Source organism: Drosophila willistoni, chromosome 3R, assembly GCF_018902025.1.
Source record: "Drosophila willistoni isolate 14030-0811.24 chromosome 3R, UCI_dwil_1.1, whole genome shotgun sequence".
NCBI lineage: Eukaryota > Metazoa > Arthropoda > Insecta > Diptera > Drosophilidae > Drosophila > Drosophila willistoni.
In genome coordinates, this window is record NC_061086.1 from 7,584,919 (window position 1) to 7,729,097 (window position 144,179).

Here is a 144,179-nt window from a genome sequence, read left to right on the forward strand (position 1 = left end):
AAAAATATCAATAGCCTTTGAATTAAAAGTCACATTAGTAAAGACTTTACGCTTTGGGTGAACAGGTCTACCTAAATTACTTTGCAACATATCCACGTGCTGGAAGTGCCTTCACGGCTCATAAATGTTTGGCATCGGCAGTGTGTGTCACGTTTTACATTTGCAAAATGGTTCGAGTAAAACTTTGCTTTTGAATTACAATATAAATCAGCAGCAATGTGACTTTTTAATGTTGCGTTCTTTGTACTGACACCCGCATAAACACACACACCCATACACACACAACACTTATGCAAATGTAAAAAAACACAGTTTATAGAAAACAAAGCGCTGTAAAAGGAAAAAACGAAAAGAAAACCTTTTTCCATACAACAAAAAAAAAAGTTGCTACTGCTTATTTTTTGAACAAATTGATGTTGTGTTTGACAGTTAAAACTTGCAGCAAAAACCACGGCAAATAAATAAATAGAAAAAAAAACAACACACATGAAGAGAAGAGCAAGAGAGAGAGAAAGAAAAGAGGTTGTGGAGAAAAACAGGATGACGGCGACGATGAAAAACGTTTGGAAAATTTACACAGTTAAATGCAAAAGTTTTATTTTTGTTTGCGAATGAATTTCTGTAGTGTTTTGCAAGTTATTTGCGCCCGTTGTGCAAATGTTAGACTGTCGAGAGCTATTCAGGTGTTTCTCCCATTCCCCTCTTACTTCTGCACTATCATCACTCTTCCTTCCTACTTAAAAAATAAAAAATAAATACCAAATTCAAGACTTGAAAACAAAAAGCAAAAGTGCTGGTAGTCAAATCGACTAAATTGTTCGACATCTTTCTCTTCTTTTTTCTCGCTACTTTTCTCTTTTAGAATGGGGTTTCTTCATGCTTCACACAAAAAAGAAAGAAAGAAGTGTAAGTCCTTGGGAATTCTCAAAGTTAGATAGAATTTTAAGTTTGACCAGTGCTTAAATGCGTGTTGTACTGTTCGGGCGTTTCTTTGGTCAAAGTTTGAGAAAATCAAAAGTGTTGACATTTGTAGATTCATTTCAGGCAGGAGAAACATATACATTTTAAAGACGTTAAGCGAACTAATTTCTGGTAAAAACAAAACAAATTTACTTTTTCATTGTTTTGTATTAAGCTTTACAAAAAATATAATTTAAATCATTGAACTTTAGAAAGAATATAATAATCATTCCACAGCCATTGATATACATCCTGGTATGCATATCTCTGATATTGGTTTAGCTTGCTCATTAACTGATTGAAATATTAAATTCAAACAACTATATTTTTCCAACAGATTGTTAGGGAATATGAGAGTGCCGTCAATGTTACGCCAATGTTCCATACTCTTCATAAGTTGTCCGCAAAACTTTTTATTCAGCCTTATTGCCTTTTGGTTAGGCATTTTATCTATCCATCAAAATGCTAATATACATATGTATCCAATTTATAATTTTTGTGGTTAATACTTACGAGCTTCCCAGCCCCTAGTAAATTTCTTTTGTCGACGCTGCTTGTAAGTATCTCTGGCAGATGTAAATTTAGCAATAGTCCTTAGGATTTTATTGTCAATTTTGCTGGACCTTGGTTTAACAGCTTGAGGCTCATAGATTTTCTGACAGAGATCATAATAATTATGCCCCGGATACGGAACACGGGTATACATAAAAGCATCTTGGAACGAGCGACGACAATCATTTAGGTGTGTATGAATTGAGTTCCATTCGGTTTGAATAAGTTCATTGTGAAAACGAAAATCGTGTGAGGAGAGAAATTTTTCACACTTTAAAAGGCATCTAAAAAAGGAAGGCCAATTACAAACTTTGCTAGTATTTAATAAAATTAAATAAAGAAAACGTACGGAGAATTACGCAAGGAATAGACGCCTGGTAAAAGACCCTTATATTTCATAGCTTTCATTTCACAAGCAATGCAAAAGAGCAATTCACTCAAAGTATGAATATTAATTCTCTTTAATTGGAAGAAATCGTAAAGATATTTGCGAGACCACCAGCCTCGAAATAAGGCCTGTATCTTAGTGGCACTCTTATGATAATAATCAAGTATACACTTTTGCATTATCTCCTCCGTTCTATGGTAATAGTAATTCATTTGGAAGAAACGTCGCCACCATTTCTGTATGACAATGGCGGCTTTCTTCATCTTTCTATATTTATGATATTCATGCCAACTGCGAAATACTCGTTGTATAGTGCGAGCAGCTCGAAATTGCTTATACTCGAGCAATACAGTTTGAATGTCGAGTACAGATTGATAATTGGAAGTCCTAATGGTATTGAGAAATTGACGAGCAACAGAAGCAAGAAATATTTATAAGAACTTACCCAAAGTTGTCAATTCTTTTTGTCTGAAATATAATTGGCTTGCCATGGTAGAAAATCTCTTCTGAATCAGTTTCATTACTGGCAGATTCAGTTTTTGAGGAAAATGAAAAAGTCGCGCGACGATTTAAAAGATTTATTGGTGTCAGTTGCGGCATTATGCAATAAAATATTTCGAGCCTTGCTCGAACTTGTTTTATTTATACTCTATATATGTACATATATTGAATGAATGAAGTAATAAGGCTTACTTGATTCCAAAATTAAGTTCAAAAGGAATTAATTACACTTTGTCTAGATTTTAAGAGATTTTTCACCTATACCTAAATAACAAATCTAAATTTATGTGCCAAATGTGTTAATACAATAAAATAACAAGAGTGCATTGCTTTTCAGTTTCCCTGTCTCTTTCTCTCGCTATCGTACTTGCCTACATATATTCGTTTGGAGTTATGTGTAAATAAAATTGTTGCTCCTTCTGGTTTGGCCAAGTTTAAGCCTTGAGCTAAACTTCTAGCGTAATGTTTTGTGAATTGTACAGATATGTTTCTTGTTCTATCATGGTCTCTCTAAGTTGGAAAACTTTGCCTGTCTAATAAAACATTCCGAGTGTGGCATATGACTAATATTTTATGTTTTATGATTCACGTTTGGGTTTCAAAGATGGAGAAGGAGAAAAAACCAACAACAAAGATAAAGCAAACTAACACGAAAAACTAAAGTAAAGAGAAATCCGCAATTATGCCAAAATATGAGCAAAACTTTTGTTTCTCACTTCAGGCATAAGGAGACAAATGAATGTAAAATTTTGTAGACAGCGTAGAAATTAAAAAAAAAAGTGAACGTGAAAACTAGAAAGCGAATAAATTAAATACGTAAGCAAGTTACAGCCATAATATCAAGATTATAAATTGCTGATCACTAAAAGAGTTAAAACCAAAAATATTTGGAAATGGAATGTGACATTTATTTGTCTTCCACTAAAATAAAATTAATAACAATAGCCTGTTTGTTGCATTTGCATAGTTGGTTGCTTGGTGGGTAAAATTAAGATGGCGCAGCAAACAATTTGCCAGCCTATTTGAGGCGCATTTGGGCCAAGTTTTAAAATGGCCAACATTAGTTTGGTCGCAGTCTACCCTTCAATGTGCAACTAAATTAACTAATTTTTTTTCCTGTGTGTCAAATGAGTTCCATGAGGAGTTGAGCAACAAAGTTTCCCAAAGCGTGAAATTGCAACATCAAAATGGGGGATACAGCCAAGAATCAGGAACAAAAGTTGAAAACTGGGAAATGGCAAGGCACTAAAACTATAATACAATTTACTAAAAATGGCATAAACACACACACACAAACATGTATGGGTAAACAGGATGAGTGTGTGTGTGTGTGTGTGTATCATATGTAAATTCTCCCCTGACACCATTGACAAAGACACTTGAAAAAAAGTGGAAGTCCCAAAAGAGTCACACTATAAACTCTATATATACATTTAGGCTTGCTATAAATTGTAGCATACTTTTTTGGGCATCCTGAAACTCTAAAACACACACACACACATACGTAGCCACAACAGAACAGAACAGGCGACAAAGGGCAGTAAAGGCAAAAAGCCAAAAAATAAAAGAAGCAAGCAAGAGAAAGAGGGGAAAAAAAACTTATCTCAGTCATGTGTGTGAGTGTTAGCAATGACCCTAATAACTGTCTACGGGCATGTTAAGTGTCAGCAGCGACATGGCCCTGTCATGTACGCCTCTGGCCCACTATGTGTCTGTGTGTGTGTGTGTATGTGTGTGAAGCGAAATATTGTCTATATTTCTTGTCAGCAAATAAAGCGACAAATAAATAAAGTTGCTGCTAAAAAAGAAAAACAAGAAACTAGTCTAAAATCAACGACTCGAGTGAGTTGCCATGCTAAAAATGTCAAATTGCGCCTAAAAGCAGACCGCAATATTTTCTACTAGCGCCAAAAAAAGAAGAAAAACAGGACGAACTATTTCCCCAATATCCCTAACTCCCCAGTCTTCCCCTTTTCTAACCCTAACCCAACCCCTTCAGCTTGCCATTTTCCTTGTTTTCTGTTGCTTTGTGTGTTTTCGTTTTTGCTCGACGGAACTTTTTCCATTTACTTTGGCTCATGCATTTTTCAAAGCACAAAACGGCAAATTGTTTCTCTTGCTCTCATTTTCCGTTCCGTCTCCCTATCTTTCTCTTTTTAGGTCTCTACCATTCTCCAACTGTTTCTCATCTCCGTCGTCTCTTTCTACGAAAATGCTGCCTTAAGTGTTATTTATCTTTTACTCCCACGACATTACTCTAGTTCTTCGCTCTCTTTCCCGCTATTTCTCTCTATTTCTGAGCCGAACTAAACTCAACTGAGTTGAGTTTGTCTCTAGAGAAGGCCAGGCTCGCGTAATGCACGACTGGGACCATCAAACCATTCAAACCATTCAAACCACCCACCCATTGATGCGGCACGATAGCAGCCAGTGTGTTGAGTGGGTTGCCATCTTTTCAATTGTCCAACTTGACCAAATATTAACTTTGACCATTTTTGCATTTCGGCTCTCCCCCACTAACTTGGCCCTCCGAAATTGTTTCAAGCTATTGTTCCAGTTGGTTAATTGTATTTGCCTTGCCTGAGCAATATAAAGTTAATTAGAAAACGTTAAGAACAAATAGCATTTCAAGAATTTTTTTCACTTTTTCCCCCTCCTTTGTATACTTATTGATTCATACTTGATTCAATGCCATGTGTCTCTGTTTCGATTTCCGCTCAATGCATTTGCTTGGCCCCAAACTCGTTTCGATTATGTACGTATGTATATATACCCTATAACTTTAGCATTTTGATAAATGCGTAAATTCTGCGAAATATGGCATAAACTACTTCTAAAATATATGCTTTGCTTAATCTTGCAGCAAATATAATACAGAAATAATATATAGCTAGAGAAAACCTTTAATAGTTTTTTAAACTCTAAAATAGACTATTTCATAATTTTTATATTAAACACTTATATTTCTTTTATAGGGCATCCTAAAATCGTTATTTTGACTTTTCAAGTGCACACAGAATGAATCCTTTTTTCTATTTCGTTTGATTTTGGTCCATAGCTTTATTTGGCTTAGCGTCGAGCTTGGCTGAAGTGGGCTTTATTTTCAGCGCAAAATTGCTAAAACGCAATGGCAATGGAATTTCCCACTAAAGTTGCGATTTTCACTTGTCGTCATTGTTCGTTGTTTTTGTTGTTATTTTCCCATTTTTGCCTAAAAAGAAAAGTTCAGTCGCCTGAAAATTAATAGCAATCAAATTTGCACTCATTCAATTTGCATAATAGTTGACGAATTTTTGAATAGAAATCGACTACTATTCGTGAACGAAATGAATCTAAAAGTGGCGAGAGTTTTCAAATAAATACAACAGATCGGTCAGATTTATGCCGTAGACAATGCCGTGATAATCTCACAAATTAATATAAATTTTCATGTATTTTTAAAGAATTTAAGTTAATTTTAGAGATGAGTTTTTTTTATAAATAGAAAAAAATGGTCTTACAATTAGACCTAAGCCAAACAATATTTGTATAAGGAGTGTTTTTTTTTAACCCGAAATGCTCAAAAAGGAAGGCAACAAAATCGGTATTTATGTATCTTCAATTTTATAATTTTTTCTAAGAAAAACTTTAATTTAAACAATATACTAAATGCGTCAAATCACATCAAGAAATCTTGGTGTCTTCTACAATAGCTTAGATTAATTTATAAATAATGAATTAAAAAGTTATTTTATGTTAAATAGTGTGCTTGTCGTCTTTCAACATCAGTTTCAGTATAAATTTAATTAAAAATCTTTTTCAATTTTGACTTTTAGCGTGGGTCGGGGGTTTGAAAAACTATTGTAGAAATTAACAAAACTACTCAATGTGGTAATCATCATTTTTTTCAGTTTTTTTTATTGTTTATTCATTCACCAAGTGGCAAGGCAGTGGAAAGTTTCAAAGTTGCGGCTTCTGTTGATGCTGGCTGGAAAACTGAGCACAATTTTCTAATTAAATTCATTTGAGACCCTCACGCACTCGGGCCAAAAGCAGCGTGCTGTGCATTTGCAATGCAAGAGGCGAAAAACCCGAAGCACACTTTTCTTTTTCCTATTTTGTCGGTGTTGAATTGACCGATGGGTGCGGAGGAGGAAGACATGGAGCTGGCAGGGTATTTTTGAATGGGTGGTTGTGTAAGTGGGTTGAATGAGTTGCACAAGTTGCACAAGAAATGTCTAAATGGTTGGCTTGCTCTCTCTCTCACTCTCTCATACTCTCCAATTGTGGGCCGCTGCTGCTGCTTATGCGGCATCAATGACATTGTGTGTAGCATAAAGTAATTTCCGTCTTGCACAAGCAGCGCTTCCGGTGCGGCAAACGTGCGCCAAGCTCTGACGCTTGCTGCAGACATCATGTGTGAGTGTGTGTGTGTAATGTTTGTATGTGTATGTGTGGGTTTTTCTTCTTTTTTTCCCCGTCTTCTTTCTAACATGGAAATAATCAAAATGTCGCATTGAGATTGAAAATCACTGCATTTGCCAACACTTCCGCTCAAGTGATGAGCAAGTTGTTGCCCCGCTGTCACCCTATTCAGTTCTGCTTACCCTTCCCCCCACCCAACCTTCCTGCTGCCTGTTGCCACTACTTGTCTATGTATGTACAGATGTGTGTGTGTGTGTGTGTGTGTGTGTGTGTGTACGGATTTAACAGTCTGTTATCAAGAAAATTGACAATAAGTTGCTGTTAAAGACAGCCGTAAGAGAAATGTGCCATGTAAGCAATTTTGATGGCTGCTTTTTGGTGTTGACATTGGATTTTTGGTTTAGTTTGGATTTTCTCGTGTATGCGTAAATTTTTTTTATCCCAATCTTAGCCTCTCCCTCTACCAATTTCTTGTTTTCTTTTCGGTTGGTTTGTTGGTTGTTGCTTGTTGCCTTTAAGGCGTGTTCAACACAGGCATCGAGGAAAATGTGATGAGCGAGCTAAATGTGAAGCAGATAAATATGTAGGAGGAAAATACTCCAAAGGGTATATAGACATCTATACACACATATGTACATATATAGATGAACCCACAAACACATATGTATGAATGATGATTGTACATGAGCGTGTGTTTTGTATAAATAGATACATACTTGTAAATGAAAATGTGAAAGCGTTGATGAAGATATTTCGTTTCCTTTTTATGTAAAAATAAAAAACCATGTGGTTTAAAAGACAAAAATTGGGATTTCAAAATAATAAGCTTAGTTTCTATAAAAGATTTCATTGCTGATTAAACATTAATGCACTAAAAAATGTTATATAGACATAATAACAAAATTGGTAAATGGTTGGTAAATCAAATTCAGTAATAAATCCAAGCAGAAGAATAAGACTAAACACGTTTGAGTATAGAAACTGACGTACAAGAAGCAACCTTTTTTAGATTAATAATAAACAAAAATAAAAAATAAGCATTTAAGTTTATATTTTAGATAAAGAAGCAGATATAATAGTTAAAACTATGCAAATCAGGGAAAACACAAAATATTGATTTAAAATTGGCTAAAAACTGGGATAAAATTTGAAAGAATAACGATTACCTTTTAGCAATCAGATTGACTATGACCAAGATGACCTATAATAAGATACAATTTGAACTATACTTTGAGTTACATCCCGAAGCGAAGCTAAATGTTAAAATACAAGGCAATATTCGTTCTACAGACAACAAAATAAAAAATTAATGGTTTGAATTCATCTCAATCAAATTCGATCCACTTTTCTATGCCTTGAGGGACTACTGAAAATATTAAGTAGATGGGTATGCAAAGAACCCAAAGCTGGCAAGATAGTTACTTAACATATCAAGTATACGCCTAGTTACGGTCAAGGCATTAAGTGGGCAAATCAGCATCTACTACCACCAACAACAACTAAGTATAATGCGCAAAACTAAAAGCCTAACACCCCCCGAAAGCAAAAACAACATCAGCATCAACGGCGGTGGCGTTAGCGGTAGTAGAATCAGCTACTTACTTAAAAAGCATTGAGCCTAAGTAAACTTTTACGTCAATCTGTGTTCACGCCCAAACCTTGGATCTGGACGTCGTCATCGTTGTCCTTCTTCTTCTTCTTCTTATTCATCATCATCATTATCATCATCATCAGCTTCATCATCATCTCTAGCAACTTTCTCGTCCTCGGACTGCACTTAAAGATGTGGGCCAAACCACGAAGCCGTTCAAGATGACAAGGACCAAACCGGTCTGTTCGAGAGCTTAATGCAAGCCAAATGAAGTATAAACAGTTGATGGGCATTAAAGTTATGACAACAAATCCTACAACAACAATAATGACATCAACAAGGACAACTGCAATAAGTGTAGAAAGGAGACAGAACGATACAGAGTGCGAAAAGGGATATACATATACATATACATACATAAATATCAGAAAAAACGGCTTGAAGGTAAAGTGAAAAAATATTGACATGGTCCAACTCCATGGCTGGCAAGCGGCTTATGAATTAATACAAAACAGATTGCGAAGTGCTAAAGGCGGCACTTTGCACCTTTTATTCACTTTTAAATGTTTACCCAATGAAATACAAAAATGGAAATAAGGCAAAATAAAATAAAGAGTAAAGCAGCAAAAAATAAAGAAAAACAAAAACTACCTGACTGAATGCCATTTAAATGGCATGGACCAGAGTCAGGGCAAATTTATACTACCTAAATAACAGTTCAAAGATAGAAATCAGGGCTGGAATATAACAATTTGAAGTTAAATTGTAACCAGAACAAACTAATGCATACTAAAAGTAAGAATCGCTTAGGATTTTATTAATTTAACCCATGACTCCATGAGTTATTGAGAATCGCCCTTGTTTAGAAGGCTTCTGTCTAACAAAGGCATTCGACCTGGCATTTGTAGCCTGATGTAGGTCTCTCGTTCTGTCTCGTTCTGTCTCCTTCTCGCTCACATCAGTTTGTCTGCAGGCGTATCTGGCTAGTCTCATCGTTCGAATCTAACATTTTCATTTTCAATTTGAATTTTTATGTTAGGGGCACCCATCGCTAGATAGCCAGCCAGTTGTAAAAAGCAAATATCCTGCTCCATGTTGACTCCCAGTGTCCTTGCAATGTTTGTCGCTTTATTAGTTTATCACAACTAAAGCATCTCTGAAGCAGGAAACATCTGGAGCATTTGTGTTCCTGTGTGCACCTTTGTCAGGCTGAACAGATTCCGTTTCCTTCGCCATGGCATACCTTTTCTTTTCTTTTTTTTTACTTTTGGCATTCCTTTTCTTTTCTTTGCTCTTTCACTTATTGTTTTGTTTTGTTGTGCTTCCATTTTTTCGTTTCGCGACATTCTATAAATTAATCAGACGAAGTGCTGCCGAGCCTGTTACCTACCTTTGCCTTCTGCAGCAGCCCAGCACAATCGCGATAAAACCCCAGGTGAATTATAGTTATTTGATTTTCTTTGGTGATTTGTTTGCCGCGCCATTCTCTTAAAGCCTTACCCGACATCTAATTGAATTGCACTCGACTAACTGAGTGTAAAGTGTAAGTTTCTTTACAGCCTAACGAAAAGCAAAAATCCCCCAAGAAAAAAAGGATCTGCCATCGCTGTATAAGTACGTAATAGTGGCCAAATTATGTACCATGCATAAATTTGCTTGGCCAGGAAGCCGACGACTCGTGCTGCTTATCGTCACGAAAAGCGAAAAGCTTGAGAAGCCTTGTGTGTCTGTAAGTGTGTTTGTCTATGCGAGTGTGTGTATTCGTGTGAGTTTTAGGGAGCAGGAAACTCCATTAGATACAGAAACAAGAAGCAAAATATTACCATTTAAGGTAGACGGTTGCAAAGTACTCTAACTCTAAAATTTAACAATTGATTATTAATTTTAATTTTCGTCTTCTAAGAATAATTAACTAAAATAACAGAACATTAAATTTTAAAATTTTTATTTCAATGGGAATATATATATCTACAACTATATATCTACAACAGAATGAAGCAACTTTTTAAATACTCTATTTGAAAAACAAAAATCGTAGGCAAGGAAAGAAAGCCAAGACGAGACCAGGCCAAGACAGTTAAATCTGTGCATACAAGTTGCTGGGGATTGAAAGTGCATAAAGTTCAGTTTATTGTCGGCTAATGTATATGCAATATTCGCTCCACAAAACCACCCACCCGCACACCACACACACACACACACACACTCAGACACGCCACATATGCACACACAGATACGTAAGTACATTTGAACAAATCTTTATCAGACAGGCAAAAGAAATTATGACGGAAATCTAAAAAGTTGTGCATTAAAACTTGTTTGTGGTCGGAGTTTTTCCTAGGCTAAGCTCAAGTTCTCTCGATTTGAGTCATAAATAAAGGAAATGTTACAAAAAGCGAGCATAAATGTTTGCCAATTAAACATTTAAATATTTTTAGAGAATGCAAAGCTGAAGACAAAATGCACCAGTTATAGCAGGAAATGTTTTTGTCTAGAAGTTTTCTATTCACATTTAAAAAAAAATATTGCAAATAAATTGAACATTTTTATATGCATTCTCATACATAATTTGAAATGTCATTGCCAACCTTGGGGGATGGGTCAGCTACAATAATGCCAAACTGAAGCCAGTTGGAAAATCCAATGACCATACAATAGAAATGCTCGGCGACAGCTAAAGCTGCACGACTTTGGCTCAGCCTCGACCGCAGCCATAGAACTCTGTCTTCTCTCCGCTCTGCCGTACTGTTTTTCTATCTCTTTTGCACTCTTTCTCTTTCTCTCACTCTCCCTCTCTCTCTCTGTGACTGTCTCTTTTGAAACTCAACACAAAAATATTTTCAATTATGATGCCAGGCAGTGTGAGGAGAACTCTAGAATTTTTCAATTAAGCTGCTTACTGGCAAGGCGATGGTTAAAGATGCAATGGGTGGATTGGGGGGCTGAACCGGAGACTCGGGGTTTTCGGCTTTCCTCAACTCAAAATGGATTTTTCTTTCTCATTTCTCTGCATTTTTCTTTTTGTTGCAAGAAATGAGAAAGAAAAACGAATTGTCTGCTGATAGTTGTATAGTTGCTGATGGGCGGGTTGCTTGCTGGGTAGTAAAAGTGCTAGACATAAAGGTAAAAGCATTAAAGTTATATGCGCTTTAAACTAACAATTGTTGGTTCTAGGGGTAGGCGAACGGGGATAGAAGAGTTGCTCGGTGGTCAGGTGAACGGAGCCAGGGGCTGCGGGTTGAGGTTGTTGTACTACTTTTATGCGCCAAGGCAAAAGTTGTCGTAGTTTTTAGTGTTTGGTCTGTGGGTCCCGCCCACAACGTGTCCGCGCGCCATAAAAATTTGCAACAGCTGCACAGCTGCTGATTCTGTTGCTGCTGGGCATGAAACTAGAGCGTATTTGCGGTATAGCCACGGGGACCAAGTTTACCTTGACAGTAGTCAGGCAAAAGGATTTCTTTATATACATATATAAATGTACAATACTCTATATATTGCTTGAAATGTGATGGAATGTTATCTTTTATAAAGTTCCCAGGGAATTTCATTTTATATCAAATAAACATTTGACAAATAAAAGGAAGGTAAGAAAGGTCTACTACACGACTCAAATGAAGTATTTAGTTTTCTGATTAACAAAATTTAGTGTTCTTTAAGAATGAAAGCAGAAATTTGTAATATTTTAATCTCAATTGAATCATATTTGTGAAAACACAACATCAAAATATTGCATTGTCTGCTGAACGCATTTAAAATTAAAGAATTTTTTAGCTGCTTAAGTAATTTTTATTAAGTTGTTTTTGAATTCATTCCGAAATGAATGAAATACTTGAGAAATAAATTGTGATTTAATTCATATAATACATAGTACCAAAAGATATTATTTGATGGCATTGTTAGCGTATATTTTAAGTCGGTGTTAATGTTTCGTTTAGCTATTTTCGGTTGGCCTTTTGTTTTTGCGGTTGCTTTTGTCCAATAATTTGGTCTATCTAATGGCACAGCAAAATGCATTTTGCAACGTATCTCTCAGTTGGCAAATAGCCTTAGTCGTCTTAGTCGCCTTAGTTTTACACCCAACCCCTTTGCTACCCCTTTTACAGCATCTTCTCCTCCTGCTCCTCTTCTATTTTCGCCTTCTTAAGTATGTATGGGTACAAATATAAGTCTGTGCATAAAATAACAATATAATGCTATGACCAGAGTGCCAGAGCAAGGTAAGGAAAAGAGACAGATATACCGCGTGCATGAAAGCAAGCGAGAGAGAGGGAGACAGAGTCAAAAGAAGGTATGAGAATTGTAGTTTTCTAGTTGCCTCTGCTGCTTATGCGACTTACTTTTGCATTAGAATATGTCAGGTTTTTGTTTCCATTTGCTATTTTTCGTGGAAAACTTTTTAGTTTTCTTCTGCATTTGCTCTAAGCTTTCAGTGAGAGTGACTGAGAAGTAGATGGGGGGAAAATGGTGAACAAGTTTTCTGGTCAGCTTTTGATGTTAATTTTCACCAGATGACAGACAGTTGATAAGTCTGTCTATTTTCTTGTAACACAGAATCATAAATTATAAACAACTTTTACGCTAGGGCATTTAGTTAATTAGTTTTCTTTGTGATTTTTTTTGTTTCTACTTTAGCAAAAGTTGGCTACTCAATTACGATAATTATGACCATTCATTTTTCATTTCAAAAGTCAACTGGTAATTTGGGCCTTTGACATTTGCCATCCAATCTCTGTGAAATGTGAAAGGCATGTGTAATAAAGCAATCAGAATTGCACTGTGTATAAAGCCACTTGGAAAAATCGGTGACGAAGTGAAAGTAGTATTCATTATGCTTACTGACTCTACTTACATTAAGTTTTCTCGCTTCTCTCTCTCTGTGTGCGTGTGTGTGTGTGTGTGTGTGTGAGTGTGAGGAATAAGGCTGTCTGGAAGTTTTTCTGGCCAGGCTTACAGAAGCCATTATGATAAATATTTAATGATAAGCATATATTTTTGGCCCGAACTTTAAGTTCCTGAGAAATTGGCACATCCCATTGCTGAAGCTGATGCTGCTGCTGTGTTGTCCAGGTGCCCGAGTACAGTTGACCCAGTTGCCCAGTAGATGGAGATGTTGTAAAAGTTGTGGCAAGAGAAGGTAAAGAGATGTAGCCCATTTTTGTATAAGGAAAAGCAAATTGAATGGCCTGACCAAGCTTGGTCCCGGTCTCATGAACTCCGGTTCAGGAGTTCAATGCACCTTCGATGCCTATATGAAGAGTATGTGCATTTAAAGTGGTAGAGAGGTTTGCCTCAAAAGTTCATATTTATCTACTGGAATAAAAAATCAAAAACAAATCAATTTATTAAAAAGTAGTTGAAGCAGTTAGGTATATTAAAAAAATGTAAAATTAAAACTCATTTGTTCATATTAAATTCATTTTCAGAAATGTTACGAATAACTTTCTTAAAGAGATAAAAGCTACACCAAAATAAAAGTTTTACATAAACAATTAAACAATTTGATCGGTAGAATTTGTTTTCAAAAATTGCTTATATTTAATTAATTGCAATTAAATAATTTATGAATAAATCAATTTAAATAGGTAACCATAGATTAATTATCGAGAATTGGCAAAGGTTTTTAGTCAACCCATTTTATAGATATGTATATTCATCTATACATATCTCTTGGGTAGCTTAGGGAAAACACACACACACATCGATACACAAATGTAGCTCTTGTCAATGCATTTTTTAAGACAACAGTAGCAACAACAAGAACAACAACAACAACAGCTGGAACAGCAACAAGGAGAAATAGAAACATCTATGGCCCTCTTGGCTGCTGCACAAATTTGCAAAAGTGCAACGTTATCTGCATGAAGTATTTGAAACTTCTGCACCTTGGTGCACCTATCTGCTGTTTCTGTTGCTGCCGCTTCCTAGCCATTGCTGTTGTTGCTCTGCCTAATCTCAATGCAATCACTCACAGCAACAAGCAGGCAGTCAGCCAGGCAGGCAGGCTTGCTGGCTGGCTGGCAGAAAGACAACCGGCCAGGCAGGTCGCTAGGCAGGCAGGCAGACAGGCAAGTAGACAGAAAGGCAGGCATCTTGGTTGCATATTCACACTCACACACTCACACACACATACACACTCACACATTCATAGTCACACCACCTAACAAAGTGGCCGCTCGAGTTGAGTTTAAGTGCGGTAGCATGCTTTTAGGCTGGTGTTTGGTGTCAATCACTTTGCAATTTGGAAAATGCACTTTCAACCCGCCTACAAAATAAAACAAAGGGCAGAGAGCAAAGAACAAAAAATAGAAGTGGAGAGAGAAACCCAGTTGTAAAGCTCCTGTGGTCCACCACTATGATGAATGTCAGTTTGAGGCTTGGTTTTAGGTTTTTCCTGTAAGTTTATTGTCCTAGTCTTCTTCTCATACACACCAACACACACACACACACACAAACATACACTCACTTCATTTCACTATCACTTGGGCGTGTGTTGACAACAAGAAGGCAACGTGTAGCTGTCGTGTCAAACACTTGAGGTATTTTTTTAACGGTTTGTCAACGTACTTGAAATGGTGTTACATATAGGCTAGGGTCTGAGAATGGGTATGCTTCTATTTTTTCCTTTTTTTTTTGTGTTTTTTGAGGTGGCCTGGGTGTGGCTGCCAAAGTCTAGAGTCTAGACAAAAGCCCTGACACCTTTGTATCACTCAAGTGGCGGAAATGCTGTCAAAGCAAAGCGCAGATCCCAGATTAGTTTTGGTTTCTTGTCCTATCTCTCTGAATGCTTTCTTATAACCATGTGTGGGCTCTGAGTGTGTTTGTTGGGCAAAAAATTAATGTGCCAACGGATCACACAATAACAAAACTCATTGCCAGTTGAGAGCCATTCAGAGACCAACTAAACTAAAATACATTTGCAATAGAATGGCATAAGAGAAGGCGTTGGCATGTAGTTTAAAGTTTGGCGCTTCTCTTGACACTTAGACAGCAACAACTCATCAACGTCATGAGCAGCAGCAACAACAATAAAAAAGAAATATATGAAAAGCAGAAAAACTGTGAAACAATATTAGCGATTTTCTGTTGTAAACGGGGGGCTAAACTGTCGGAGTGTTTTTTTTTTTTTTTGGATTTGTGTGTGCATGTGTGAAATAAACAACGAGCACATTAAACTACATATTGTTTTATGTATGTATATGTATGTATTCTTATTTTGAACATTTAAACAATGAGCAACTAATCAACATAGTGTTAGGTACAACCCGTTTACCTTTTTGAGCTGTCAATTTACGTAAATGAAAATACCTTTTGTTTAATGTTAAAAAAACGTAGAACGTTTAGAAGAATCTGCATTTAATTGTTTATTAATAGGTATAGTTTGTTCTTTAGTTGATTAGTTACTTTTAGTTGCAAAAGCAGAGATAAGGGAAATGCGGGGAAAAATATGGAAAAGCCGCTGCCGCTATGGGAGCAAGTCAGGGGCGCTTTCATTTGACATTATTTTGTCAGCTTATTTGACTTGAGTTGTTGCTGCTTTTGGGTCTTTGCTCTCGGATACTTTTGCCTTTGTCCTTGGCTCTAAGCCTTGGCCCAGGCCCTAACCAGGCCTGCAATTTGAGCTCTGTGTGCTGCCTGCCTGCCCTGTGCCATATCTACTGGGAAAAGACTGCTTGCAGCAGGGACGTCAATTTTTTCCTTCTTCTGGTTGCTGTCTTTGCTTACTCACTGGCTGTCATTAAGTTTTATTTAATTCTGACTTTTGTTTGACTCAGCAGCAGCAGCACCGGCGACACTGGCGCGTTTTTATTGTTGCGACAGTTTTTGCCAACAAATTGCTTAGCGTCAAGTGTCGTGTAATTACGACACACACGCATACACACACATACACATAGACATACACATACACATATACACTCACGTACATTCAGCAGTCACATATGAGGCAAAATGTTGTTATTAGATTGTTGCTGCCGGCAAGTCACTGGGGAAAGTTGCTTTTAATTTTCCTTCTTTTTTTTTGTTGTTTCTCTTTCATTCGTTTTCTTTTTTTGTTTTGGTTTCGTTGCCACAAATTAATGCCATAATAATAGTTTGGCCCTTTGCTTTTTGTTGTACGTTTCTTGACTGCTGCTAATGATGCTTAAGTTAAAGGCAGCTGTGACCATGTCAGCTGCTAATTATGCCAACGATTTGCTACTATATTGAACAAGGAATCGACCAGAGAGGATGACCTGGGATCTATATAGTACATGATAGAGTTTTATTGCTTCATTTTCTCTTTAACTTTTTATTTTCAATCCATTTTCAATCCATTTTCATATGCAATTAACAACATTCTAGCACATTCTTGTCCCCTCCATCTGACACTCTTTTTCTCTGTATGCCTCTCACAAGGGACATAATTAAAACTTGGTCTATGTTGCAAGAATCAAATCAAAGGCTTGTTGCCCGCCCACACCCACCTACCCTGTACCACACCTAGTAGGGGGTAAACCTAAACATAAACTGTTTGCCCATTGCTGGCTGCATAATTACAGCGTTTCGTTTCGGATGTGGCCCTTTTTAAAATTGGCGCATAAAATGTCAATTTGATGTCATTGGATCAACTTAAATGTGACAGAGACTAGTCGCTGCCTTCTCTCTGAGGGCTCTAGTGCGAGCTCGCAATTTACAATGTCTGACTGGTATGGTGACCCGGCCCCGGTCATGTCCTGGCGGGTTAATTTTGGCATCGCGTAACTCCCTCGCAGCTATTCATATGAAACCAACCTCTCGTGCTATGCAACCCCACACCGAGCCGTCTTCACTATTCCATTCACTCTCCATGGCCGTGCAATTTTTGGGTTTGTGTCATGTTGCTGCTTCATTTTGGTAGCTGCCTGTCCTCGCGCTTCTCTCTTGTTGACATTGATGTTGTCGCTCATTCTCCCTCTACCTCTCTATCTCTCTCTCTCTCTCTCTCTCTCTCTCTCTCTCTCTCTCACTCTGTCACTCTCTTAGTGTGTGTGTGTGGGGCGTTGCCTGTTGGCATATCCTGTGCAAATACCTGTTTATGTTATGGCCAGGTCAGAGCATAGCTGGCCGGCAGATTAGTTGCCTTAAATTGATGGCAACTTAACGCTAATAACAATGTGCCAATGCTGTCGTGTTGCTGTGCCCTGGCCCAAAATGTGTTCCACTGCATACCTTGAGGCAATTGTCCTGGCTTTAGTTCATTACTGATTAAGCTGTAGCGCTGAGTGGCTCGATACACGGTCTCCGAACAGTTTTGTGTGGCTTAATTAAATGATATGACAGGTGCATTAATCAATGTTTTCTTTTTGTTGTTGGTGTTACTTTTGGCATAAAGTTTGCTTATTTCCCAAGCGGTTAGCCTCAATCTACACATTCTTCTTACACATGCATAATTTACCCATTCTTCTAGCCTTCCTTCGCTTTTCGTTTTCTCTTCGTATAACTTTTGCTTACTTTAAATAAATCAACCAAGAGGTTACTTTCAATTTAAACAACTTTTATGCTGGGCTTGATTCTCTTGGTCTTTTTTTTTTTATTTATTTTGTGATATATTGTATGTTGCATGTGAGAAAATACATACATATAGGACACAGCAGAGAATTATTTATTTTTTCGCTCCATAAAGTATGCAACACTTAACGCCAAAAATTTCAGCTATGTGCATTGTATTTTTTATGGTAAAAGTTTAAGCTAATGTTGAAGTTAAGAACAATCTTGAATATTTCTTTAAGTGCACTTTTGTTAAATTCGAAATAATTGCATAAATTAAGCATTGAATACAAATAAACTGCTGTAAGTAGTTTCAACTATTTCTGCCTTCTATTTCTGGTTTGTTAAATGTTAAATAAGGTTGGGTTTCATCTGTGACAAAATGAGCAAGCAGCACTTACTTTGTGTAAGACGAACCTCGAAAACCAGCAGCAAATTTTAATTAATTTGAGTTCGTGTTTATGTGTGGTGACAGCTAATTTAGCCCAGGCCATAGCCCTGACACTGGCCTACATTTAATTATTTTGAGGGAAAATTCATTGAAAATTATATAATGGCATAGCGAAAATATTCATTAAATGATGCTGCTGCTGCTGCTGCGGGTTCTCTTCTAATGCCGGTGCTGCTGGTTCAACAACAGCTCATCAGAAATTTAGAAGGTCCAAAAATAAACGGCTGGGGACTAGCTAAAAAACTAGAAGCTATTTATAAAATGTAATTTGCCGAGATGCCAAGATGGGGGCCGATAGATGGAAACTTTTCCTGTTGCTGACCCAAAACCAGAAAACCAAGCAGGCTGCCCTCGCCACACACACACACATAGACTTATCGCTCCCTACATGAGAGAGGGGGATATAGGGGGACCTCTAGGTAAAGGGGAAAACAGAAACAGCTTTTAAGTTTTACTCCTGATGCTTCGTCCTGCCATGTTTATTATAAGTTTGCCATGCCGTTGTTCCTTGCTTCTCTTGACACCTTTCTTCAACTAGGTGAATTTTTTAGGGGCATGGGCACCATCGGGGGCAAGGTAAGTTTTCATTTTTGTTTGACACCCGGTGTCAAATGATGTGTCAAAATGGTGCACAATTTACCGTATGCTGGACCAGGTCTTTCGACCTGATCTCAGGGTTAAATGTGTGCGGGATTAATAGCTGGCACACGCTGCTGTCAAGAGTATGGCCCATGGCCCATGCTGGCCCAATCCTGGTCCCTGCTGTCCTGACTCTGACACTCACTCGGCGACTCTTTGCACACATCATGTCATCATGTTCTCTCTACTCCTTTCTCTTTTCATCGTTGTTGTCGTTTATCGTTTGTTCATGTTGTTGTTTGTCATAAATGTTTCGGCAACCTTTTTACCTCGGCACGTGTAATTGCCCTACAATTTTTCTTACCTACTATATAGGTGTATCTGTGTGTGTCTGTATGTGATATCTTTTCCTTTTGCCTTATAAATTATGTTTAGCTATTTTGGAAAATTAAAACGCCAAACGGCACATTTTTAAATGCACGTAACATGTAGCTCAACTCAGCTCAGCTCATCTGCTCCTTCATCTTCATCTGCACCTGCACCTAACTTCTCCGCCCAAAGTCCTTTGTCAATTTTTCACATAAAGTTTGCCAAACACTTGACTTGCATATAAATGACTTGACTAGATGGTTGCCTGGGCTGGTTGGTTCGTTGGCAAAACAAAAAAAACACCAACATTCGAGTTGTCAACTCTTTCAACGTGTATTACATTTTGAAAGAAGCGAACAAGAAAAATGAATGTAAAGGTGAAAGAAAAGGAAACGCGAGCTAAATTTCCCTTAGACTTATATGTATGATGTTAGTTGCTGTAAGTTTGTTGTGGTTGTTGTTGTTCTTGTTGTTTTTGTTGTTGCTGTTGTTAGCCTCATACTATGAGTAGATCACAAACATTTTCAAACAGCAAATTGTTGTAAGCTATCAGTTAACCAGTCTTTTGAATGCCTTACGCTAAAAGTTTGAGTTATTTCTTTACAAAATTTTTGAGGATCCCATTAAGTAAACGTAAGCAATATGTGCAAAATAATGCAGGGTTTAGGCAGCGTGGCAAAAATATAATGTAATGTGTCTTTAACTGTTAGGTTTGTTTTCCTCTTATAATAACTGATCATTTTTAATTATCCCAGAAATTGTTGAATTATTTACACAAAAATTGTTGTTGGCAATAAGCATATATTTAAAACTGAAAGGTGAAAGTATGATGATATTCAAAATGCCTCAATTGAAACTTTGTAGGGCAATACCGGCGTTCAGCTAGTAAAAGCTGCGCCCAAAGTGAATAATACTCCCACGACGTGCTGCCATTTTCAACTAAAATAAATAAAAACACTCAACAACAACATACAGACGACTACACGCACATTCACACATTATTCATAAATGGTACGCATATTAAGGGTGTAATATACTCCTCCTAATGGATGAGGGGTGCAAGTAACATCTCCTGCATTCGTAAACGATCAAATTTGACGTGCACTTATAAAACAAATTGGCAAAAGGGCTCGAGGGTTGGGTTTCGGCTTTGTAGGATCTCAGCTACGTGCACAAATTTATTTATACATATGTATATGTATATGTATGCACATGGTATATACAAATCTACAAATGTGTATATGCTTCATTTTTGCATGTACATACATACATACATATACAATGAGACAGAGAGAGGACAGAGTAAAACTCAATCAAACAAAAATTTCATTAAATGCAATGAATAAACGTTTTCTTTATGCCATATTTTTTATGTTTTCTCTCTTTTTTTTGTTTGCTTAATTTCCTCCTTTTTGGCAGTGATGTCTGTGTGTGTCACTCATCATATCAAATCAGCGTGATCAAAAGGCATTTGTCATCAATCAAAGTTAAATCGCACTTTTTTTCTACTTCAAAATAAGCCTAAATAAGCGGAAAAATTGTTTGCGGTTCGTCTCTTTCTCTCTCTGTATAACAGTGTACGTACTTGTGGTTGTGTTTGTCTCTCTCTGTGTGTGTGTGTGTCGGTGTGTGTGACATAGCTGCAAATTATCAAATAAATAAATATATAAATAAAATTACTCGCAGGATTTGGGATTTACAGCTTGATGTCTGGCATTTGATGGGTTTTTTGTGCGGATTGTGATGAGCCGTTTGGATTTACGTAAAGCAAGAGTGAAGGGAAAGAGGAGCGCTAGAAAGTGCAAATGGTTGAAAAATTATTGCTTAACTTTACAATAGAAGAGGAAAAACATTGTTGGCCTCAACCACGCCCAAGTAATTACAAGTTCTTATGTCCCAAAACACATTTACTTTAATTAAGTTATAGCCCCTCCTCCCACCGAACCCCATCGTTTTCTGGCAAAATGACAAATATCTAAATAAAAACAAGTCAACGTTTTCTTTTTTTCGTGTGTTTTTCTTCGGCTGGTAGCAAAACAAATTTACGTTGTTTTTGTTGCACATTTTCAAAATGTACATAATAATTCACGCAACGCACAAATCTACGACCTACAAAAAAGTAAGGGAGAGAGAGTCAAAGAGAGGGCGGGATGAAAAAGAAACCCAAAAAAAGGAAAAACTGGAAAGAAGTAAAGTCATAAGAAAATGCATAAAACATGCCAACATTTTGCCGTCAACGTCGCCAACACTTCAACTGCCAGGCAAAAACTTTTCTCATCATCAGCCACAAACAAAGGCCAAACAATGATGCTGCCTGCCTCTTGGAAAGAGAAAGAGAGTGGTGTCAAGAGTCCGGAGGCCTACACAAAATAAAAAAAAGAAAATGGGGGCCAGAAAGCGTCCTCCAATGGCTGGACTTTGCCGCCCCGGTTTTTGGGGACATAAATTGCTGCAGGATACTCTGCTGGAAAGGCAACGTCTATGGCTAAGGGCTAAGCCACAACAACTTTTTGCAGCAATTAAGCTTGCTCACTCTCTTTCTCTCTTCATTTTCTTAGCTCTATCTCGCTTTCACTTTGCTCTCTGGTCTCTGACATTCGAAATGGGCAGTGGTGGGGTAGTGGGAGAAAGAGCAAATAATTTTTAATTGTACTGCACAATGCTGTAAAATTAATTCATCTTTTTCACACTCAAATAAATTGCTGTTGACGCGACAACAGCAACAACAGCCGCAGCCAACGACAGCAGCAACGGAAGTTCTTGTTGTTGCTGTAGTCATCGTCGTCGACGCCGTCGTCTGCTCAAGAGCGTAAATAATTACATTTTCTTTGTGCTGTTGCCAAAACATTGCATTTGGTTCGCCAGTTTCTTTAGCCAGCTTCTCCTGCACTCCTTCACTCCTCTCAACATTTTCATTCCTTTTTGCCAAGCTAACCTGTCAGTTGCCAAGAGTGAATTCTGCACAAAACTGCAATCATGGTTGCCCATTGCCTGGCATGCATGCACGCATACACTTTCGTACATAAGTTGAAAAGATTCGCCTAGTAATTTGTTTAATATATTTACGCCCATTGCTTGTCCCTGAGCAACAGCAACAGCAACAACAACAATAACAGCAATACTAGCAAAAACAAACAATGACGCATACAATTTATATTTAATTATGCGCAAATTAGTCGCAGCACACACACACACTCACAAATACCAGAGAGCAGGCTGGTAACAAAAAACCATAGCATACTTTGCTGCGCAGTCAAGTGTTGGCACATGACAAACACTCGCAAGTTTTTGCACTTTGATTGTAGTTGTTGCATTTAGCAGTTTTTGGTAGTTAAAACTCGCATGCGGGCCAGAAATGAGTTGAACAGTTTCACAGTTTGTTTTTAGTTGCACTTTTGTTACCTCTATTGTTCCAACGGATAGCTTACGCTAATTTCATTTGAATGTTTGCATGTTTTTAAGCACTTTCCCCCCATTCTTCTTAATATTTAACATATTGCTGCTTGGCCATATGAATTTCTTAAGAAATTGTAGCAAAAACTAAATGCCAATCTGTTTTTAGAAAGTTAGAAAGTTTCCTAATAAAAGCAAAAATTCTTGAATAAGCCTATAAGATTGAAAAAAACTAGCCATATAATAAGAGCTAGCTTCTAAAAATAGAATAATTTTCCAGGAGAATAAACTATTTCCTTCGCAATTGAAAATTTCAACGGGAAAAGTCAACGGACAGAATTTGGTTGACAATTGAATTTAACATTTACCTGTAATACAACTATGAAGACACCCACACACATACACACACTGTTACATACGCATACCCATACAGATACATACACGTATAGACGAGACATTTGCACACTCATTAAACGTTGCTGGAAAGTTCCACCACCTGGCCACCTCGCCCCTGGCCCCAATCTAAAGCCCGCACAATTTATGATGGCAACCTTCTCCGAGTGCAACCTGCATAATTAACTTGTTCTAGTCATCGCATGCACCACAGTTGAAAGAGGAACACGGAGGGAACGGCAGGTACATCGAGGGGTGCAGAAAGGTACACACGATGGCTTGTGCACCATTATTATTAGAAACTCCACCCTTGATGCGAACCCAAAACCCATAGCGTTTTAATTTATGAATGAAACACGCTCCCCTCTCCTCCCCGTCGGCTGTTGCCAGCAACCTTGGGGGTTTCTATTGCAGGTGGCGGGAGTGTACCTGAAGCGGACATTTTTAATTTGACTACAGTAAATGCGCGCCACACACAAATATGAGTATTATATGAATGTGAATGAAATTTGCCAACTGTCGTTGTAGTCTGTGTGCGGGAGTCTGATGAGCTCGGCCCCGGTTTGCATGTATGTGAATTTACTTCTGAATTGGGTGTGCCATTTGTAAGCACCAGTACCAACAACAACAAGTTGGAGAGGCTAAAAAAACATAACAACAACAAGAACAAACAAAATGGCGCGACGACAAAATGCTTCAAATGTCTGTGACCTTTGAAGGGGGCGTGGGCTCTTATACTGATATACAGAGGGGTGTGCGTATATACATATACATATACTTGGTGTACAAATTTTTGCGCATCAAAGGCGCAATGCCACCAGACGACTCCTTTGGGGGAATTCGTTTGGCCAATTATTTATTTATATTTTCTTAAGCAGACGCATTATTCAAATGACTAAATAAACAAAAGCTTTTTTTATTGAGATTCACATGTCACATTTGTCAGGCACCTCAACAAAATCTACAAATGAAAACATTATATGTACATACTTATACATATAGACGATAGGTCAAGAAAATTGGTAACAATTTTGCCTCAGTTCAAAATTTTGTTGAAAGAACGTTCCAGTAAGTGTGTTTATTGGTAGATCTAAATTTGATTCTTTAAGCTTTAGTCTCCGCATCTTATTTAAAATCGTTCAATTTATGGAATTTTCCAAGAAGAATTTTGTTAAAAAATCTGACTTGCATAAAAAAATGCTATGACTTGGCTAAAATGTTTGGCAACAATTAGTATTAAGTGTTTTTGGCTAAATTTTTTTAGCTTTACTTTTTCTTTTTCAAAAATGTCTAAAAGCATATAAATTTATGACTAAAAATGATGATCCAAAGTAAAAAGATAAGGCCCATACTGGCTGTTTGCCCATCGGCTGCTCGATTCTCGTCGAAAGTGTAGTGAACGACACCCACTTTGGTTTTCAAAACATCGCTAACTATATCCATCTCCATCTCATTTTGTTCGAGACAGTCCTTTAAAAGATCATCGGGCAGTTGAATGTGAAATGGAAAACAAAATATTGATGCACTGGACAAAGTGATTGTATTATTTCCGCCATTCTCATCAATGCAATTCAAAACGTTCACATCGATAAACTCAAGAGTTGGACAATCCAATAGGGGAGATGATTTTAATACGACAACTACGTGGTGCAATGAGGCGACCATATATATACCCATCGGTTCACCACTGTCAATTAATGTATCCTGGTATTTAGTAGAGGCCCACAACGGATATTTTCCTTTGCATTTAAGTTTGAGGAGCTCAGTGTCATTTTTTAGATAAATGCAACGCTCTGGCAAAAAGTTACTTTCCATTTGCACCAATATCAGAAATAATAGCGAGAGAAGAATTGGCACTATAAAGTGTAATTTGTAAAGTTCCATTATAATTAGATTACTTTTAATTTAGGTTGAATTTTAACCAAAATTTTATTTATAATAGACGTGTATGACAGATAATAAGTAACTTCTATGATTTAGATTTATAACTAAAATTGCTTTACACTTAGCATTCAAAAGAAGTTTGATTTCATTTCTATGAAAATTATTATAATTGTATAATGTTTTTAGTTATATTTATTTTTTTAACTCATCAGTTCTCTTTCAATTTGAGCTATTTGACCCACAATTACTAGATAAAACATATATCAAAACCTTTTGGGCACTGAAATCTTAGTAGACACAAAAGCTACCCGACAAAATGAAATATTAAACATTTTCACACACAATCACACACACTCACACACATACAGTGAGATGGTGGCATGGAGACAAACCGAAGTTCAACTAATACTGATTTATTTATTGTATATATATTTGTGTAATAGCATAAATGTTATCACTGGCCAAACAATACAACAAAAGCTGACAAGCACAAGGGGCTGAACGAATGAATAAAGTGAAAAAAACCAAAAGAGGGGCGAACTGAACAGAGCTCCAACAACAATCCCCAACCCCGGAAACGTTACACTTTACCTCCCCAACCCCGTTACCAACTCGTCTGTCGTCTAACAAATGGTCATTTATAACGAACGATTGCCCGAGTCGGGCATTACATAATAATAAAATAGACAAAGCATTGGCCATGTCGTTTCTTCCATCTCTGCCCCGTTGTCCTTTTGCCAATGGTTGCATCATTTAATATGCGGCGCATTTTAACGCTTTATCTCAGGAGAGACAGCGATAGAGGCAGAATGAGAGAGATGGATAGAGATAGAGAGACAGTAGAACAGAGATGGAGATAGATCATGGAGGGGTTGGTAGTACGTATTTATCATCAATCAAGGCACGGCCTGCTGCACATCCTTTTACATATGTATGTATACATATATACAAACAAACACACACACACACACACACACCCACATGGACCACTTATGACTTTTGGCCTAGCATCTTGAACCGGCCTGAAGACTCCTTCGAGTGGTCTACAATGCTTTCTGCTGATTGATGAATCGCACATGTAAATTAATTTCCAGCCGTTTTCTTCATTTCTTTTCTTTTCTTTATTTCTCTCCACTTGTCAGTCTTCTCAAAGTGTGCGTGTGTGTGAGTGTGTCTGTAAAAGAAAGATTCTTTGGCGTCGGCTTGTAAGCCGCTTAATTGCTTTATTTGGAACGCATTCGTTTTCCCTCACCCACTTATTCTAAGATATTCTCCTCAATTGGCTTTTCTCAAGAATTTTACTTCGTTTTCGGTAACTTTTCGTCGACAATTTGTGTTGGGTTATTTATATGAGTCTTTGATATTTAAAAGCATCTTTTCTAAATACAATTGTTCATGGAATGCGACGTCTCATACACACATACATATGTGTCTCCCCATCATTCGTTAGTCCTTTCTGTTTTATGCTACATTTAAGTTAATATGATTTACATTCGGATTGCGGTGGCTGTCAATCTAGAGATGGAAGGAGATGGGGCAGAGAGTGGGCGAGAGATGAGACAGCATCAAGCAACTGCCATTAAAGATCAATCAAAAACGTTTATCCTTGATTATTTGTCATTATCCTTTTGCGCCACGCCAACCGCAACAACAAAGCCATTGACAATAAGAACAACAAACGCCAGGCTTAATCCGGCCTCAAAGCTCAAAGCAATGTATGTGGGTGATGGTATGAGATGCTGGGCTGGCAGTTCAGCCAGTCTTTTATTTATTTTGTACATTTCAAATGCGCGCTAATGCCTGCTCAAAAAAAAAAAAATAAGGGAGAGCATAACGGGAGATGGGGGAAAAAATAGCAGAACAGCAAATTTTCCTTTCGTGATAAATGACATTAATCCGCCGTGTTCAACGATTCAAGAGTGCCAAAGCCGCTGCCAGCCTTTCATGCCCAAACTATATTTGTTTTGTTAATAGCCTTCAACTGGAAAGTCTGCACAGGCTGATAAGACAAGTGGCTTTGACGCTTTGATATATAGACAATCACCCACACATATATACACACACACACACACACACACACACACACACACACACACACACACACATAGCCACTTGCGTTTAGACAGTGAGCATAGACTGACAGGTGTTTGAGTCGTTGTCTTAATCCTAGTCCTAGTCAGTTGACGACTATTAATATTCATTAGAGAATGCAATGCCATGGAAATTCATTCGTCAGAGTCTATTAAGAATTCCTTAAGTGAAATTATTCTTAGAAACTCTCGACCACAACTACTAACCAATATGTTGATTAGAAGGTTAGTTGTTTAAACTAAAGTCAAAAGGACCTAAAGCATCTACCGGGTTCGAAATTTAGTCATTTTATTTTGAAACTTCTGTGCCATATTGTTTTACCTTAGACCTTCTGCTTTCTTAGCGATTCGAATTTCACTGAAACATACTGCACTCTTTTTCTTGAATCAATATTTTCTATAATAATAAAATAGATGGGCTTTTCCAGTAATAATGCCTGGCGCTGCCCATTGCTTATTGATGGTTCTGCAGAGTTTTATTGTTAACGAATAAAATCCATTTCTTGAATGAATTTAAAACATTTTTCTTCAACTTGCTTACATTTGCCTTATTTCAATTCAATTTCAAGTCCATCCCCAGACAAATGCAACTTGGCAGCTTTACATTCGCCTTCTTCCGCTTTTCCTTGCTTTTTCTTTTTGCTTCTTGTTGTTGACGATATTGGCATTCCCGTTCCCCATTTTCATTCCCGATGTCGGTCTCCTTCTCATATTGGCAATCATTAATTTATCAATGTGCCTTGCCTGCGCGCGCCTTGGGAGCTCATGAAAATTTTCAGCTCACGGCTTTTTTTATGTGCTTTTTTATTATGATTATTTCTTTCTTTTCGCTTTCACATATGCAGCCTGGGATGGGCAGAGAAGCTTGTGTGGGTGGGGCAAGACTAGGGCTTTGAGCCCAGGGCCAGAGCCTCTCCCTTAGCTTGTTGCTGGCTGACAAAATAAAGTCAAAAATCAAATGTTTTTGATATCGACTTTGACAGCTTCATGACAGCGCTCAATAAATTTTGATAACGTTTTAGATGGAGATGGGGTGAAAGCGGAATGCGGCGTAGGCGGGCAAGGTAGGCATCAAGAAATTGAAAAGGCAAGACAGGGTAGAAATCAGAAATCACAGTTCTTCAACACACAAGACACAAACCAAATCGACGAAGGCAAAAGGAAAAAAACCCACACACACAGAGAAAGTTTTCCACAGTTGCTGACAGGTGAAGAAGTTTTTACCTGTTCACTGTTAGCTTTTACTTCACCGTTTTCTTTCCATTTGGAGTATGTGATGTGGGATTTTCAATCTGTCTCTCTCTCTCTCTCTCGCTTCTTTTGATTCTGATTTTCACCCTCTCTTAATATAAGCCTTTAGATATTTATGGCGAACAACAAAACACGTAATTGCTTAGCGGCAGATACCATTGAATTATAAACACGGTGGTTTTTGGTTAATTTTACACAAGGCCAGAGAGTTTGAGCCAGTGGAAAATCTCTAAATGAGGTATGTACATATAATATCCCTTTTTTTAACCCTGTTGTCAATGCAATTTTCTAAGCGGCTTCATGTTCAATGTGGCTGTTAAAAATAATTTAAAATTTCATTGCCACACAAAGGAAGCAGAACAATGTCCAAAATCTGCCAAGTTGAAAATTTTAAAAGTATAGCGACCATCCACAATTAGCTTTGTTCCTACGACATTAAAACATTTTAAGAGGGCCTAAACGGAGGACACTACCTAAAGCGTTTGTTCCCAAAGAACCGCTTCTTTATCAATACAATAATTCGTTGAAGTGAAAAGCTCGTACAATTAGCAGAAAAGATCTTGTGAAATTTGATTTCAGTTGAAAATCCAAAGAGCCATTATTTTCATTTACTATATACATTTACCCACATTTATTATGGTCAAATTTTGTCCTGTTCGATTTTCCTCTAATTGTGCTAACCCAAAAAGTATCAACCGATAAAAATGCCATTATCGAATAAACCAAACGCATTTTGGGGTGGAATTGTGTGCAAACATGAGAGTTTGTCCACAAAATTTAAATAAGTGCTAAGCAATGCCTAATTCTGACAATTTGTTGATACTTTTTTGGGGTTTTTGGGCTAGCACACACACAGATACACACGTGCCCACATATGTACATATGAACACAAACAATCAGTACATACATGTATAAGTAGCATAGAAATGCAAATTAATTTTCTAAACTTTGTATGTTTTTGTAAATGAAAATAATTTTAATTACGCTTTGCAATCATTCGACCATAATTATGTAATGTTATTATCGTTGGCATTGTTGTTACGGGATTTAGAGTACTATAAACTGAATCGATTTGCCTTATGTGTGTGCTTGTCAAAAGGCGACAATGCAAAACCAAATTAATTAAGTTCATTTAAATTAGTCAGGAATTTTTACATGAAAAGTTAAAAATTAAATTTTTGAAAATTGTTTTTGTGTCTAAATTTATGAAAGAGCAAAAGTATTTACGTGTACAAATATATTCTTATGTTTTTTTAAATCGGCTGTCAGATAAGTAGAACTACTATCGGCTGAAATATTCTTGTACTTTGAGCTATGCTTTATTTAACCACTAAATATTTCCAATATTAAATACTAGACTAAAATGTAAAGGGAAAAGATATCAAGCAAAGAGACAAGAATAACAAGACAAAAAAAAAAAGATGAAAATGCTAAACAAAGCAAATAAAAGAGGAACGAAAAATGGGAATAAAAGAAATGGGCGCAGGGCAAAACTAAAAGAAAAATGCCGCTTTAGATGGGAAGCCCAAAGAGAGGTTTTTGTTGGCATTATTTTGCTTTACAGCAGCAGAACACACAGATTCACATACACTGACACACACACACACACACACACACACATACAAAGTTAGACATAAAGAGTGACAGAGAGGGGTATGTGGGCGCGGGATAAAACAGCGAGGGCAGCTCAGCTTGTATTGCAATTTTTCAATTTCAAAAACAATTTTGCTCTGCCAACATACGTGTGGTCAAAGATAAGCTCTGTAAATATATATGTATACAACAGCAACAACATGACCAAAAATAACAACAAAAAATTGGGCGAAAAAAAAGAAAGAAAGAGAGCGTCATAAAAAGCAAAGCTAACCGCAGCTCAAGCAGCTACCAAAGCCAAAAAGGCGGTCAACGGACACGGAGAATAAAAAACTAAAACTACAAAAATCACATACACACACACACACACACGTACATAGAAAATTGGATGACCAAAAATATAAATGTGGGAGGAAAAGTAGCACACATATACTCACACAGCGGGAAATTGCATGAAATGAATTGTGTGTACATGTGTGTGTGTGTGTTTGTGTTGTGGCAGCATTTAGTGTGCTGAAATATTGTATAAGTGAACTGCTGCTGGCCCTGGCACAGCTGGGCGCCAGCCTTTGACTGCTTTGACTATTTTGGCCAAGTGTCAGCAGTTTGAAAGAAAATCTAAAATCATTTCAATTTTTTTGTAATACATTTTTTAGCCTCCTTCTAATATCGGAATTTTTATATTCAATTTTTGAATATAAGTTGAAAGTTGGTTGATTGGCTCCTAAATGCTTATTGCTCTAATTAAAGAATTTAGTTTCACAAGTCTAATAATTTTTTAATTTTTGATTACCATCATTATTTAGATCCAGTATAATTGGTATTCAAGACTCTAAAATTGTATATATCTATTCATTCAATCTTAAACCCTCTTAATAAAAAACAGTATATAAATTCATCATATGCCACAGTTATTGCTCATGTGCATAATGTGCTGTGGTTGACGCATTGCGTCCAAACTTATTAGTGAGAACACACTACAAAAGCAACAGCGTTCAGCCATAAATGGCTTCGAGTATTCCTAGTTGCATACAAGGCGTATGTGTAGTGCTAAGGTGGTTAACCATTATGCATTGCGTATGCGTAATATTATCCCACATGCTTTTGAAGTAATGGCATCAGATACTCTTTCAGGATTACTCAATTGTTAAGTAAGCAAGTATGTATATAAGTTAAAAGACCCAAATATATTTACATTCGAATAGAATGCATCTTCAAGGGGTTAATTTCAGTATTACTTGAACTCTGTAAATAATTTCAATTGGCAACTGCAAACCGCAAGCAATCAGATTTCAATTCATGAACATCAAATTAAATCTCAGTTTATTTTGAGATCGTTGTTTTCTTTTCTTGTTGCCGGCGTAACCCTAAGAGCAACAGGGCGTATGCGTAATGTGGCTTTGGCAAATGCCAAATCAAAACCAAAAGGGCCAAGTAAATTGACAAAAGCTCTGCAGGCTGGCACTCAATGGCTTGAGGCCGCAGCAGTAACAGCAGCAACAGCAATAACAAAAAACCGCAAAATCCCTAAGCCGCTATAACATTTCTCAAAATGCTGCCGCGTAAGCCGCTAACAGAGGCAGCTGCAGCCAAGCAAAACGAACGTACGTTCGTAAGCCAATCCAAACTCAAACCCAAAACCCAAACCTAAACCCTACCAAAGGCAAGGCAAACATAGGCTTAGTTGAGTTGAGAAGCAAGAGCAATAGCAGCAGCAACTGGAAAACAAAATGCCAAAGCCAAAAGCATCAAATCAAAGCAAATGCAACACTCAATTTCTATTATCGGTATTGGGAATGGCAATGGCAACAGCAACATCTATATTGCCCTTTCAACAAATGAAATGAAAATGCCATCAAGTCTCCACCTCATCCACTTCGGTGTTCATCTTCTTTTTGGGTTCTTTATATTAAAAACCGCGTAATGGAGTGCAACTTATTGCATGTGCGGCGAAAGGAGCTGAGTAGAAGCCAACTTTGTGGGCTTTGTGTGTGCAAATGTGCGGAAATGCAATGAAAATGAGAGCGAATACGAATGCATAAAACCAATATTAAACTCAGCAGAGTAACGGCAATTCCCATTGGTTTCACTAACAGACCGAAGCGCCCCAAGCCCCCCAGGGCAAATATCTGTAGATTCATTTCGCAATCGAACAAATTGACCCTCAACGTAGCGTACTGAATAAAAAGAATTATATCTCTTTTACACAATATAGTTTTAATCAAGATGAAAACCTTCTCGTACGGCGGCTCTCGATTTGTGATTTCATATCCCATTTGAAACTTTTTCAATTTGCTATACCTACATTAAGGAAATCTCATAAACTTGTAGGTTCCATCTTCACTTGTATTTCAATTTTGGATAATCAATTTGGACTTTTATTATTTTAGTATGGATTAAACCTTAAAATGTTTAACTTAAACTTAAGTTACATTAAACATTAAACCAAAAAATGAAAGAGAACAATTTGCGTTGAAAAATTACCTTGTCGACGATCAAAATGCTTGGCCAATAACCCCTAGGAACTAAGGAGGACTTCACACTCTGCCATAAATTGAGTATGTAACACACACACACACACGAACATTCTTTCGCACACATAGACCCGTGCACTTGCCATGCATGAGAGCATATATGGAACACCTAGCCAAGCCAAGCTAGAGAAGAACCAAACCAAGTTATACAGTATGTTTTATATGTTCCTTACCGAATAAGTGAGTTAAGCAGCTCTTGCGCTTTTTATTTTTTGGCTTCCTTTCCTCATCTTTTCACTTTTTTTTTAATTTGAAAAAATTGTCAAGCATCAAAATACTTTTAGAGAACTTGCTCTGGCGATGCCTTTGCACATCTACTACGCGTTCTACCTTTTATTTTTTTTTTATTTTTACCCGCTTACTACCCACCTGCATACCAAACACACTTGTCATAATTCACGTGCTGTGCGTACAAAATAAATCAAATAAATTATGGTGGTGGATATGTATGTTGGGAACGGAAAGGGGAAAGAGAGTGAAAGTAAAGTGAAAGAAATGGCATTGGTTTGGCCTATTCATATGCTTAAGAGTAGTAACAATTTTACATGTGTGCTGCAGCAGAAGCAGCTTAACTTACCAAGTAAGGCATAAGCATAAAAATGGCAAAAAGAGATGCAAAAAGGGTAGAAAAAGGCAGAAGTAACAACAGCCAGCAACAACATTATAATCAGCAAAAAAAAGCAACAAAAAAAAAAAGAGAGAATATTAATGGAGTTTTCATGTTTATAATGTCATTAGCTCACAAATGCTGCGGATGCTGTTGCTGCTGCTGTTGCACATGTGCCGTGATTCTCTACCACATATTTTCTGTGATTTTTCTCTTCTTTTTTTGTTCTTTTTGCGTCTCTCTCTTTTTGCGCTCCATACAGAGACAGCCATAAACATCATGCAACATACACACACTCACACACATAGACACCATCTATAAATGTGTGAACACTAATGTGCACATTATGTTGAGGCCATTATGTGAGCCAAAAGGTATTGGGCAAGAGCTAAAAGTGGGAGCTGGAACTGAAGTCGGAACTAAAGTTTGCCTTAACTCCACCAGACCATGCACAATGAGTTAGTTGCCAAGCAGAAGGCGAACGAAAAAAAAATGTTGTGGGCGTAACGTATGTGGTGGTAAATTTAAGGGGTAAGCAAGTTACAAACCCCTTTTCTTTAACTCATTTGTTTTGCTTAACACACACACACAAACACACACTCACACTCCAGGATCAGGAACAACAACAACAACAAACATTTTGGGAGCTTCGTCGGCTGGTTGGCTGTGTCTTGGTCGTCGCGGCTCTAGCGTAAAACAAGAGGCGTGTGAAATAACATTTAGCTTGATGTGCCTCCTTCAAGCATGGGAAAAACACAGATGTACACCATGTTTACATTAATATGCGAATGTGTGTGTAAGTTTTTCTTTGGTTAAAAATCGACCCACTAGGACATTTACACATCCATAAGGAAAAAACTACTATTAGCACTGATTAATGTTTAAAAAAAAGGGTCTTATAATAATCATGCTAATCCAAAGAAAAGTTTCATACTAAAATTACTTCAATGTTGGATTAGCTTTTAAAAATATTTAAAAATGTTTTAGATTTAGAATTCTATAGTTTCTTATCAAGGTTTAATGTACTTATTTATCTGTTGAAAAAAAAAAATAATCATATTCAGATACTATATTAGGGGAAAGCTAAATACAGCTACATTCTTTATTTCACAGAATTTTTAAAAAAGAGAGATTTAATAAAAACTGTTGATTCAAATTTACCATTGGGGCTTTTTTTTGGAGGAGCGTTTAAACAATGTTGCAACAGTGAAATGTTAACATGTGGTTTGGCTCTCCATGTGGGCTCAGCAAATTTCTACTTTAACTGCACATACAAATATATATATACGTGTACTACGTATATACATACATATAAATATTATGAATAATATAAACTTAATGACTTGCCACTTTTGTGAGTGTATGCGTGTGTGAGTGTATGTGTAGTTGTGCGACTTTAAAGTTAATTTTCATATATGTACATTGTACATATATAAATATATATCTTAACGTCTTCATTGATGTCGTGTGAAGAATATTGTCTAAGGGGTGGGATATTTTTGCTGCTGATTCATGTCATCCACACCCATTCTATACCCTGCCGCAGACACGTATGTGTATGGGCAACCACAAGCCACATTTTCGCGCCTTTTTGTCTATTTTATAATGATAACATTTCCATGTTTTACAATGTTGTAATTTTTTTGTTGTTTTTTTCTTTTTTGTCTTTAATGCCCTAGAATATGAGTCCCACCACGCCATCAGCAGGGCAAGTAACTCTTTTAACCTCTCCAACCCCTCATCCCGTAGCCCTATTCCCATCATTAACTTATTTTTGTGCGCTTAGAAGTTTTTCAGTTCAGTTCACGCGAGACATGTGCAGGGTGAGGCATTTACGGTTTTATGACGTCATAATGTGTCATCATGGTTGATTCATTAATTTTAAGTAGTTTTTTGGGAAACTATTAAGCAACAGCAAGAACAGAAGCAGCAGCAGCAACAATATTTGCCAGATTTGTTGTCCTTGCTGTCAATGAAAAGATTACGTTTCATTATTAAAGAGCTGCAATCAGCGCATTCGTCCGGAAACGGAAGTGAATTTCCAGTTGTTCTTTATGCAGTTTTTCTTGTTCTTGTTATTCTACTTGGGACCACTCACCTCCTATAACCTGAGTCTCTGCATCAAGTCAGTTGCCAGTTGCAGAAAGTTTTTTTTTTACGCCAACTGCAACGTTGCGGCATTTACACCCGCGTTTAGTTCGCCTTTGTTTGAGGGCAAGCAAAGTTAGTGCATTTCATTTATTCATGCCTTCTTGACCAGCGTCCAACATTCAACTCCTGCTCCATCTACTTTTGCGTCTCTCTACTTTTATTTGTTGCGTTTTCTTTTCCGTTTCGCGTTGCAGCAACAACATCAGGAGCATGTCCTATGCTAAATGTAATTTTCCGTTGTTAAATCCTGTTTTTGTAAAACTTGTTTCCAAAGTGCAAAGGAAGTCAACTTGAGCGCAACAAGCAAAACACAGAAGCAGAAGACGAGAAAACAAAAAAAAAACACCAAAAACAAAAAGCAAAAAAAAAACAAATTTTCCCCTTTTCTCTTGAAGGGAAAATGTGAAGCCTCTGCTTTTTCTACATCTCAAATGAAATGCAAACAGAACAGGCAGGACATTCTAACAGCGACTTAAACGAACTAAGAATTTTTCCCTTTCGGCTCCTTCACTCTTTTACAAACTGGCATAAAATGTAATCTATAAACAAAGTGAGGCACTAAGAGGAAGAGAGGGAGAAAGGGCTACCAAGCGCCAATCTAGCAACAACAATTATGTCCATGCCAAAAGAAACGAAAATTGGAACTGGATGTGGTAATGGAAGTGAAGTGAAGTAGAGTTTTCCCGCAGGATAGCGGAAGTGTAGAGGCAATTCTTATCAAGAGACGCAATGCAGAAGTGATTAGGCAAGCAATGACAAAAACATAAACACCATCTAGAAAAATTAAATTAATTAAAAAAATTAAATTAATAAATTGATTTTTATGTTACCTCTGCTAAAGATATTTAAACCAAATCGAAACGTTTAACTTTGTAAATTCTATATCGAGTTATATCTAATTCTAGAAAAATATACTTAATTTGCCGATTATGCAAATTGCTATCTAAGGTATATGTTTCTATCAATCAGTTTATACCAAAAACATCTCAAATTTCATTTGCTTTACACATTGTTGTCATATTCCGCGCCTTTCACTTGTCCTGAAACCATTTGATGAAACTGTATCAGATTTCAAGAGCTGCCAATTCAATGCAAACAATCGACCATGGTTAGCCAGCTGAGCATTTGATTAAGTGCCAGTTGAAAATTGAATGATTGTAAACCGATATAGGACCGAGGTTGCCAATGGCCCAAAAGGACGGAGATGCTGCGATGCGTCGATGGTGCGTGCCGAGTATTTCGAGTGGGCAAGCCTTGACAGTGTTTGGCGACATGGCCAAGTATAATTACATACCGCATGCCAGCGCCTTCTGACATATCAGAATTCAGGGTAAAAAAATACAAAAAAAATTGGCAAAAGAAAACCGAAACAACTGCAGACAAACGATTGTGTGTATGTGAGAAAGTGTGGGTGATGTCTGCGTGTGTGTGTGTGTGACAGTTTAAGCGTTCGCATAGTAAGAAGACGATGTTTCCTACTTTTGCAGATGTTGGGTTGTGTGATGATGCCTAGGTGGTTGTCCTGCCATTGGGGCATGACCACCAATTAACGCAAGGCGCTGCTTTCCTTTCTGTCTATCTGCAACATAATGTGCGTACACACGTTTTGCCTCACTGTATGGATGTGCGGATGCATTGCGGTTGTGTGTGCATTGTGCGTGTGTCTAGGTGCCGAAACATTGTATGTTTTCACAAGAGAATGCAATTTAAATTGCATTAAAATTGATTGAATTCATGGAACTCAGTTGCCCCTGGTTGGGACGCTTACTTAATGCCAGGCATTTACCTCCCTGTCAATAGGCATTGCACGTAGATGCATCTTTGTTTGTTTGTGTGTGTGTTTGAATCGCTGGTTAAGTGGGTACGCGGCAGCTTTAAAAGTTTGCCGAACACAACTTGTAGTTAAAGTATAAGGGAAAAGAATTTTTAAAAAATCCAATTCCATTGCCAATTGATTAAAATGAGAGCCATATTAAAAATAATAAATGCCATAATTACACAATTATAGCAATCTGTTTAACAACATGTAAAGAATATACTCGAAACGCAGAAAAGTAGACTACACAAAAACATACGTGAATTCCACCTCTATCCATTCACACTCAATATATTTTCCATCGAATTCTTTTCATTTTGTTGGTGACTTTTAATAAATGCATGACATGTGCACAGCAGGAATCGAAGTAGCTCCAACAGCAACAATGGCAACAACAGAAACAACTACAACATTCGCAAAAGCTCGTTGACCGCAGCACTCAGCAAAGTGAGGTGGAAGTTTAACAGGTACAAAAATAACATGTTGCATGTTGCATTTCAAGCTCAGCACACACAAATTTCGGATTAAAAACGAAACTCTGACAAAATAATCATCTGATTAAAACCGATGGCTTGCTATTAATTTGCCCTTATGTATTTTGCCACAAGGACACAGACCAACACATTATTAAGTACTTAATATGAGGTTAGATTTTATCCTATCCTGTGCTTTAAAATAGTTAACTGTTTGTCTATTGCATCAATATAATGACAGAGGTACTAGAGCATTTTGTCAAGATTAAAAACTTAAAGATATAAAAATTTAGGTTATAGAGCCATATTAGTACTGAAGAATCATAAACTTTTCGTTTATATATCTAATGTAAAATATTTCTGTCATTATCTGATCATTTAAGACCAAAGTGTAGAAATGGTTTGTAAATTTCAATGAAGTTTTGACAAGTTCTTAAAAAAGTTTTTTTTTCCACTTTTTAATATTGTCATTAATATTTAAAATTAACCTCTTTTCAAGATAAACCTCGAGCCGGTTTAAGCGCAAGGATTTATTTATTTTTAAAAACTTTTTGAGAATCAATAATATCGATAGTAAATTTTCAATTTCAAATTCAAATTCAAACAACAAAAGGAAAAAATTGCAATTATTTTGTAGGACAGTGTTATCAAGCAGCCACAAGGTTTGAATGGGAAGAATATCACCATATATTACGTATCGTAAATTCGATATGATTTCGTTTGTTTTTGTTGTTTCACACAGCACAGCGGGAACAATTAATGCGTATTAATGAATTATTAATTTGTGTATGCGATGCGCCACTTCCGAAAGTATGCAATTAAATTCTATTTGTTAATTTATGGCCGCATCCAAATATGCATTGATTATGCAAATGAAAATGGAATTGGCACAGCATATCGATAGCAGTAGCAGAGGCGGCAACAACATTGGCGGCTATAATGCCAACACTCTCGGCCTTAATCAGCTCGTCTGTTGGTTATCTCACTTATTCTATCAAATACATACACACATCTACCTTTATGCACATGTATGTGTGTATGTGTAGTATAACGCTCTTTTTAATTTCAAAAAAAGAAAAAAAAAACTGTTAATATTTAATTGCATATTGTATCACTTTCGACTGTCCTTTCATTTGTTGCCATATCCAACATCTCTGTTTAATTTATTATAATTAGAGTTAATCTTACGTTTCATTATATTTAATTACCTTTATCGGTGGCGACACAAAGCCAAAAAGAGAAGGCACCATGGCGTCGTACTTTAATTTGACAAATTCATAGATAACATCCTAATTGAATGATAATTAGAGAAATTAGTAATATGTTTCTGATAGTTAATCCATTCTAAGATGACCGCAATGTGTTTAATTAGGTGCTTATTAAGTAAATGCCTATATGGATTTAACCTAAAAAATAGCAACAATAACAATTGAACAACTTTATCCCATACGACATCTAATAAAAAGCAATTCTTTCCTTTTTCATTTCTATTAAAAAAGCAATGGACGTAAGTCAGAGCAAACTTGAGCAAAAGTCAGTGAACAATTGAGTGAGTGAACAATTACTTGAGTGAATAACTAAATAAGTGAGTGAACAAGTAAATGAGTCCAAACATGTTCACACACCCACATTCACGCATCTTTAAGCGACCCGATACAAAAAGATCCATCTATAGGAAATTGCAACATTGATAAGTGTTACTAGTTGTGTCGCGCCACCTAAGTGGCCATTAAGCCAGCTGTTTGGTGCAAAAACATCTGTTCTATGGCCTTAGTAAAATGGTCATGTTCAGGCTAAGTTTCTACGTTTGCCCCCACGTGAAAGTTACATATGTATCTATGTATATATTTTATATTACTTGCTATCTCCTCTGTTCCTACTAACATTTAAAATTGTAAATTTTATGTGTGTGTATGTGTGTGTGTGTGTATGTGTGTATTTGCTGAAGAAAAGAAAAACAAAAAAAGAAAAAGGAAAAAGAGAAACGTTGTATAGCAATAGTATAAGGAAAATCAACAGACAGAAGGCAAAGTGCTGATTTGTTGTTGCTGCTGTTGTTTTCATTGTTTGCTGAACAAAACTGTTACTTGTTTTCTCAGGCTGCCATTACCTTGGTTAGATACATTTTTCGGATGCCGGCAAGGTAAGAAAAGAATAATATATACACCGACTCCATCTCCATCTCCGACTCCATTTCTAGCTTTAACTCGATGCTATGCTCTACACCATATTTATGCCAACTGTATTTGTTTATACAAATTTAATGAATACACACACACACACACACACACACATACACATAGACATACATAGCATAACGACATGCATGTATCTTATTGTTAGATAGATGCATAGATACATACACCCATACCAATACCTATCTGCACCAACTCCTATAGCCAAAAGAGTTGCCTCCTGCAAGAGAGCTCTAGAAAATTATTAATGCCAAATAATGCTGCAGGGCGTTTTGTTGAAATATTTCCACTTAGGTGATGTAAAACAAAATATTGCCCCAAGCTTGAGAAATTCAACGAAATAGTACACAATTTGCCATTTCCTATCATGAATTTGCCATAGTTTTCTTGTTTTCTTTTGCTTATATATTATTATGTTTGAAGCTCTGTTTTGATACGCAAAAGCAAAGATTTTTCTTTAATTTATGAAAATATTTTAATGAGATAGAAATCATTGAGAATTCGATTCAAAACTCTGCTAAAGTATAATTGACTAATTTTATATAGTTTATTAAATATTTGCTAGTACATGTTTTAGATGAATAATTGAAGAGAAATGTTAAAATGGACAACTTGTATAAATACTTGTACCTCTTAATCTTTCTAAATCTATTCATAAATTTCAATTTCTGGTAAATGGATAAAAACAAAAAGTAGACCTCGTGTAAGAATTTCTAGTGTTATTTAATCACATCATTTTTAATTTATCCTTATTGTTAGAAAGCGAAAAATTTAAAAGATCTTGTTGAAATTGTTAATTTTCCAAGCACGTTTTGTGGTTAGAAAAAAAAGAATAATAAAAAAAATTTGTGGAAGAGAGAAAAAAAAATAGTTTCAAGGCAAAAACAAATAAAAAGTCGTGGCCAACTGCACCTTCCCCTTTAGCCACCAACACTACAAATGCACACGATGAAGGAGCTGCTATAGGAAGAGAAGGAGAAGAGAAAACTAACTAACTAGTGTAGTTTGTTTATGTTAAATGCGCGAGGCATGTGTATGAGTGTGTGTGTGTGGTGTGGTAGGTTAGATGGCTGGGTGGTTTATGTGGGTGGCTGCGACAAAACTTTTGCTTAGCTTTACTCGTGTCCTTGCGCTGTCGTTACAGTTGTAGTTGTTGTTTCTTTTTTCCCCCCTCTTTCTTTAAAGAACCATCGCAAGCTTGGTAAGATGGGTGTAGGTTGGAAGGGGAAGGGATGGAGATTGGCACAAGGCTGACTGACAGCGAACTACGAGCTAAAACTTTGCGTTTTGCTTAAGTGACGACGTGCGACAAGCGGCGGCAGTTGGCCAAAAAAGAAAAGGGAATGAATGACATACACAAAATAAAAAAAGAAATTGGGAAGTAAGAACTGAAAAACTTACCAAGGCCTGGCTAGCTAGCAGCTCCTTCTCTTGAGCAGGACTTTTAATATTTAAGCAAGTTGAGGCCGCAGTCCAGGCGTCCGACTACCCATGCTTTAGCGCGCCTCACTGACTGCTAACAGCATCAACAAAAACAACAACAACATCAAGAAAAATAACAAGTCTAGAACACACACATACAAACACAGAAACTCACACGTGTAGTAGAAACTTTTTGTTGCAAGGACTTGAGCTACACCTCTGCGGCTGCCTGTGAATCTGGATTGCACCGAAATGCCAAGAAGGAGTTGTTTTGCTGCTGTTACCATTTTAATACTCTTTTGAAGGGTATCATAAAATTGTTCACATGATTGTAAAACATAGGACGCCATAAAGTAAATGTGTTCTTAATCATTTCCATCTCTCTATCTATCTCTTCTGCTTCGCCAATCCTCATGCATTTTAATACCATAAGCAGGTATAGTTTTTAAGTTGGCCAGATTCAGATGACTATAACATATTGTTGCAATATGAACGATCGTTCGAAAAAAAGGTCTTAGTGGATGAAGATTTTGTTACTCATAATAGATTTTAAATAAAAAATTTATAATGTAATCTAAAAATTCAGATTAAATTCACAATTGCTTTTTTTGTTTACTGCGAAAATAGAATTCAAGACAAGTATTTTTTACATTTGAGAATTCATCAAATCCATCGACTGGATCTTCCTTTTCTGATCCCCCAAAGTTCTTACAAACATCGCCAATCATTTAATTATTGTCTCGATAAAGACAGATCTTAAATACACAATTCAAACCAAGAAATTTTTTGTAACATTTCTTCGGTGGTCCCAAATACACTGCAAAAGACAGAGAGAGAGAGAGCACTAAACAGTCGGCATCTACTGCAAGAGCCAAAAAAAAAAAACTTGGGCATAGTTGATTTTTTTTTTGGTTTCGGTAAACTTGCCACTTGGCCAACGGCAGTAGTAGCAGCAGCAGAGTTGTCCTTCTACTTCGTATCCTTGGCTTGTGTTAGCGTTTCTTTACCCTGTGCCCCAACACCCTCACACACAGGCTGTGTATCTCAATGTGTGGTAAAATAAATTTACAGCTTGCCAGCAATGACCAGAAAAGAAAGGACACATGAGAGAAATGTTTTTACACATCAACGAATTTGGAATGCGCTTTTGAATGCCAATGCGAGACGAAAGGAAGGCCACCACCAATGGCTATCGAAACTGTAAATAATTTAAAAACTCCACAGATTAAGATGTGTGATCTTTAGGTCTTTGATACAAATTAGAATTGGGATTAACATTAAATTGACACATACCACTGCGTTTATAAATTGCTCGCAAAAACTATATAAAAATCATAACTTACTTTGGTTTTTTTTATGGATTAAGAACATCAGTTAGGGTAATCATTATCTCAAGTTATCGAATATAAGCAATCATTTAAATTACATTCGTCATTTGTAAAAGATTCATGTTTATTTTTAGGCTATGCAATTTCTATTTGGCAAAGTCCTATGAATATATTTTCATACAAAGCTGTTTCTTAGCTCTCCATTAGCTGGCCAAAAAAATAATAAAAAAAGGGGTAGAAAGTTGAAAAGAAAATTCCCTCGTTACTATCTAAGCCAAGAAAAAAAAAAAAAACAAAAGAGGAAAAGCTTCCGTTGGGCATAAGAACTTACTTCAGTTCGCCCCCTGACCAAAACATTTTTGAGACCACATAAAACTTTTTAAGTATACATGTATGTGTATACATATATAACTTTCTATACTTATCAATATCCAAATATATATATTTCACTATACATAACTAATTAATGAAAAACTCATATTTGCAAAAATCCTTTGAGAATGTCCATTTCGGGGTTAGTTTGATGTGTTGTGGTTGGCATTTTAGGTACGTATAGAATTTTATATCTGGGTGGTTTAATTAATGACAACCTAATGAAAAGTGTGTGTGTGTTTGTGTGTCTTTGTATTGTAGTTGTTGTTGTTAATTAATTAGAAATATGACATGTTAAGATTTTTGGATATCATATGCGGTGTATTGCGCAATGCATTAGCACTTCATCAAATTGTAGTAATCCGTTTTCGTTGGCATGGCATGGCGGCGAATGCCTTTGCGCCATGTTACGTGCCTCTCCAATGTCCTTGGTTTAATTGAGTGTTTGATTTAATTATAGACCATTTAAATGCCGTTGTGCTGCTGCATCATTAAGCATTGATTACGAAAGCTGATTAATTAGTTGCTTTGCTACACACACACACACACACACACACACCCACATCTCCCAGCACCCAATACTCTAACCACCATAATCCATCCTTCCCACATACGCACACATGGTTACACTCACTTATGACAATGCATCAAAAGTGCCCAGCTATAATTATGTAATTGTTGCCTACCGAACAACAAAATTCACATGCAAATTACATTTAGTTCCAGAAAATTGCCGAGTAGCACAATATAATGCAGAATTGAGGGCGGGGATTGGTTGAATAGAAGGTTGGTTAGTTGGTTGGTTCGGGGCCAAAAGCTTTTTCAATGGACTTAACTTTTAATGACAAAATGTTTAACAGCGCTTAGTCGTAACTTTCTCAGCTTGTCAGTCAGTTAGTCAGGGAAATAGACAGATAGAAACAGGGAGAGAGAGGGCGAAGGAAAGGGAGAGAAAGAGAGTTCGTCAGATGTTGCCGACATTGCCGCAACCGCTGCCTCATGATTTAAATTTAATGCAACTTTTGCTTTATAGCCAAAAACTGTCGCTATCCTACAAACCTCCAACACCCACACCCACTTATACACACAAACACCAACAACACACACACACACACACAAATGAAAGCTGTATAGTCATGTACAACACTAAGAGAGAGTGAGTCAAAGTTAGCCCACTTCCGCCCAGGAGCCTGAAGTTGGATCAAAAGCAGCCATTTGGTCACTGCACTTAGTGCACTTCCTCTACTCGCATTGCTGGGGTTTTTGCAACCTTGCCCAGCTGGGACTGCATACAAATAGGTGTGGATATGTGGGGTTTTGGCTTTGGCTTTTCTCTTTGAGTTTCCATTGGTTTATAATGTTGCTATGTCTCACACTCTCTGCCGTCCCTCGATTGGCAGTCATCAGGATAATAGAGTTTTCATTAATTTGTATTACAGGTCATCAATATAGTCGACTAATTTCTATTAGTTTTACACTCTGTTTGCCTTTAGTGCAACTGTTGCAAATGCCTGGCTTAGCGGTTAAGCTTTGAGATTTTTCAGGCATTGCTTCATCATCCACATCATCATCGTCAACATCTTCATCCGCATCAGAGGACGCGGCATATATGAAAAGTCCAGCGCTATACTGGCCTTTTCCTTAGCTGATTTAGTTAATGTTTTCAAAATAGTGCCTCAAAAGTGGTTTACTGAGAGTTTAGCCAAGCGTATAAATGAAATTTTGATAGGATTATTTACTCTATGCATGTATGTCTCGAGTGTTTGTCCCTTTTTGCAATTGTTTTATATACAGTGGGTCAAAAAATATTATTTCTTTTTATTCTCAAGCTCAAGCTCTTGATATACGTTTGAGTGGTATAAGAGTGAAACCGTTAGACAGTAATTTTTTTTGAATTTCTTTTAGATTCAAAACATATAATTATAATCCACACTTATGCCTAAATGCGCATGTCGAGTTCGAAAATGAGTTCGAAATGTAGAAGAGAGCTGTGAGAGAGAATCGGCAAATGGCAAGAGAGAATCGGCTTGGACCTCGGTTTGGTTTTAGCATCGTGGTTTAAATAAAAACCTACTCTCTTTGTTGTAACAATGTAATAGTACTACTAATTTTTCTTTTTTTTTTGTTTAACATTTTTAAAAGTAGTCCAAAACGGGGTCTCTGAAGAAAACCATATTAAATAATAAATTGTCAAACGATTTTGGGGTTCCTTAAATTGAGTGCTTTTGATTTTCTACACTTCAAAGTTTAGGATATTGTTTGGTGTAAGGAAGGTCGCGTTTCGCTTGATGTTTTTTTTTTGTAGTTTTAGAGAGGCGGTGGCATTGATAATAATCTCTGCTATTGCCGACTAACTGCGGCCAGCGCTAAAATGCTGCAGCTACCGAGACAATAGTCCTTCGTTTTTCATAGAAACGCGAAAAGAAATAGAGAGAATACACGAGAGAGAGAGAGAGAGAGAAGGAATCGAGTAGCTGGAGTAGAATATGTTCCACACAAGTCTGTAAAGGAATGCCAAACAAAAAAGAAAGAGAATCAAAGTTAAGAACTTGAGGTAGGCCATAGTAAAATTACTACAAACCAAAGATGGCAGATCATGTCAAATCTTAATCTCAATATATACTTTTGGTATTAAAGTTTTATAGATTTTTCTTAAAAATATCATAAAATATATTTTCTTTTCGTATTGACTCCACAATACTGAGATCTCAAAAGTGAAGAAAGGAAGCTTACATTCCACAAACTCTAACGTTTATCTTAAGAGTTTGGCCCACTTACAACCAAGTCAACATTTACACCCTATTCTCCTTGCCCCGCCACCACCCAAAACCCATACACACACATACAAAACACAATCCACCATTCCATTATGAATCGTCGTGTGTACGCTATTTCGTACGCCATTTTCGATGTACACGAAGGTGGGACACAGACGACTTCGCTTGAAGTTCGTTGGGCGATGCCAAACGTCACGAATGAATGGCAAAACGCTTTAGTACTAAAAAGGTCGTGGATTTGTGTAGTTGTCGTGCTCCGTAGTGGTCAGTGTTAAACGTCGTTACCCGTTGATTATTCGCCGTTTGTTGTTCTCGTCGTCGTTGTAGCGTCGTCGTGCTTCTACCGTATCCGCATCCGTAATATCGTTTGCCGCGTCGCATGGTTACTAACACAAATTTGTTTTAACATCATCGAAAATTGAGAAGAAATCAACAACAACTAAACCAAAGAAAATACATAGAAAAACAAGTGTTTTTTATATAAAATAGAAATTGGAAATGCAAGAAAGAATTTCTAGTTGTAGTGAACGAAGAAATAAACTCTTCTCTCTTCATCTTTTGCCGCTAACTTTGCCTCCTTCGCACCGCTATTTTGTGTTGTTATGCAAATCGAATCGCTTCGCCAGCAAGAGCAACAACAATAACTGAGTAACGTGCGAGCTGCTATCTCTCTCTGTGTGTGTGTGAGTTTGCTATTGTGTGTGAGGTGTTTGAGTTTGTGGGTTGGTTGTGGCACCCAGAATGCATAAATCAAAATACACATTATTGAGTCATAAATAAAGTTCACATCGCGCTACTTTAAATAAAGCCTCAGGCAGGCAGTCAGGCAGTCAGGCAGGAGGCACAGCACAAGGCAAGGCCAAAAACGGAGCAAAATTATTTATGCCCCCGCCCGAAATCCGCAAAACATATACTTTCCCTTACAAATACATACATAATTTTTTTTTTGCTCAATTGCTTGGCTGCTATTGATATTCGACTGGGCTCCACCATCTCTTTGCATTGATGATGTGTGCTGAGCATCGCCTCTGCCTTCACGTCTCAGTCATCAGTAAAGTTGTTGTTGTTGTTGCCGCCGTCTCGTTTGTTGCATAAAACTTGCTCAATGCTTACACGCCCACAAAAAGAAAAAACCTAAAGAATCAGCAGCAACAGCAACAGCAGCCAGCAACAATAATAAGCACGAACGAGTGAGCCCCTCGAGCGGCTTTTATTACAAAAGGCTATAAAAAAAAAGAAAAACGAAAAAAAAAACACACACACCAAAACGCCACGCCAAAAACCGGAGTAAATGCCAGGAGTAAACGGATATCAAGAGCAAGAGCAAAAGGCATAACTGGGTAAGTGCAGGCATATATAGGAAATTACATACATTTACATAAGGGTCTGCCCCATTCAGTTCAGTTGATTCGCTTATGCCCTTCTAATATCCTAGGCATATCTTTTCTAAAGATTTCACTCAAAAGAAACGGAAATTGAAGTTGACATACATATGAGTTAACTTATTTGAATAACTAATATGGACCCACCTTAGCTTTGAATGCAAATCTTCTATGCTAATAGAGGCTTAGTCCCAGCTTAAGCAAATAACTTGTCTTAAATGCTTATACTTATACATGCATTAAAGAAGAGTTACTGTTGTTATTTTGTGCCAAACGCTTTTTCAACCTTTACATATCAAAAACATTGATTATATTTTTAAAATTTAAACATTTTGTCAATGATAATGTCAAAAAGAAATAAAAAAGCCATTTGTTTTTTCGTAGTCTGCATTTAACTTGAATTTGAAATTTATTTTACTATGTTAAATAGTTGAATAGAAAGTCTCTAAGCTTTAAGGACCTAATATAACATTCCTGTTAAATTTGATTTTAGTTTTATTTTAGTTGAGGTGAATATAAATTTCCAAAAGAAATTTTTATTTCAAGAATATCCAACGTCACTTAAATTTTATGAAAACTTAAACAAATGTTTTATTTGTTTGTATGTGTATTTGTTTAATCTGCAACATTTTAAGAGATTTAAAATGGTTTTTCTCTTGTTGTTTTTAGTGTTACAATTGGGTCATGGAATTTACAAGAATTTTCATATTTTTTGTGTTGCCTTTGAAGTTGTTATTTTTATTTATTTATTTTTATTTTTTTTGTTTTGCCTTACGCATTTTGCAGTCATTTTGGTAGTCAGTCACTCAGATAGTTTGTCAGTAGTAGTGCGTTAGTGTCTCACTCTCAGTCTCTGTCTCTCACTCCCTTTCTGTCCTGCTTTATTTATCCGTTTGTCTGTCTGAATGAATGTCTGTCTATCCATCTATCTTTTTCTGGTTGTCTGGGGCCCAAAAGTAAGGCATAAAAATCATATTAAAATGCTGTCAGTGCATAACCTACTTTTTATTTATATATATATATATATATAGGTATGTATGTAGAAACTCTTTACTATGCTATGGCCTCTGCATCTCTCTGGCATTCTGTTTGCATACATATGTATGTGAGTGTGTGTATATTGTTGCCATTTCACTTTTGCTGAGCACGTCTTTGCGAAAACACACACACACACTTATACACATATGATGTCCTGCGTATCTTTGTGTGTGCCTGCATGGCTGCAGGCGGCTTGCCAAATACGCTTTGTTCCCCGCCATTGTCAACATGCTAAAGGACATTTTTGCATTTTCGGCTGCTCAGTCAGCGCAAACGTGGCTTGGCACTAAGCCAAAACTCTAGCGAAACAGTGACACGGAGAAAGAGAGAGGAAGCCAGCTTAAATTATACTTGAAAATTCTAAGCATAAATCATAATACAATATATCGTATAATTCTGAAAATTGGTCAAACTAGGCAACTTTAATGACATCTGGCAGAAACTTTTCAACTCTCAAGTGGCCAAGGATCCATAACTTTGAGAAGGATGAAAGCAAGTTTAATGCAGCATGTAAATATTGTCGTGACACACGAAAACTTTCATCATGTCATGGGCAACACAGACAGCACGTTTATAGAGCCAGGGAGAGAATGAGAAACAACTGAAACAACTGTATACGACGTATGTATCAACACACATCAGAATGCAAAAGTTTAACAATTAATTTCTACAGTAAATGGGTCGGTTTATAACCCCAACCAAGCTCCTGAATAATCTACGGTTACTTTCATCCCATTCCCACACAAATCAATGTGGTGCAAGGGCTTAAAGTCAAGTGACCGCCACATATCGAATTTCACAGTGAGAATAAAAAGACAAAGAAAATCGACAAGAGAAACTTAAATCAAAGCAATGGATATAAGCAAATAATCCATCAAGTAGCATTAACTTGAAACAATAAATTTTACCCAGCTACATACCTAACAACTGATTGACTTACTTCTGGGGGCTCAAGCGCACTTGAAGTGCTTGAAAACTAATCGGGTTTCAAATGCCTAAACATACACACACACACACAAACAAACACCCTGAATGATTTTTTCTACTGCTTTATGTGATTGCAAAAAGGTAGCAATTTGAAGGGGTGAAGCTTACTTTGCTCTTGAGTGTCGGTAATCAAAGCTGCTTACGACCTGCGCTTTGATTGTACTTACTAATCAGCAAGGATAGACACAAGGGGAGATATACGATTGTATTTGGAATTCAATAGGATTTTACTGTTGTTGTTTTAATGTTTCATGCATTTGGTTTCAGTCTAGACTCTAGACACTTTTTGTTAAGATTGTATTTCGTTGTAGATAAAAACAACAAAGTTTTCGTATACTTGAAAAACAAAATGTAAGATTCTTTCTACGGCGTTTTTGCTAATAATCGCGTAAACGAATCTTTAACTATTTCTTTTTACTTTTTCTTATCTCCACTTTTCGGATGCTTTTCAACTTTCCCATTTGCTGTTGCCTAGCATATCCGGCACTTCCGTCTTCAATAAAAACCTAATTCACATTTCGAGTGCAGCATTTCCTTTTTCTTCTCTTTTTCTCTTTCTACATTTTTATGTTGTTGTTGTGTATTTGGGGTATTTTTCTGTTATCTCCTTTTGCTCACATTCAGCTTAAAATTAGCACAAATTGTTTTTCAAAAGGCAATCGAAGCGTAAAATCGAAGCAATGCTATAATTCGAAATTCTAAACCGGATCTAAATCAAGACTTGACTGAAATTAACTAATGTAAAACGAAAATGCGAAATCAAAATAAATGGAGAAATGGAATACAAAAAGTAAGATAAAAACAAAAAAAGCCCAAAATGCGGATTTGAGAGCAAACTCAACTGAGTTGGTCAGCTAGCAGCAGGAAGGTTGTGGCCAACAGCATCAGCATGAAAATGTGAACTCATTCAGATACTCTCGACCCAAATCTGAGAGCTCGCAACAACAAATAGCAAAGAAACTGCAACAGCATACAAAAATATATATATGTATGTATGTATACAGCGGCGGTCAGGGAGAACGGTTAGTGGTTTAGGGGAGAAGAGAGAACAGTAAGCCAGTTAAAGTTTTGTATAAAAAGAGCTGACCAACTAAAGCAACAAACTGGCCATGGTCTGCCATATTTTAACCTCCAAAAGAGTGGCTAGATAGGTTTTTTCTTTTTTTTGAATTTGCAATTTCTCATAGAGAGTAAACTTGGCTTTAACCGAAAATCAGGCTCAATTCAGAATTTGAAGGAGAATTATAATATGCCTAACATTGATTTTAAGGAACAAATGTTTTACCTTTAAAATTCTTTGCTACGTGAGAGTGCAAAACTTATCCATTTGTGTTTTTTTTTGTAAAACATTTCTTTTCATTAATTATTTCCTCTTGATACTGGATTGTTGTAAAATTCTCCATACATTTTACAGAATTTCCTTTTTGTTTATATATTTCGCATCTAAAACTCAGTTTAGAAAATTCCATTAGCACTTGAAAATAATTCCCTTTTGGTATATACTGCCAGGGCATTTAGCGCTTCGTTTTGCTTTGGTAAACTTAAGTTTTTCTTTTCGTTCTCCCTGTGTGTGTCTGTGTGTGTGTGTGTGTTTTTTTTTGTGTTAGATGCTTTCTTGCTGAGAGGATTCTTTTCTCGCATTTTTTTCATACCATTTTGCCGTTTACCGTTGGCATTGTGTGCGCATAATAGCCTGAAATTAAATCAGCTAGCGCGTGGGTAACTTAAAATAATAGCCATTGCTTATGTTTAAGTAAAATATGTACTCTGTACTCAGTGGAGGAGAGATGAAAGAGAAGAGACGCTGGCAGTGAACACGGTTGCAGAGATGGGAAAGAAAGTTGGGCAACAACTTCATTGCGCCACCTTTTTGTATGCTCATTTTGTGCTTTACTTACGTATTTCCGTTTCCGCTTGGCCAGAGCAGCCTGGTCAGAGACCGAACCCGGCAACGACGAGTCCGAGTTGAAGCCCGTGCCGGAGTCCGGGGCACTGCCTTGGCTGCCTGCTGCATTTTTTATTACCATCTCATTCCAAAGCATATAATTCGGATCTCCACCTTTCTTCCCCCTGCTTGATTCCCTGTCCCTATTTTAGCCACTTTGTTGGCTGTTATCGCATTTCTGTTGCATACTTTAGTGAGATGCTTAAGGAGCTTTGCTTAATTTTAAGCTGCACTTTTAGCGAGCTTATCTTACTGGAAGTTAAGCGAACACGAATACAATTTAATCCACAATATTTGCATTGAATATTTTATACATTATGTAGCAGCAGGCAAGTCACCTGCCAAGGTATTGTAGGCACAATGATAGCAATTAATAAATCAAAACGAAATTGAAATCGAAACTACATGAAGTTAAAGTTCAGCTTATTCGTTCAATCAACTCAACCATTTGACCCTTATTGATTTATGGCTCTGGTAAAATGTGGCACTTAGTGTAATTGTTTATACATATGTATGTACATAGCTACTAGAGTTAGGGATAAAAAGACAGTGTTTGATTATACCCTCTTCTTCTCCCTCTCTAGCTCTCTCTCTCTCTCTCTTCAACCATTTCTGTTTCCTTACCCTCCCTATGGACACCTATGTATGTACACTTAATATATATATTTATCCCACAAATTTCATTATAACTTAACTTGAATTATTCATTGAATTGTCTGAGTGCTGGTGTCGGTATCGCATTGTCGTTAGAGACTGAGTGAATGAATTCCAAGTTTCAGTTTGAGTTTGAGTATTAGGTATGCCGCCCACATAGGCATTTGACACTTTGTTTTCTTGCTTATAAAACATTTTGTGTCAACCCATAAAATGTGAGCAAATAGCTGGATTTCTTTGATAAACTTTACACATGGATTCTAGTAGAAACTGCAATAAGTACGAAATAAGAATTAGCAATGTGCAAAATGTTTGCCATTATACAACCAATTCATATTATCCATAAATGTCAGAATTCTCTTGCAAAAAAAATAGCTCTCTTAAATATGCGTATAATAAATTTGTTACGTAAAAAGTTTAATGCACAGTCATAAATTTCTTCAGTTTATGTTATTGAAATTCTTTAAACCCTGTTTCATACTACATGAAATGCACTGTCAAAGTTCTTGTTTGGTTTTTATTCCAGCACATTAAAATATTTATGAATTTGTGAAACCATTAAATGACAGGGAATAGAGTACTACATAAACCAGTCAAGAAAATACAACAAAAAAAAAAAGCGGTAGAGATAAAATATAAATTATATGAGCAGGAAAAGTTTTTGGCATATGAAATGAGCAAATAAATGGAGGAGACATTCAATTATCTAAAAAGCAAAACAAATATGTATGAAAATTAATTTGACATATTTGACATTTGGGCAAACACAGAGATACATACACATACACACACACACGATGGGAGAAAATATCCTCAGTCGTGTTTTTTGTGTACAGGAAAATGGCGTGACAAGCTTTTAACTCTTTAATCTGAATTTTCTTTTGTACTTGGATTTTTTCACTGCTAATTTCCAAGGCGAATGTGAGCATTTTTCATTGTTATTTGTTATTTGGTTGCTTTTTTCTCGTATTTTTTTTTTTGGCCATAATTTTCTTCAAGCGAGTCACGCAAACTTGTGCGTCTTGTGTGTGTGTGTGTGTGGACTGGGTCTCGACTCTCGAGTGTTTGTCACGCATGAAATGCTGACAGTAAAGCAAACAGCAAACTAAAAACCAAGCCTAAAAATGTATGCAGCAAGGACATTATATATATGCATATGTGTGTGTTTGTCTATAAAAGGATTTATTTTTATTTTTTTGCTAACAGAAAAGCAAAAGCCACAGTGTTGATGGTGATGTTGATGATGATGATGAAGAGAAACCAGTGGGTGGGATAGAGGAAGAACACAGGCAGCAACGTTTCCTTCAAAAGAAAAAGAAATATTTCCTGTCTGCGCTTTAAGATTTCCTAGACACACACACACATACTCACACTTATTCACACGCATGGACGTACGCATACAGACTCAGGCCTAGGGGCATGAAATTGAAAGCATTCGCTTGCATGTCAGCGACCCTCACATCTTTTGCTCAGTCCTGGCTTGGACTATGTGACGAGCATGCAAAAGTTTAAGCAACGAATATGAAAATGATGCCAGCGCACGCATATGTGTGTGTGTCTGTGTGTGAATCTCTATGTGTGTACATATGTGTTTTAGTGTGTGACTCTTTGCTGTATGATATTACTTTTTTATATATTCTTTTGCACAATTTAGCTCGCCCTGGGTAAATTTGTTGTAATATGCCTCTAAATCGTCTCCTTTGCGTCGTTCCCTTTCTCTTTTCGTTTTTCTGTGGGTATATTTAAATTCTTTGCCGCACACTTTATAATATTTTATTTTCAAAATTAAGATTAAGCCATAGCATACTTTTTGGGGCGACTTATAAGTTTCCGCTTATTCCCCTTTTGGCTTTTAGCTTAACTTTTTCCCCCATAATGCACATAAATAAAGTAATTTTCTCATACACATACACATACCCGAACACACATACATATGTATGTATGTAACACGAAGACCATAAAAATACTTAACCAAAAAAGTCAAAAGTTTTGGCAAAAGTTTTTCACCTAGCTTGAACGTAGTTTTTTGTGGCTTGGCTACAAAATCGAAGCGTAATCAAAGCAACCAAATACAAACAAAAATGCTAATGTAAGAGCTTAGTTTTACCATAGTGTGCGTCTTAGTGTGTCAGTGTTAGTGTGGCGCGTGTGCGGTACAACCGGAAACGGCAGCCAGTTACGTGACTTTAATATTTTCAACGCATTCCTTATACCCTCACAGAAAAGGCTTTATCTATTTTCACATTGATGCAACACACTGACTATGATTAGTAAAATTTCTAAAATCTAAATTGGCTTCAAATTTCTATTTGTCATTAGCAATGTTATGTATAACAATGTGTGTCTATTATATTGACAATATCACATTTTTAGGATCATATAAAAATCCAATCAATAAGCTTAAACTTTTAAGCTTCGAAGTACCTTGGTCCATTTTGTTATAGTGTTGAATATGAATTAAATAAAATATTACAAGAAAATATTCATGAAACAGAATATAAAAGGCTCTTTTTTGAATGATTCTATCCTAGATCTGCCAAAGGAAAACGACACGAAAGTGTTAGGGTATAAAAGCTTTCATAAATTGTACTATGATTTTCCCCCTTTATTGGGCCAAATTCGTTTGAAAGGATTTGCATAGAAGTCGCAGAGAGACTGACTGAGTGAGTGAGAGCGTGATATGCTCGTTAATGTATAGTCAAAAAGTAACTTTTTTGCCATGTGAAACTAAGGTCAAGTTTGTGTGTGTCTTTCAAAGACTTGGCTTATGCAGCGACATGTCCTTTGAACGTGACATGAAGAACCAAAAAGCTAAGGAGAAATCTACAACAGTCAACATTAAAATCCGAGCAAGCGAAATCAATGAAAATGACTCTGCAGCTAATTAAAAAATTCTTCGACTTACTTTTTCGCGGCACTCGAAGATCAAGCAATAGCCAACACCTTGTGTCTCAATTAGAGTAATTTGTTAGTGTCATTAATGCCAATTGCGGTGATTGTGGCAGTGGCAAGGTGGTGGCAAACTGTGGCAAATGACAATGAATAGGCAAAAGGCAATAGAAGCAGCAGGCAGACAACAAAATTAGCGCATGACTTTCATGCGTAAAATTGAAAATCATTGCAGCAACACCTGCCAGCTCAAGTGGCGCCTTCATGGTATGCCACGCCTCCTTCTATACGTATTGGCTTTTTTGCTACCCCTTAGCCCAAAGGGGATTACGTGATTTTCGTTTATGATTTCTGCTTACTTTAAGCACTTCCTCTCTGCCATTTCCGGCACAATGAACACAGACACATATACACACACACACACACACACAATACATGCCAATACGCACTAATACACATGCACGCACACTTACAAAAGTATTTCGAATTTGTTGCCCTTGTCTTTGGCCATAAAAATGAATATTTATGCCACACACACACTTGGCAGACATAAATATGTTGATATATGTATGTTGTGTATATATAAATATATGCACGGGACACACATACATACACAATTTGGCATGCATCAAATCGCATCGATTATTGTATATATGTTATGTATATACATATATGTGCATATATGTATATATCCACGTGTTTTATATACATATATGAGAGCAAAATATCCGTACATCTCATGGGCTTAAACACATGGCTTTATACCGCTTGCTTGCTCGTTCGCTCGGCTGCCTGTTCTCTGCGTCATTTGTCATGGCTCTTCGCCGGGCCACGGTGATTTATCATATTTATGTTAGATATATATACAGGCACACGCACACACACAAATACAGAAACACTGAACATACAGTGAAGTGCGTAGATGGGAAAGGGAACGGAAAGAAGAGCAAGTTTACTGCACAACATGCCCAGGTGCATGGGTTCAGGACCCTAACGCAATTTGTTTCGCTGGCTGTCGTGCAGCATTTTATGACCAAAGCAAGCCATGAGAAGATGAGACAAGTCCCCCTTCTTTTACCTTCCTTCTTGGTTGGCCATCCAGCTTTCTCTTAGGAAGTGCATTCGTGTGTGTGTGTGTGTGTGTACTTGTATTTCATCAGGATGAAACTGTGCATCTTATTTAAGTGCTTTTGCATAATATTTAAAAGAGAAAGATAAGACAGAAAGGCATTATGGTACCAAAATGACTTGTAGATTCTTTCAGAACGAAAAAGATGTCTCGAATATAAATGATATTTTTTCATAGATACAACAAGCTGAAGCTTAAAAATTTAACCTGTACTTTAGCAATAAATGTGAAAAGCCAAAAACGTTTTTCAAAATAATTAGCTAAGTTAAATATTTTTTTTCTATGAAAGCAATGCCTAATGGAAAATTTGATTATTGAATTGGTACTATTAAAATTGATTGGGAATCAGAAGGAATGGAAAATTTGCGAAAAGTAGCAGCGATTTATTTGCACATTGAGTACTTAAAACGATTTGTAGCCTTTAATGCGATTCGTGGTCTTACATAAATGAACAGTAATCATGTGTGTGTATGTGTGCGTTTCCATGGGCGTAGTTAAAACTTATATAATTGTAAAATGGAAAAGTACAAAGTTTATCTTGATTAATACATGTAAAACCAAATTAATCCTCAAAACGCGAAACGAATCGAAATTTGTTTAAAATTTCAACAATTAATCATGTCAACTGATCCTTTCATAATCTCATGTTAAAATCCTGAAATTTTCTTCGTATTATTTTTAAAATTTAAACAAATTTCGATTTATTTTGATAAAAGGAACAAAAGAAAAAAAACGACTACTGTCTACTTTTTTGAGCGAACGCCTCTGTTTTTATTGTTTGTGTAGGCGTAGGCGACGAGGATATGTCAGCTTCTTTGTGTTGGGTAATTTGATAGCCAAGGCATATTTAAATGAGAAAGCAGCGGCAACATCAACAACAACAGCCACCGTGCCGTTGCCTCTCGTCCTTATGCCACACGCCACCTGCAGTGTTTGCGTTTGGGCTCTCGTCAATTTCAGTTGCTTAAATCGAATCGATAATTCAATTTTCGGCATACTTTTGCATTGATTTTGATTGATTTGTTCAATGTTGGAGAAGCGTATCGAATGACATTTTCTGTTGTTAATTTGCAATAATTTTTGGTTCTCCCTTTTTTCATGATGGCATGAAAGCAAAAGCAACAGCTTTAGCTAATTTTCTTTGATTAATGTGATCAATATAACAGCTTTGGCTCACAAAGTACAGTCAATGCTTTATGTTGCTGTTTTTTTTTTAACAAATTGAAAAAGGGTGGAAAGCGGATAGAGGATGAAGAGGGGAAGGCTGCCGAATGGTCCGCTGTAGACAGCATCAAAGCGCATTAGTTTGTATGGCACGCAAATTGGTTAGGCGGCAGGCACTTTACAAACACTCACACACACACATACACACAATTGTAGACTAATACACACACACACACACACAAACTTACACAAACATGGTGATATCAGCGTCGAAATCTGCCATGTGCTCCATTTTTTGGCACACAAACACAGACACCTGAAAAGAGCGAAAGCAAAACAATACAACAAGAGCCCAAAGTGGGCTAACGTTGAGTGCAAAGCTCCAAAAAAAAAAATACACGACAAAAAAAGGAACGAAAAAAAACTCTGAGAGCCGTTGGGGCCATTGCAAAAGCTGACAGCCATGTCGAGAAGATGGTAGTAGAAGGAGGTTAGGCGCAGAAAGGAATAGAAGGTAGGACCCACACATGTGATAGCGCTAGGTGGCTTTGATGGCGGCACCTTTTGTCTATGTGTGTTGTCCCTATGCCCAATCACTGTACACTCTGTACCAGAATGAAAAGGAAAAGTATCTCTCTCTTTCTACACTCTAAATCCAATAATGACGACTTTTAGATATCCTGTAACAAGTAAATTAAACAACTCGAGTGGGTGAACACAATATTGATACCCATGCTATTTATAAATACATAAATAAATTTAAAAATAATTAAAATTCATAAAAACTTAATGTTGAAAGCTGAAATATTTTTTCTTGATATCCATGCATCAAAACTCTAATAGTCTTTTTGACCTATTGTGTCAGAGGTATAAGGTCTTAAGAGTAGTGTAGGCAGTTAAGCGCAGAAAGGGGACAACGAGTAAGTCTTCAGGCCAAGCACCTTTTTGTTTCTCCTATCTGCTTTCTGTTTTTATTTTGCTATTTCGCTATCCTCGGGCTCTCTGGCTTAGCTTTGACACATGACAAGTGCAAAAGAAGGGAAGAGGATGAGTTGAGGGAGAAGACAATGGTGGGGATGGCAGCAGTTGAGATGGAAATTGAACATTTTTATTTTGCTTAATTACCATTTCGGAGAAAGGCAGTTAAACTTTAAGATGTTGTTCCGATGACGACGACGGCAAGAAGGCAAATAATTAATTTGATTTTAAACTTTTTGGCTTTTCCATAATTACAAAATCAATGGAATTAAATTAAAATTCTATGCACTAATTGCAAAAGTTGAGTTGAGGCCTATATCCAATTACTTTGTTTAACGATTTTTTATTAAACATCAGCCCCACCGTGACCCTCAATCGCCCTAAAACTGCCAGGCAACACATGCAAATAATTAATTGCCAAAGTGTTGCCAACTTTCACATGAAATAGCAAACAATGCGGACTGAGTAAATACGTGTGAATTCCTTAGCCATTTATTGGCAATTGTGTATACATATGGCAAGAAAGAAATATCGATTTTATTTCGATTTCAAATGAAATCAAAGACAATAAGACAAGGAACAACAACATCTAAAAACAAGACAACCTAACAGACGGATAATAAAAAAGGCAAACAAAAACCAAAGTCGAAGTGAAAGAGTAAAACTTGCCATTTGATTTTTTGTTGAGAACAAAGACAAAGATCCCACACTTAACTTTTTGTCAATGACTAGTCGGTCTCTAGCTCTTTCCCTATCTCTCTCTCCCTCTCTATCTTTTTGTGGGCTTGGGCAAATGTCCTGTAATTTATTTATTAACGATTGCAGATAAAATGCCAACAAGACGAAGGCCATTTCGGAAAATGTTTCAGCTAATTGCCATTGGTCAAGGCCAATTCGTAAACCGAAAATGGCATTCAAAACGTATCTGAGATTCTCGGAGGGCAATGGACTGCTGTCGCCTGCCGTTTGACTCACTGTCTTTTGATAAATGAGTTTGTTATTGTATATATTCTTCTTATTTCCTTTGCTTTTCCTTACCATGTTCATTTATTTTGTGTGTCTGTTTTTTGGTTAATAACATCGAAATCCAACTTAAGTTAGAATAGATATCCCACCGAACTTTGTTTGCTCTGACAGTTAATTTAGAATTGATGCAAATCTCAAATTGCATTTAAAATTTATTCAATAACATTAATGATTTTGTAGAAAGACCTTGATTTAAGCAATTATGTCAGCTTGAGCTTGAAAATCACTAACTGTTGATGTCTCTGATCTAAATGATATTTATTCATATACATACTTAGGCCCCTAATGGGTTTTGATATGGTTTTCCATGATTGTGTGTGTGTGTCATAAAATTATAGTATAATAAGGCCTCGGACCGCTGAGTAATTATTATTTATACATATTGGATTTTAGCTCTTTGTTCTAATTGGTAGTTGTATATTGATACGGTAATTCATATATGCGTTTCGATTGATGTGTCAAAGAACGATTTCTCTTCATAATTAATGTCGTATTTAGCTTCATGGATGAAACACAAACACACACACACACACACACACACACACAGATAGTGACTTCTTTAAAAGTCATAAACTCAATGCAATACACAGTGATAGCAAACAGACGAGTAGCCTTTGGGCTATGCATATCCTTGTAGAGTACCTAAACACAATCATCAAAGTGCAGCAGCATAGGCAGCCCAGTCAGCCAGTTTGGTGTATTGAAATTTGATGACGATGTCGAGGTTATGTGAATGGCCCTAAAAGTGTGGAACCGCAGAGTTCGCAATGTTGTTCCCAGCGGCAGAAACTGTTGTCAAAGCGTAGTGTGCCAATGTATGTAAGTGCGGGTGTGAAGGTATACGTATGTAGGCGTATGAAGGCGTATGAAGGTGGGTGGCTAAATGAAGGACCCTCATCTCACACGGCAACATTTGATCCGCTGTTTGGGGAACAGGTTTCAAAGGCTTTTGCATCACTTTATGTGGAACTGGGGTTGGGGGTCGTGGCGAAAAGTTAAACAACAGAAATACAGGAATATTTAGTTGAAGGGACAGCATCCATCCCCTCTAACATACACCTCATTTTGCCCTGACATGTTAAATATATATAAATCAAAGTCAGGAGACGGGAGGACGTCTTCCTTTTTAATTTTTGCCTACGTGAAATTAGTTGCGTAAATCCCAACACGAGAACGCACTTGACTGCTCTCGTCCTACAGCAACAACAACAACAACAACAACGACAAAAACAACAAGGAACGAACAACGAATTAGGCAAAAAGCTTATGTAACCCAGCTAGGAAGAGAAAAATGAAACGAGCGGTGAAAGGAAGTGGCGGCAGGGGGCGGAGCGGCAGTCAGGATATAAGCAAACTATGCGCCTAATAGTAGTGTGCAATAAACCAACACCAGGACTAACACATACTCGGTTGCCTAAAGGGAAGTGCCTGTCTCATTCACTCTCTCTCTCTTTCTCTTATTATCTATCTACCTCTGTCTGCCCTTGTTGTCTCATCTCTCTCTTTTTCCAACACAGACACACACACACACACATGTCGCTGTCGTAGCGTCTTTGGGGAAATTAAAGCGTGGCAAAAAGTGCCAAGCTTCATGTTAATTTTCATTAAAATTATATTAACTTGTAACGTGGCTGCTGCCTGCTGCTCTGCGATGCGTCCAGGCGACTAATTTTTAGTGTCCTTGCAAGTTTATCATGCCGGCATGTGCGAGAGTTCTGTGTCCTGCGGGACACTTAAAATATTTAAATGCGCAAAATAATAAATTAGAAATTTTCTCTGAAACTAAAACGAAACATTTGCCATGGCCTTTTTTGGCTTGGTTTTTTTTTGTTTTATTTTTTTCTTCCTGGTTCTCTCCAGCTCTCTTATTTTTGGTATCCATGTCCATGTCGAGGGTCTGACACTTAACATGACAGCTATGGGAGAGTGAGGGCACCACAAGAAAAAGAGGGAGAGAGGGTGGGACGTAGAGATGAAGAAGAGGTCAGTGGGCCAGTTAAGGATTTATATGAGTTCTGTTAAATAATAAAACGATTAGCTAAATAATGAATAGAATAATTTGAAAATGTTTACAGATAGAGATAAGGGCAATGAAAAATGGAAAGCAGAATCCGAACGCTTTCATTTAAAATAAAATTTAAATTGAAAAAGCAACTATTTGAAATTAACATGTTAATTTGTCGAATTCTCTTTTATGTACATCAAAAAAATTAATTTAACATGACTTTGATTTACATAGAATCAAATGAAATGAATCGAATTGTGCACATTATTAGTTGAAGTTATTGAGATCATAGATTTTAGCTAAATTTAAAGCAAATTTTATATTTTTAAATGAAACAAACTCTTTAAGCAAATCTCTGACAAACTTTAGCATATTCTTTGCCTACTTCAGAGGCTCCCTTTATTATCAACTCCTTCTGCTGCTGTTGCTTCCCATGTTTGATCAACACAAACATGTTGCCTGATGTGTCTCACCCTCCCTCTCTTTGTTTCTTTTTCTAACGTTGCTTATATTTGTGGTGTAATGCCCTCATATTTAGCTGCACTTTATGCCTCTTTCATGCCAACACCATCTGTCATTATTGTAATTGTCAAAAGAAACATTCCAACTCTTATATAGACGCCGAGAGATATAAACCATTATGAGTGTCCAAGTGTCTAGGTGACTCGAATGTGAGTATGTGTATTTGTTGCTTTACGAGTCGGTTGGCGTCGGCGGCGGCGCCAGTTGGCCATTTATTATGTTGGCACATAAACAATATTTTATTTAACATCATTGCCAGTGTGTGTGTGTGTTTGTGTTTGGGGCTATAAAAATTGTCAGCTTGGCTTTTGCGGCACTTTGGTCTCAATGTGAATTATTTCACGCTTTGCTTTATTATAAAACACACTTTTATGTTTATGTCTTCTTTATATATTGCACACGCATTTCTTCCTCCTGCTGCTTCTTCTACTTCATCTTATGTCATTTGTTTTGAGTTGGCATTGCCTCTTACCATTTCCGCTTCCTGTTTGCCATTGTTTCATTGCACATCCCACTTGTGCTGTAAACATAAATTTGACGCGGCCGCGTGACAATAAAGCGCATCATAATAATCACAGAAGTGTGTATTTGTGTGTGTGTGTGTGTGTGTGTCATACCACAGCATTTCTGAGCAGATCGAAAAAGAGCTTAAGGCATCGGCTCATGGAGGAAATTGTATAAAAAAAAATTTTCAAATTAAACAAAAAATGGCGCTTCAGTTAATTAAAACAAAACATTTTCAATTATAAACGGGACATGACTGGCGGCTGTTGCAGTTGCAGCTGCATAGACACACTCACGTACACACTCACACCCACACCCCTACACACATAACGTCATTCGCTCACTCACACACACAGTTGTGTGTGGCAAGTTCAAAATGTTTTCAACAAAGACAACAGAAAAAAATAGCATACTTATGTGGGCATCCAGCAGCAGCTGCATACATTTTGCCTACCTTCATAGGTGGAGTGAAGTGAGAGTGTGAGCATGCTGCAATGCCAGGAGTTATTGTCACTGCAGCTGTTGCATTTTATTGTTGCCTTTTATTTATCATTGCTCTTGTTGCTAGTGTTGCACAGCATTACAGCAGGCAACAGAGCATCATGAATATATTAAAAATGAACAAAAAAAATGGAACATGTGATATGCTTTTAAGATTTCCTGAGAGGTGCCAACTTATAACCATCTAAAAAAGTCAGGAAAAAAAATGTCACTATGACCAGGTTTATATACTGGGCTATAAATATGATATTCTTTGTTTTTCCCATTTATTTAGTAAACAAAACAAATATTACATACTCGTTTTTATTTATAACTAATTGATGTCTGATTAAAAATCATTTCAACTTAATGCAAAACAAATATCATTTGCCCTAAATCAATCAGTCAATCAATTAATCAGTTTTGTATGTTTGAATTCTTCTCAATTAGCTTTTCAATGTGCTAACAATGGGACAAATGCCGTTTAATTATAGAAAATCAGGACATTTGGGAATATGTATATCGTTTATTGCCAACTCCATTAGAGTCTATATTAAATTTGTACGAAAATCAAGCAAAAACAGGGGTTCGGAATAGGGGGGGAGATGGGCAGCGACAGAATATAAAAATAAAAAGACATAAATAGCGTCTAAGTGCTTCATAGATAAACCCAAACAGACGCACAGTTGAAGGCAGAGGCCAGAGTTACATTGTAGGGTTCCGGTCTTTAGTCTCTCTAGTTGTGTGGGTGTGTGTGTTTGTGTGTGGAAGACGCAGACAAATTATGGACAAATTATGTCGACCTGGAAATGAGCAACGGTCGTGCCGCGGCCAGCATGGATAGTAACTGTTAGCTTTAGCTTTGGCAGCGGCTGGCTGCTGGCTCATTATATGGAACCACCCCCATCCTGCCAACACATTCTCTCCCACCATCTTTCCGCTTCTTTTACCATCGTCCTGGTCTACTGTCTGAATTCCCCCTCACTTTGGCTCTTCCTCCCTCTATTTCTCTCTCATGTTTGCATTCCGCTGTCGTCTGTTTGGCTTTGGCGTGGCTATATTTAAACCGCAGGAAGTCAACTTCAAGGGACGCACTCGGCCTGGCTACAAAATATATTTTTTCTATCTTTTTCTCACCATATGTGTGTTCGTAGATGTGTTTTACTCTCTTTCTCTGTGTATGTGTGTAAGGTTTTTTTTCTGTGGGTCGCTACTTCCGGTCGTTTGTCGCCATTTTCATAATGTCTGCCTTTTGCCACGGGCAATTGTTGATTTAGTTGACTATTTTTCTCTCTATGGATAACGCTTTCTTTCCTCCTCTCTTCGTCTCCCTCTCTCTCGCTCTCCTTCTCTCTCGTTCTATTTCTCTCTTTGGTCTATATGCCATTTGCAGCTGACTTTTGCTTTTTTAATTTAACAGCACTGCAAATATTTAGGTCGACCTATCCATGCACACCCACGGCACCCCCCTGTAGCCGCTTCTTCGCCTAGCCAAAGACCACCCTGCACAATATTAAAAATGCAAGTCGAAAGAATTGGGAAATATATTCAACGATTTTATTTTTACCTTAATCCTTGCTTTTTTCAACCTTGCCCAAACCCCCCACCATTGGTCCCTTTCTCATGAACATTTTGTATTATTTAGTGTAGTTCACTTAAGCGTGTTGTCGAAATGAAAGTGGGCATGGTCACTCATGCCCTGAGGCAGCGGATAAGCCTTGTCGTTGGCCCAGTCCGCCAGTTCGATGGAAATCGAGCCACAACAGAATTGTTGCAGTTGCAAGAGCATTTTTACATTGCTATAAGTTGGGGCAGGTGTTGCCAGGTTAAGCCTTAAAATGAATGACCCAGAAGAACGGAAAAGTTGTAAATAAAATGTATGCGAATAATATAAAATATTCAAGCGACAAGCTTTTAAAATATTGTTTCAATTTTAATGATCGTATTGCATGGTCTTTTTTTTGCCAAGCGATTTAATTGACATTATTTGTGTGAGTAGTTGAAACTAACTCAGTTTCAACTCAGATATAAGAATGATAAGATAATCTAGCTTAATGGTTATCTGTTGTAAATTTCTTCTATTGCATTGGATTATCAACAAATGAAGTGCATTTTCTATTGTTTCTTTGACAAATTTTATTTACTTCTTAGACCGACTGTCAAACAATGTCACTTTAAAACTTGGTTACAGGCGGCAATTCAAATTCAATCCAACAGCAAATAATACAAAAAATCTCAACAAGAAAACAGTTGAAACGACAAAAGGAAACAGAAAAACCGTTTGTCAAGTTCTGGCAAAAGCATGTCAAGCGAGTAAATTACCTTTATGTGGTTGCTCTCAACCCCACACAATCCTCCAAAGACCCTCCTCAACGAACCAACCCAACTAACCACCTCCTGTTTATTGATTTCGCATGTGATTCGTATTCGTGTTTGTGTGTGGAAGTCTGAATGTATTTGTTTATATGTGTGTGTGACAGATACTTTTTCAAACTTCTATTTTCTATGTTTTGCCGCTGCTGCTTCTGCTGCTGCTGGTGACTTTTGCTTTGTTATAAAACTCAACCGCAATTCATTTGAATTCAATTGCCAAGCGGTTAGTAACTGAATATGTGTGTTTGTCTATGTATTTGAGTGTGTATGTATCAGTATGTGTGAGCGTGTGCTGCACTTCCGGCAAGTGCTAGGGTTGTCAACTCTCTAAGCAACTTTACCTTTTGCCTTATTCAGTACTTTTTTGGCTTTGTTTCTTTTTTTTTTACATTATGCATGTTGCTCGCAAATTTAATGTGATTTACAATTTAGACGATGAACAGACAGGCCAGAGACAGAAAGAAAGAGAGAGAGAGAGAGAGAGAGAGGGAAAGAAAGAGAACGAGAGCAAAAAAGAAAACATTATAGCTTTGGGGGGTCATGAACTAAGTTTATTGTGCACATTTAAATGAAATTGCTGTGCTCAATTTATGCGCTAAACGCCAAAAGGCATTCGAAGGCTGATGTTGAGGTAGAGCAGGAGCCATTTGGTTGCAGTTGTGGATGAAGTGGGGAAGGTAGTTCATTTGCCTGCACTATTCACACAACAAAAACTATCAACCAACTTTACACTGACTCTACAACCCACTCCATTTCTAGACTCGACAGCGACTCCTACCCGCATTCCCGTTTTTTCCTTTTTTTTAACCATTTTATTTCATTTTGTTTCGTTTTGCTGGGTTACCCTACCCACCACTTCCCTTGTTGTTGTTGTTGTTAAACAGTGCTGTCTGAGTGCAATAGTTTTATGAATATCGTTGTCGTTTTTGTTGCCATTCGGGTTTTTGAAATGTGTGCATATTGTTGGCATAATTGACTGGGTTCTTTTTTCTGCTGTGTTTTTTCTAGCTGTTTCTGTTATTTGTGTCGACATTTGCAATGTCTAATGTGCCATTTGTTGACTATTTAACATGCATTTGCAATGGGTTCACTGACTAGGCACTAGTGTGTGTCCCTTGTGAAAATTCAAGTTAAAAGTTCAACAACAAACCAATCGGTTTCATTAAATCAATTTGAATTTCTGTGTAGGTTTAATGACAAATTTGATGACTACATAAAGTCTAGGAAGCATTTAAGTCAAATTTTCCTAACTGTTTACCAACTCATCCCAACTGCAGATGTATCATTTAGATTTATCACAATGTGCTACCTACATATGTAACTAACTACGACAGCGATCTGATCGATGACTCAGGATTCTGTTAAGTTTTACACAAATAAATCTTATTCTTGAAACGTAATTAAGGCAAATTTTATTTCTCGAGCCCGAATTCGTAAAAACACATTTTCATATATGTAGTTATCTACTTACTTGGTTTGTGTAGACCAGACCAACAATATTCTCTTAGTTGCACAATTTAAAAGCAGCTGCTAATCGCTTCACTTGTTACTCTCCCCTTTTTGCTTAACCTCATGGCACTTGCGGCTTGGCTACAAGTTTGTCTTGATGCTGTCCCTAGAAACAGCAGCAGCAGTAAGAGCAGTAACTACTTAGCCAAACTTGATTTTCCATCTCTTTCATTCTTTTACTGGCTCTTTCTTTCATACTGTCGACAATCTCTCAATAAACACTTGCACAGCTCTTAATTACCCAATGCAAACTTAGTCAAGAAACAACTTTGAGCCAAGACAGTCTGACTGCGTGTGTGTGTGTGTGTGTGTGCTTGGTGGCATTACCTGTTTCTGGTCCTGGTCTTGGTATAGGCCATGGGTGTTGCTAGCATTTGGGGTCCTTGGAGCTGTCATACAAGTACAAGTTAGTCAGCTTGTTCGACTGCGTGTTAAACAAAAACGTGGCGAAAAACTTTCAAGTCAAAGTTGCTCATGACTCTTTTGTCAATTATCGTTAGTTAGCAAAAGGGATTGACGACGATGATGATGGTGATGATGAGTATGAGGGAAGCGATTCGGTAGGAGGTCAGTTTGTATTGACATTTCGATTGCTTATGTCAAGGGATAACACGTGCTCCCATTTAATACACGGCATAAAACTTTGGCTATTCATTTGCGTAGCTGCCATTTGGCTACACGTTTGTGTGGGTGTGTATAAGTTTGGCTAATCTATCAATATTGATTGGCATAGCTCTGGCATGCTCTTGTCATTTAGATATTAATGAGATTGTGTCTACTATGCGTATTGTTTTATTCTAATGCAACTTTTAATTAAACTAACCACAGCAATCTCTTTTCTTTTTTATTCAAATTGCAGCACCATAAGAAAGACTGGCTAAAAGGATTTTGGATTCGGATAACATTTTTTTTCGTATGCTAAAGGAAAACAGCAAAAACCGGAATGAGCAACACGTGCGCGTTTCAGTTTAAATATTTATAAATAAAGGCACATATACATATATGTACATATACATATGCCTAAGTCTGTATGTGTGTGTGCTTTTGTCGAGCCTCCCCGTCAAATTCTATTAAAAATTCATCTTAACGGTTATGCCTTTTGGACGGGCAACGGCATAAAGAAACAGCAACAGCAGCAGCGGCGGAAAATGTTTGTAAATATTAAAATGAATTTATGTGCAGCGAAAAAAGTTTTTAATTAAGTAAAAAACAGTAACAAAAACCCCGAAAAAAACAGAGAGAGAGAGAGAGAGAGAGAGAGAGTAAAAAACAAGAAAGGGCAACGAATAAGCAGAAATAAAGTGCGTTTTTTGTTTGTTCGTATGTGTGTGTGTGTATATGTCCTTAAAAAAATGATGATGTTTGCCCAAGTAAATTTATTTGCATTTTTAATGCCCATGTCACGTTAACTGGGCTTAAATACAACCACAACTAACATTGAAAACAACAGAAGAGAAAGAGAACGTCCACAGCAAAACTCTCTCTCTCTACCTGAATTCCAGCATGCAGCTCAAAGCTGGCAGCATTCGCTCCATTTGGCTGATCCTTTGCCTGATCATCAGCCTGAACCAATGGCAATTGATTCAAACCCATGAGCATAGTGATGGTTTCAAGCCTGGTAAGTGAATCGAATAAATAAAATATTATAAACTGAAAACTCTTTCGCATTCCATATATAATTTTCTTTTTTATATTGTTATATTTATTTATTAATGCTGGATTGGGGCATCCAGTTTATTCACTCAGAAATTTTACGTTATGTATGTATATGTATATAAAATATTTTATTTACTTAACCGAAAGCGTTTTCTGAAGTAGCAATTTCCATGTACCCTGCATTTAATGGCTTTGATATATGTATGTATCTATCAAAACCTTTTTATTCTTTTTGGGATAAAGACATAACTTATCGTATTGTAGTATCCTGAAAAATTATAGCTAGACACAATAAATATACCTAGCCGTAAAAAATTTGTAGGGTATATCCACACAATTAATAAGATTGGACTTGTACATTGTCTTTGTATGTGTGAACGTGTGTGTGTGTGTGAATGGGACTGTTATTTCTGATAAAGATAACAGCAACAACCAACCAACAAGAACAAACATTTAATTTAATTATGCAAGGCAAAGTTATGCATTTTTAATTGCTCATTTGTAACTTTGTGTATACAGTGAAGAAAAGTTTAACCGTTGTGATTAAAAATTCCGCTTGAAAGAATTTTTATGCTGATGTAAGCGATATTTTAACTATTTTCAAGTTCTTAACTAAAGGCATTCAAATATGTTTTGATTCTTTCATTTTAAATAATTCCATTAACAACGCTTCATTCCGCTAGCAACAAGAGCAACAATTTCAACATTTTTGTTGCACATTTTTTGTGTGTGCGTGTGTATGTGTGTGTGTTTTTGGCCTTCAGTCAACATTCCTCAGCTTCTCATTTTCTCCATCTATGAAACTTTTCGAAATTGCTAACAAAGTTTTATTTTTGCATAAACATTCAAGGTAAAATTGGTCAAAATTAAAACGACAAAAGCAACAACAAAGAAAAAAAGTACTTCAAATTATCAAAATTTTTACAACTTCATTATGAACTTTTTTTTGTCCTCTTGCGACATGTGCGTTGGACGCTCGGTTATTTGTTGCTTTACTTGCGCTTGTGCTGTTGTTGTTGCTGTTGTAATAGCCACAAATCCACAAAAACGTCACCTGCGTCATTTGGCTACAGTTACCCCCTCTGACCCCGTCAATCCCCTGGCCAACACATCTCATACATACATCTCTCTTTCACTGGTACAACCAGTCCCCATAGTAGGAGGCTACTTTTCCTGGCTTGATGGTTGGACAACACACAACACAAAAAAAGGAAAGAAACAAAAAAAAAAGGAAAAATGCATAAATTCTCATTTTTATGTGTCTGTGTGTTGGACTTTACATTAGCTTTTGTTGCTGATTATCCCCAGAGAGCTATAAAAAAATATGTGACCGTATGCTGTTGTTTTTGGTGTTTTTGTTTCTGTTGCTGTAGTTGCATGTAAAAAAAAAAATATATATATACATATATATATTTTTACCTCCCCACAGGATCTGGGGAATTTAATGTCAAAAAAAGGAAAATATAGCTACTGTAAATAAAATTGAGTTAAACGTTATATAAAACGAACAACTATATATCTTTATATATAGGAATCTCTTTTCAATGATAACTCCTATAAAAAGAAACACCTTCCCGCCCACCTCTAATAAATAACAAAAAATTAGTTGAAGGCAGCGGCTTGGGACACTTTAGAAACGCTTTAATTTCATTACCCAACACTTCACCGAGAGCGAGTGGCCGCTTACATAATAATTAGTAAAATAAATTTCACCTAAATACACACTCGCATACAGAAATAAGGAGAGAGAGAAAGAGATAGAGAACAGGGCGTAAGGACCAAGAAAGGCAACGACGACAACAACAACGACGTGAAGCGGCAAAAGAGTAAACATTGGCATCAAACCAAGCGACTAACACAGCGTGGGAAGGTACGCGAAATGGCCACGTCAAACGCACGTCCACGTCGACGACCCACTTACACTTTGCTTAAAGTTCTCGTCATCGTCGTTTGGCATTGCCATCGTTGCCGTTGCCGTTGTTGTCGTTGTCGCTGTTGATGTTGCCGTTGGCAAATTATTTCCCATCATTTTTCACGCAAAAAGCGCAAAAATTTTTGCCCTGCCACATACAGAAGTGGAAAGAGATAGAGCAAGGAGTGAAGAGACGCAAAAAAAGTAGAGAGAGCGAGCGTGAGTGGCAGACAGAGCACACAGAACTTGGTTGTCAACAGGCCTTTGCTATGGTACTGCGTGCTTGCTCCGTTGTCTGCCCTCTGCCGTCTGCCTCTGTCTCTGCTCCTGACTCTAAAATAAAATCTAATTAAAGCTTGCAAAACGTGCACTGTGCCATTGTTCCTCTTGCATTGTTATTGCAGTTATAGGATATGCTAGAATACGCTTCAATATACATACATAAAACGTTTTTCTGATGAGAATATTGAAACACTCATTGTTTGCTTTAGCTGTATTTGACTACTCCTTAAAAAGCATTAAGCTATATACAAATGTGCGGTTGCCCCAAATAGTAGGCAATAGATTTTAAAATTCTCTTGAAAAGTTCTTGAAGAAATTTAACTTCTTGGTGTATATGTATAAGCAGTATTTAAAGTCAGTTTAAACAGTTATATGAGAGAAAAACATTACAAATATTAGATAATTTCCAGATCATGATTTATACTTTTTTAAAGTAAACTATGTTAGCTAGCCCTCAAATGTAGGCAATATTTGTTTTAGCAACATCTTTACCTTTGTTGTTTGATTAAATATCGGTTTCTTTACGTTATAAGTATAAATGATATATGTAAAAAGCTTTTGAAAAAAAAATGGCTTGTTTATATCTATTTCATTAAAACCATTGTACCATTAGGGCGAAGCTTCATCAATTTCAACAAGGACATATACATGCTGAGTGATACCAAAATAAAGTGCGAGAAAGAGAGAGATCGAGAGAGAGAAGGGAGCCAGCTGTCACAACATGCCGATTTCTAATTCAATTTTTGTGACAGCATATAAATAAAAGAAACATTTTTGGAGCAGCGGCAGCAGCAGTAGCATCAGCCAAAAGCAAAGTAAACCAACCAAAAACTGTAAAAGCAATTCCTTGACAAAATAGAAAGGCGAACCAAATGTCAGTTTTCCCATGGCCACATATACAAACACACACACATACACACACACACCCGTACTTATAAGCATAGATTCAACCACAACGGCAACTACAAAATGTTGTAGTAACATTTCGACGAATCGTTTACCAATTTTCTGACTGCTGCAAATCAACAAAAAAAAAAAAAAAATACATGTATATATATATACAAAAAAATAGGAAGAAAAAACTTTTTAAATTAACTAAAAAAAAAATAACTTGTGCCATGCTGAGGGTAGGTAGTTGATGGGCAGGGACCATGCAGAGGCCAGCGGGTGGGGACAGCTCGTCACTGGTGTTGGCATTCGGTTTGAGTATTTTAGAGCAAAGTGGAAAACTTTTAGTGGCATGTTTACAAAATAAACTTCAAGTTTTGCAAAACGGAACAAGAGAAATAAAGAAAAAATGCTGATTGCTACGAAAAGTGAAAAAAAAACAAAAGCAGAAGGAAAAAAAATGATGATTATGATGCGTGGGAGGGTAGCAGAGAGGTGTGTATAGAGTGACTGAGAGACACATTTTCGGCACAAGGTAAGAACGAGCCACCGAAAAGCTTTCTTTTTTTTTTGGTTTTGTTCGGCCTGTTGTCATTGTCATTGTGGGCCAACCAGAACAAAACCAAAAAAAAATACAAAAAAATAAACACAAAACTTTTTATGCTGTCGCTTTTGTTGCTCTTGTTGTCGTTGTTCTTTTTTGTGCTGACAGTTGGCAAACAAAGCATAATTTTTAATCTGGCCAGGCAAACAATGTTACATATGCGGCACACATGTGTACACACACACACACACACATACATATCCACAGACATATACACCGACACATGGTTGGCGAAACTCTACCTGAACGTGTGGCTTTTAGCTTGATTGTTGATGTTGTCTACGTAGTAGCAGCAAAATAAAACAAAAATTATGTTTATTTGGCGTTGTCCTCAATTTTTGCCATATTGCGCATACGCAGCGTAGCTTATGGAACGTGACAATATCATCAAGCAATGCAAATGTATAGAGAATCAACGGCTTCAGCTTGTTGATTTAGCCAGGCGAGTTGAGTTGAAGTAACGAATTGCAATATATGGGGCATTATGCCATCTTCGATTTAGTTGTACAAACACTGAAAGAGCACAACATATCATAAAACCACTAACCATAGAACACATAGATGGGACAAACTCATGATTTTTTGATTGCAAACGCTAGCCTAGTCATGGAACCCCAGAGAACTTCGGGAAAACCCGAACGCTCTCACTCTCAATGAGAGCGTAAAATGGGGAGAGGGCAAAGCAGCTACGAAAAAATTTCAGTCTAGCACAGACTACCGAACGACGAAGGCAGGCCTACGTCGCTTGTGATTTCGTTCTGTCTATGTATGTGTACATTTGTCTGTACATGCTCAGGCTTCGTAGTGTGTGTGTGACGTGAAGTTGTACAACATCGCATTTCAATAGCTCGCTCGACCAAAATTTTTCATTTTCGACAAAACAGCGGCAATGCGAATAGGATATGCCCCTGTCGAAAGAATATCAAGAAATATTGGCATCAGCTACGTATGTATCCCGGTGGCTGTGCCGATAGAGTGTTTGCTTGGCAATAGGAATGTCGCTTGTTCGAATCCCAACTCGATTATCGTTAACGAAGTTTTTTTTTGTCTATTTTTTTTATTTATATAAAAATAAAAAAATAAAACTAAACAAAAGGAAAAAAAAACAAAATGAAAATAAATAAAAAAAAAAATCAAAAAGGAACAAAATAAAAAATAAAACTAAAAAAAAAAACGACAAAAAAAAACTTCGTTAACGATAATCGAGTTGGGATTCGAACAAGCGACATTCCTATTGCCAAGCAAACACTCTATCGGCACAGCCACCGGGATACATACGTAGCTGATGCCAATATTTCTTGATATTCTTTCGACAGGGGCATATCCTATTCGCATTGCCGCTGTTTTGTCGAAAATGAAAAATTTTGGTCGAGCGAGCTATTGAAATGCGATGTTGTACAACTTCACGTCACACACACACTACGAAGCCTGAGCATGTACAGACAAATGTACACATACATAGACAGAACGAAATCACAAGCGACGTAGGCCTGCCTTCGTCGTTCGGTAGTCTGTGCTAGACTGAAATTTTTTCGTAGCTGCTTTGCCCTCTCCCCATTTTACGCTCTCATTGAGAGTGAGAGCGTTCGGGTTTTCCCGAAGTTCTCTGGGGTTCCATGACTAGGCTAGCGTTTGCAATCAAAAAATCATGAGTTTGTCCCATCTATGTGTTCTATGGTTAGTGATAAAACTATATCACAGAGACGTCGTTGATCGCCATAGGCCCGCTTAGCTGCTAGCTTTATCTTTTTCGGTTATTAAATTGTATTTTACAAAAATTCTGCTAGTTCAAACTAAAATTTAAGTTAAAACAACGTGCAATTCCAACATACACACACAAATAAATTGTGTATATAAAATTTATGACATGACAGTTTCTCCTGTGCCTATGTCAGTTTTGACAGTTATGAGCTTGGCAGTCCATTTCACAAGGGGTTAATATATAAACGATTTTTTTTTTTCTGTTTTTTCGCTTTTCTGATTGCTTGCAACTGACATTTAATGGCCACACAGACATGTTATTTTGCGGTTTTTTGGGCATTTAAAATTCAAGTTCATGGGGCATATGTATGTAAAACGATAACAGCTGCCATTGACAGCCTTCGGGCCCCCTTCGATAAGCGGCTGTAGATGGAATAGTTGGGGTGAAAGTGCGTCAAGCATGACTAATGGCGACTTCAATTGGACATTAATCAACACGGCAAAACAGGAAGGCAGCAATAGAAAAAGCCAACAAAAGGACACACAAACGAGCTTTGTGCCATTTGCAAATTTCTTAACACGAAATTAGTCGCCATAAACATGGCCAACAAACAAGACCAGCCTAGAGACAACAAGAGCGACGGCTCTGGGGTTCAGACTAAGTCCCCCGAGGGGTTACTTGTTTGCCCTAATCGAAAGCAAATAAAATGCATGCCATACACCTGCATACCATAAACTGTCACTTGCATTGCCCCAGACATGCAACCAACATGGCTAGACGCTCATTCTATATCTCGTTCTCTCTGTCTGTCTGTCTGTCTGTCTATTTGACTGCCTGCTACTGACATGCCATGCCATGGCGTGTGCTAGTGCCTCTGGCAAGCCCTCGTCGTCGCTTCCTTCTGTATGCCTCCTGTATGTATTACCATAATTTGCCACCAGTTTCAACTACTAACTACCAACTATGTATGTATGTATGTACTAATGCGGCTGTGTGGCTCAAGGCATGCGCCATCGTTTGTCGTCTCTTATCGAATGGCTGAATTGTGTTTTTCATTGTCCCTCCCTTTATTTAATTCCCTCCTTTCCTGCCATCCACTGTAAATTATAAATGCAAAACTTGCCATGGACATACAGAAATTAAAATTGTTTACGCAAGACATTTAATGGCACACGAAACTATTCCGCTTGTCCAATATAGTTACAACGAATTGCTTTTAGGGCGCTAAAAGCAATTCTCCACTCTGTCAATATAAACTCAAAATGATATTTGATGTGAGAGGGCGAGATTAATTGAACGACAACGACAATGTCGACAATTGCCATAGAAATGTGACCTAATTGATTGGTCTGTCATTTAGTCAAAGTTTGTTGGCATAGTTTTTAATGTAAACTTTTGTGAATATATAAACATATTAATTTCTATTGGAAATGTGAAATCCCACAGATATTATTCACTCAAATTGTGTTCGATTTAAAGGAATTCTAATCACTTCCTGTTGCAAACTTGCATAGTTGAAGCCAAAATGAATAAATTGAAAACAGAATTTAGAGAGTCTTAGCTCGAGCTGTAGATTTGAACTAAATGCAATTTTGTTAGCCAAAGTTTTTTTTTCTTTTATATAAACTCTATGAATATTGTTTTACCTTTTTTTTTATCGTCCTGTCCGCGCACAAACCCACAGAATTTTAGTTTTTCCAAGCAAAGTAAACACCTTTACCGAGCAGTGAAACCAAAAAGCAAGCAAGCAAACGTTAACAGAAATAATTGAAAAGGTTTTATTGTGAGCGTGTGTGAGTGAATGGAGTATCCTAGCAACTCTCTATTTGCCTCCGCATTTTTTATGGTCCTGATTTTGCGACACACCGTGTTGGAGTGTGTGTGTGTGTGAGTTGTGGGTGGCAAATACACATAAATAACAAGGATCAGGCGCTAATCCAATGGCAGCGACAAAGAGCAATAGCAAAGAGGGTAACAAAAAAGGGTAGAAACGTTGGTACGTTGGTTGGTTTTGGTTAGCATTGCTTACATTGTCAGCGCATGTCGCGCTTTAAATGCTTTGATTTCATTTTTCATTTACCTTGTGGAAGTAAAGGAAATGGAGAGAGTTGCAGATTGTATGCGTATATACAAGCATACACATATATAAGATGGGAGATTGGGAGATTGGGGCTTGAGTTGGCTCAATTCAATCACAAGCTACTTACAGACAAAGCCATTACTCTGACGGGGACTGCGACTGGGTGCTGAGGTATCACGTTTTGTGTATAATGAATTTGCGTTTGTGTCGCTCATGTGAAAATGTTGATACTTCAGATTGAAAAATGAAGCAATAATTGTAAGCAGGAAACGTACCGCACTCACACCTAAACCAAACACATTGACACACACACCCACACACACATACACACATTAAATTATATACCTTTTAGATACACAATCCACTCAGACTCTGTTTTGCAAGATGCATAATGAAACTGTTGTTGTTTTGGTTTCTATCTCAGTCTGCTCTCACGTACTTGAGTTTTGTTTCTGTTGCTGTTCCCGGATATAAGCAGGATTAAGGGCGCTTAAAAGCAAACTCTATGTGATTTTCATTCCCAAAAAAAAAAAAACAAAATACAAGGAATCACGGTCTTGTCCTTGCCAAGGTTAGGTGGATATACACTAACAATTTGCCAACATGCAATGTGCTTTAATGTACTTTAATAGAAAGAGAAAAACTGTTTACCTAAGTTTTTCCAGCCTGTTGTTTCTTTGGTTGGTCAAGTGATTTAGTCCGTTTGGATGGGGTTCGAATAAGACCATGATGAGAGGGAGGAAGCAGCAAGCTTCACGCACAAATTGCCGTTACGCGCTTCAGTTGAGCAGCTTAAAGGCGGCGTCAATATAAGTATATATATATATATATATATATAAGGAGTAACGAAATTCCTTAAAACCTTTGTGTAAATTCTTTCCATCTTATTCTTCACACACACAAAAAAAAAATAAATACGAAAAATAAAACTAAGCATCTTAAGCATTTCTGTTTGCCTTTTAAAGAAGCTGCCTGAAAATTTTTTGTTGGGCCGTTTTATTTTTATTTATTTACTTGCCAACCCCACACAAAAAGTATGGGAGCGAGACAAAGCGAAAGTGAGAGAGAGAAATAGGGAGACTACAGGCCTTTTTTGTTGAGCTTCTTTTTTGTGGGTTGTCCGCTTGCTGATTGAATTTTCCAAGCGGGTAATTTTTAAATTGTCTGCCGGTTCTCCATTCAAAAGATAATTCAATTTTTTAGGTTTTAGGAACCAGGATCGTTTCGTTACCTGAACGCTCTTGTGGTTTCACCTGATTAGCGCTGCTTCCTGTTTTCTGTTCAAGTCCAACATTTTTTATGGTGTTATCAATGACAATCGCCAGTTAAATGTCATGTTCAATGCTCACACGAAACGCACACAAAATGCCACAATTTGTATGCATTATGCTTGGGCTGCACAAGTAGAAAAAGGAGCTGAAAAATATACACATGGAGTGAGCAGTAGCAGCAACCACAGATACAGATACAGATACTGCCCCAGCAGCTTCAACTGTTAGATATAGAGGGCAGCTTAGGGGCAGGACAAAGTCAGCTTGAGCTTTTGGTAACCGAGCTGCAGAACTAAGCCAAAAATGCCACAAAACATTTACCATATATCATGCATTTTTACGTACACTTTTACCCGGGGTTTCTGAGAGCATGTATATATGTGCTGTAGTTGCCTTTATTCTACCATCCTCCCACACGCCGCTTACTAGCATGTTGTATAGTGAAACTCGTAATTTACACATGTAGTCGACGCCATGAGTCGTTGGTATACAACTCTTGTGGCTGCACTTCATGGCGGAGGTGTTGTTAGGAGGCATTGGAATGGAGAATGGAGGACTGAATGCGTTTATCTGGCAAAAGCTCTGCGGGTAAGCTGGCCTGAACTGAACTCTCTGACTCGACTGTGGATCTGTGTGTCTATCTGTCTGACATTATGTGTGCTGCCCATGCTGCGTATGCGTAATATGCAGTTCAGAATACTTAAGTTGACATTTTTGGTACCACACATAAATGGAAGCGAAGAGGATTAAAGCATTATCGATCGATAGAAAAATGTATCTACCTCTTCATTCATTATGATTTGTTGTGGGTTAAGCTGTTTATAGTCTTTTTCACCCTCAACCCCCACACTTCCTGGTCCAATGTTGTATTCTCCAAACAATTTACTTCTAAATTGATGAAATAAATTTTCCAACACACTTATTTTTGTGTATTAGATATTTGCTCTGCTGTTTCGGCAGGGAAGCTGCTTAGCAGCTTTCATTTTCTTGTTGTTGCTTCAACCTCAATTTCGGAGGTTTTTTTCTGGCATCCACTTTTCTTTTGTTGTGGAGCCTCAGCTGCCTGCCTGGCTATTGACTTGGCCCCCAGCCTTGGCAGAGTTTGGTTTCATTGCTTTGTTTGCTTTCTGCTTCGTTTTCTTTACTTTGCTTTGCGTCTTCCTGCTTTTTGTGTGTGTGTGTGTGTGTTTGTGTATGTGTATGTGGAAGGTGTAATTGATGTGTACTCTAGGCAACTGGAGACTTGTATGTAGGAAATCGAAGAATACGAGAATATCTAAAAATCCTTTTAAAAAAATGCTATTATCAACTTCTGTGTGCTTTAATTTTTAATTCCTTTTCTTTTTTTCCCACGTGATCAGGGGCAAATAAATTGTTCCATTTGGCTGACAGTTTTTCTTAGTTACAAGCATCTTCTGAATCCTGAATTAGACGCAAATACTTTCGTCTGGTGTCATTACTGTTCTTCAATTCCTTTCATTTTCGTCGTGTACTCGAGTGTCCTTGTGTCCTTGCCTCTGTCTTGTCTCATGTTCATCTACATTTTCATCTGGCAGACATATCAATTTGGCCTCAACTAAATACTCAGCATGTGACCATAGTCTGGGATTTTACCTTGTCTATCTCTGTGTATGTCCCTTCGTCCGTCTGTTTGTCTGGCTCTAAGAATTTTTAATGATTTTCTCACATTTTGCCAGTGGGGGATACAGCTTCCTTTTGTTGGCAAACATTTTTCTTGTCCTACACTTTAAGCTGGCCATTATTAAAATGTCTGATAACAATTTGGTTGGGAAGTCGAAAGTCAAACACAGACACACCCACACAAGCACACATGGCAACGGCTATGGTTATGCAAAAATCCTTAGACCATGAATGTCCTTTTTATATTTGTTTTGGTACGTTGAACTTGTGTTTTTAGCCGCGTTAGCAACTCACTTGAACAGTAGTAGATAATTTTGTGGTCAGGTCAGCTGAAATTCGAAATTTCTGTGTTTGGGTTTTTTTTCTTGCCAATTTGCCAGACCGCAGAAAAAGTGATAAATTCAATAGATAGAACTAATATCAACTAAATTTTATAGTGCTTTTTTGTTTCACCACACGAAATGGTCAATTAAAATGGTGACCTGATTGAAAACTGTAATGTTAGCAAACGATGCATATACATATTGGCTTTATTTTCACAAAATTTTTGGACAGAAACCACAACAAAGTGTTAGGCAGGTTAATTGATACGCAGACACCGCACATTTACCAACCATTTATGTATATGTGAAGTCAGGTTAAAATCCTTTTTTAAATTATTCATGAATATCAATTTGCAAGCGAGCTAAATGAAATGTGTTTTCGCGTGTGTCTATACGTGATATGGTTATATTTAAGTGGGGTATTTGTGGGTTAATCCCTTGAGAACAACACGTTCTATTCTCTCTCAAGTTCAAAACCTTCCAAACAAGCAATTAATCAATGGCAAGGCAAAATGCACAAAACCGCAAATTTCATTTTCAAAAAATGCTCAAACAGCTGTTGCCACATTAGCCGCAAAGCCGCGAGAATGAGCCAAGGCAAAAAGAAGAAAAAGCGAAAAAATTCCTAAAAATATTCAAAAACACGCAAAAAAAAAGTAAACTGAAAAAAACTGAAAAGGGGAATCCAAACAACTAAAATGGCTGGCAAAGTAGCCGCCGGGCAACATCTCACAGCTGCTGTGGCTAAGCGCAAAATTAAGCAAATTAAAAGCCGCACCGAGCAGTAGTAGCAACAGTAGCAGTAGCAGCAGCAGCTGCATAACTCATGTGTTAGACCGGGCTAGTGTATGTGACCTTTGCGAGAGACCTAAAAACCGCAAAAGCCACAGAAGCAACAGCAATGGCAGCCACCCAGCTAAGTTCAGGTTTTCGCCTACACAGAAGAATTTTTGCAAGCCCTGCCATTGAAATTGTTCGCTTTGCTGGGCATTTTCAGATTTTCATCAAATTTCCCTTTCAACTCATACCACCCACTGCCGCAGACCCTCTCATCGTTGCTTTATTCAGATGGCTTTAGCTTTCCCTTCATTTCACATACAAAATCAGCGCAAAAGCGTCGCTGACGTGCAACTTTTTTTCTCTCTTTTTGGCTGCTGCCAGAAACATTTAAATTAAAAATTCAGCACACAAAAAAAAAAATAAAAAGAAAAGTTCCAACCAAAAATTTCATGGCCTTGACAGGCATTAACAGTAATGGGCGTGGCATGGTATGGTTCATGGTTGTATGTGTATGTGGTCCATGTAAGCCGTTTAGCGCTCTTTGATGGGCACAACAAAAATTTATAGCACACTTTTTGGAGCCGACTTTTTGAAGGGCTGAGGACGAGGAGAAGAGACCCATTCAAACCACGGTCCTCCTCGCAATTGGGCAATTTTTAGAGGGCACCAACACTAAACAAATGACAGTTAAAATTGGCCACCGTGCCACACACACACATACCCATACCCATGTTGAAATCAGTGGTTAGGAGTAGGGGGAAAGGGGCCTGGACTAGAGGAGTAGAGTGGGCGAGCACTTTGGGTGCATGTTTAATGGCATTTGTTGCTAATCAATGAATAATTTATGTGCCAAGGTTTTGCTGCTGGTGAACCAACATACTCACGCACTCATATACACATGTATATACCTACATACACATGTACATATGTATTTGCTAGCGGCCATAAGTGACAGATGTGTGTGTGTGTTTGTGTAGATGCGTGTGTATGTGTGTGCGTGTTAAACTCGACATATATGTATGTATCAAAAATCATTTTCGGTTGCATTGCTGTTAGTTTTTGGTGTTGGCCAGGAACACATTCTACCAGCTTGTTTTTGCACCCAAGTGCTTGTAACTGCAGCTGTTCCCGTTGCTGCTGCTGTTGCTGTTGTTGTTGCAGGCATGTTGCATTTAATATGCAACTTTTAATAGCGCAATTATTATTTGCATGTTGTAATAGTTTCTTTTTGGCACAGCAGTTCAGAGAGTTCAGGCAAATGCAAAATATGCCGCGAAAAAGGGTTAATTGTTTTCAAGTGGTAAGCGGGTTAAAAATTCGTAACCACAGTGGAGATGTTTCAGCAGTTATTCATTCAAGTTGAGAAATTATTCGCAATCAAACATGTCTGAAATTAAGTTTTCAATTATTTAATTGTAATTATTGAACAGATTTTTTTTTTGGTTTTAAATATTCAAGAGTCATTTATAAGATAGAGCATAAAATGTATTAAATGGTAAGAAATTTAACTAACAATTTAATGAATAAATACAATAATTGATATTATTGTAGAGTTAAGAAAACTCTAACCCTGGATCCTAGTTCTTCAATTGCCTAATTGATTGGGTCTTTTAGACCAAGGACTACTAATTGATTTGAGCAAAAAATTTCTGCCATTTACAAAATATTCATAGCACACTTTTTGGGGCCAGACAGTAAATAGAGATGAGAGGCAAATCAAATCTTAAATCTTTGCATAATAAAATGTTTCTCCCCTGTGTGAGTTTTTGTTCAAGGTTTGACTATGTACACTACCTTAAAAAGTTTGTAATTAACCCACCTGCAGCCTGTTGCTAGTTAAGTTAGCAAACAATGTACATGAATGTTCATCGTTTTTATCGTCCATCGATCGATGGATGGACATAAGTATAAATAAAACTATTTAACATGCAACTAAATATTTAATGGGCTTGACATTAGGACTACCAAACGAGTGACATAAAAATTTTCCAGCAATTAATCTTGATAAAGGCTTTTCAGCAAATGCAATAAACACGGCTATAATCATAACTAAGGCAGAAACTACCAACTAGCAAAGACACACACAAGCACACACACCAACAAAACAAATAAATTGTTAGACAGCAAAAACTTTTAGACAATGGGCGACATACGAGAACACACATACAAACACACACATGGTGGAGGCATTTAACCGTTAGATAAATGTTGACGAGGTCAATGGGCGTAAAGCGGAAGTTATAGCCGGGAAGCAGCCGTAAGGCGACACGTACAAATAAACCCAAAAGATGCCAATGCCGGTGACTATGCCTATGCCAATGTGGATGCCGATGCCTTTGGCTTTGGCAGTCAACTTTGGGCCATTAGTAGGAAGCCAACATTACGTGCCCAGGCCAATAATCTCTGTCAACATCAATTTGCTCGATGCCGGCTGGAACAACTGAAACTAATTAAATGGTGTCCCATAAATTGCACATTAAAGCAAATTTATTGCATTCCCAAATCGAAATTATGGCCCAAAGTCGCGGCAGACGTTTAATAAACTTTGCGGCCAAAAGACGAACGTGTCGCGATCAGACAATTCAGGGCTCTGCTGATTTATTATTCGCACCAAAAATAAAAGAGAACAAGAACTGGAGATAGACAGAAAGAGAGAAGGAGACCCACTATGGCAAAAAGGAAGAATTTAATCAAGCGAACTTCTACTTCAAATTACTGCTAACTAGCAGCTTTTGAACTTCACTTGGCTGCCCTTTTTCTCTTCTACAACTAATTTTTATATACTTTTTTTTGGTCTTTCTGTTGGTATTTTTCTTGATTTGACGATTGCTTGTTGAGGTTTTCTTCTTTTTTTATTTTGTTTTTTTTTTTTTGGGTTTCCCACTTTCTGTTACCTTCTACAACAATTTGTGCTAACGATGTCCGTGAGCTACAAAAGAGAAAGAAAGAAATAGAAATTCCCAAAAAAACCTCGAATCAAGGCACGTGGCCGCACTGATCCATGACCGAATTTGTGGGTGGAACTTTCTTTTGGCGTTAGCTTCCTACAGCAAACACATACACACATGCACGACACATATATATATGTATCACCCGCCCCCAAAGAGAAGTTTGGCATAATTGAATATTTTTAGAAATCCTAATTATAATTGATAAGCACAATAGAAATTTTGAAAAGAAATAAACTTTTCTTCCCAAAACTCATAACTAAACCTCAACAATTTGTTTGCCATAAGGAAGAGCGAAACAGACAGAAAGAGAATGTTAAAGTGTGAGAAAAAAAATTCACAAAACGTATTATTTTAAGAAGGATTGTCATTTGTTGTCTTCTAGATACTTGCTTTGCTATTACATCTAACTAAGCGCGTGACATTGCCCCAGTTTGCAACTGTAGATATTATCTTTAAAAATATATGAATGAGAGAACTGAAAAATTTAATATAATGCTGTTTCTATTTGATATTGTGACTTCAATTGTAAGTTGCTTGATATCACGCATACGCCTAGTTGCCTATACAATTTACCTGCTCTCCTTGTTGCAACAGAAACTTTTGCCTGGTTTTTTTTCGGCTTGTTTTTTGTTCGTTCTGCTGCTTTTGCTTCTGTCAATTATCGTCTGCCGCCTGGTCTCTTCACAGCTTGATGCATTCCAATGTGGTTTTTCTTTTGTGTCAATGTGTATGTATGTGTGTATACAAAAGCGACACAAAGTTGCCACCAACTGTGCTTGTTACTTCTTCTTCGTGTCCTTACCCTTCCTCAGTTTCTCTCTCCCAAGGCATTGTCACTATCTGACGCCGACACTCGGCGAGGTTCGCTTCGAAAACATTGTCACGTGGTTTTTTGTATTTAGTTGTTGTGTGTAGCCCATTCAGCCAGGAGGAGGCCATGGCCACCGCAATGCTTACACTACCCCTTCCTTCTCTCTCACCTGAGCTGTTGTCTCTATGTTTACTTGCATTCCCTTAACCATGTGCTCCCACTAGAGGAGCACTACTTTTTCCTACCATCCTAGCCGTCATTGCAATAAATTCCAAGACCAAGCCACGTTCTGGTTTCCCATTGTTGGCAGCTCTTTCATTGTGCTACTACAACTTGCTTCTGTTTTCATGTGTGGCCCATTATTATTGTTGTTTTTGTTGATGTTGTTACTATTAGTACTTCAACTTCTTTTGTTGTTAGGGAAATTGAAATAAATGTATGTGTAAATGCGTCAAAATTAAGTTTTTCCTCCACCTACTTTCTTTATTTTGTGTTTTTTCTTACTACTTGAAATGTCTTTGCCAGTGACAAGTGTCAATTAGAAAAAAATTCAATTACATTTAACTACAAGGGATTCTAAAAGACAGAAAGAGACAGAGAGAGTGAGAGAGAGAGATAGACGAACAGAGCTATCGGGAGGAGGCAAATAGCAGTGAGTGGCAACCCGAGTCATTGTCATTGTCGTTACCATTGTCATTGTGTGGCAAAGACAAAAGCCTAACAACAGTGAGAGATATAAATGAAATTAGTATATCTTTTTGGCCCAGAGCTTCTCAAGGACAATAGAAATTACTTTAATTGATAATTATTGTTGGAATCTTTTAATTGGTAAATAGTTCTTTAAATATATATCAGACGATCTATTTTTATAAACTGACTTACGTGCAAAGTGCCCTAAGAGATAAAAGCATTTTAAAGTGATTTCGAATTTAAATGATTTTTGGAAAAGCCGAATTCTTATTCTGATTTTTGGTTTCTATGCATGCTGTCTTAAAATTTTCCATTTTAAAGTGTTAACACTCAAATTGATTTGCCTTTTGTTATCTGTGAAATTTATTGGCTGGAATGCACCCACTTTTGGTCTAGTGTTTGTCACAAATATATGTAATTGCAATGCCTTGGCATGTAATTAAGGCAACAATGAATAAATTAAATAGGGAAACTGTGGGAAGAGGAATATTGCATTCCTAAACACTCACACACACACATAGAGGCTCACACACATACATTTTGGGGTCAGAGGTGCTGTTACACTTATTGGCACACTTACACACGCACTCACTATTTATATTTAAATAGGCTTGCCCTATCAAACACCCTTACATACAACCAACCATCTATTCATTCATCTATCCATCCATCCATCTATCCATTTAAACATCTATCCTCACCTCATGGACATCTGGTGTGTCGTGTTTTTTTAGTTGCTGTTGTTGTTGTTGTTGGCTAACAACAAATTGAAGGGAAATGATTCCATTTCATGCTAGATTAAACATGTGTCCACATAATTTATCGATTATTTATCATGTGGTCTGGACAAAGTAAAGGAAGAGGCCTCTAGGCAAGAGCTTTCTACCCAAGCCTCTCTCTCTTTCTCACTCTCTCTCGTTGCGTTCGGGTTAGGGTGTCATATGTATGTGTGAGTGTTTGGTGTGTATATATGTATCTGTGTATAGGCCTTTTGCAAGAACATTGCGCACACAAGTGCAAAATTAGAAACAAAAGCCCAGCCCAAGGCATTAACTGCTGCCAGAGAAGTTGAGTTGAGTTGCTCAAATGTTTGTGTGTTTGCCCTGACATTATCGTTTGTTATCGACAGTGTCCCGCTGACCCCATCCTTTTCGTAAGAGTAAAAAGCGTATGGCAAATCTATTAGCAGTACATGAGAAGACTTCTTCATATTGAAACAGATTTTAGCCAAAACCTATCGGTAAAGGACTATGTAAGATATTCATGTAGAGAGTAGTTGTACATCATCATCAAACATCTAACAGTTATTAATTATTTGGTCTACACTGTATATATAAATTGGGGCTAATGACTTAAATTTTATTATAATTTCACTTAATAATGACCCTGGGAACATTCGTGATATAGACGGCTGCTAGGTAAGACCACAGCAAGTTGTCTTTCAGTTAAAAACTTAATTTCAAGCAGTTAATATGGACATGCAGCTAATTACGAACGGAAGAAAGCGGTATAAAATAGTTAAAGACAAACTGCAGAAGCACCCATTGAAGAGGACTAAGCAATGAAAATTAAGGAGACAAGCAGCAATTAAATATAAACGTATTGAAAACCTCTTGTCATTAGTCTTAAAACACATTTTATTTTGTTAAACTAGGAATAGAGATTACCTAATCTATATTATTGCATTCAGTTTGACAAAACTCTATTCATTTTTGAAGTGGTTTTAGGAGATCGAAGTGTCCATCAGTGAAGCTCACTTTTCTTTTTAAGCTAAATTATTTTTGGCAAATTTTAATCTGTCAGCTGTTTGTGCCTTTTTTTGGTGCAATTGCATTTTTAGCTAATTCACACACACGTAAATATACCCGCAGACTCACATATGTATGTATATGTATAAACATACACGCACACACACAAATACACACACTTTGGCTCAGAGAGAAAATGGCGGCCATTTTGTAATCCGCATGCGGCTGGGTAATCATCCTGGACGCCACCATTCCCCCTAGTTTCTCTGTGTGCCCCTCTCTCTCTCTCTTGTTTTATCTACTACATGTTTAGTTTACACGTGTGGCGGCTTTTACTGGGGTTTTTGCGGCACATTGGCATATTATGTGGTTGGCCCCACTCGCTGTTGGCTCTTTCTATATCAGTGGATGTTGTGATTTTGTTTCTATCCTTTTATTCTGTAGCATCCTTGTTTTTTTTTTTTGTTGCGCTAGTTTTTCCTGTACACACGATCGATATTTTAAAGCTTAGCCAAATGGTGCGAACGCATTAAGCGGCTTAAAACTGTATGGTATATTCAACATGAAAAGCGGCAGAATTGTCAGCTTTTGTTAGTTAGAAAGGAGGAGATGAGGTGGTAATTGAATGCATTTAGTTTTCGAAATTGAATCGTTACCTTTCCCAATTACATGAAAGAATACCTTTTATTGTTAGTAAATTAAATTTATTTTATATTTTCTTTCCCTCTTTTATCTTTATGCAGACGGTGAAATCCTGCGCGTTCTTGTCAATGGGTCGGCCCAAATCAAATGCGATGTCGGCTCTAGTCTACCGGATGACAAAGTCCTTTTGGTTGTTTGGTATAAAAATAATTTACCCATTTACAGGTAAGTTAAATTTCAGTTTAAAATAGACATATTTTTTGTTCCTTTTTTTCGTGGGCCGACATTTTCATGTTTCATGTTCTGACAGCTACGACACACGTGGCGCCCATGCTGGTACCCCTTCTCATTGGCGTGACGAAGAGGTCCTTGAGGATCGAGCCGTCTTTCGTACACACAAAGAGCCAGCGGAATTGATTATAAATCCGGTTAAGGTAAGGGCCAAATATGTCAACCACAACAACAGCAATCACAACAACAAGAACAAGGAAAATTTTATAATTGAAAAATGTTTTTATTCGCAGGAAAAGGATGCAGGCAACTTTCGCTGTCGAGTTGACTTTAAGCTATCCCAGACAAGAAACAGCAATGTGAATTTGGAAGTTGTTGGTGCGTAAACGAATTACAATTTGTCCCTACACAGTCACACAAATATGTACATACATACAAAAATGTGTACATACATACAGTCGTTTATTTCATTTTTTTCACCCGATTTAAAATCTGTTTCTACAAGTGTTTATTTATATAATTACAATTACAAAAGCAATTAACATTTTGTTTGGCAAAACATAAATTAGCTGGAAATGATTTTTCGGTTAGCCGCAAAACTTACAATTTATTATGCATAAACGCATAACTCTTTATGTTTATGAATATATAAATGTCTATCCTAATGTCAGGGCCGGAGTAAAAGACAACAAATCGTATGATTAAATGCTTGCATTTAATTTAATACAACCTACTATGTGTATAGTCCGCATCTGTTTGTATATACAAATGTATAGATAGTAAATTATATTCCCTTTGACCCCTGCATTTGCTTTGGCATTTTTCGTTTGCGAACAAATTGCTTTTGATTTGCGGCTAGCTTGTTTGTGTTTTAAATGAAAGCCCTACTAACACGAACAAATACAACGAATCCTTGAATCGGTTGTTTTTTATTTTTGGTTTTTTGTTTTTGCTGTTTATTGTTAAATACTCAATTAAGTTCTCAGTGTAATCTCATGCTTGGTTTCCTTTTTTAGTTCCCCCACTCCAGCCGAATATTTTCAATGAGCGTCGCCTGCGAATCGATTCTCGTGCTGGACCCTACGAAGAGGGCGGCAGTTTGGAAGTTACCTGCGTTGTCTATGGCGGTAAGTAAATTGTAGAGTAAACAACAAACAAACAACCAACTAACTTGCCAACAAGTTGAACAGTTATCAAAAATTAAAATCAGAAAGCAGCACAGAACCCAAACAATTCTAGACAAAGGCCAATGGAATCATAAATAAGCTATATAAAGTTCAATTGTTTAACAAAACAAAACAAAACAAAACAAAACAAAACAAAACAAAACAAACGACAACGAAGAACAAATCGAAAATGGGCAAAATGCGAAATAGGGGAAGGCAAAAGTCAATTTTTCAAATGTCTTTCTTGGTGGTATACAAAAGGATTATAAGGATCTGTGTGTACTACAGAAGGCAATGATTTTGAAGCCTTTTTGTATGTCGACAACTTGCCAACAATTGTTGATAATGAAAGCAACGCCGAATGTGAGGCTGGGCAACAACAAGCATCATACTCAGCAGTGGCAACAACGACAACAACAATGACCTACATAAGTGTGTCAGAATCGCGTGCTTTATTGCTCTCCCTTCTGTTCAGTATAGGGGTAACGGAAGCGAAACCACTTTGAATGGTTTGGCATGTCAACGTTGACATAAAATAAATCACCAGCAAGTAAAGAAAACTGCACTCCAAACTGCCCACTGCGTGAGTGTGTGGGTGTGTGTGTATGTAACAGTGGATATGGGAGTTTGTAGTTGACTGGGCGGACTTCAACTCGTTTGTTACGATAAACAAAAAACAAAAAAAAAAACCATCAGAAAGAAGAAAAACAAGAAATTGGCCACTCAAAATGTTGTATGTGCCAATTAAACGAGGCAAGGAAAATGTTGCAAATGCGAGTACAGATGAGATGAAGAAACATATAAGGGACGAAAAAGATAAAGGGGCTGCCAGGGAATAACATGGACTTGGTTTTGTTGACAAGTGAGTGGGGCAGTGGGAGTTGCCATTTGGCAAATGAAGAAAGTTCTTCTCGATGTTGTGTGTGTGGGGGGAAAAATGAACTATCATAAATATTCCAAACATTATGAGGTCAGTGGTGGACAGTTAAATGGAAAATGTCTAGCAAAGCTTTTGCAACGTTTTCAACGGCTGCGAAAAATTAAGATAGACAAATTGTTCAAAGTCACATGCAAGAAATTTAAGTTCTTTTCAACGTTATTCGACATATAGAATCAACCGCTGATTTCTTAAATGATTTTCTAGCTTAGTTTTAAATGAAATTGTCTGACCAACTGAACAGATAGTTTTTTATTATTAAGTGATTTAAATTGTTGAATTCTGTGAATAAAATTCGAGAGTTTATCAAGAATCTTAAGCAGAAGGCGGAAATAAATTATAGTCAAATGTTAACATTATGCTTGGCAGGCCGTCAGAAGCTCATTTCCCTTCCAAACACATACACACACCAGCTCCGTTTTCTCTTTTTGGCCTTCTGGTCATTCAACATGCAATGTCCATTACAAAAATTGCAATTCTGTGGTAAAAAGCAAAAAGAATAAGCTGGAAAACTTGCCACTTAAACAAGTGCAATCAGTAGAAGTGAGTCAAAAGCATAGGGCAAGGCATAAGAGAAGGAAAAGATGGAAATGGAGACGACAACGTCAGGCAGCTTTTTTTTGGGAGGGAGGGAACAACCGGGCGTGGGTGAGGGAGGCTTAAGGGTGTGCAAAATCGACAAAGAAGCAGTAAATTTTATGACACAGGGAACAACTGCGGGAAGTGGGTGGCACGGATGGCAATTGCAAATGAGCGCGACACGCCAACGCCAAATGTTTGAGGCCAACAAAAGAGAAAGGGAGAAATGAAGTTATAAAGCCAACACAAACACACTCACAGCCTGTGTGTGGGTAGTAAAATAATATTAAAAGCAACCAGCCACAAAATCATAAAGAATATATTGAAGGAACTTTTGGCTGGCCTCGCTTAATGTACCGCCAAGGCATAGGGTTGGCTCTACGAAGTTGTCGAAATTGTGTGCGGCAGTAGAAGATTGAGAGGGGCGGGTAAATTCGTTGTTGCTAGCTACTAATGCATAATATTCATCGACGCCTTTATTTCTTCTCCTCTTTGGCACGTCATGAATTTTGCACGCAGCGTTTTTAACACCTTCCACACACACCGACAACGGCACATATTGAATGTATTTCAAAGAGACTATAATCAAAAGACGTAGGCTATTCAATACCCTATTGACAATTTAAAAGACTGAGAATATGGAAAACTTTCAAGCACCAATTGTGGGCAAATAAATATGCCCACTCATATCTATTTCACCATAAATGTAGGCTAAATATGGAATCTTTTAGTGTGTGGTAAACGGAAGTGCAGGCGTTTTCCGCTCTTTTCCCAACCCAGTTTAACAATATTTTTTTTATTCCGTTTTGTTGTGTTGGAGAATTGTGTACATTTTTATAACATTTTGCCTGACTTTAGTTTACTTGTTTGTCGTTGTTGTTGTTGCTGCATCGCATTGTGGCACATTTTAAGCACGGAAATGCAACAATATGGGGCCAGGGCGAAATGAAAAAGAAATGAGAAAACTATTTAAGTCCCTCTTTAGTAGTTAAAGTTAGTTTTGTTTTTAGCTTTAAATTTTTACCACAATTTTTAGAGTCTAGCAGAAGAAATGTATGTTGTTTCCTCTTGTTTTCACTAAAACCAACTCTTAAGATCTTGAAATTTATTTTACTGCTTCCGCAATGGATGTAAAGAACAAAAGACCAAATGGCAAATGCCAAAATACCAGACACACTGTTAGAAGGGGGGCCAAGACAGAAAAGAAAGTGTAGAAAGGACAACAACATAAAAAATATTTATGTGGCATTGCAGTTTTTTGTTTTTGTAACTATCACCAACAGCAGTAACAGTAGCAGAATCATCAGCTAACCAGCCAGCCAGCAATAGTAGTGGCAGTAGCAGTTGTTGCTGTTGTTGTTATATCTTTTATTTTTTTTAAGTGCTTTGTTTGCCAGACTCTCCCAGGGTTGTTCTAGTCAGTGAGATGGTATCGTAGTATCTCTCAGTTACAAACACTAGTAGCAAAAGCAAAAGTAAAAGCAGATGCAAAAGATATGCAAAACAAAACAAGCAAATATTTCAGCATTGCATAACAGAGAAAACATGCATGTGTGTGTGGGTGTGGGTGTCTGTGTGTGTATATATAACTCAACCAACAATAAGAAAGCAGAGACGAGATGTGAGTGAGTGAATTCCAAGCCCTAAAAAGTATGCTTTAAGTTTTTTGTCAAAAGGAAACGCTAAAAACTGGCACGCATTTGTATGGTACTCATTATGATAGGGGGAGTGAGCGGTGTGGGCTTGTGCTCGGCAAAGAAATGCTAATGTTCTCGTTGTCGTCGCCGGCCTTTGCTGCTGCTGCTGCTGTTGCTGTTGCTGTTGGCATATAAACCTCTTTTCAAAAATGGCAAAACTCTCCTCTTACAAAAACGACCAAAAAGCAAAGAAAACTGGTGCAAAAAACTTTCAGTGTGTGGTGTGTGTGTGTGTGAAGAGCGTAGCGGTAAATGCTACTACAAACATCTGTGTTGACAAAAACCAAAACTAGGACGCAACAGACTTGTAGTACTAGTTCGTTTACTTGGCCTTTAAAATGAATGAGCATTCAAAATGGCCAAGAGGAAAAGCTAATTAAAAAATGTTGGACAAGCCAAGAAAATAAATTTATAGACCAAATGCACGCACGATTCTACAAGTGCAATCAAGTTAACTTTCTGCTTCTTTTTTTTGCCTTGAAGCTTTTTAAATTGGCATTGAAATCGTTTAAGTTCTGTTTCTCTTGCCTTTGTTTCGTCTTTTACTGGTTAATAAATCACAGGCAACCATTAAGCCGCCTGCTACATATGAGCTAATCTACTACCCACTGACACATTGACATACACCCACACATAAAAATATATAGACACACACACACTTATATATGTACTTATTTGGGTAGAAGAAAGAAAAGCTTTAGAGCATATGAAATATTTTCATAAACAACATAAAACTCAACCAAATGGCAGTTATTAATCAAAGTAATGTGCGTTTAGTGCCACATCTGAATGTCTAGCTATATAAGTATATCGTATATATATCGTTGATATCAAGTGCACTGTAACGGCCACAATGTCTGCTAGTTTTTACTGTATTTTCCAGGTGAATTTGATGTGGTCATGGGGGTGGATGTCGAAATGTTTCTTGTTTATTAGCATCATCAAGCATTTTCGGTAATAACTAAGTAATAATAGAAAAATATATACGAAAATATTCTATATATTTATGATACACTGTAAAACTAGGAGAAGCATGAGTTTGTTATCCAAAAGATGCTTAAGTATATTCTTGTTTTTTTGTTTTCTAACAGTGTATGATTTTTATTTTTACTCCCTGATCTGAACTGGGAGAAGGCGACGACGCCAGCAAATAGAGTCTGGGAGTCCGTTGGTTGCGGTTCGAGGCCAATTCTAGTCGAGCCCACCCGCTGCTATTAAATTAATGTACGCTCATATACGCACACAAAAGCTAATTTCAGCGCTTGATTAAGTTGAAGTCGTTAAAACCGACCAAGTGCCACACGCTGCGTATGAGTAATGTGTGTTGATTTAAGTGGCTCATGCTGCCACTGGACTAGTCACATAACCAGCACAAACTTGCACATTTTTCCCATGGCCATGCGGCCAATACAGTGACTACAATTACAATTACCAAGCCAGCAACTAGAACAAAGTCTTTATCACAGATGAGTAATGAGTGTGAAATATGAAAAATATCAAAATACACGGCAAACGCAAAACAATGATGTTAATACTGTCCAATGAAGTCGGCACACATTTAATATATGTTGTCAATGTTGTGTAAAGACCACATGCATAAGGTTTTGAATTTGATTCTCAAACTGTTGGTAATAAAAAAGGGGAAAATAAAGAAAACTTTTAATTCTAAATGAAATGAAAGTTAGGCCCTTTAAATAATAAATAAAACAAGTTAAAGTCTTTAACAGGTATTCAAGAATCTCTCAATCTCTGATTATCATTTAGCTAAAGTTAACTTTATTTACTTTGTAGTCAGGACATGGTTATTCCATCTAATCAGAGATATATATTTTCAAAGAAGTCTTTTAAATTTGAAATTCCTTAGACTCAAAAGATTCCAGTTTAGTTTCGTTTAATTGGTCTCTACATATCAATCTTTAACGTGTAAATGATTATAATTTATGTGAACTTTTAAAGTACTTTCAACTAATGTGTATCTTTTTCTTCCCTACTCTCCTTCTCATGCATTGCAGGTTCACCCCCGCCAACTGTCACCTGGCTGATGAATGGGCAACTCCAGAACAGCGTTGTCGATTACACCTACGATGGGACCATCAACAGCAAATTGGTTGTGCGCAACTTGTCACGCATCCACCAACATGCGGTCTACACGTGTCAGGCTAGCAATTTCCACAAGAAATATGTGGCCACCAATATAACCATCGAGCTATATCGTGAGTATACGACAGCCAATTCTTTCCTCCCTTCCCCTTTCTTTTGCGTTGATTCTTTACCCTTGATCTCAACAATCTGATGGACTGCATGTCTAAATGTCTCACACACTGATTTTGACCTTCGTCAATAAGGGGTAAAAGCCAACTTCTAGCTAAGCATAACATGAAAGAACAAAAAAAGTACAAAATATACATATACATTTTTAAATTGAGTTGGAGTTGGTCAAGCGGGAACAGTCAAATCGCTAAAGAATATTGCAAAACACATTCATAGTTTATATTCATTTATTTCACTATTTTCGTTTATTTTTTGTTGTTACTGTTGCTGTTCAGCTTGGTTTTAAGCGTTGCGATAAAAGTTTTAACAAATAGCCAAGCAGATAAAAACCTTCCCATTCACCAAAAAGGGGCGTTGCTCTTACAAACGAAAAAAAAACTAGATAATAAAATGGCTTATGCAAATACTATAAACAAAAACAAACAAAAAAAAAAAAACGAGAGCGATATAGAATGAGAGAAAGAGAGGCAATGAACCGAGGCAGTTGGCTTGTGTGTGTGTGTGTGTGTGTGTGTGTGCATTTTGTGCTGTATATCCTGACAGTTTTTGCTGCCTACACTTTGGCATATTGTTTGCAATGCGTTCAGCGAGTATTTTCCAAAACGAATTTATTATTTTGTGACAATTTTTAAATGCCACTCTGATGCCCATATTGCAAAATTGCAAAAATTGAATTAAATTGTTGCCAATTCGCAGCTAGATCAAGCGAATTGTTAGGCCAGAGAAGGGAGAGTATAGACAAAAAACCTTTCAATAAAAACATTTCCCATATACTTACAAAGGTTTTGTTTTAAATCTTTCCCGCCTGTTCATTATTTTCTCTATGAAAGAGATTTATACTCTCTGCTAATGAAGAAGTTATTTTGTCAAGCTTATTTTTTAAGAAATGCACAAATTAAACTGTATATTCAGTTTCTTTATAAGGTTGTAAAATTATTAAGTTCTTAAATCAAATTTCCAAACTTTTGCCTCATGGCTTTAGGTTAGCCTTCAAGCAAAAATTTACTTTAAAGTTGCAAATGATTAATAATATGCTCATATATATTTTTTTTTGTTTTTGATCTTGCTACTCTTTTTTTTATTAGGCCCAAGGCATTGGCTGTGCCAAACAGCCAAAGATTGGCCATTGAGTTTTATGGCACTTTGGCGCTCTATGTGCGATGTGGCAAACAGAAAACAGCAATTGATGTCAATTTTTACTTAGGGCTAATAAAAATAAAAATGCTTTTGCGGCAACAGCTGGTGATGCGCATATTTGATATTAAAGTCATGTGTATGTCTGGGTCTTGTCCTTGTTTCTGTCTCAGTGTGTGTGTCTGTGTGTGTGTGTGTGTGCGTGTGTGTGTACTTAGACAACATAAAAGTTAACATGTCGATAATAAAAGAGCATCGAAATGTCTACGACTTTTCGACAGTGTCAATTAAGGCATGCGAATATTAATATAAACATGCCTACAGATTGCCATCATCATTTGACCTTGAGTTGTTTCGGGAAGGGAAGGGAATAGTAGGCTCCCCGCCGCACTTTTCTCCTTCATCGCTCTCTTTTCGTGGCTCTACGAATTCTTGTGCGTGTCGTCAAAGCAGGTTGAATAATAAGTATGACCTTAATTAGTTAATTTTATGGCCACTAACAATTAGATTACTAATGTCACGACTCTCACACAAGCAGCCTAAAAGAAATAATCATAATTAGCTATTTACAGAAATAAAATGTGACTGGTGTGACTGTGAGAGGAAAAACAAAAAGTTTATAATAAATTAAAGATGCTTTCCTATCAATTTGGCATTGTCTTTGTTTGAGTTAACAACTAATGCTTATATTATTATTTTGAATCGAACCAAAGTTTACCGAAACGATTCCGTAAAACAAAGTTGTGATTTTGGTTTTAAAATGTTTTTTTCCTTTAAGTTACAGGGTTGTGTAGTAATAGTGTTAAAAAAGTTTGTGTGAATCTTTTGCTGGCATTAAAAACAATTTAACTATTTAATAGTCTCATTTGCATAATTGGGCGCAGGGTTAACCGTTTTTCTTTTTGGTTTTGGTGTTTTTTTTTATTTCTTTTTCGTTTGTATCTTGTTTTTGGTTTTTTTCGATTTTTTTTTAATTCTGCTCTGCTCGATTTTCATTTTGTAGTGCGTTTAATTAAACATTTAAATGGTTTTCCAATGCGCAATGTGCATAATTAATTTAATTACAATAAAGTGCAACAACACCAACACCAATGCCAGCCTACCAATAAAGAACAACAATAATATTGTAATAAATGCTTGTATAACAGCCGCAACACACACGCACACACACATAAAAAGAAAATGCGATTAAAATAAATAAAAATATAGATAGTTTCAATCCCTTGTTATTTTCCCCATTTTCTTTTTTTTTCGTAACTGGAATGTGTCACACTCTTTAAAATAACGCATAAAATGCGCGGCCAACCGCAGTAAATGCAACAGCAGCAACAACAACAACAATAACAACAACAACAAAATCAACAACTACAATTAAAAATCAAATAAAAGTGAAATAAATAAAATACTCTGGCAGGCCATGATGCAATATAATTACAACAAAATGTATATATTTATATAATATTTGTTGTTTTGATATTCCTATGAAATGCATAATTGAAATGCATAATTTCAAATGAATTGACTAATGCCAAATGCATATAAAACCATCTGCACAATGAATCGAGGCGATAATGAACCTGTCCAAGCTTTTGCTTTCGATTACCTCATGGACAACTGAGCTTTGTTCAATGCACGTTATGCATCCTAAAGATTACTATACATAAATAATTAGACGGGATGTAGACGTAGGCAACGTTCTCAATATTAAGATCGAAAAAGGACACCACTTCAGATGATGCTCTATAATCCTATCACCTTAACATGTTTAAAAGACTTAAATGGCGAAACGTGAAAATATATCTTTAAGAAAAAACACTACTCCAATTTAATTTAGTCGGAACATCAATTAAAAATTAGCCAAATTAATTTCGTACAAATTGTGAGAGTCGTTGCCTATTGTCAAATGATTTTAGTTTGTTTAAAGCGATTTTCCATTCAATGGACCAACAAATTGGCTCAGTCACAATCACAATGAATATGCAAATGTTTATTTATTAACACAGAAATGTGATAAAATTACATAAATCTATGTTTTTTTTTCTTTTCTATTTTTCATTTATTTACCTATATTTTATTTTCAATTTGTTTTATTTTGAATTTCAACCAACTATTGGCGATATGCCAATTATGTTTGGAAATTGACATAAATGAAACTGGCTTTAGTAAATAGCCCAGTCAATTGCCCAAAAATGTATATCTGAGAAGTACTTAAATATCAATGCAAGTTATTGGTTGTGGCATAAATCATTTACATTATTATTGCTTGTTTTAGTTTTGAAAAAAAAAAAGAAAAACGTAATGGTTGATGGTTAAGATCGAGATGGGTCACGGCTAGCAATTTGTTGCAATTAATTTTAATTGCATTGCATGTCATTTGCATTCGCATTTCGATTTCGTTTTCGATTTTTCACACACAATTTGAATAAATCAACAGAAAGAATAAGAGAGAAAGCGAGAGAGAGAGAGAGAGAGAGAGAGAGAGGGAGAGGGGGGAAAAACTCATAATATTTCCACCACAAACAGCAACAACAACAACACCATCACCTTAAATGCCATTTAAGCAAATAAATTAACTATGAAAATTAATGCAAACACACACATGCACACACACACTCAAACAAATTTATATTGTTGTCATTGCAGTGCGACCTTTATTGGTTGAAATCAGCTTCAACAATCAGCCCATGTCGGCAGATCGAAAATATGAAATCGAATGCCAGGCCATTGGTTCTAGGCCACCAGCCAAAATAACCTGGTGGATGGGCAATGTGGAACTTCATGGTCACAGTCAAAAGGTAAGCTCATCTTTATCTCTTATTTATATTTTCATTTCATTCACTCAATTGCCTAGGTATCTGAGGATGGCAATGTCAGCGCATCGGTATTATCCATTACACCCTCCAGAGAAGATCATGGCAAAGCATTATCCTGTCGTGCCACCAATGAACTCGTACGCAATGGCATACGCGAAACGGCTATGAAACTAAATGTATTTTGTAAGTACAACCACTCTCTGGCTATAAATAAATTAAGCTCTAGCTAAATGAAAGTAGTAAGTTCTTTTGACAGCACTCAATTTAAAAATCAAGCTGATTTACACGCATAAACGAGTTCTTTTAAGCTGTTACCAAGATACAAGTAGTAAGAGCTGATTAATATCATATTTCGGAGGCAAGACTTTTCTTGAAAATTATTCTATTCTTAGGTCTTAATCTTTAATTACAATCCCTTTCAATTTTAATGCCCACGTAAAGGTTATTTTAAAATTCATTAAACCTTTAGAAGAAGACTCGTGCAAAATCCAGTCCATATAATCTTTTGCCTGAAACCAAACTTTTAACTAATTGCTTGCAATTGATGAAGGCGCTCAAATTACATCTACACATTAAATGTGTATAAGTTGAAGTCAAATGGTCCATTATAGTTTCCATAGAAACGTTTAAAGTTTTTCGTGTACGAATTAATCATTTTTAAAGTTTAAACTAATAGGTTTTCTTTATTTGCTGGTTTCATTCACATGGTAGCCTAATTTCGGTTGATTTTGGTGTAAGTTTTTTGTCAGTCAACGCTCATAAATCGTGTTGGTTGAGTTTCCGTTTCTATCCATCAGAACTGGGCCGATAGTTTAACCTCCGTTCGACCCCTTTAATTGCACACATGTTTGACATATGTGCGCTTCTGTTTTATGACTGCGACATAAACTAACGACAAGCGCGCGGATAAGTTTCGCGGGTTCGGGATCGGGGTGTGGACTTATGGTTGGCAAGGGCATAAAAGAAGCAGAGAGGAACGCCAGCCAATCCCATAAACTATGTCAAGCGCTTATCGCCCATGTCCTGGGAATCAATACTGTTTTGCATACAAATGCCATAGACATGGCAAAGAAGTTTTTTTTCTGCTTTTGCCCGCGGAATGCATACGTTTTTCCCTTTTTTTATTTTTGGCTCAAATGTCGAGCTTTTGTTTGTTTTATGGGCCAAGGCAAAAGTTTGTTAATAAAATTTCTATGGCAAAATATTAAAAAAAAAAAAAAGAAACAAAGGGAAAATGAGGAGACGTGAAATCGTGGCACACTATAAGGCAATATGTGTGTGTCAACTTATACTTATAAAGTGGCAACTCAAAGACTTTAACCCACTCATACACAATCTCAGGCGAGTAGCGGAGGGCAATGGGAGGTGGGCTCATGGTAAACCCCTTTTATGTTTCAATAGTCTCAAGTCTCAAGTATCTCCTCTGACGTTGTCGTCAGTGTGCCCCATGTCCTATTATCTTTAGAGAAGACTTTTCTCTGCCAACATTGGCATTGCGAAACTTTTCTTTCTCTACTCCTTTCGCTTCTGCTGACTTTGACTCTCTCATTTTTGTGCGCGCGCTGCGTTGATATAAAAAATTAGATAACAATTTCAATTTCCATGCTCATTTACATGTTTATAGCGTGCTTAAAATATATTTTGCCCTCCATCTCCTGCCATCTACACTCTCTGCTGCTGCTCCACTTCCTGGCGTGTGAAAATAAAAACCAAACGAGGGAAAAACAAAAAAAAAAAAATAAGGAAAAATGTTTTGTGTCTTCTTCAAGTGAGCTCTTTGTTTGCCCTGCTTTCTGTTCTGTCTCTGTCTCCACTTCCTTCCTCTTATTTTTTTTGTTTTTTCTTTGTTTTTTGGAGATTGAAAAGTTGAAGCAGTGCCAATAATTTCCTCATTATTTCACATCATACTTACTTATACACTTTATAATGGTCATAAAAAAGTTATCTTAAATACCTTAATCTAAAGCAAGGGGGCGAAGCGCAAACACACAAACTTATTTTCCACACAATCAACTCGCATCAGCATTAAAAAACGAAGAAGAGTAAATGAAATTACCAAAAAAAAAAAATACTAAAAAAAAAATAACAGAATTTGAAGTCATCAAATGAGAAGCAAAATACTAAATGTATTATCAGGAATCTTTTAAAAATGATTTAATTAGCAGCTAAAAACCTAGATCTTTCTCGTAGGAGTGTAAGGTTTGATGATTGGATAGGATTTCAATATTTTGTCGCTTTAACACAGTTTTAGATGCATGATTTTTAAACAATTTTCTAACCTATTGAAAAGACAATAATATTCAATTAAGATATCAAATTAAACACTGCTGATGAGAAGACAAAACCCAGTTCATTGTTATATACTGTATTCGAGTGTCGTATGCAATTAATCTTTTGGCAGTATAAGCCAATTTTTCTCTGGCCAAAAGAAATAAGTTTCAACTTAATGCAATTTATATGGCCAGGCAATGTTGGTCAGAACGGCTTGTGGAATCAATTTAAGGGCTGCTAACGAGCAGTGGTTCAAGTTTTCGCAATAGACAATGACAGGCAACACAGACAGAGACTCACCAAGAGACACACACACATATATATATATATATATATATACTGACTGTAGTGCAACATAATGTGGCAATGCACTGCACTCAAAAGTCGTTACTGGTTTTGGTTTTATACAGAGTCTTTTTTTTGTATGGCTGTATGTGTGTGTGTATATGAGCCATAAAATGCATTAGCCCAAGCTAACTTGGCTAGCTTGTCCAGCTTTGCCAGTGACAGTTATTACCACTTAAGCCCATCCCAACCGCAGCAACCCTATGTATGTGTGTGTGTACTCCTGGTCTATTTTCATCCTCTTGGCCTCATCTAGTTAGGCTTAAAGTCAACGCTAATGAACTTGTTGAGCACATGGAAAAAGTCTTTAAATTATGCAAACTGCTACTCCAACTCAAACTGCCATTGCTCGTCCTACTTGTGCGTCTTTTTCTTAAAAGTCTTCTTAGTCTGTCTCTTCCCTTTTTCACTTTGTTCAATTCTCTGTGTTAAGGCAAGCGAATTTCATTTTCATTAACAAGTCTTTGCAAAAGACGAAATCGGCTTAAAGAACAAACTTGCTGCTGCTGCTGTTGCTACTAAGAACGTGGCAAAACAACAAAAAATAAAAGGCAAGGAAAAGGAAAAGCAAAAGAAAAGAGACAGACAGAGAACGAGCTGAGAAAAGTTGCCAAAAAAAAAAAAAACAGAAAAACAACAATAAACAAAATAATAATAAACAAGTGAAAGAGGTGGCTACAGAAGAAAAATGATAGAAAAAAGAGAACACAAAAAAAAGGAAACGACACTAATCACAGATAAGCTTAGATTAACCTCCTTTTTTTTCTCACCAACTAAAACAATAGCAAACAAGTTTTGTCTAAAAATTGCTCTTGGCAGATAGATAGATAGATAGTTAGGCACAAACTAAGAACTCTAAGAAAATGCATTCAGCAAATACTGGCTAGAAATTTTCATCTTTCATTCTGTCTTGCTGTCACTGTATTCTTATCTCACTTCCTTACATTGCAGTCATACCCACCTTACAACTGGATCTGGGATCAAATCTAAATCCGGAGGACATTGAGGAAGGCGATGATGTTTATTTTGAGTGTAAAGTGCATGCAAATCCGGCTGCTTATAAAGTTGTCTGGAAACATAATGTAAGTAACAACATTTCCATCTTGAAATATTTATGAAGTGATGATGTGAATGGAATGAAACAAGCAAGTCGAAAAACAAAAGCAAACATAAAGAGACAAGAAGGGAGAGGGATTGCGAGTGTAAGTAAGATGAACCGTTCGAGTAAACATATGGGACAGTTCTCAACTGGACAATAACTATCAATCCTAGCCCAAAGATATTTGCATACATGTTTAAGGTTTAATCGAATAACACTATACAACAAGCAAGTAATTTTACTTACTCATAGAAGCCCTGTGAAATCTAGAAATCCTAATTTGTTGTGCAGTGTAGTGGAAACGATTATAAAATCCCTTTTCATTTTATCTTCTTTTTTCTTGCCAAATATCAATACATTTTCTTGGAAATATCAAACGACCCTCGAGAATGAAAAACATATTGACCTTCAAATGTTATTCACAGTGCTTAATGCACTCAGGGCAAATTGGGTATAGAAATAGAAACGAAACTCTTGTCTTCTTCTATTAGTCACTTCCGGCAATTCCCCAGACATTGGCGTGTCTTCGTCATAACTCAGGAAACTTTCTTTAACGTACGAGTAAAATTTTTCGTTAGTTGTTCCTCTTGTTCTCCGTGTTATGAAACAAAAATTAAGTGGTCATTTTTACTGAATTATTGGCCAATTATTTTAAGGCAATTGAGTCAAGTGGTCGAACAAACGGTAAAATGGAATAGGTACCGAGAAAACGGCAGAAGGAGATGTGAAGCAAAAAAGTTTACAAGTAAAATTATTTGTTTATTACTTTTACCCACAAGGCACAAAGAACTTGAGCAGACAATACATAGATAAAACATAATACACAAGCAAATATAAATTCTAACAAGGATGAAAGGCAACTGAAACTGGAACTGAATTGAATCAAGTGCATGAATAATATGAATACTAATTGAATTCATTAGAAAAAGCAACAACGACGACAACGTGAAGTACATGAGCAAACAAGAAGAACAAAAAACTTTTTGGCCAAATTCACATAATAATAATAATAAATAAACAGCAAACAAACACTCGAAACTTTCTGTTAGGCCAACAATGTACAAACAACTTGTACTATATACAAAATCCAAAATTTTTGTACACAACAAATGGATGTTTATTTGATGGTTACATGGAGGGGGAAAGAGGAAAATTAAACGTAGAGAATGCTAATTATTTTTACGTTGCCAATCAATGAGCTTTAGAAGTCAATGTTAAATGTAAATGAATGACAAAGTAAGATGAAATAGCAGCCAGATGCCATTCAAAAAGGGGGCTTATTAATAAATCATAGCCCAAATAGTTCATAGTAAATCATAGGTAAAGTCTTTTAAGCTCTAAATAGACGCTTATTAATCTTGTTTTTATGTACTATATTTGTATTCGTTAATGAAGGTGTGTTTAAAAAATAAACAATCCTTCTAACTGGGTTAGAGAGTTAAATAAATAAAAGTAGAGGGAGACATTTAGGCAATTTATTGTTTGAATTTAAATATTGAATATAATTTGGGATAAAAACTTTAGTTCTACTTTTCGAAGGTGTCCACCTGTCTTGAACCCCCATGTTGAAACGCCCTTACATGCATTCAGCTTATATCTGAATTGGTCTAACAAGGCGAAAACTAGAAAACACAGTTAGTTAGTTAGTTCATTTGCAATTTTCACTTTCACGCCGTTGCCAAACCTCCCTAAAACCAACACCTCTTTTCATTTCCACCCCATCCGTTTCTATCTCATAACAATAAAAGTTTAGTGCCAAGCCAAAATGGTAATGAAAGGAGGACTTGGAACGAGTGAGGGCAAAGTAAGAAGAGCAACAGCAAACGTTAACGTTAACGGCAATGGCAATGCCAACATCGGCAATGACACTTTTCGTCTAGCATATATGCTCCGACTCACATGCCGTATGCGTAATGAGTTCAAGGCTAAGCCAAGCAAATTGCATCCATTGCATAAGACGGAGGCCACAACCCGCCCAGGTTCGAGACCTTCATTAAAAGTCAATGGTTAATTGGCAAAGAAGCAAGAAAACTAGTAACTAAAGGGGAGAAAAAGAAACCGACCAATGCCTTTTTTCTACAATGAAAGCACAAATTGCAATTAAAATTCAAGACAAATCAAATTAAATTTAACCTAACAACAATAAAGTGTCTTATGCAATTATTAACAAGTATTTGAAGACAAAGAGAGAGGAATTGAGAGAGAAAGACGTTGCCTTTGCTGCTTGTGCAATTAATTGATATCACATACGTATACATACATACATTCTCGTATAAGTGTGTATGTAACTAAAACAATGAAAATAAAGAAGAAAACAGGCATGAAGATGATGAAGAAAGTTATTATTCAATTATACATGCTGACAATTAACGACGAACTGGCAAATTAAATTAACAATTAGTTTTATTAAACTTCAACACAAATACACACACACACACACACACAGTAAAAGTTCTTCATGGCATGTGGAAAACTTTCGCATGCTCATTAACAACAAAAACACCAACATCAAAAAGGGGAGAAAATTGTTCAAGAAAATGTAACTTTGATGTGAATTTCGACTGGCAGTAAAACTTGCTTGTTTCACACATTTTCTACAAATGCTAAAAGGCAGAAAATTTGATTGCAAAATCAGTCAATGGGAAGAAAACCAGGTCTACATGGAAAACGAAACAAAATTTAAATAAATTTAACAAATTTACATCAATCTCTAGAGCCATTAAGTAAATTACCTTAACTAATTGGGTATTTATGGTTGGGAAGGGGCTTCCAAGCATTAGAAAGACAAACAAACAACCTGACAAACAAATAGACAAACTACAACAAATATGACAAAACAGAAAAGAAAACACTGAAAAAAAATTATTTGGGCTCCCATTAGCATTGAGCAAAGAACCAACAAAAAAAGGGTTCAGACCTGCGGAAAAGCTGCACAGGATGTGCCCTGAAACTGTATGAACTAATCCTTCTGCTTCTCATACTCAGTAGTCGGTGAAGCGAAACAATTTCTACTTATATTTTGTCAACCTTGAACTTTATTTACTTTTACTTTTTTTCTTCTACCCATTTATTTGCCGCTGTCGCTGTTGCTGTTGTTGTTGTTATTTTTGGTGTATGGCCTGGTGACATTTTTATTTGTTTTATGACAGACAGCAGCAGAAGCAGCGGCAGCAGTCGGCAGCGTTGAAAAGAAAACGCCCTGGGTTGCCTCTGGCTGAGCTCAGCAAATGGCTGAGCGAACATTTTGGGGGCTATTTAAGTAAAACCCCAAGGGAAAGGTAAGGTTCTGTGAATATAAGAGGGGGGACTGCAAAGTAGACAGAGCAATGTAGGTGGCAGAAATGAGGGCGGACTATTGAAGGCTGTTTGTGTATTTAAAATTCCTGAATTTAATGTCTACTCTATGTTTATTTTGACGATATATGTCACCATAATAAGTATATACTTAGGTATATGTGAGTTCAATTAATGCACGGGCGTAGCCAACAAAAAATTAAGAAGTAAGTAAGAAGAAAAAGGTTCAAAAAATTTATCATCAGCTTTATGTTAAAAGGAAAAAATAATGAAAGTTTAGTCTTTTTGATTTCATTTATGTAGATAGAAAGAGTCAGTAGTTCGTTATAGACATTTTCAGCTTAATATAATTTTATATCTTATCCCCCAATGAGTATATCTCAATTTTCTTCGCCTACTTCTATGAATTTTATGGCACAAATAACTGTCAATTTGAGGCGAGCACTAAATATATTGTTTAGTAGTCGATATCTTGATGGCATTTGTCAAAGCCATATCCACTATATAATTATTGACAGCGCTTATAATGAATGAAAGGCAAATTTGTCTTGTTTCAAGCTTAACAAAAGACGCGAATGGAATAGCACCAGGCTGCCTTTCCCATTCCCTCACTTTCTCTCTCTTTTTCGCTCAAGCTTTCCCTCTTTGCACTTCTGTTCGACTTGTGGCCCATTTTAGGTCGGCAGACTTGAATGTCTATAAGCAACATTATTATCAAAGTGTTGCATTGTTTCAAGCTATTTGCACATATTCTCAAATGTATTTGTATGCATTGTGAGTGTGTGTATGTCTGTATTGGTGTGTGCGGTTGGTGGGTGTTTATTTGTTTGCATTTGTGCTAAGGTCATAGAGGCTGAAGTAGTAGAGGCAGCTTTGGGCTTTTGTTTTGGCCTCTTTTTGACTTTTGTCGACAATATTTATACACATTTTTATTTATTTCAATGCCTTTTGTGTGTTCCACGCTGCGAAAGTGCGAATTTGTTGTTGCCGCTGCTGCTAAATGGCACAAGGCTCTGGGGAAATGCGTCAAAAATGTTGTTGCTGCTGTTCTGGTTCTCGAGTGCCGGCACATTGGGAAAAGCCAAGAGCCAAAGCTATAGAGAGAGGTAGTGCGAAAGAGAGGGAGAGAGTGTGAGAGAAAGAGAAGAAAAAAGGTCAAGCCTGCCAAGATTGTTTACACTTGTGAATGGCTATAGGTGTACGTATATATAAATATATATATATGTGTGTGTGTGTGAGAGGAGGGCAACTTAAAGTAAATATTGGCTGATTTTTCAGGCATTTTTACAAATTCGTAACACGTAGCACCGGAAACTGTATTGCTGCTGCGCTCTAATGAAGCGGCTCTTGGCATATGTGAAGAGGGATTTATGTGATTTTGTTTCTTCCTTTTTCTCAACATCTAAAAACTGAAGGGAAAAAAACACACCTTAAATGTTTATTATTATGTCTTAAAGATACATATGTTCATGTAAAGACATTCCTTTAAAAGTAAAGGGACAACAAATTTCACTTTACATTTTTACATATAAGGTTTAAATGGTTAAAATCATTTAAAGTATATGGTTCTATTTTCATTATTGGAACCTATTTTCGCTTGGTATGCTATTAAATTTTTAACCTTAAGTCCTGGCCGACTGATTTTCTATTCGGCCATTAGGAAAAACGAAATGCCGCTCAGAGATTTTAATCCTTAAGTCGCACTAATTAGGAAGGTAGATAGCTTTTCTGCCTCTCCCACGGTCTCTTTTGTGTGTATGTGTATATGTATCTGTATGTAACTTCCAGCTGACAACATAGACAAAAGCTGATTAGCCATTCAAAGTATGCAATTGACTTGTTCTCCCATCTCACATACATATATGTATATGGTATAAGTCCCCAATTATAACGGATTTTCATTTGTATTTACCTTTTATGTCTTTTCCCTTTTTGTGTGCTCTGACTGCCTGCCACCTGCAGCATCAAATCATCCAACACAATCAACGAGCTGGCGTAATTGTCAGCAGCGGAGATCTGGCCCTCCAGGGTGTCACGCGTCATCAGGCGGGAAATTATACCTGCACAGCCTCTAATGTAGAAGGCGATGGCGACTCAAATGTGGTGGAACTGAAAGTGATGTGTAAGTATAGAGAATTTATTTAAACGAACATGTATGGAAAATTATTTTCAGTCTAATTTCAACCACTCAAAATAATTTAACAAGAAAGATTACTTTTACAATAGTTTAACTTAGATAGTGAAATGTCTTTGGCTAAGAGACAAAAATAATTCCAAATTTTAGCGGTCTAGTATTCAAATGTTTTTTAAGCAATTTAATTTAAATCTTAATAAAACCTGTCCCAAAAGATACTTACGTTTGATCCTAGAAAAACAGTCAATACGGGAAACAAACTTTTTCTCCAACCTTTTTGATTTCACTTAAAGTATTGATTCAAAAATTTCATTGCAAGCTTTTACTTTGATAAGAATTTCATGATTTTCTTTAAAATTTCATTTTCATTGATTACCTATAAATCTCATTTCTAGCTTTTATCGTTCTTTGGCAACTTTAACTTTTTACCTTATGACCCATAAAAAGCCAGCAAAAGAAAAGGAGCCATCTCAATAGGGGATCATTAAAGACGTGGATATAGCCATTGGCCATTAACAAACATTTTCAGCCGCTTAGGGCAAGAGATGGCCATTTAAAATCGAAATCATGGCTCTTTCTCAATACAATACACACACGAGCAATTCAAACACCAAACCACAACCAACAGTTAACCCTTAGCTAGCTAGGGGGATGCTGTTGCTGCTGCTGCTGCTTCTGTTTGGTTTCACGAGTGAACCTTTGACATACAAAAACGAGCATTATTGAGTGTTCGAGTGCGACCATAGAACGGCAATGACAGCATGCCCTTTTGTGGCCCTCTTGCAGTTTTATTGCGTATACGCCCCATTCTCCCATTTTGAACTCTCTATTGTATATGCTATCGGCTCGGCTCGCATCAGTTCATTGTGTGGTTCACTAGCGGCCTTAAGTTTAGCAGCTTTGGTAAAATCTTAAATTTCTCTTCAAAATGAAATATCAAACATTTTCTCTCGACTATAACAATTAATTTTGGTCTCAAACCTTCTGCTCAATTTGTGTTCAACGCAAGCCCAGTTTGGATAAAGAGAGAGAAAGACCGAGAGGGAAAGAAAGAGTGAAAGTGTTTAAACCCTTAACTTTTGGTTAATTAGTTTGCCTTTTTCAAGCAATTTAACAGGCATGGGATTCTTATTCTCATTGTCTTTGCTTTTGTGTCGTTTCCACATTGTAGTAGCTGTTGTTGCCTTATGCTTTTGGTTTTCCTGTGCCATTTCCTTTACGGGTTTAACTTCGTTTTTTTCTTTTTGCGCTTCTAAAACTTTTTTGCCGCTGTTGTTTTCCTTTTTTATACCATGAAGGTCGTTCGGTGGGCAGAGAGTTAAGCTTCCGCCTGGTACAACCAAAGCTTTTCTTCCTCTGCTTTTCCACACACTTTTCGGCACCCGAGTTGTGTGTGGTCCACAATCCCAAGGCAGTGCCGCCTCCTTTGACTCCTGCCAGTATCTAGTGGTATCCTATTTCCTCTATTCCTTTCGAATTTGTTTACGGCTTTCTTTCGCATACAATATCGACAGTTGTCAAATTGAACAATAAATTGTAGACTTGCAGTTGCAACTTTTATAACCAACAGCAGAACAGCAGCGACAACAGCAACTGGCTAGTAAGATTTGCCTGACCAAGGATTAGAAGAAATTGAATTTTCAGTTGGCTAAAAGTTTTTCTTTCACTTAACGTTTCGGGGCAGTCGCTTTTTTGTTTTCTCATTTTTTTGTTTTCTGTTTCGGTTTTTCTGTTTAGTTGGTTTGCCCGGTTGCCCGGTGGTTGCCATCTTCAGTTTGAAACTTTTCTACTTAGGATTTGAAGTGCGGTTTGCCTTTACTTTGCTCGCTTGCCATATTGTAGAAGGCATGCAAAAACAAAAAAGACAAAAGATGAAGCCCAACTGGGTTCCAGTCAGCCAGCTAGGCAACTAGTCTGTTTGATGCGATTATTGATCTGCCTTGGCTTTACTTTACTTTGGTTACTGCAACCGAACAGCAAAATGCACTTGAAAACATCAAAGTTTGTATTACCTTCTCTCCCTTATCTCTCATCTCTCTCTCTTTTCCCTTATACTACTTGCAGATAAACCAATTTGCCGGCCCGATCAAAAGAAAATCTATGGCGTGGCCCGCAACGAAGCAGCCGAAATTGTTTGCGAAGTGGATGCCTTTCCGCCGCCAGAGAACTTTAAGTGGTCCTTCAATAACACCGCCGAGACTTTCGATATGCCACAAAGCGGATTTCGACCACATTCAGCTCAGGGTTCAACACTGACCTATACACCAGTTAAGGTAAGTTAGAATCGTAACAAATAAATAATGACAAACTATACAAAAATATGAAATCAAAAGGAAAATAAGAACACACTTTGACACCAATCAATCTCAAGATATGGGTTGGGGGTGGAAGAACGTTGAAATTGTAAATGTAACCTTTTGTTGTGGTCCTTGGTTTTCGGTTGGCATTAAATTTTCATTTTTCCGCCTCTTTTACTCCTCCCTCTAATAACGATGATGATGATGAGGATGATGATGTTAAATTGTTATTGACACATTTGACATTTTCTGGTAACATGGACTATGGTCTGATGGAAAGTTGAAATAAAATAGCAAAATTTTAATTAATAGGCGGTTGTTGCCCGCACGGTCTCGCATGTGCGTGTCACGCTGTCGGTTGAGGAAAATGTAAAAACAATACACACCAAATCCCACAGAACTGAAATATGCGGTAGGAGGAGGTGCGGAGGCACATGGAGACAACGACAAAAACAACAACCAGAACAACCTTTTGGGGAAGTTGCTGTCCAACAATTTTAATTAAAAATTCTATTAGCACTGCTTTCTAATTAAAAAAAAATACACACACACATACAGAACAAAAGCTAAAGGTTATGGGAAAGAGAAATGCTAAAGTAAATGCCAATAATTTTTAATGGTTATCATCATGAGTAGATAAGGAAATGTCGCATTTTCTCTCTCTTCGGCTCTCACACACATACACATACACACACACATACACAAACACACTCGTTTTCTCTCTGTGTCTCTGAAATTGCCAATCGTCAACATCAATTGCCATAGCAATTTTTGAACAATTCCACCCCAGCAATTGACCAAGCAAATTGACCATCAGTGTCCTGAGTTTTCAGTTTTCAAATTTTCAGTTCAGTTTCATTTTTGCCAAAATGCCATGGTCAAACTCTTAGTCTCGACATCTCTGTCTCTGATTCTTTTGTATCTGGCATTTGCAGCATGCATTCACATTCACATTTGATTTCATGTGTGTAAATTTTTATTGTTAGATGGCACAAAGTTCAGTTCAAATGAAAGGGTAAAATTAATATGTGTTGCAAACAAAGTGAAGTCTGTAAAATGATAGTAGATTTAGGTGATCATTAAAATCGAACCACAAATATGTTCTGGTTTGATATGATGAACATGTTATGTTTCAGGCTAATATTTTTGTGGCTGATTGCTGCTTATTAAAGTAATGACAACAACATAAAGGTTGACTTTTTTAGTTGTTATCTTTTCTAAATGGTACTAAAAAGTTTTAAGTTTCTGTAAATTTCAATTATTCGATTCCCAACATTTACTCTTGGCTTTTGCAAAAAAAAAAAAAACGAATCAAAGATGACATCAAATGTGGCTTACATTTCAACGATCAAAAGCAGTCCAAAATTTTCATAGTCAAACGGCATTCAAATGAGTTCCGTTTACAAATACAGACAGAGCATTGATTGCACGCCCACATACATGCACACTAACTAACACACACAAGCAAACATAGCTCATACTCATACTTATAAATCATTTAGCTCAATTGAATATGAGAAATCCCTTCCGTTCTGTTGTCATATATGCTGTTTCCGGCTTCCGCAACCGCAACTCAAACATCGGAATTTTTCTTTACCATTTTGCCTTAGTCTGCTATTTTTTCTCTTTCCTTTTCTTCCTCTCATTTGCTATATGTCTGTCGGTGTATGTGTGAGTTGCTCAAAGGGCAGCCGACATCCAACAGCTCATTAATTTCGCTTCTCCAGCACGGGCATGTTTCTTTCTTCACTTCTTTTTTGATTCTGAATTCTTCCTTTTTCATGTCTAACAATTTCCGCCTACTGACATCTATGTAAAAGAACAAAATTTGTCAAAAATACAAGTATTCTTTAAATAAAAGACTGTTAGACTGTTACTTTAATGTTCAAAATTTGTCATTATACATTGCATTAATAATACATAGAAAACATGTTCGTCAACTATTTAGTGAGAGAGAGGGAGAATGTCGCCGCATTTTGCTGTCAGCTGCAATAATATTTACCTTTGGCTTGCCGCAACATTAAAATAATATCAACAAAATCAAATAATAATCATAAATTTTATGGGCATGCATATTTTCCGTAAAGTTTTGTTGCAATGACACTTCTTGTTGTTGCCACTGTCACTAGTCTAAAGCTGACAACAGTTTCTCTCTCCCTAAACAGTATGCTATGCTTTTTGTATATACGAGTAAATTGGTTATTACTTAAAATGCTTGAAAGTATCTGCTTGCGGCAGCTCTATTATTGTTTTGCATCCACACACATACACATACGCACACATAAGTGGCTTTTGATACTGACGTGCAGTGTTGGCAGCTGCCAAGTTGGCGCCTTTCTGCCAACACTATGTAAAACAAAACCTCAAACACACACAAAACAGAGACTGAGAGAAAGACACACACGCACACACACAAAAACGCATCCCTTGCGAATAATTGTAAATATTTTAATTTTCATAAATTTGTCATAAATTTACATAAATACCTGAAATGCAGCTGCAATTTTAAATGGTTAACACTTTTTTGACATAAAATGTCAAGATATGTATTTAGATCTCTGGCTATTTTATCCTTAATAAATTGAAAACCTTTTCAGACTTATCTTGGGCAAATTGTAATTGCCTTTGAGCTCTAACCTTTAATTTTTGAAAAAAGAAACCCCAAATATTTAAATCAATTATTTATCGATTTTAAAGCTTCTAATTAGTTTCAATATACATTTTTGATATGAGTTAAAGTTCAGAATCGCTTTAAACTCTTGGAGTAGGTTACTAAAGGCTCAGGCTGACTGCTTTAAACAATGAGTTTTGCGCTTGTTTTAATTAACTTGGCACGCGGTGGTGGCGGCCGCCTACTTTTTGGCGGCTTCGGGCGGTCGGTCTGTGTTGCTAAGCTAACTTGTTAGCTCCAAGCAAGTAGAACGCGTTCTGACTGATAAATAAGCTGCAATTTGTGTTGACATTTTCTTGTTGTTGTATTTGGTGTTGTTCTTGTTGTTGTTGTGCAAGTGATTTTAATTTTTAATGAGTCCTTGCCGCTGTGACGTTGATTAAGTGGTCCGATTTTGTCAGAGACGGGGGGCATAGATAGATATACACCCACATACTAACACAAATGGGGGAAAAATCAATTGTACCTCTCATTCTCTCTCTCTCTCTCTCTCTCTTTCTCTATCTCTCTCTCTGAGCTTTTGCTCTGGCCCTGTTTGTTTTGCTTTTTGTTTTGTCTTTTGTTGCTGTGCACTTGACCATTAGGCCATATGAAGGATTTTCATTAGCACAACATTTGACAAAATGCAAACAAAAATAAGTTAGCCAACCAAACAGAGGAAAAAGCATGGGAAGGTGGAAAGTAGAAGAAAAGGACAAACAATAGACCCGCAGGCGGGGCACTTAGCAGGATACACACAGAGACATGGACACGCACAGTTGAGCAGCAGCAGCAGCAGCAGCAGCAGCAGGAGTAGCTCAATGAAAGCCATGTTAACATAGTTTTCTCTGTTCAAGCAGCCGCATCCACCCACAACCACACCCACCCCCGCTTTCCAGCCGTCAGCACATGACATGAAATTATATTAATGAAAAACTTATTGACAGCTGTGATCAATCAATGATGAAGCTGACAAGACATTTGCTTATATGGGTTTCCTATTGATTTAATGAATTAACTTTCGTTTCGTTTTAAATCACAAAAATACAAAAGATTGATCTGTGTGTGTGTGTGTTTTTTTTTTACAGGAAATGGACTTTGGCACCATTATGTGCTGGGCCGACAACAATGTGGGTCAACAGAAGGAGCCCTGTGTATTCCATTTAATAGCTGCTGGCAAACCGGAAGCTCCCACCAATTGTACGGTGGTCAATCAAACGTCCGATTCACTTGAGGTTTATTGCATTGAAGGTGAGTTGCTCCAACAACACAAACCATAAAAATTGCCAGCCAATTTGTTCCCTTTTTATAATTGCTGATGAGCCAATCAATGGCCCAAAAAAAAAAATGAAATAAAACAAACGGTAAAAAGAACTCAGAATGGTCAAAAGGATAGGAAGAAGAGTCAAAGTATTGCTTCAATATAAATACTACTACAAAATATATGTATATACAATATGTATATGTAGTTTATTTCCTGCAAAGGATTTTTTTTTTGTTTTCAGACTCATTTAAAATACATGAGGAACTTAAGTGCACTTTGGCAGCCATCTAGAAGAGCGGCGTGAGAGTGTGTATGTGTATATGTGTGTAACTTATATAAAGCACAGCAACTTCCTTTTCGAGTTGTTACAGACAAATAATAATAAAAATGCAATGAAAGCATAAAGCTAGAAAAAGGAAATACAATCCCACACACACACATACCGAAAAGCAACAAAATAGTTGGTAAATTTTCAATTCAAGTTTAAATTTATCAGTACTAGCTAAAAGCACAAGCCGAGGCAACGAGCAGCACCAGCAGCTAAAAGTTAAGCTCAAATTTGTACATACAAAATGTTTTTGGCTTGTTATGCAGGCCAAAAAGGATGAAGGATAACGGAAACGAAAAACGGAAACTTTAAATACAAATTCAATTCGCATATTTTATGCGAAACGCTGAAAATGCAAAGACAGAAAAATGCCAGCAAAGCGCAAAATAAGCAGCAACAGCAGAAGCAACGCCAACAAATTGAGCTGAGTTCAAAGTTCACTTTACTTATGTTAGAATAGACGAATAGTGTGCGGGGATAGGGAACGATATGGAAGCCTTGCATATTAGCAGACAGAAAATGTCCTTGTGAATTGCAACTGCCGAGTTTATGATGCATTTATGCGCAGCCCTTGAGTGCAAGGCAAAATCAAAGCAACAGCAAAAGCAAAAGGAGGAAACAACTCATAACGAGGCGGCAAGTGAAGGCAACGCCAGCTACTGAAAGTGCAACAAAGAGCGCATAATAACTGCATACTTAATGCTGCCTTTTTGCATTTTTACTTTTTCTCTCTCTCTTATTCCCCTCTTTCCTTCACTTATGTTTTCCCTCGTTAGCATTACTGCTTCTCTTTTTTTTTTTTCTATTTTGTTTAACATTTGCTAGCAATTGCCAGCAATTGTTGTGAGGTAAATATCGTCTCGAGTTTTCTTTGACTTGCGGTCACATAGCGTATACTTGATATGTGTAATAACCGTTGACATCTCCACATTGACAGTAGTTATACCACCGACTCACATAAATATTTATAAATTTAACAACGTTTAGTAAAACGAGTTTATTTTAAAGCTGCATTTGCTACGGCTTTGTGTGATTATTAGCTACGGAATTATAGCTAGATGAATAAAAAATGCCCTCTTTTTCAGCTAGTAATGAAAAATTTACATTATTTCATGCTTTTTGATTTACAATTTTTTGACCGTTAACCAATCAACGAGTTGTCCAGCAGAATTCAGAGAAAATCGATAGTAGAGATTTCATGACAAAAGAGAAATAGAAAAGTCAAAATAAAATGAAATAAAATCAAGAAGGCTAAAACTCTTATTCTGTGTAGTCTTTCCTATGAGTTGACCCGACTTTATTAAATATATTTTGGACCTCATTTTACTCATAACGGTTATGGAAGCCAAGCACTTTAACCCTTGGTCGTCCCCCAACACAAAAATATTTAAAGTTTAGCTAGAATTATATATTTTAAATGCCATTTAATAAGACCACAAAAGAACTTGAGTCAAGTCAACTGAATTGGCCCATCTTCCTACCCCTTGCCGCAAAATAACGAAGATGAAAATGCTTCTTTTGGCTTTTTCCTCTCTTACTGCGCAAATGGCACTTCATTCTAGACACAAAAGCCGGCTTAAAACACTTGCGAAAAATGTTCAAATATTTTATAATAAAGGCAGGCAGCGGCTGAATAGGTTCTTTACCGTATTTTGTTGTTTTTTTGCGTTCTTTCATTTTTTTGGCTAACTTGAGAAGGGCCCAAAGGGAGAAATTGTTGCGCAAAATGTTTTATATGTTGCCATGAATTTAGTTGATGTTGTTGTGGCCAACACAAAGGCTGGCCCTACTGGCCACGGAAATAGAGTGAAAAGAATGTGCTTGTGCTTGGTCTTTTGCTTCAAAGGCGGCTTTTCAGTGTATGTGTGTGTGTGTGCGTGGGTGGATCGCTCCTTTTACAGCCGTCTAGTTGGTTTCTTTGTTGTTGTCGTCGCCGTCGTCGTTGTTGTCGGACTTTAAAACGTTTAGCTAATGAAATTTTGCCATGCCGGCAAAAGAACAGAACAGAGCAAAAAAAAAAAAAAACCTTCATTGTAATGGGTTAATTTTATTTACTTGGGCTCTAGCAACAATGGAAATTGCGCAAGTGGAGTTAAAATAATAAAGCAAGGGCAACGGCAACGGCAACGGCAACAGAAGCCAAAAGCGGAGGGGTTAGCAAAATGTTATAAACTGAAATTTTATTATATTCAACCGACGCTTGATGAGTTTGCTTAGTTGCCGGAGCAAAAAAAAAAAAAATGTGAACGAACAGACCAAACAAAACTTGCCCCAAGTCTTGTCTTGCTCTTGTGAAAGTTATCCTGCCAGCAGCTAACATTGGATTCAATTCCAGTTTCAGCCTCAGCTGTCGGTTGGAGATGGAGAAGGAGGTTGATGTCTCGGCCAACTTGCGTGCTGGCTTATTAAAGTCGAAATGTGCGGCGACCGAAGCTAAAGTTGAGTTACTTATTAACAACAACAACCACAACAACAACAAGAACAAAATATTAAGGGCAAATGATGGTAGGGGAGAAGGAGGTGTGGCATTTCAGTAGTCTCAATTTCAGTGGCAGTCATTTGCCTTAATGTAAAGTGCAATATAAAAAGTATCGCATTGTGTTCCCTTCTCGTTTTTTTTTCTTAGTCGCTGCTGCTCTTGTTGTTTTTGTAGTTAAACAAGTTGCCTTAAAGTTTTAATGATGCTGATGACTATGATAATAATGTGCAGCCACTAAATTAGTAGAGACGGATGGATGAACTGAAAACGGGGCAAACAATGAAGGAAGCAGAAAACGAGAGAGATAGAGGATAGAGAAAGAAAGAAACCGACCAGGGGCAAGATATCTAAAGTTCAGAGCTTTGGGAATCTAGAAAAAAATTAAGAAAAGTTCTAAAAACTGAATTGGTTATGTCCCAAGGAAATTCTTTATATTCATTTCTGTTTTCCCAAAACCTTAAGCAATTGAAATATATAAATGCATCGGCTGTGCCATCGAATAATAAATATCGCAAATATTGCAAGGGTTTTTTATGCCGATTACTTTTCACTACTTGACTCAGTAAAAGAGCAAACCCTATTAACCAATTTATTTACGTAACAATGCAATTGACCACATATTCAATCGCCTCTTTATAGGTTTCGATGGCGGAATGCGCCAATGGTTCCTATTGGAAATCTATGATCAGCACAGCGGGATACTTCAGGCCAACATCAGTGCCAAATTCGCGGTGCTCAGTGTGACGGGTCTTGATGCGGGTCGACTGTTTCGCATCTATATCTATGCGGTGAATGGACGAGGACGCAGTGATGCGGTTGCCCTTGATGGTTATACCCTAAAGGCGGCCGAGAAACAAACTGGTGAGTGAGTGGTGAAAATCTGCCAAGTTTTATTGCCTGACAAAAAAGGGGCATGGCATAACCATGGGGGACATCAGCAGCAGCAGCAGCAGCAATAGCAGCAGCGGGGGGTTGTAGCTGGAGGTTGAGTTGTAGACTTATGAATTTTTAATGCATTTTTATGTGGCGCGTGCGTTTTGGTTTTTTATGAATTTTTTATGTTAATGTTTTTTTTTATGCCGACACAAAGCAAATTGCATAACTTTGCATGGCCCGCATCCGCAGCCACATCCGCATTGGCATCATTATTATTAGCATCGACACCTCACAATTTAATTACGCTAAACTGCTGCTCAATGAATTGTAAATTCTGGAAAACGGCGAAAAAACTTTCACGTCAGAAAGAAAAACAAAAAATTATGCAGACCCTAACAAAAAAAGTAGCGCAAAAAATCCAGAAATGATTAGCATTAATAAATAGAATCTAGAGCGAGAAGAGAGTGGGGACGAAATGGTGACGTTGTCGTCTGGGGTGTCCTAAACGCAAATGCCGCCCAAAAGTAAATTGTAATACTAATTAGCCAAGGCAAAATGCCGTAAAGTAAAGTTGTGAAGAGTTTTTTTTTGTCCCCCCGTTTATCCCCCGTTCTTATTTGACCCGTCGAGAGATGATGATGATGATGACGGGGATGATGGGGATGATGGGGATGACGATGACGATGGCGACAGACGACGGGAACTGGTAACAGGGGGCAGTTGAAAATGGAAAATGTTGTGTAAACAACTTGAGCCGACATTTGAATTTTTCATAAAGTCAGGGCAAAACGGCAACAAAACAAAAGTGCAAAACAAACAGAAAAGAAAACGAAATATGAATTCATGAAATTGACTTTTTTTAATGGCAAACTTCAGATACTCTAAAACAAAAATTATATGACATAACTAGGAAAATGGTCAAAACGGAACGAATCAGTAGTAGGCATTTCTACATTTTAAAGATCATTTTATGAGATTATATTATGCTCGAAGTTTTTTAAATAAAACCTCATATTGATTATCAGACTAACACATTTTTTGATTTCCCCTTGAAAGATCTGTAAAAGCTTTCAAATGGATATAAAAGTCCATGCAGAAGAAGAAATAATTAAACGAAATGGTTACAGCTTTTAATTTTTGTAAGATATTTCAGAAACTAATAAATTTTAATCAATAAATCAATTAACTCTCTATTGACACTTTTTGGATTTAAATTACCCTCGATAGAATTTTACAATTGTAAAATTTAAGAATCACATTAATTCACATGGTTTCAATGGTTTTTCAATTAATTTATAATTGTCTTATATTTTTATTTTATGACTCAAAATATGTATCCAATAACTTTTTGCTCTCGATTTCAGTTGCATTGACCTCGTACAAGGGAAGCTCACAGAGCCCAAATAATTTCGAACTGACACCCATACTATCGATTGGAATCTTTGTGGGCATTCTGGTGGCCATTGTTTGCATTGGTATTGGGACAATTGCCGCATTGAAGCTGCGCTCGCACAAGCATCAACATCAACAGCAGCATCAACAGAAATTTCAACATCCGAATGCAAAATTCTCACGTCCAGGCAATTTACAAATTAAGGATAAAATCTCATTGCCATTGAGTCATTCGGAGGAGATGTACGACGAGAAGAATCCCGATGTTGTGCCCTACAATGAGGGTAAGTCCAACAAGCTTTAAGATGAATGTTGTGTCTGGGCTCCTGTCGTTCTGTTTTGGAATTTATGTCCGTTGGCTTAAGGCAGCTGCCATTATGCAAATGCATTTGACTGGCAGACAGGCAATATAGGCAGAAGGAGATCTGCAGGTGGAGAAGCTTTGGCAAAACATAAGCAAAAGGAGTTGCCTGCCAACTGCATTTTTGTGTGCCAGTGTTGAAATATTTAAATGACAGCTAATTGCTGTCAGGTTGCTTGCTGCTTGCTTTCTTCCTTTCAGCCAGTAGCTTGTTTGCTCATGTGTCTACTCTTGAATGGAGTGGAGTGAAGTGAAGTGAGGTGAAGTGCCTCAAGGCGAAAATGGTTAAAAATTGGGGGTCTGGATGGCTGGTTGCCTCGCTTGATTAATGGCAATCAAGAGAAACAGCAGCAGCTCTAACTACAGCCGTATACACAACAATTTAATCAATTTGCCTAACGTCCAGCTAAAAGAAAATTCAAGTAAAGTTCCTACCAAAAATTACCCAAAAAGATTTCTGTGTGGGGATGGGCCCAGAAAACTTTTGCACTAGCTACTTAACAACAACAACAACAACGGCAGCAGCAGCAGCAACTACAAGCAGAAACTTTTTGAACCGACTAAGTGCTCACTCTTCTTTCTGTATTCTTTTTCTCTCTTCCCCTTCTCACAGTGGATGGCGAATATAAACAAAAATCAGCGACACAAACGCCATCGGGACATCTTTCAACGACCAGCGAAGTGGAAATCAGCTGCAAACCAGGCTCCACATCTGGCGGTGTTTCCTCTGCCAGTGGCCCAGTTGCTGGCTCTGGACCGGGGGGTGTGGGCGGTTCTGGCAACGTCTCGGGCTCTGGCAACAACTCGGCGGACACTGGTAGCACCTACCAGAGCAGCAAGGTAAGCCAACACAGACACAGATAGCAGGCCAAAAACTGTCAACGCAAAAGTTTTGTGTGGGCCAAAAAAGTTTTAATTACAGTCTTACTAATCTATAATGAACTTGTAGCAGCAAAATAAATGCCTTTTTCATGTTTTGTCGTTCATTTTCATGTAATTGCTATAATTTTTGGTATTTTTGTTTTATAAATAAATTGAATATCAGTGATTGAAGTGGAAACGTAAAAGAAAAACGTTAAAAAGCTTTAAAATAATGAAATGTTTTAGTTAATGAAGAGTTTTAAACTATTTTTCTTATTATTATCTTGTCATGTTTGCATTTCCATTCCTAAATATTGCAAAACACTTAGGGAACTTTTTTTTACAGAAGAGTTACAATTTGCTTTAACTTATTCTATTTCGTTTCGTATAAATTACTTTAATCCACTTTCATTTCAAACTGTTCTTAGTTACGTGTGCTTGACTGTACTCAGTTGATCCTGAAGTTAAATCCAATTGAATATTTAATGATTGCACTTGCAACTTTCTTTTTTTTTCATTTCTTTTGACTAACTCCAGGACGATGAGTTGCACTATGCTGAGCTATCATTGAGCGGCGGAGCCGGTGCCACTTCCACCACAAAGAAGGGTCAGTCAACGAGTGGCGCTTCGCAGCAGCCACCGATTGGGGGCACATTGCCGCATGGCTCTAGCATGAGGAAAATGTTGCCCAGCATTCCGGCCACTGCCACATTGCAGCGGCACAAGCCAAATGCGGGCGGAATGCAGCATCCACATCAGCATGCACCGCCTCCCACATATGACTACGATTACTTTGAGGAGCCCACGATATACGCTCAAATCGATGCCTATAAGACGCGAGGTGGTGGTGGGCAAGTGGAAACTGGCGGAGGATTCGCGCAATGCATGTCGTCGCCAGGCTCCCATGGTACACCATCGACAGTGTCACCGGGCACAGTGCAAATGTATACGCTCCCCTCCCATCCGGGCGGCTATCATACATTGCCCCACAATCATCATCAGCAACAGCAGCAGGGGCCACAAAATTCGGCCTCCATGATGCAAATGATGCAGCAGCAGCAGCAGCAACAGTTGCATCATCACCCCATTGGCAATATGCCCATGCCGCCCTCCTACCAGCAGCATCAACAGCAACAGCAGCAACAACAACAACTGGCCCATGGCCAATTGCTCGTCTCGAGCAATAGCAGCGGATTGGCCTCTACCACGGCGGCTGTGGCCAGTCCAAGTAGCTCATTGCCCGGACTCTCCGGAGTGGGTAAATCCTATTCGCGTGAAATAGTCACCGTACGTACACCGCTCATGTATTCGCAGCAGGAGAGCTGCGTCTAAATCCATCCCTGTCCCCGCCCCGGCTTTCAGCCATTCGGCTAGCCCTCGTTTTACCGTATTCACTCATTAGTCATGTAAGTCTTGAGCTCTATGTGGTTTGTGTCTAGGCTAAGGGTTTTTGCCAAAATGAATTGACCCCAAAATCCCCCTCCTAACTCCTTCAGTTTGCCGAAAAAAAAATGCAACAACTAAATATTAATTAATTACCCTGTATTCATAATAAAATCAAAATTGTTATAAGCTGATTTTTTATGTATAGTTTCTATTGAATAGAAAATTATATGTATATTAATCCGGCAAAATGAATCTTAAAGTATTCATCCCTGCCACTCTCGCTCCCACACTCCGTTTTAAGACCCAATCAATTAAATAATGAGAAATATTTTTCAAAAAAAAACTTTTGTAAATGTTTTGTAAATGTTAGAAAGATAAATAGACAAAAATAAAAATATTGTTGCCATAATTAAGCTCAATAGAATATAAGGCAACAATTTTTTTTTATTTTTAGCATAAATTAACATAAATCAATTGCAAAAACTAATGCAACAAAACAAAAAAAAAACACAAAACAATAAAATTCACAAGCAAAGGCAAATGCAAACTTCTTGGCAATTATATATGGTAAATGAATTCTCTAATTGTATTTAAAATCAATGATAAATATAAATAGATTAATCCATACACAAAAACCAATAAAAACAAATTAGCTGCAATTAGTTTGGCATAAATGATTAAATAAATGTATACATACTAAAAACTAAGTATTATTCTCTGTGTAAATAGCGACAAAGGAAAAATCAACTTGCAAATCAATTTAAAACGAACATTTTGACTTTATTTTTCCTGCAATCAAATCAAAGCATTGAAGTTGGGCAATTAACTCCAAGGATTCGGCTACGAGATACCCTGTACCAGCCAACATTCTATTGAATTTATCACTCACATATATCAAGAAATATTTCAACAGATTGTGATCTCATAAATATATATAAAATAGTTACTGTTACTATTTTAAATTTACAAAATTTACCAAAATTTCTGTTTTTCCCTGCTACAAATATAACTTCCTTTCTCCTACTTTTCGTACAGGGTATGTTTGTATACGGCAATATACAAAATGAATGAAAATGGATGAAAAAATGGAAAAACTCAAAAGACTATGAATTAAATGAAATAATATTATTATTTAAAATTGTTAGAGAACAACAGCAACTCAGAAAGAAACGAAAAAAACCCAATTTGCATTTAAAAATGAACATTTATTTAATCAATTGTTTTTTCCTAAGAATAACAAATACAACAACAACATGCTAAATGTATCCACTGTAAATTATTGTTGCAACTTATATTACATTACATGTGTCATTAATTCTTTAGGATAAATTGTAAAAAAAAGCAAAATGAAAACATCAACAACAACATCAAAATGAAAATATATGAATAAATACATACAAAAAAATATTAATGTTGATCTATATTCAAGACAAAACAAAGGCAACAAAAAACTTGTTTTTTAAAAACAAATTCCAATTAGTTAAGGATAAAAAAAATATATAAACATAAATTTGAAAAAAGTGATTTCTCTTGCATACATTAAATGAAATACATCATCTATGTATATACATATATGTAAAGAAATATTTATGTATATGTATATTTATATGTATGTAAGTGTTCCAAATCTATTAATTAAGTGTAGTTAAATTAACATTTAATGAATATGATATAATTGTACATTATAAAAATTAGTTGAATCAGAAAAAAAAAACAAAATAAAAAAATTAAACAAAACCCAAAAAAAAGAGAAAAAGAAAAACACTTCAACACGTAAATGTAAAATTCAATATGTATTTATCCATAATGAAAAATTATAAATGTTACAACTAAGCACTCCCAGAACAAAAGTGAAAAACTCCTCAAAAGAAAACAAAAAAACAAGACAAGGTCAAGCAGTTTAGAAGAAAATAACTCCAAGGAATACAATAAACCAAAAACATTAAAAGAAAAAAAGGAGAATGGAGAAGAGAAAGAAAACCACTGTAAAACTGAAAACTCAATAAGAAATAAATCCAAGCAAAAATTTCAATGAAAAATAAAAATTCTGGTTTTTTTGTTATTCTCTTCCAGAAATTTCCAATTTAGAAACAATGATCTAGTTTAACTTAGGAAGTGTTGCCTTACTTACATATTTTGCTAACCACTGGCAAAAGTCGGTTTTTACATTTTAATTATTCTAACAAATTAAAAGTAAAAATTTACTTCCGTTAATGCAAAATTTTCTATGGAGCTGCCCATTCTTCCCCCAATCAATCTCAAGGATATAACAAACAGATATAAGCTACACTTTAAACACTTACAAAAAGGAACAACGCGATGACGTCAGAAATAGAGCCAAGCTGCAGAAATACGATCTCTATGCTTTTGACACTGTGGTACTGGCGGCGGCAGCGGAACCCTTTCGCCTTTTTACGAACAGCAAGCCAATTTGAAAGCAACAGAATTACAAAGGCACCGGCGCCATTAAATTAAGTCCGAATTAATTTATAAACACTTCAAATTACTTTTCACTCACAACAAAAGAAATTTAAAGAAACCACAATCAACGAAAGCTACACGCACCAAAACAAAACTGCCGGCGTTACCAGATAACAGAAAGTAGTACGAATCATTTGGACAAAAACCGCTAAAAACGGCCAAAAATGATCAAGTTTGCATTTATCTGCTGAAAGTTTCAGCACTAATAATTTAAACAGGTAACTAATAACTTTAACGAAAATCAATTTTATTGAAAATTAACACAAACTACAAGCAATTTAATAAAACATTTTCTCGCCTTAGGTAAACATATTTTCATACAATTTGGAAATTCAACTTAAAGAGTTAAACGCTACATTTATGTGGTATATTTATTTAATTATTTAGCATATCAGATTTCTTTTTATCGCTTTGTTGCAAATCTGACTAAGCCAAACAATCACAAAATTTAAACTTCTTTTGTTAGTTGACCAACGATGAATGGTATTAAATAACTACAGAGCTCAGGCTCTGGAGCATACAATCTGTACATGGACATAGGCACTTTATCTCATACAATTTCACTTTCACCTAAATCGTTTTACATCTGCAAGTTCTTTGAAGAGTTCATTCAGCCCTCGATGAAAATGTTGCAACAATTTTGTACAGTATACTGGAGAAAACTGACAATGTCGTTGCATTTAGTATGCCTCAAGGCCGAAACAGAACTCACGACTCAAACCCAGACCCAGACCCAGACCGAGACTCCGATTCAGACAAGCAGGCGAAGTAAAGTAGCCTTTTCAGCTTGTGCACTCAAATGGACATAGAAGCGAGGACAAGCGGGCGTATGAGTTATATACACGTATGTCAATGTTTGTAAGTCTGTGTGTGTGTGTATTTAGGTGTGTGGGTGTGTATTTTCTTACAATTTCTCCAAATGTTTTCTTTTACTTTTATTTTTTTGTAAAATTTTTCGAGAAACGTTTGCATGTGCAACCAAGTGTACATCTAAAAGAAATGAAATACTTCGCCAAAGGCAGCGACATCAAATGGATTTGTGGTCATGTTTGACAAAAATCTCGAGCAAGATTTCTCTCTCTCTCTTTCGCTCTTTTGCTCTCTGCCTTTGCCTTATCTTTTTCATCCATTCTCAAAGTATTTCCCTTACTTTGTCTTTTTCTCGTTGGGCGAAATTAAAAAGTTCAAAATGAAGCACAAAATCATTGCAGCAAATATAACGACCCAAACGACGAAGAGTTCGAGTTGGAGTCTAAAGTCTGAGTCACATGTCATTTTGTTGCCTGTGACATCGGACTTCATGTTGGAAAATTTATGTGCCGCCTTTCATTCTCGTTTTTCTTTCCTTTTTTTTTTGTGTTCTCTCCAATTTTCTCGGGTCGTTCTTTGTTGATGTTGCACAAAAATGTTGTCTCTCTCTGTTCCGGTGACAGATTTTCAAATTAAAAATTGAAATGTACGCTCAATTAAACACATTGCAAAAGTAAGGAAGAAAGTGTGTTTTTGCTTGAGTGCTTTGATGACTGTTTTCAAGTTTTATTAGAAAGTTGAAAGACATTTATTTGGTATGTCGAAAGCAAAGAGACTTAAAGAAAATTAACCCAATGCCTAAATATTTAACATTCGATTGTGTGGCCAAAAACAAAATTGGCTAATAGGGCTAAAAGGAAGAAAATGTATTAAAGGAATTTTAGTAAATATTATTTCATTATGTTTGTCTTTTTTCCCCAGATTTTAAAGTGGATTCAAGACCAAACTCTTCGCAAGCATTCACTTTGTACATTCTTCTTTATTGTGTTGTTCGCTGGCCGTTTATTATAGCCCAATTGATTGTGCTATACGACATGCTGGACATATCCATCAAACTCAGCCATGGCAAAATGCCAGCATATTTATAACAACTGACACAACATTCACCAACAGGCAGCAGTCAACATGGTGAATGATCAATATTTATAATTATCGCAATGGGTGAATGACTGGCACACACACACACACACACACACACATGATGGCTCTCTTCAACTAACTCTCTCTTAGTCTCTCTCGCTGTCTATCTATCTGTGTGGTGGTGGCACAAGCAAAAAACAATCTCATTACCATTACTTTTTAGAGGCTGCTGCAACATTCAATCAATTTCCGTTGCAATATCCGCCAGCAGACACACACACACTTGGAATACAAGGCAAGGCAACTTGTCCCCAAGAAAATCTCAAGCAACGTTCGACGCTTTGGCCTTCCTTTGTTACTGCCGCTGCTGTTGTTGTTGCTTATGTTTTGTTTGTGCTTTTTGTTGCCTAAGTGACAGGCATTGTTTTGCGTCATGATGCAGCTGATGCTACACGAATTGCTTGCTTTGAAGTAAACAAGCAATTTTGCAAAAGGAGCAGTAACTCTCACCACCCAAACCTCACCACTGTCTTCGTCTTCATATGCATAACTTGCCTGACTAGGGTGATGTTGGGAAAGACCGAACATGTGTGTGCTTGTGTGTGTTAGTGTGTGTCAGTGTGGACAGACTGAGTCTCTGGGTACTGGAGTTTGGGGCCTGACTCCGGCCTTTTTGCTGTCAACTGTCAATGCACTGGAAACGGCTGCTGTCTGCGACGCATTGCCGCATTTTTTATGCTGCATTGCACTTTGACTTGCCAGCGCTTTGTTTGCTCTTGCCATGCTCGATACGCGTAACGGCTGCAGCTGCTCCCACACTTCCTGCCCCTCTTTCATCAGTATCTACTGCTGCCACATCAGAAATGTGCGCAATGATAGAATAAACGGAAAGGGTATACATATATGACACGTATAAATAAATAATTTTTACGAGAATAAAACTAATTGAGCTTGTGGTTTCGTACGCTTCGAAACATTTATTGTATATTTTCATTTCTTTCATAATTTTTATTGCACTTGCTAGGGTATTGAATATTCACTTATCTTAATTCTCCTTATGTTAACTTTGCATGTGACAGGATGTCATCAACATAATCATCATGTTCCTTTTTTTTTTTGTTCCTACCCATTTCTTGTCTTTGAAGTTGACAGTTTTTGGCTGTTGTTTTTATGCTTCATAATTATTATACAAATATATATACTCACATACATGTACATATGCCTGAGCTTAAATCCAGCTATATGTATTCAAGACGTTTGAGCATGACAAATGTTTACCAATAAATTACATTTATGTCTTGCAATAAATATGCAAAGTACAAAACCCCTAAAATGGTCAAAGCAAAACCCCAAAACGAAGCTAACTAATGACCTATTAGCCAAGACTTATGAATCTTTCTGCATGTTTGTGTGATATTAGTTGAGTGTGTGTGTGTTTGTGTGCCTTATTAGTGCACAAAAGTGGCCACAAATTTGACTTTTATTAGAGCAATCGTAGATGAGAATAAAGCTTGGAATTCAATTTGTCTCAATGCTAATGCAAATTTGATTTCATACGTTTGGGAATTCATTTCGAATGAGTTTGAAAAAAAAATTGTGGAAATTTTTGCATTTTGATAACAAAAATAAAACGAAAAATCTAACAAACAAAAGTATAAAAGGGATGGGAAAGAAGCAAACTCAACAATAAGCAGAAAAGTGTTTTAAAAACTTTACAAAAACTTTCGAGTGCTAAACATTTTATTGCACTCTGAAGAAAGTACAGTCTAAACTCCCACACTCACATATACATATATACACATACAGTGACACACACCCACACACGAGCACAGAGATGGAAAGGAGGTGCTCCCAAGGCAAACGTAAAATATGAAATATATTTCAACTTTTACACTGAGAGCTAAAGAAGAAAATACAACACAGAAATATGTGCGGCATGACTGGCTTCTTCTCTGCTACTGGGACTTGGACTTGGATTCAATGACAGAGCTGGAGCTCTGTCGGAGGCGAAGTTGGAGCAAGCAAATATGCTGCCATTGCCACTGGTGCTACTACAATGCTTGAGCATCTGTGGCATGCAACAAACGAGAGAATGTTTAGGCTAAAAAGAAAAGAAAAAACGCGCTCAGCTAACAAAATATGCCATGACACAAAAAAAAAACGCAAACATTACAAAAAAGTACACTATACAGATATATATATAACTAAGGTGCCGTCATTCCCGCATACCTACCAAACTGGTTTTGGTGTGCAGGGAGGGTGGGCACCGAGTGAAGCAAACAAATTGTCCTTGTTGCAGGTAGCAAAAAAGTTTTTACAGTCAGGCATTTCAAGGACATTTCGCCAAATGCCAAATGGAAAATTATTTGCACTCTGTCATTATTTTGTCCAGCTTGAGATGCCAAAATACTTTTACCTCTCTCTCTCTCTCTCTCTCTCTCTCTCTCTCTCTCTCTCTCTCTCTCTCTCTTGCTAAGGTTTCTTGCATCCCTATTTTCTTTTGGACGTTGAAATTTCAGATAAGTTTAATTTTTTTTTTGGAATAGAGAGAACTATTTTTGCTTGGTGAGATTATAAGTAAGACGATGATGATGATGATCCTAATGCTGGCAGCTTTGATATAAAAAAGAACGATTGCATTCATTTTTAGTTGGTCAATGAAATTCTACAAGGACACGTGTCACAACTAAAAGTTAAGAAAATTTAATGACTTGAAAATAATACGCAATTTGAGTAGCGAAGTTTTAATTACAATTGACACATTTTCCAATCTAGTTGGTGGTTTGTGTTCCCCTCTATGGTTCAGCAATGACCCATACTCTGATACAATTATGGATTTGTTGGCTGACCAACCGCAGGAATCTATTTGTCCTCAGGCATAAGACCAAGTACACGCAGCCCTATACACACACACACACACACACATTGAGTGTGGAATCATGTTAAGCTTAATATGAAATCGATAATAATCAAAGAGGTATGACAGTTCTGTCCAAACTCCTGCCCCATTTCCTTCACACAAACCCATCACTTCACTCTCTCTCACTCTCTGTTTCCCTTTACTGCTCTCTTTGCACTGTTCATTGCGGATGTGCAACGCGGCGTATGAAATTAATGCCGATGCGGTTTGTAACACATTAATTGATAATTAATTAAACATTGCGCAAAACTGCAAGAGCTGTGGCTAAAAGCGCATTTTCTGCGTATTACCACCTATGGTGGAATGACCGCGTATGTTGTCCATGGGATTGCTCTTACTCTTTCCATCTGTCTTCTTGACCAGTTCTTTCTCTTACTCTCTCGTTATGTGTGTTATTCGAACAATTCATAAATGTGGTTGTATACTTTAAAGGAGCGTAATTTTGGAAACATGTTAAATATTTGTAATATTCAACAGTTTAAATATAAACTGAGGGATTTATTTCCTTTCTTAAAAAAACACAATTTAAAAAGTAAAGTTATTTAAGTCTTAAAATACAGAATTTCTATCATAAATCATATTCTATATGGTTTAGCTTTCGTATAGGAAAATGATATATAAATTTCTCCTAGCACAAATATTATAGGTTAATAAATGAAAATGTTTCACAGCAAAAAAAAAAAGGGGGAAAAGGGGAAAAGGAGGAAGCCAATGCAAAAACATTTTTAGATATACATATAGAAAACCCAAGTAGGATATAAATATTGGTTGGTATCTAGCTCTAGCCTCCCTACGCTAGATCGTGATATTTATGAATGCCCCAAATGTCCAGAGAACTGAGGGCTCTAGTTGCCTTGGCCTTTGCCACTGGCTTTTACTTGGTGTTGCTGATTTTCTTGTTGTTGTTTCTTGTGCTTTTTTTTGCGTTGCTGTGTGTTTGTATGTGTGTTTGTTTTTTCACTCAAAGTCAACTCATTTTTCCTCATCTAATGCACGCTTGGGATCAATTTGCCATGTAAACAATTTATTGACTGTTTTGTTTAGTGCGCTTTTGGGATACTTTCGTTTAAGTTTCGCTTGTGCGGGTTCTCTTTGAACTCTCTCTCTCTCCTCTTGGTTCGTTTGCCTTAAAGTTGTCTTTAAAAAGAAATTCATAATAATAAAAAAAGAAGCAAGAAAACAGCAAAATACAAAAAAGTTGTGTATAGCAAAGCGTGTTAATTAAGACGCTGACCACAAGCAAAAGCCTCCAATTAATTTTAATTACAATTTGGTTGTAACATCAGCAGCAACAAACTGTTTTGTATTTTCACACCTTTTGGCCAGCAAATGCTGTGAACATGGCCAAGACCGACCTACCGAACGACCGATAGACGGACAGACGGAGCAACCGGCCCAAGCGGCAAGTGCGGCAAGGACAAAGTATATGGAGAGATATAAACCCGACCTGACCAGAACAACTTTGCACACAGTTTTTACAGTGTGTTTTTTCTTCATGCTTTCTCTTTTAGCAGCCACAGCAACATTTCTTTATTTTTTTTGCTCCCTCTATGCCATTTCTTCTTGACCGTCTTTGGGCTAAGATTTTTTTTGTTTCTTCTTCTACATTTGCTTACACTAATTATGACCCCAGGTGACTTGACGGATCCCACCTTGAATGCAACCCCAACTCAATCCCTTGGTGTCTGTCAGTGCATGTAATTAGTGGTTAAATTGCCGCCCAAAGGTCAAAGGAGCAACAGAACGGGGGGAGGGTGGGAAGCTAGGGAGACGTACCAAGATGGCCTCATAGCCGGGGCGTTAAGGCGTCATGCTCATTATCAAGTCACAGTCACTCAAAGTGTCTCCACACAAGGCCGAAGCCTTCTAGCCCCATTACCTGTGGTTTCACCATCTAAAGTTTCATTTGGCTTACACTTATTAACTAATTAGGCACCGACAATTGTATTTTGGTTAGCAATAATAATAATAAATCAAATTTTATGCAAAATTCTCCACTAATTCGAATCAATTGTATTTAGGTACAAATTGGGCCGAGGCGTAGGCTCCCTTTCATTTTCTCTCTCTATCTTTATAAAGAGATCAACATAAAAAATAAGAAGTTTCATGAATTTTTAATTTTAATTATGTTACCTTTTTGTCAATCTTATACATGGGTAGGTCAAGTCCTTAAGAAAATATTAATTCAAAGTGTTGTCGAACTAAATATTGGCTAAATTTCAAACTGAATAATTTTGAGTTTACAAATCCAAACAGGTCTAACATCAAATAAAAAGGGTAAAAGGAATACATCAATATAAATATCGGATAAACAATTTTGTCAGAGAATGAAGTCAATTTAACAGTAATAACTCTGAGATTACCAGGATCTGGAATATAATTTTTGTCTCGTTTCCCTATTATATGTATGTATATTTGTTAACAAAAAGCCACAGATCAGGCAAACAATTATCAGTGAGCTTTATGGGCAAAAGATATATAAAAACACACAAAGAACAGATTGCTAACAGAGAATTGGAATGAATAGGGAGAAAAGTAGTGAGTTAGAAAAGGAAAGAAAGGGAAATAAAAATGAAATCAGCATCATAAGGCATTTTAATTCATAAGCTGACATTTGTCTCGCTGGCTGGCTGGCTGCCTCGTTGCCTCTTTGGCTCGTTGGCTCGCTCGCTGACTGAAATGGAAAAGATTTTTCATGCTCATTTACATGAAATTTTCATTATGCGCCGCACGCTAAAACTTATGCAATGCGAACGATGACGACGACGACGACGACAAGCAGCAAAAGCAACAGCAGTAGACTGAAGGCGGATACAGATTTGGCCAGTAAAACGGATGGACTTAGGGATGCGTTTGGTAAGAGGAGTGTGGGATAGGAATGAGGGTAGAAGAACGAAAGCCAACAACAAAATCACGTTCGTTTATCATCGCGTTCGCCCGTCGCCGCCGCTTGACTATGATGTTGATGTTGATGAGCATCTAGTTAGAATGTCGGAGAGCGGCGGTGGATTCGAGGAGCAGAAGCTGAATGAGAATAGGAGGATGATGACGACTGACGACTGAGGACAAAGCGTGTGACAGCATTTTGCATACGCTGATGAATCCATCATCTTTACTCAACGTCACATCATCAAATCCGCAACGCTTAGTTATACTTTGTGCACGATGTAGAAGAGATATACAGAGATACAAGAAGAGAAAATAAAATAGAGAGAGAGAGAGAGAGAGAGAGAGATAGAGAGACAGACAGCTAAAGATTGGGACAAGAGAAATAAAAATGCAGCGGGAATTGCATACATTCAAGAGGCACTCGCACATATGCAAATATAAAGGGGAACGCACATCAAACACTCAACGCATTGGCTCTGGCCATGTACCATTCAGTTACCTTTGGGTGCACCTTTTGATTTGTTTACGCGGCGTATACGTAATGTCTTTTCAAGTGCAAGCCTTTAATTGTTTAACGCAGTTGACAGTCTCGCCATTGGCTGGTTCTCTCTGTCTCTCTCGACTTGATACTCACTCCTCGCTCGTTCAAGCGGGTGTCTGTGTTGACAAAGTGGGGTCCTATTCATCCGTTCAAGCCCCCCCCACAAACAACCCCCTTTCTTACGCCTTGCACGTACACGCCTTGGCACTTAAGGGGATTTGTTTAATTGAAACGAATGCAAGGGCGAGAACGAAGCCAAAACAGAAACAGAAAGAGAAACAGAAACAGAAACAGAAACAACAAAAGGATATGAAAAACCAAAGACAAACTGCGGCAAGTGTGCGTGGGGGTGCAAGCAGTGACAGAGACAGAGGGAACGAATAATAGACAGCAACTGAGTCAGAGACACAGACAGAGACAGAGACAGAAACAGGGGCATAGAGCTTAGTCTAACAAATAAACAAAAATGCACTTGGACTCTGTGCAAAGAGATAGAGACAGAGAAAGAGAGAGTGAAAGCCAAGCTTAACGGGAAAGGGGCCACTTTTACAATTGTTTTGCAGAAAGCTGTCAAAAGCAAGCAGCCGGGCAACAGCTGAGCAGCTGCCAAAGCAACAAACAACAAATGGCCATTTGTTTAATTAGAAAACGCTTTTAGAGATAACCAAGGTCATTCCTAAGGACATGAATGGTCCCCTGATTCATAATTCATTTGCCTTGGGCATCAAAAGGTCAAAATGCCAAAAGGCCTAAGAAATTCTATAATTAGCGGTTAAAAGGCAAATAAAGACCTACTATCTAGCCACACGAAATGCAGAACTTAAATGTCATTAAGTCTAAGTTAATGTGTAAATTAAAATGTCAACAAACGAAAAAAGAAAACCAAATAAGGCCTATAAAAATCCAGAGAAGAAAATATCAAAAAACAAGCGCAAACAGTGAAATTGAAACTGAGTGGCAGATGAGTGAGTGGCGGGTGGAGCAGTGGCTAAAATCAAACAAATGGTCAGTTTAGTCTGTTTTGGTCAAAAGGAAAAGGTCTTTAATTAAATTACGAGCAGTCAAATACAACTTTGATCCCTTTCATTCGCTTGCTTCCCTTCACTCAGTCTCTCTCTCTCTTTTTCTTACTCGTTCTGTGAAAACTTGTCTTGCGTTTGTAATTGCGTTTCTTTTTCCACAGTTTTCAAGGCAAAATACAACTTCCATCAACCTTTTTTTTTTTTCTTTGCCTGACTTTTCATTACTTTCGTCAGTTCTTGGCGTTCCTCTCTTGGTAGGTTTTTTTTTGTGCTTCCTTTCCAAGCAACTTTCAACTTTTACATTTCGTTTATGACAAACAAACTTTTCGTTGAATTTTCCAGCAAGTGACGTGCGTGTGTGTGTGGGCCTCGAGAAATCAGGAGAAAAAACGAACAGATATGAAGTGCAAAGTGTAAGTGAAAGTCAAACGGCATACATAAAATCCAACTTGAAATGACGTTCAGTTAATTTTTTTTTGTTTTTCGTTTCTTGAAATTGTAAATGCTCTGTCACCTAAGTAAAGTTTCATTTTGAATTGCTTGATTTTTATAATTTTCCCAAATTTATAACAGCAATTTAACAGCATATAAAAAAAGAAATAAGGAAAATAATAATTACCCAATCGGATTACTTTAATGGTTCAAACAGAAACCAAAAATTACTGTTTTTGGCTAAGAATATATCAAGGTCTATTCAATTTAGTCAGTGGTTCATATCATATATGCGAGTATGACTTGCATCAATCCAAAGGATTTGGCTATTGGCATACAGAAAATATTATTAACATTAAGACCCAAGACCACCTGACTGAACAAATCACAGTAGCAGACCTTCAAGCTGAGGGCGTCAGGCAGCAAAAAAGGCTCAAAAAGCAAAAGCTGATTGCAGTATTAAATGGGATTTCACATTGCTGTTGGACAGGGCCATAAGTAGTCTCGTAGTCTCGTTTTCTGTGGGTCCAATTGGCTGGTCCTTGTGCAAATCGAAGAGACCAGATGGACAGAGTTCTTGGTTGAAAATCAATGGCAACCGCATACAGCACTCTGTAGTATAACTTGTTCATTTCATTTTTACTTTTGGTCCCCTTTTGCCATATTACTTGATTTCTCTCTCCTTCTCTCACTCTTTCTCTTATTCTGCGAAACCTGCATTTATAATGCACTATGTGATAGACTCGTTACTGATACCCTTACCCAACTTTAAGGTGAACTCGTTGCAATAAACAGTTATAATTTTTGAATCGAAGAAATAACTAGAACGACGCCAAAAAGTTTCATGACAGCGTTAACTAAACTTTGAATTTCACAAATTGCCGCTACTATATAAAGAAAAAATATAGTTCAACTTTAAATTACTTGTAACCAACTAAAAATTTGTGCCACAAAAAAATCCGTGGATTTCTTCACATTACTAAATAATTAGATTCTTTCAATTCTCTCCCCCTCTGTCTCTCTCTCTCTCGCTTTCTTATTTATTGCATAAAGAAAGGCTTCATAATGCTATTGAAAAGATTGATCTTTGTTTAATAAACTAAAGAGAATTTCCTATGAACTATTATGGTGCTTAGTGTAGTAAGAATTTTAATTTTACCACCCATTCCTTGGCTATATTTTAACCCTGGCCAATGTATGTATAAAAAGTGAGATGGGAGACGGAGGAGGACACAGGGAAAAAAATGCCTGCAGTAAATGCAAAAGGCAAAGGGAAATTTAAATAAAAAAGGCACATAAATCGAAATCTGTCACAAAGAACATGCGCAGCCAATAAATTTTCTTATCTCAATAGCAGCGACAAGCGCCAAGTAGGAGGAGCAGCCACAACAGCAGCAGCAGGAGCAACGGCAACGGCAAAGGCAATAGCAACAGCAACAGGAGCCCCAGGACGCATAGGATCCCCAACTGTAAAGTGGGCGTGCCTGCAATCGAACATGTTGCATATGTAGTGTGTGTGTGTGTTGTTTGCTTTTGGGCTGCGTAAATTGAAATTATTGCCTTGGAAGAGTGATTAAACTTTCAACATATAAAATTAAAAATATAGCAATCTTTTCACCAATATGAGCAGTAACTGTACACATAATTTAATAGCGATACTCCAGTTGGCTCTTTATAAATGCTTCACTTAATTTAAATCAAACTAAAAACGTTAATTTTTCATCCTTTTACTGCAATTTTCAGTCGCTGGTTCATTACAATCACGTAAGTAATTATGCCAAAACTATAAAACGAACAAACTTCGTTTTGAAACTTTTATTCTGCAGCAAAATAACAAACTAACAAATTAAATAACCCATCCAAATTCGGGTTAAAAATAAAAGAGAATATTAGCCACTTTTAAATCCATAAATCACACATATAATTATGCAAATCTGTAGAAATATAGCCCAAGCCCCAAAATGTAGGCATCCGTAATTCAACACTAACACTCCTCCACTTCCTCCCCATCATCATCATCATCATCAACATGAAGGCAGACAAAAATAGAAACTAAAACCGAAACCGAAACCGAAAAACTTCAACTTGCAATGCGGGCACGTGTTTGGCTTGCTGAAATCTACATAAGCTGGCTGGCAGCCAATTTGGTAAAGGACTAACTAGCCAACCAGCCAGTCAGCTAGGCAGGCAGGCAGGCAGCCATCTAGCAAGCTATTCACTTCTGCCAAGAAACGGTTGGAGAGAAAAAAAAAAATAAAAAAAAAACAGGCAAACGCATCAAAAGAAGGACAAAAAAATAACTGGTTAAAAAATCTGTTTTGCCAACATTTGCATGGAATGCGTCGTTTTGCCATAGTTTTTGGGTTCCATTTTTGCATAACTTGGTCACAGACAAACACACACAGACACACATTCGGCACACACATCCATATGGCTTTGCATTTCGCATTTTGGGCAGATTTCGCTTAGATCCTACCTACACATACATACATACCTATATGTATTTCAAGTTTTTGGTTCGTTGAGTTTCCGTGATTTTGACAGGCTAGCCTAACGAAACGAAACGGTCAGTAAAAAAAAAGAAAAAAAAATGTAGAAATGGAAAAGCCAGGCAAAAATTATGCATAAATTTCAATAGGTAGCTACGCAGATAAAAAAGAAAATATGTAAAAATAAATGAGAATAGAAAAGAAAATGTAAAAAATCTTCTCTTCAAATATATGTATATTAATTTATTATGGGATACGTTATGAGCATTTCCATTTTTCAAATGGAAACTTTTTAAATCTTTTGGAAAATTTGAATGCGGTCAAGTGTTGTCCAACAATTTCCATTCAACAGTTTGTTGAATTCATCGCTTGCGTTTGCTTGTTCTCGTTTGTTTATTACATTTGCATATTATTTATTATTTATATTTTTTATGACTAGCTCACGCACTACGACTTGCTGATTTTCTTTTCTTCATAGAAATGCCCACAACATCCCGACACCCTAGCTCTCTTAGGCTCTCTTTCTCTCTACATCGCTGCGTTGCTTATTTCATTAGCTATTCTGTTGAAAATTTTCTTTTTTTCATCCAAAAAAGGAGCAAAAATAAATAATAAAAAAAAAGGAAGAAAAGAGAACAGATCTGAAATTGGGAGGCAACGCTTTAACTACCGGAAATTCCTTTGTACTTTGCTTTTCATGCTCATTTGTAGGCAACCACGCCCACAAGCCCCGCTCTACCCACTCCTTCATCGACCAACACTCACTCACTCACTCACTCACGCCCGCTCAATTTTTCGCTGTTGACAATTTTTCGGCGGTTGTTGTGGCAACACGTGACTTGCAAGCTGAACAAGCCGGACCGACAATGAAAGCGAGAGAGCAAGTGAGAATAAACGAGGAGAGATAGAGAGAGAGGGGGAAATGGCAAAAAGAAATAATATAAAAAAAAATAAGAAAAGAAAAACCGAGAAAAAGTTACTCCGCGAATGCCAAAGAATGTTTGCTCTTGTACTTTAAACTGGTTTCGTTTCATTGAAATCAGTTTCAAAATAATTTGCTGCTGAAAATTCAATTTGTTATTCCTACTTGGCTCACCTCTCCTTTTTTTTCTCTCCATTCTGCTGTTCACTGAGACATTAACGCTTCAATGGCTTTATTGGCCAAGAATTCTTTTTCATATTGACAAAACATTTTTATGTACTTGTAAATAAATTATATCATTAGATCTTATTAGAGCTCATCAATGTGCCAAAAGAAAAATAAAATGAAAATAGGAAGGAGGTGGGGGGGAGGGGAGGGACGGGAGCACCAAATGAAATGTAAAAGACATATTTCCACTTCAATTCAAGTCCTGCACTTGGTTGTTTGAGTTGAAAAGGAAATGTGTTCCATTGGCACACATGTCGTATACGCAATTGTCTTAAGTGTCACTTAAAGAACAGAGTACAAGTGGAAAACTAAAGAGAAGGAGAGCAGCCCAGGAGCGTTTAGTTCGCAAAGCCACTTAAATACTTTTTTTTCCACAGTATACACTTTAATTCAATTGGTCTTAAGTTTCTTGAGTAAACATGAACAAAACGAAAGCGCTTTAATGTTGGATGCATCTTAAACTGAATATGATATGTCATCGTCATTTAAAAGCCTTAACCTATGTTTTGCCTTATTGACTACGCCATTGAGATACGCCAAAGGTATCAGCCTTTGTAGGCTTACAGTGACATGAAATCGAAATCCCTCTGGATTCTTATCCATCCACCACACACTTAAAAGTTAACATCTATAGGTTGAGAGTGACACGGGGCCATTTGAATTGTCTATAACCTTCTAGGCAAAACCTATTTTAAATTTGCCTATAAATAATGTTGACCTGTTTTATCCTCGAACCAGACTTTATATTGATCCATGGAGTATTTATATTTATTGGCAATTTTTCTTTCATAGCTTGTAAATGATGGTGATGCTGCCGTTGCTGCCACCTGCTGTGAGGAGCACGCAATATCCTCAGCATCATCCGCCCGTTGTATATCTGTCTAGACAAGAGTTAGACTTCTCTTTTTTCTTATTCTTCTTCTTCATTTTTCTAGGTGGCTTTTGTTGTTTTTGTTTTTTTTTTTGAGTTGCTTACTTGATTTGCATTCGGCCCAAGTCAGGTTATGTCTGAGCAGTGAACCAAAGAGCTAAAGTTCAAAATCAAACACAAATCGTTTATCATTTTACTATACCATCACCTCTGCCTGCCACTCCTGTTGGCATTTGTTTGTCAATTTTGACCGAAGTTCCTATTTCGAATAAAGTTTCCATGCAACGCTTGATGCGTTGCCTCTACTTAGCCACTAACAAATTGAGCAAACAGTTTGTTAAGCATTGACGGCCAGCTCCAAGCATGAACAAAAGCCACCGAGATAGCCCAAGTAGAAAGAGCAACAGACAGGGAAAGCAAGAGAGAGAGAGAGAGAAAGAGAGTGAGACAGAGTGAGACAGATAGACTGAGGGGGAAATCAGCTCCGATGTACGCATAATTTATGGCTTCAATTGTCTGCTCAGACTAAGGGCTGAGGGCCGGCTCCGGCAACTGGCATTGGGATTTGGATTGTACAGGGGCAGGCAGATAACGAGCCACGTCAATTTTCGCTAATAAACTCAAGAAGGATTAATTTTGTGATTTATGACATTCGCAACCCACTGGCTAAAATATACCACTGACTCACTATCCAGGACTTAGCACAAGTCTCCTAGTTATTAGTAAAAGAAAAATTATAGCATACTTTTCTGCTGACATTACAACATTAATTTGATGGACACTTTAATTAATGCTAAACAATATTAGAATTCCCTATAGGTACATACTATTATAATAAAGAAAATCGGTAATTCTATAGGATGGTAAAATCAATAGAACCAATATACGAAATCAGGAGACGAGAAGAAGATAAGGCTGGAATCTTAAAACCTTTTGTAATTAATATATACAGTAAATATACAGTTGAAGTTTTTACTTCAATCAAAACGTACCTTTTTATGACACAAGTAATATTTTTATCCACAAAATTTTTCTAATATTAGTAAAACAAATATGTTATTCCAATTTGTTACTCAGAGTGATTTAGAGTAAATTTTATAATTTAATTAATTACCTGTTTCATGCAATATTTATTATAATCCTTCTTTTCTTTATATTCAGGTTTCATGCTCTCCATAAATAAAGAAATTTACACTTTGATTTATTTCCAAATTGAGTTATTTGTGAAAAATACAAAAATATATGATACTAAGTTTTACTTTGCTAGCAACTGATAAAAAGTTGTGATTTATATTTGTTTTGTTATGTATTCTTTTTGCATTCCTTGATTTACCTTTTCAACTCTGTAATATAGTCACTTTATTTTCCATTTTTCTATTTATTCAGCTGGCTTTGAAAGTCAATAACTTCCAGCACAGCAGCAAAAGGCACAACAACTACACTCACACACACGCACACACATATACATACACACATAAAAGACTAAGTACAATTCCGCCAGTTTCGCCTTTTGCCTTTTTCTTTCTTTCAGCCACAAGACAACTTCTGCATTGAGCCATTTATGCTATCATGTATGAAATGGGCGCCCACATGACTGCTATATTATATATATGTACATTCATGCATATGTATGGTACAGATATATCTATATATATGTATATATATACATACGAGTATTTGTATTACAAAAGCAACCACAAAACAAGCTGTTAAAACAGCTGCCAGCAGCTCAAAAAACCAACCAAGTTGACTGCACTAAGCAGAAGCAAAAGGAGCAGCTCCTCTTACCATCTTTCCCCCTTTGGTGCGCTCTACCTCTCTGACAGTTTTTGCCTTGACTATAAAAATTGTTTGCTGAGGCATTAAATTGAATGAAAATTTATGATCTTTTCATATTTGCTTATGTGTATGTGTGTGTGTGTGTGTGTATGTGTGGGCCGCCTGGGCATGAATGGAGCTGCGTGGAAATGGAAAATGCCTACGGCGCTTCTAGGCCATTTTCCGAGGCATCCGTGTATGTGTGTGAGGATGTAAGGATGTGTGGAATGCAATATCTGAAAACGGCTTTAAACTGAAACAGAATGGTTAAAAAAAAAAATGTATATAAAAATCAAACAACATTTTATCCAAAGTCAACAAATCATCAATCAAAATTGAACAATCTATATGCTATGCATACATATATAGTATGTATCGATATCGATAGATAGATAGATATATCCAATAACTGACCTATGCCCTATCACACTTCTCTCTCTTCTCCTTCTCTCTACATTGTCCGAGGGAGCAATTTATCATCACAAATGGCAAACAAAATGGACCGTGTGACAGAAACGAAACGCGACTAAGCCATAATCTGGCCAGCAGTTAGTCGCCATGCTAATCATGGCCTACTGAGGGCAGGTGACAACAAGTTTTTTTGTTTTGTTTTTTTTTCCCGGCAGTTTGGTTGTTTATTTTTTTCTGTTTTTGTTCTTTTTTTTGTTTTTGTATTCTGTGTTGTGGAATGCCTGGAATTTGGTTAGCAATGCGCTGGGACTAAATAACTGCTAGCACGTACTAACCTTGGTACTGGTCAGGCATCAGCTAAGCAAGATTAATGATCCGAAGAGTTCTCTTTTGGGTGGAAAAATTGAAACAACACTAAATATTGAATAGCAGACAGATATGCAAAATGTCAGTTCAATAAACTGGACTGCAAGTAGAATGTTTATATACATAACCTTGAATCCGGGTAAAATTTAAGAAATATTTGTATTTATTACAAAGAGGAAGGCTTTTTCTGACTTACTGTATACCGATTAAAAGAACTTTAAGAAGAGAAACTAAAAATTAATCAAAACTTAACAGGAAATAAAGGCAATTTTGGAAAAAATAATAAATCATTATTTGGAAAATATCACCTTTTAAGAATAATTTTATGCATTCTGTTCACAAATTTCAACTAATGCATTAAGAGGTAACGTAACCTTTGTATGGGAGCTTGCTGGTTTCGATTTACTAATAATTCTAGCAAAGCATTAAAGATAGCTAAATGTCTGATTCTGTAGTGCCCAGTTTCTGCCGTTAGTTTTCTTTTTAAATTTTAAGGCGTTAGTTTGTATTTCCGTAGTGGTGGGTAATTGTGTCGATAAAAATGATCAGCTGAGCTTAGAAGTTCGATAGCTTTACTAGTGCAACCCTAGCAAAGTAGCATCATGCGCGATCACATGCATTGGTCACACTCTTTTCTGACGAACTTCCGCCCTGGCTAGACGCATAAACCACGCTGCTCCTCCAGAAAAAAAATATAAAATTTAAATCTGAAATTTTCTTGGCCATCAAGCCAAATTATTAATTAAATATTAATCTGGAGCATATAGGACAACAATTATTGTGGAGTTTTGTGAATCTTATTATCGTAAGTTAATTTTTGTGGATATTTGAATCGTTGGAAGTTTCTAATAAGTTCTTTTGAAAACTTAGACATAATTAAATTGAATGCTGAAAGCCTAAGCAAGGAATTTCATATTCGAATTCCGAGAATTTGCCAGAAATAATTTTTGAGACACCGTGGGCGTAAAAGCTGCACACCGTGAAGGGCACAGAGACATTTCGACAAAGTCGACCAGCTTGGAATAGCCGCCCGAATCGGATACGGGCAGAGAAAGTTTCTTCGTTGCGGATTGAGAGTCCGTTAGACCGAAATTGTTGCATAGGAATGCCAGACGCTTGATTTAACCTAACATTTTATTCCTAAGCATCATCCAGCGGACGACGAAGGCCTTCGACGGACCGGACGGATGGGTAAGTCCTAAGTTCTTGACATAAATCATGATCGATCTGGTATTTCCCTGTTTGTATGCAAAAAGAATACGAGTTCAGTGTCAAATAATCAGCAAATAAGAAAAAACTCTCTCAAGTACAGTAAAGCTAAGAAGAAAAGATTAAAGAAAAAGAAAATTGACAATCAGTGTTGAAAAATTGAAACAATATTAAGAATAGCCTTTGACTGTGTGAGCGAGCCTACAGTTATTTATAATTAATCTCGTAATTTAAGTGAAAACTTCCAAATTCCAATTAACCTTTTCATTTTTGAATATCTATAAGTTTATATATATCCACCTTACAATTAAGATTCACAAAACAAAACATATTATCCCTAATTTGGCTTTTGGATGCCTGAAATGATCCAATTATTTAATTTGATTACCGTATATTATAAGAATCATCATTTTAGTTTAGTCAACTCGGATTATGTTTCCGACTTATTGAAGTATTTTGGTATTCCGTAACCCTCGTGAATAAATATCATTTGTAATGTTTGGGTAAAAGTTATGTGATCTTCCTTGTAGCGAAATGTGAGCGGTGAGCTGAATTATTTTGGGATTTTCCAGAATCTTGCGAAAGGAAAATCATTGGTTGGGAGGGTTTAGACGCGAAGCTATAATAACATCCTCATAGCTTCCCTATTCGTGCGATACTAATATACCCTTTTTCTCTATCCTTCTAGTTCATCTCTTTTGGTTAAATAATTGTGTAATATTCGTGCTCTGGGGACTTTGTTTTATTTTATGTACTACGGGTGTATTGAGTAATGCTGGTCCAAAGAACCCCCCCAAAGACTGTTTGCTAGCCGACAGCCAGAAGTCCCACCCGGACCAAACTTCTCGATACACGAAGCCCGTAGATGAGTTGGCTTTGGCCTAATTTGTGGTACTCTTGCCCATCATAACATCTGATGATTAGGGACTGCGAGAGAGACTACCTATATAGGCTGAACCTGACCTCTTCTTGGATCAAAGAAGATTCTTTGACTAAGAGGGGATGTACATGATCTGGATTCATTCCGGGTTGTGTACATTACATAATTTTGGCGCCCAACTAGGAGGCTTGTTAGACTTGTATACAGTGTCTCGGTTCAACCGTGTTTCTTTATAGGATTCAGGCTGAACTGAAGGGTTCAAGAATTTCAGGTTCCTTTTTCCTTCTCCTACTTCTTATTCTATCTCTTAATAAAATCCCCAGCCTTTTTATCTATCCTTTGCTATCAAAAATTTTTATTTTTCTTTCATTTCGCTTTCTTTTTGTATTCACGGATAGTTGGTTGAGTGACTTATTCATTAGGAATGCAGATATTTGGAGAATCCGAGTTCTGACCAGTGATAAGGCTCTTGAGCATTAATCGGTGAATATACTTAGAAACATATACAAACTCTACAAAATAGTAACAGACGTATATTATAGGCTGTGTTTTTCTTGGAATTCGTTAATTTTTGATTGTTTCGATTTTACGACCAGAAAGCACAATAGGCTTGTGATGTCGGCGTTAGCATTGTAGTTTATTGATTCCATTCATTTCTTGTAATTACAATAGAACAAATGCTTCAGCGGATATCAATGAATTGACTGCTCGTTCATCTGGAATGCAGAGATTTGGCTAGGCCCGAATTCTGACCGATGATACAAAGTGAGTTCAGTTTATGATGTTGGTTGAAATTAGTCTTTTCGTTTTGGATTTGATATAGATGATTAGGTCTAGAACGACAAGATTTCTCTATCCCTTCACATATAAATTTCTGGGATTGAACTATCCATTAGTTCAATTCTCCCTCTATATTAGTACCGCACCTATAATTTTGCTCACTCTCACTTTCAAAACAAGGAAGATAATCGTTATATGATATAATATATTAAAACAAATTAAATAAAGTATCTAAAGTAATTTTTGTGGAAAAATAATCAAAATGCCAGTAATTCGGAGTAATGAAGAATTGAGTGTGCTACCAGAAGCAGAATGTACAATTTGCTTGAAAGCCTTATTAGAAACAGAAGAGCTTAGGATTACTAAATGTAATCATGTTTTTCATCAGGAGTGTGTAGAAAATTATATACAAGAACATCAGGAATGTAATTTTTGTAAGAAACTATGCCACCAGAAAGATTTAGTCCAATTTATAATGTCAGATCAAGCCGAGGGTCCCATAGTTAATAAAAACAAGAAAACCCATAATACTAGAGCTCAATCACAATCAAGCAATGTAGCATCTCCGGCTAGTCAGTTAAAATCAGGAGGTAGAGGTAGAAAACCCAAATCTTCTACGGCACGTAAACCGGAGAACTCGAATCAACAGCGTTCAGCTCGGTCACAGCAACAATCAATTTCAAATCGAGCAGCTGAGATAAATGTTAATTCAATTTATGAGAGAATGGAATATTTAATTGATCAGAGATTAGGAAATTTGAATTTAAATAATTCAGTTGGACGATCTAACAACCACGATGATCGCGTTCCAACCCCAAGATCAGATTCAGTATCACACCATTATATTAATCCTGGAAAAGCCGCCCAATTAGTACAAAGTTGGGGTATTAAATTTGATGCGTCTCCTAAAGGTCCTACAGTATCAGAGTTTCTATACAGAATAAAAGCATTAACTGTAGACAACTTTCAGAGTGATTTTACACCGGTATGCAGAAATTTACACCTACTGTTAACCGGAAGAGCCAAGGAATGGTATTGGCGTTATCGAAAAGAACATGACGAAGTTATTTGGGAAGAATTTTGTATGGATTTAAAACAAGAATACGACGATTTTAAGGATGATGATTTGATTCTTGAAGAAATACGTAACCGAAAACAAAGGAATGGTGAAGCATTTGATGTTTACTATGAAGACGTAATGACTTTGATATCGAGATTGGTAATACCTTTGGAGGAAAAACGACTCGTACATCAGCTACAAAGAAACCTGATTTCGGAAGTACGAGAAGCTTTATTATACGTTCCAATTGAATCGGTATCTAAACTTCGCCAGTTGGTGCACCGCCGAGAGCAATTTCTCCGTGAAGAATCAGGAAAACGCATTACGAAGTACACAAATGTTAGGAAGAATATCGCTTTACTCGAAGAGACAGACGAAAATCCCGAGGAAGAAGATATTCAACCGGAGTTAAATGCAATTCAAGTCAAGGAAAAAAAATACATTTGTTGGAATTGTGACATCGAAGGACACAGATGGGACATGTGCTTAGAAGAGCGCCGCATTTTCTGCTACGGATGTGGAAAGAAAAATGTCTACAAACCACAATGTGATGTATGCCTATCCCGTTCGAAAAACTCCAATCAGGGCCCATCATTCCGTCGCAGCCGAGTGGACCCTCAGTAGATGTCAAGAATAACACAGCGACGAACAACATAACACCAGATTTGACAAATAAAATTCAGCCGTATCCCAGACTACCATACCATCAACGGCTGCAAAACTATTTAGCGATTCGAGATAAAATATTTGCACAGGAGGTTGCAACTTGCCAGTTTATGAGAAGTCGCTCAAGCGAACGTCTGCGTGGCTTTTGGAAGAAAGTAAAAGATGTCCAAAAACGAATAATAGCGTCTATGATTAACGAAGCCGCAGATGGCCGTTTCTACGCTCCAGTAAAGTTTCTCGAATTTTCTGAGCTTGGTCTATTGGATACTGGAGCCAATATCAGTTGTATCGGATC

At 37.0% G+C, this 144,179-nt stretch overlaps 3 protein-coding genes across 3 annotated transcripts; 1 reads left to right on the forward strand and 2 right to left on the reverse strand.

Annotated features, from left to right (window-relative positions):
• Positions 1–1,122: 1,122 nt before the first annotated feature.
• On the reverse strand, positions 1,123–2,567 carry LOC26529434. Its single transcript, XM_015176972.3, has 4 exons — positions 2,346–2,567; positions 1,862–2,287; positions 1,474–1,796; positions 1,123–1,410 (listed from the first exon to the last, which is right to left on the reverse strand). Exons 1-4 carry the CDS (start codon positions 2,498–2,500, stop codon positions 1,187–1,189), a joined length of 1,128 nt encoding a protein of 375 aa, XP_015032458.2. The 5' UTR covers positions 2,501–2,567; the 3' UTR covers positions 1,123–1,186.
• Positions 2,568–24,336: 21,769 nt separating this feature from the next.
• LOC111519493 lies at positions 24,337–25,060 on the reverse strand. The gene has a single exon (XM_023180674.2). The coding sequence runs from the start codon at positions 24,967–24,969 to the stop codon at positions 24,376–24,378; it is 594 nt and encodes a 197-aa protein (XP_023036442.2). The 5' UTR covers positions 24,970–25,060; the 3' UTR covers positions 24,337–24,375.
• A 42,327-nt stretch (positions 25,061–67,387) lies between these two features.
• Positions 67,388–120,173, forward strand: LOC26529200. The gene is made up of 16 exons (XM_015176962.3): positions 67,388–67,781; positions 86,246–86,369; positions 86,455–86,578; positions 86,669–86,753; positions 87,392–87,502; positions 92,767–92,967; positions 96,803–96,954; positions 97,011–97,155; positions 100,540–100,670; positions 105,944–106,103; positions 108,180–108,388; positions 112,151–112,313; positions 115,773–115,994; positions 117,374–117,685; positions 118,376–118,602; positions 119,161–120,173. Exons 1-16 carry the CDS (start codon positions 67,667–67,669, stop codon positions 119,953–119,955), a joined length of 3,276 nt encoding a protein of 1,091 aa, XP_015032448.1. The 5' UTR covers positions 67,388–67,666; the 3' UTR covers positions 119,956–120,173.
• Positions 120,174–144,179: the final 24,006 nt, after the last annotated feature.

What these genes read in the sequence shown, in the direction of transcription:
- LOC26529434 (XM_015176972.3), bottom strand. Translation starts at nt 2,500, where the DNA reads ATGCCGCAACTGACACCAATAAATCTTTTAAATCGTCGCGCGACTTTT. An exon ending in TATTCCTTGCGTAATTCTCC is followed by an intron (nt 1,797 to 1,861) that starts GTACGTTTTCTT and finishes TTCCTTTTTTAG; the next exon opens with ATGCCTTTTAAAGTGTGAAA. An exon ending in TACTAGGGGCTGGGAAGCTC is followed by an intron (nt 1,411 to 1,473) that starts GTAAGTATTAAC and finishes TTTGATGGATAG; the next exon opens with ATAAAATGCCTAACCAAAAG.
- LOC111519493 (XM_023180674.2), bottom strand. Translation starts at nt 24,969, where the DNA reads ATGGAACTTTACAAATTACACTTTATAGTGCCAATTCTTCTCTCGCTA.
- LOC26529200 (XM_015176962.3), top strand. Translation starts at nt 67,667, where the DNA reads ATGCAGCTCAAAGCTGGCAGCATTCGCTCCATTTGGCTGATCCTTTGC. An exon ending in AATAATTTACCCATTTACAG is followed by an intron (nt 86,370 to 86,454) that starts GTAAGTTAAATT and finishes ATGTTCTGACAG; the next exon opens with CTACGACACACGTGGCGCCC. An exon ending in TATAACCATCGAGCTATATC is followed by an intron (nt 92,968 to 96,802) that starts GTGAGTATACGA and finishes TTGTCATTGCAG; the next exon opens with TGCGACCTTTATTGGTTGAA.